The 144179-nt window shown below is 37.7% G+C and overlaps 3 protein-coding genes and 1 long non-coding RNA gene across 4 annotated transcripts; all 4 read left to right on the forward strand.

Annotated features, from left to right (window-relative positions):
• Nucleotides 1–13134: 13134 nt before the first annotated feature.
• LOC133059250 (butyrophilin subfamily 1 member A1-like) lies at nt 13135–22564 on the forward strand. Its single transcript, XM_061146251.1, has 6 exons — nt 13135–13261; nt 17480–17500; nt 18554–18580; nt 19062–19088; nt 21338–21364; nt 21537–22564. Exons 1-6 carry the CDS (start codon nt 13135–13137, stop codon nt 22058–22060), a joined length of 753 nt encoding a protein of 250 aa, XP_061002234.1. The 3' UTR covers nt 22061–22564.
• Nucleotides 22565–32920: 10356 nt separating this feature from the next.
• LOC133059610 (uncharacterized) lies at nt 32921–38166 on the forward strand. The gene is made up of 3 exons (XR_009693592.1): nt 32921–33045; nt 33849–34024; nt 38126–38166. It is a non-coding gene; the product is annotated as an uncharacterized LOC133059610 (long non-coding RNA).
• Nucleotides 38167–41877: 3711 nt separating this feature from the next.
• On the forward strand, nt 41878–97586 carry LOC133059609 (butyrophilin subfamily 1 member A1-like). Its single transcript, XM_061146962.1, has 10 exons — nt 41878–41975; nt 42897–42917; nt 87035–87079; nt 89160–89180; nt 89829–89849; nt 94790–94810; nt 95638–95664; nt 96157–96183; nt 96737–96763; nt 96940–97586. Exon 10 carries the CDS (start codon nt 96945–96947, stop codon nt 97512–97514), a length of 570 nt encoding a protein of 189 aa, XP_061002945.1. The 5' UTR covers nt 41878–41975; nt 42897–42917; nt 87035–87079; nt 89160–89180; nt 89829–89849; nt 94790–94810; nt 95638–95664; nt 96157–96183; nt 96737–96763; nt 96940–96944; the 3' UTR covers nt 97515–97586.
• A 36061-nt stretch (nt 97587–133647) lies between these two features.
• On the forward strand, nt 133648–139001 carry LOC133059607 (amphoterin-induced protein 2-like). The gene is given in 2 exon segments (XM_061146960.1): nt 133648–134812; nt 134815–139001. Coding segments are annotated over 2 exon segments (1563 nt in total). The 5' UTR covers nt 133648–133704; the 3' UTR covers nt 135270–139001.
• The last annotated feature ends 5178 nt before the right edge of the window (nt 139002–144179 follow it).

The raw sequence follows: 144179 nt of genomic DNA on the forward strand, positions 1-144179 counted from the left end.
CAGGCCCGAGCACTTGTCTCATGCATCCCACCTGGGCTGGTGATCTGTTTCACCCTAGATAATATACATGCTGTTCTTTCGAAACACTATGTGTGTCTTTAAGGTGAAAGTGGGTCTCTTATAGGTAACATAAAATTGAATCTGTTCTTTTTTTTAAATTATTTTTTCCATTCAGCCACTCTATGTCTTTTGATTGGAGTATTTGTTTATATTTAACATAACTATTGATAGGTAAAAACTTACTAGTGCCATTTTGTTCATTGTTTTTCAGTTATTCTGTAGGTCTGTTGTTCCGTTTCTTATTCTGTTTTGCATGTGTGTGTGTGTTGATGTCTTTTTTTTTAATCAGTATGTTTTAATTTCTTTATCCTATGCTTTTGCATAATTATTACAGATTTTTTCCCCTTTGGGTTACTATGAAGTCTACATAAAATATCATAAATTATAACACCTATTTCAAGCTGATAATAGCATAACTTCAGAAGAATTCCTAAACCTTACACTTTTTACTTCTCCTTCACCTCACATTTTAGGTTATTGCTATTACAAGTTACATATTTTTTAATATTTGTGACTAGTAACAATTTGTTGTAGTTATGGCTATTTTACTACATTCATTATTTTAACTTTGAGTTCTGAGTGAATTATGCATCACAGTTATATTACCAAATTTAACTTTAACTATCCAGTAATGATCAGTGAGCTTTCCGCTACCTTTTTATCCTATTGTCCCAAGATATTCCTAAAATATGTTTCCATTAACACTAATACAACTACTAGTTTTAATATTTTTCTTTTCCCAGTGATATTTTTCCCTTACATTTTTGTTTTCAGGAGAGTGGAATTTAGGAACATATATCTTTAATGAATGGAGCAGGCTTTTTACGGGCTTCCCAAGTGGCTCAGTGGTAAAGAGACTGCTTGCAAATTCAGGAGACTCAGGGGATTCACGTTCAATCTCTGGATTGGGACATTCCCCTGCAGAAGGAAATGGCAACCCACTCCAATATTCCTGCCTGGAAAATTTTCAGAGACAGAGGAGCCTGACAAGCTATAGTACAGGGGTCACAAAAGAATCAGACCTGACTGAGTGACTGAGGACACACAGGCTTCTTATGACAACATGTACTAGTACAGTTATGGACACAAAGGTGTTTTAGTGTATACTTTCTCATCACTTTTTAAGTACCTATCTTATATATGTGTACTTGTTTGCATTTTATTCTGAAAAAAAGGAAAAGTCCTAATGAAAAACAAAATATTTATACTAGTTATTCCAGAAGAATTCCTAGTCAGTCTCCTCTCATTACGTAATTTCCTATCTTATTTCCTTTTGCATGAGGTAAGAGAATATAAAACAGTACTGCCTCTGATTGATCGTCCACAAGGTTCTTATTCTCATAAATAAGAGTCAATTTGAAACAAAAACTATAACTTTAAAAGTTTTTTATACTCTTCCTTCCTGCCATTGAGCCCTCACTTTGAACAAACTGGTTTTCTTTCTTTTATTTTTCAGATAAGAGTAAACAAGAAAAAGGCAAGTCCAATTAAAATATTTCACTGTATACCTTTATTTAATGGTCAGTTGTAAGCATGAAGCTGTCTTCCATTGCAATCAATCGTTTTACCCAAGTGTTCACAAGTATACAGATATTTTACACAATTCTTACTCATATTTTTTCTACCAACTATAGTCCATTCTTCTCACATTTTTGCATTTTGTTGGCATAGAAGTTAACTATACAAAATAAAATCCTTTTATGGATGTAGAAGCAATTTATATCCTTAAAACATTTCTTAATAATATCGACCTCAATTCTGAAGTTTTTGTATAAATTACTCAAAAAGCTATTATCCTAGAATACTTCTGTAAGGTTATTACTCTCCTTAATTTTAAAATTGCTTTTATGTTTCCAGGTTGAATGGAATTTAGGAATATACTTCTTTCATGTTTGTGGCAGGCATCATATAACTATTGCTACAGATATAGTGTTGGTCAGATGAATGTTTATACTACATGCTTCCTCATCACTTTTTAAGTATCTGTCTTGTATGTGAACATGCTTGCACTTTATTCTGAAAAAGAAGGTCTGTTGAAAGAATAATGATTGATTATATGTGTGTGTATACATATATATATATCAGAGAAAGTCATATCTACTTTCTCTCAAGGTGTCATCTCCTATCTTAACTGCTTTGCACAGTGGGTGAAAGATGTACAACAACACTGCCTTTGATTGGTTTGTTGGCTTTGGGAAACTTGTGGTTACAATTCCCAGAAATATGAGTGAGCTTAAACTATAAAGTAAACTCCATGCTTCTCAAAACTTTATACTCATCTTTTCCTGACATTGTACTTTCATTTTGAATGTTAATTCTTTATTATTTTTATTTTTCAGACAAGAAAGAACAGGGAAAAGGCAAGTTCCAATGATGTATTATTATTTCATATATGCACATATATCTGTTTCACTGAATAGGTCTGGATACTATGATCAACTTCCCAGAAATTCCTACTCCCATTCCCAAGATTGTGATTTCTACAACAATTTCTCACTAAAAGAATGTAAAGTGTCTTGAAAAAAATAACCATTTCCAGATCAGGTAGAAAATGTCAAAATTACTTTGGAATATCTTGTTAAGTGAACAGCAAGGAAGCTGCATTAGGCTTCTGGGGTCCTTTGAGGAGGACACAGGTTTCAACTTAAATAAGATCCCACTTCACAATGATTTTAGAGATTGAGCATCAAAGAAATACTGACTGGAAAATCTTAAACTCATCAAGTATGTTAAATATCTACATGTTGCTAATAATACACAGTTACATTGGTTAAGGTGGCAAGATATTAGGGAATGTATTCATTATTCTGTGTGTATGTGTTATTCACTCAGTCGTGTCTGACTCTTTGCAACCCCATGGACTGTAGCCCACCAGGCTCCTCTGTCCATGGAATTCTCCAGGCAGATTACTGGAGTGGGGTTGCCATTTCCTTCACCAGGGGATCTTCCTGCCCAGGGATCAACCAGACTCTGGGCCTCCTGCATAATCTGTCAGGTTAATTCTTTAACTTAGTAGTGCCACCTGATAAGCTCCAACCCATGCATATATTAACCTCGTTACATGAAAGGAAAGAAATCAATTTCTTTCCTTTCATGTAACGAGGTTATATATCCATGGGTTGGAGCTTTTCAGGTGGCACTACTAGTAAAGAATTCACCTGCCAGTGCGGGAGACACAAGAGACTCTGGTTTGATCCCTGGGCCAGGAAGATCCCCTGGAGAAGGAAATGGTAAACCCACTCCAGTACTCTGGCCTGGGAAATTCTATGAACAAAGGAGCCTGGCAGGCCCTGGGGTCGCAAAGGGTGGGATGAAACTAAGCACAGAACAGCACAAGAACTTACCAAAGCTAACAAACCAAATAATAAAAGCCTAAATAATGCCAAAAGAAGTCAATAGCATATTTTAAGAGGTAACCACCACAACTAATATTTCTAAGAAGTTTTCTCTTTCAGTAATTTCATTCCATTTCTAGTTTGATTTTTTTGTAAAATATTATGTGGACAGAAGTGGGGTTCCTTTTATGTGTGAGGGAGTGTGTATGTGAGTAAGTGTGTGTGTGTCTGCTTTTGCATGTTAATAGGTTTAACTTTACATTTAGAATTTTCAATACATATAGTTTTCTTCACATCTATTTCCCATGATATTTACACTGATCTTTGCATTTTATTTTTCAGAAGATCTTCCCCAAAAAATTGGTAAATTTTCTCTGACATCTTCCATAACCATATAAATGACTGCTTTTTTGGTGTCTTTAGAGTTCCATTTTACCTGTATAGCTTCCAGTGGCTCATTCTTCTGGATGTCTACATGTCCCATTCACTTATTTCTGCTCATGACCTCTCACGTTATGTTCCCTCCATTTCTGTTTCTCTACTTTTTATTCATACTCAATCCTTCTTTTTTCATTCAATATCTGTACCTCTCTATAAACATTGATCTTGTGTTCTTCCAGAGACTTGCCATACTTACTACATTATGAAGTTGGAGAGATGAAAGAAATTAGGCTGATATGCACATGGTTTCTAATCTATATATATTTTGTGGACACTGCCCACTGATTTAGGATTTCTGTTTTATATAAGAAAAAAGAGAGTCCATTAAGATGCAACTAATTATTCACCAAACTTTAACAGGAACCATTATTTGCTAAATATAGTTTTAGTTCCATTTGTTGGTCAAATGTGAACTGGAGGCTTACTTTTACATGGCCTGTGAATATGTTACTCAAGTGTTCTCAGGTATACAAATAGTTTACATAATATTTCCTATCCTTTTTCTTGTCAATCAAAATGAATTTTGCTTATACTTCTATTAACACAATTATGAATTCTGAAAATTTCAGTTCCTTTTAAATGTTAAGAGAAAAACTTTCATATATTAAGGAAAGCATTGATTCATCTCTCAATTGAGAATGGTTTAGGTCAATGACACACAGACACTGGAATTTTTCCAAAAATTTTTATAATATAATACAAATATAATCATTTACATTTAACATTCTCCATTTCTAATGGTATTTTTCCATTTTTTTTGTCAGACTGAATAGATTTGAAATACATCTACTAGATAAACAGATTTGGTCAGATAGATGCTTTTACTATTTTCTTCCTCATCTCTCTTAACAACCTATCTTTGTGTTTTATGTATTTGTACTGTGTTTTAAAATGGAAGAAGTGCCTCTAAAAGACCAAGGATTGATATTGTTTATCCAACAAAGTTATATCAACTTCCTCTTATGATCAATTTTCTATTTAGCTCTTGTGTACCAAGCTCCATATGGAAGTAAAAGAATATTGCCTCTGATTGGTGAGGTGGCTTTGGAATTTTCCGATTCTAGCTCTCAGAATTATTGGTCAGTTTGAACTGTAGAGAAAATTATGGAAGTGTTTCAAATTTTTATCCTCTTCACTTACAGATATGTACCCTCATTTTGAATGTAGATTGACTGTTTTTCTTTTTATATTAGTGTAAGTGTAAACAGAAAAAAGACAAGTCCTATTAATGTGTGCCTAGTCATGCTATCATGTGTCTCTTGAAACTGTCTTTAACTATCAATGATCATCACCTTCTATTCCTGTATCCGTATATTTTGACATGATTTTGTCTCATTATTTTGAGTGTGCCATTTTTCTTTTTAATTCACCTTCCTGTATTATTATTGCTCTGAGTTGTCCTGCATTTCAACACTTGTAGACAAATACTTTTGTCAAGTAAATCTTATTAATAATATGTCTCTGATGTTTTGTCATTTTTAGAATCGCTAATGCATAGGTGTATCCCAAGATAATTCAAGAACCCCTTTCACTGTCATCTAACACAGCATTCACCTTCTATTAATGTGATTTAGATAAGATAAACTTCATTCAAGTACATGTTAAAATAGAAACTCACACAAACAAATTCAATATTAATAGATTCATGAAAGTGTTATGAATAGAGACTCCTAGAAACCTAACCTAGATTTCCTTCTGGAATAGTGTTTCACTAGACTGGAACAGTGGCTTTTGGTGACTGTACGCAACAAAGCTACTGCAATAACCAGAATTGAGTTATATATATTTCATGGAAGTCAAAGAATTTATAAAGTTAACAATTGAATAATAAAAGCCTAAATAAGGATAAAAACAGATTAATAATATTTTTATAAGGTAAACAACATAGTTAATGTGCCCCTGAATTTTTTTTCTCGATTCACTAAATTCAGTCCTTTCCCCCCTTTAACATTTGAAATATATTTTCTGGACAAAAGTGATCCTTCAACCACTGTTGGTTCACAAATGTGTGCAGGCACACATATGTGTGTGTTTGTCTGTATTCTGATACATTTAACTTTCAGTTCAGTTCCGTTCTGGGCTTCCCGTGTGGCCCAGCGGGTGAAGAATCCGCCTACAGTGCAGGAGCCCTGGATTCAATCCCTGGGTTGGGAAGATCCCCTGGAGAAGGGAAAGGCTTCCCACTTCCAGTATTCGGGCCTAGGGAATTACATGAACTATGTCCATGGGGTCGCAAAGAGTCGGACACGACTGAGCAACTTTCAGTTCAGTCGCTCAGTCGTGTCCGACACTTTGCCGCCCCATGGACTGCAGCACTGCCAGGCTTCCCTGTCCATCACCAACTCCCGGAGTTTACTCAAATTCATGTCCATCAAGTCAGTGATACCATCCAACCATCTCATCCTCTGTCATCCCCTTCTCCTCCTGCCTTCAATCTTTCTCAGCATCAGGGTCTTTTCAAATGAGTCAATTCTTCGCATCAGGTGGCCAAAGCATTGGAGTTTCAGCTTCAGCATCAGTCCTTCCAATGAATGTTCAGGATTGATCTCCTTTAGGATTGACTGGTTGGATCTCCTTGCAGTCCAAGGGACTCTCAAAAGTCTTCTCCAACACCACAGTTCAAAAACATCAATTCTTCGGCACTCAGCTTGCTTTACAGTCCAACTCTCACATCATTATAGTCCAACACTCATGTTTAGTCCAACTCTCACATTTAACTTTACATGGATATTTTTCAACAAATTTGAATTTTATTTGACTTTGTTTTCTATGATATTTACATTGTTCTCTCTATTCTATTTTTCAGAAGAGCTTCAGAAAAAATTGGGTAAATTATCTCTGATAACTTTCTATTCCATTGTCCTTTTTAAATGACTGCTTTCTTGATATTTTTAACATTCCATGACTTTTTACCTATATGTGATCTATTGGTTCATTCTTCTTTTGTATGTCCACTCTTCCTTCTTCAGGGTTTTTGTTTATTTATGGACTTCTCCTACATTAAATTCTGTCCATTTCTGTTTTCTTACTTTCTATCATTTCCTCATTCTTTTTTTTTCTTCATTCCATACTGCCCCTTTCTAGAAACATTGGCTTCTCCTGTCTTCCACTGACTTGCCATAGATTCTTTACTAGTTTTGTGAGATGAGGGGGATTGATTAGGCCAACAGATACATGAATTCCAGTCTGTACATACTGTGTTGAAAACATCCATTAACTTAGGGTCACTGCACATATTCCAAGTTCAAGAGGTCATTACTGAACAATTGACACTTTCCCAGGCTTTAAGAGATAAAAGAAGATTCCAGATTTGATGAGTGAAGTTTCTTCCTGTGTTACCCTGTCAAAGAATGTGTAAATTCCGCTGTCATTCACAGGTCACCTATGACCCTGGATCTCACTCTTTCACTGCCCTTGATTGCATTACTCAGTGTTCTCAGTTATACAAATATTTTGCACAATTTTTTCTGGCTATTTTCCCAACTATAATAAATGTTCTTATTCTTTTGCACTTTTGGTCACACAGTTATTAATTCTGTGGACTGCAACACCTATTAAACGTTTGTAGAAGGATACTATATCAAGAAAATTTCATATGTCTCTTCAATTCAAAATTCTTCATGTGAATGACACAGAAAGCTATTTTCCTAGCATGATTCTGAAAGATTTTTTCATAAAACATTGATATAATCACTAAAAGTTCAGCATCTTTCTTTTCTAAATTTTAAATTATATTTTTATTACAGGTTGAATATTGTTTGGGAACTTATATCTTTAATGCATGTAGCAGGTTTCATGTAATTACTACAACAGATGCAATTGTGACTAATGGGTACTTTTTCTATAGGCTTTTCATTACATTTTAAGTTCCTATGTCATATTTGTGTATGTTAATATTGACATTTTAGTCCAAAAAGGAGGAGATAGCCCAATGAAGGATAATTGATATTATTTATCCTAGAGGAAGTCCCATTTTGTTTAAGTCATGGTTTCATTTCTTATCTTAATTCCTTTTGCACTAAGGGGTAGGTTATGGAAAATAGCATTGCCTTTCATTGGTTAGATGGTCTTTGAAAACTTTTAGTTTCAATAGTTTAGAAATAACAATCAATTTTTTTAAAGAAGTAAAACTCGTAGGATTTCAAATTATTCTACTCTTTTCTCCCTGATGCTGTGTTTTCATTTTTAATGGATTAGTTTTTCTTTCTTCTATTTTTCAGATAAATATAAACAGGAAAAAGGTAAATGCCATTAACATATTTCACTTCATGCCTAGGCATTGTTTTTCTGTTTATTTTACCTTTGTCTTCAACTTCAATAATTATCTTCCTCAATGCCAATGTACATATAGTTTTACATGTTCATGCTTTTTTATTATTTTATTTTTTCAAATAAAATTAACTCTCTTCACCTGTAATTCAGATACAGTATTTGAAAGGTAATGCTTCTTCATCATTTCTTATGTATCTGTTTCATTATTACTGATTTTTCCTGGATTACAGGATTTTAATTCCTGTTACTGGAAACTCTGCATGTATTTTCTTTCTGCTGAGTAAATTTTAGTAACAATTTATCTGTAATATTTTTGTATTTTTTAAGGTTTCTGATCTGAATTTTATGTCTTTTGATTTATAACCCCCTTCACTGTCATTTAATACCTTATTTCCATTTCTTTCATCTGACTTTTTTTAAGATAAGTTGTATTTAGGTATGAGTTAAAATCGAAAGCATAAAATAAGATAATACTTTAATTGGTTGAAAAAATGTTGTGAATAGAGGCATCCATGAACTTAACCCTGCAATTATGATAACTGACATATAATTAGCAGCAAAGCACTTATAAGCACTAAGAACTTCTGTTCTTAATTTCAAAAGGGATCAAGAAAAATTGTATAAGATAATGATCAGAATAAAAATTTCAGCTTGTTTTCAATTCAGAAAATTCATTCATTTCCCCCTTCTTCATTTTCGGAAGAGTATTCTTGGCACAAAAGGGAGCTTTCAGCCAAGTGTGTGTGTGTGTGTGTGTGTGTGTGTGTGTGTGTGTGTTCACATGTGTGTGTGTGCATGCATGCATGTATTCATGCATATGCATGTGTTTACATGAGTCATTATAAGTTTAATATTAAACACATGCTTTCAATAAATGTGCATTTTATTTATTTTCTTTCTCAAAATTTACAGTGATCTTTCCATTTTTTTTTTTCCAGAAGAACTTCAGAAAAAATCAGGTAAATTGTCCCTAACATTCACTTCTTCCTGAAACACTTTTAAATAACTGCTTTCTTGATATCTTTCTATTCCATGCCTTTTTATAAATATATTATCTTTTGGCTCACCCTGGATGTCTCCTGTTCCCACATGAATTTTGCATTATAAACTTTGTTCATATTAAGTGCTATTCATTTTGTTTCCCTACCTTCATTCTTTCTATTCCTTCTTTTTAAATTTCATACCTGATCTTCCCCCATACACACTGGCCTCTTCTGTTTCTAGAAACTTGCAAAAGTTTCTCTATGAAGTGTATGCAATGTAGGAACTTAGGCTGATAGGCACATGGTTTCTACACTATATATGTATTTCTTGAAAATACCCAAAATTTGGACATCTGTATTGTAAATCTGAAGGCCTATTACTATGAAATTGATACTTTCTCATACTTTAGGAGATGAGAGGAAGTCTCCAAACTTGCTGATTAAAGTTTCTATGTTTTTCAACTACTGTGTGAATTCAGATATAATTCATTGGTCAAAATTCATTCTTCCACTACTATTGAACATATTACCCAAGAGTTTCCAGGTATATATTATTTTACTTAAATTTTCTTGGATTTTTAAACTTTTCAACCATAAAAATTTTTCTTCAGCTTTTTCATTTTTATTATCAGATCAACAAACTGCAATTCCTTTCAAATACTTGTAGAAGGATTTTAATTTTAAGGAAATTTCAAACATACTATATCTCTCAATTTTGAATTCTGTGTGTGAATCGCATATGAAGCATGATTCCTGAGATATTTCCAAAAGATTTTTTAGTGAAATTATCATAAGTTTTATAACCTCTTTTTCTAATGACATTCTAATATACTTTTGTTTTTAGAGGTAATTGAATTTAAGAAGATGTCTCTTTAATGCATACAGTAGTTTTCATACACTTAAAGATAAACTGAGGCACAATATCATTTTCAAGGGTTTACCTAAGTAAACATCGATTCAAATTGGGCAGCACCAAACTGAAAGTGGTTAAGCATGCTCTACCAGAAGAAACTAAGGGCAAGCTATTTATAGAGAAAATGATGCAGAAGCAAAGCAATTACTTTATTGGTCATAGCTTAAACTGTTGCCTTATTTATGAAAGCTTATTTGACTGTTTGTGATTGGCTGTTGTTAAGCTCTATTTTCTTGGATTGAAGGGCATTCACTCTGGCTTCCACTCAGTTCAGTCATTCAGTCGTGTCCGACTCTTTGTGACACCATAAACTGCAACACACAAGGCTTCCCTGTCTATCACCAACTCCCAGAGCTTGCCCAAATTCATGTCCATCGAGTCAGTGATGCCATCCAACCATCTCATCATCTCCATCCCCTTCTCCTCCTGTCTTCAATCTTGCCCAGCATCAGGGTCTTTTCTAATGAGTCACTTCTTCTCATCAGGTGGCCAAAGTATTTGAGCATCAGCTTCAGCATCAGTCCTTCCAATGAATATTCAGGACTGATTTCCTTTAGGTTTGACTGGTTGGATCTCCTTGCAGTCCAAGGGACTCTCAAGAGTCTTCTCCAACACCACAGTTCAAAAGCATCATTTCTTTGGTGTTCAGCTTTCTTTATGGTTCAACTCTCACATCCACACATGACTTTTTTTTTTCCCACACATGACTATTGGAAGAACCATAACTTTGACTAGACGGATCTTTGTAGGCAAAGTAATGTCTCTGCTTTTTAAGATACTGTCTAGGTTGGTTGTAGCTTTTCTTCCAAGAAGCATGCACCTTTTAATTTCTTGGCTGCAGTTGACATCTGCAGTGATTTTGGAGCTCAAGAAAATAGTCACTGTTTCCCCATCTATTTGCCATGAAGTGATGGGACTAAATGCCATGATCTTTTTTTTTTTTGCAAGTTGAGTTTTAAGCCAGTTTTTTCACTCTCCTCTTTCACTTTCATCAAGAGCCTCTTTAGTTCCTCTTCAATTTCTGCCATAAGAGTAGTGTCATCTGCATATCTGAGGTTATTGATATTTCTCCCAGCAATCTTGATTCCAGTTTGTGCTTTATCCAGCCCAGCATTTTGCTTGATGTACTCTGCATATAAGTTAAAGAGGCAGGATGACAGTATACAGGCTTGATGAACTCCTTTCCCAATTTGGAACCAATCCATTGTTCCATTCCAGTTCTAACAGTTGCTTTTTGACCTGCATACAGTTTCTCAGGAGGCAGATAACATGGTCTGGTATTCCAATCTCTTGAAGAATTTTCCACAGTTTGTTGTGATCCACACAATCAAAGGCTTTGGCACAGTCAATAAAGCAGTAGATATTTTTCTGGAATTCTCTTGCTTTTTCTATGATCCAGTGGATGATGGCAATTTGATCTCTGGTTCCTCTGCCTTTTCTAAATCCAGCTTGAACATCTGGAAGTTCTTAGTTCACATATTGGTAAAGCCTTGCTTGGAGAATTTTGAGAATTACTTTTCTAGTGTGTGAGATGAGTGCAATTGTATGGTAGTTTGAACATCCTTTGGCATTGCCTTTCTTTGGGATTGGAATGAAAACTGACCTTTTCCAGTCTTCTGGCCCCTGTTGAGTTTTCAAATTTGCTGGCATATTGAGTGCAGCACTTTAACAGCATCATCTTTTAGAATTTGAAATAGCTCAGCTGCAATTCCATCACCTCTACTAGCTTTGTTCATAGTGATGCTTCCTAAGGCCCACTTGACTTCAAACTCCAGGATGTCTGGCTCTAGGTGAGTGATCACACCATCATGGTTATCTGGGTCATTAAGATCTTTTTTGTATAATTCTGTGTATTCTTGCCACCTCTCCTTAATCTCCTCTGCTTCTGTTAGTTCCATATCATCTCTGGCTTAGGTTTTGCTTATATAAGCTGCCAAAACATTAAAGCCATTTCACTCTAGTGGACTGTGTTTAAATATTTAACACATATGATTATTGCTGCAGATACAGTTTTGGTTAGATGAGTGCTTTTACCATGCAATTCCCTATCATTTTTTGAGCACCTGTCTAGTGTGTATGTGCATATTTGCATTTCTTTCTTGTTCCTACATCTGGAACATATACCTCTGCTGCTTCATCTTATCTGAAGTTCTGTTTGTGTTTTTATGTATGTTAGAGTTGGACACAACTGAGCAACTAACACATACACATGCAGAGGTTAGCTACATTTCTCAACCTTGGAGAAGTGACCCTCTGTAGGGGACGTCTTAGGTGTCCCAGTAGTGCACTCCCCTCGCACCACTCAAGGGTCAGGGTAGGGTCTGATCTGTTGTTGTTTTTTTTTAATTTATTATTTAATGGAAGAAAATTGCTTTACAAGGTTTTGTTGGTTTCTGCCATACAACAATGCTAATAAGCCATAACTATACATATATCACCTATCTCTTGATCATCCCTCCTCTCCCCCCATCTCATCCCTCTAGGTCATCACAGAGCGTCAGGCTGGGCTCCCTGTGTTGCATAGCAACTTCTCACTAGCTATCTATTTTACAAATTTGTTGTTCAGTTTCTCAGTTGTGTCCAGCTCTTTGCAACTCCATGAATGGCAGGATTGTCAGGCTTCCCTGTCCTTCACTATCTCCCAGAGTTTGCTCAAACTTATGTCCATTGAGTCGGTGATGCCATCCAACCATCTCATCTTCTGTCGCCCCCTTCTCCTCTGCCCTCAATCTTTCCCAGCATCAGGGTCTTTCCCAATGAGTGGGCTCTTCACATGCTAGTGTAAATTGCAGGCTCAGTTCCACTGACTGTGGGATTGTGGTTTTCTTGCTTCTGCCATCTGCTGCCTGGTAGATGAGTCTGGTCTAGAGGTTTGTGTAGGCTTTCTGGCAGGAGGGGCCAATGGCTGACCACTGATGAGTGGAGCTAGGTCCTGGCCCTCTAGTGGGTAGGGCTAGGTCAAGGGGTGTGTCTAGAGGTGGCTGTGAGCTTAAGAAATCTTTGGACAGCCTGTCTGCTGATTGGTGGGGCTGTATTTCCCCCAGTTGGTTGTTTGGCCTGAAGCATCCCAGCACTGGCTCCTACCAACTGTTGGGTGGGGCCAGAACTTGGTGTTAATGACCTAAGCAAGATGTCGCCTCCAGTAAGAGTTCATGCAGATGAATACTCCCCAATATATCCACCACTGTGCCTATTCCCCAGAGTAAGCTACAGCTGTGCCTCTCTTATGTTCCCAGGAGAACTTCCAAGACCAGCAGGTAAGTCTGGCCCAGGCTCCTATGATGTTACTGCTTTGGCCGTCAATACTGGTACACATGAGATTTTGTGCACACCCTTTAAGAGTGAAGCCTCTTTTTCCCCAGTCCTGTGGAGCCGCTGCAATTTAAGCCCCACTGACCTTCAAAGTCAAATAATTTGGGGGCTCCTCTTCCTGACACCAAACCCCCAGGTTGCAGAGATATGGGATTCAGAACTCTTACTCTTGTGGGAAAACCTGTGCAATACAATCATTCTCTAGTTTTTGGGTCAACCCCTCAGGGGATTTTGGACTTGATTATATCACAAGTGTGCCCCTCCTACCATCTCACTGTGATTTCTTCTTTGTGTCTTTAGTTATAGAATATCTGTTTAGTAGGTCCCAGTCCCTCTTATTGATGGTTGTTTAGCAGATAGTTGTGGTTTTTGTGTGCTCATAAGAGGAGATGAGTTCAAGGTTTTTCTACTCCACCATCTTGTAAGCAATCTTCCTGCATTTTTTTCTTAAAAATGTGACTGTTCAATTGAAGATGAATGATTGATATCATTTATCCCAGACACATCTTATGGTATCTCCTCTCAGGTTTTGTTTCCTGTCTTAGTACCTTCTTCTGTGTAAGGGGTGGGGGTCATGTAAAATTCTGTTGCCTTTTATTGGCCTTTGAGATGGGCTTTGAATCCTATAGTTTCAACTTGTCAGAGATATGAGTCATTTTGAAAACTATGGATGTGTTTCAAATTTTTGTCCTTTTCCTTCCTGACATAGTGACTTGCTTTTTTTTTCCCCATTTATTTTTATTAGTTGGAGGCTAATTACTTTACAATATTGTAGTGGTTTTTGTCAAACATTGACATGAATCAGCCATGGATTTACATGTATTCCCCATCCCGATCCCCCCTCCCACCTCCCTCTCCACCCAATCCCTCTGGGTCTTCCCAGTGCACCAGTCCTGAGCACTTGTCTCATGCATCCAAGCTGGGCTGGTGATCTGTTTCACCCTAGATAATATACATGTTTTGATGCTGTTCTCTCGAAACATCCCACCCTTGCCTTCTCCCACAGAGTCCAAAATTCTGTTCTGTACATCTGTGTCTCTTTTTCTGTTTTGCATATAGGACTTGCTTTTAAATGAATTGGTTCTTTATTTTTTTATTTTCTGCTAAGTATAGACAATGAAAAGGTTAATCCCATTTATGTAGTTTACTCTGTTATCTAGTCATTATGTCATCTCTTGTTGTTCAGATGCTAAGTCATATCTGATTCCTTGTGACTTCATGGACTATAGCATGCCAGTCTCCCCTATCTTCCACTATCACCTTGAGTTTGCTCAACTCATGTGCATTGAGTTAATGATGCTATCTAACCATCTCATCCTCTGTCATCCCCTTCTCCTTTTGCCTTCAACCTTTCCCAACATCACGGTCTTTTCCAATGAGTCAGCTCTTTGCATCAGGTGACTGAAGTATTGGAGCTTCAGCTTCAGCATCAGTCCTTCCAATGAATATTCAGGATTGATTTCCTTTAGGATTGACTGGTTTGATCTCCTTGTTCTTATTTCTTCAACTATCAATGAACATTTTCTGCAATTCCAATCTACATATGCTTTAAATGAATTTTTCTGATGATCCTATGATTCTAACTGAAGTTTTGCATCTTCATTTGTTATTCAATTTTCACCATTATCATTTGCATAATTTATCCTGCCATTCCAATCTATGTATACAGATCTTTTCTATAAAATAAATTTTTATTAATAATATACTTTAGAAGTTTATGGTACTTTTTAGAAAACTGTTGTGCTACCTTTATCCAAGATAAGCTCAGGTGATATTATTAGAGCCCACTTCACCTACCTTTTAATATTTTATTTCCCTTCCTTTCATTTCATTGTATAAAAATTATAAGATTTTCTTCACTGGAATTGTATAACAATATCCTCATTTTTCTCATGAGGAAAATTGGGTTAGAAGGCATAAAAATTCAGGAAGGTTATTACTTGAGAGGCATGAATGAGTATCAATAGATGGTTAAGTCTAGAGAATATAGGAATGATGGGAAAAGGTGGAAGCAGTGGAATTAGCATCACCAAAGAGGTTTCTTCAAAGAATGTAGGAAAAGCACATATGTACTTTTATATCATCATTGTTGTTTAGTCGCTAAGTTGTGTCCAACTCTTTTGCAACCACATAGACTGTAGCCCACCAGGCTCTTCTGTCCATAGAATTCTCCAGGGAAGAATACTGGATAGGGTTGCCATTTTCTTCTTCAGGGAGAGAATCGCCTGCAGCAGATTTTTTACTATTGAGCTACCAGGGAAGCCCTATATAAAAACTTAAAACTTATAACATGCAAGAATGCCCAAGATACTATTTACAACACATGAATTCTAGACAAGAGCTTATCCCTTGAAATGTATATGTAGGTTTTTTAAAGGACTTCAATAAAACCTGAAAGTGAAGTGAAAGTGTTATTCACTCACTCATGTCTCACTCTTTATGACCCCATGGACTGTAGCCCACCAGGCTTCTCTGTCCATGGAATTCTCCAGGCAACAATACTGGAATGGGTAGCCATTCCCATCTCCAGGGAATCTTCCCCACCCAGGGATCAAACCTGGGTCTCCCTCATTGCATGCAATTCTTTACCATCTGAGCCACCAGGGAAATCCCATAAAGCCTAGAGTCACATTATAGGAATAAGATTAAAAATAAACTGCTTAAAGAATGATCTTCTAACATTTTTCTCATGTAATCCTAGCATTACTTTATCTCCATTAACTCATATTTTAAGTCCCTTCAAATACATGAATATAAAATAAACATTAATGTATTTCATTAATTTTTGGCTTACTTATAAAATATTTATGTGCTGACAAATGGTGTACTTATATGTAAGTTAATAGAAATGGAAGTTTCATTACAGTCTTAACTTCAATTCTTTGAACTTCTTCTGAGGTACATGATAAAATTGAGAGTGTGAGTTTATCAAATCTAATTTTAAAAGTTCTCTCAACTGAAAACTCAATTAAATTTCATTGCACTATTGTTCAGTGTAAATAGAAACCATCAGACTTCAGAAAAGATTGTCAGTTCAGTTCAGTTGCTCAGTTGTGTCAGACTTTATGACCGCATGGACTGCGGCATGCCAGGCTTCCCTGTCCATCACCAACTCCCACAGCTTGCTCAAACTCATGTCCATCAAGTCGGTGATGCAATCCAACCATCTCATCCTCTGTCATCTCCTTCTCCTCCCGCCTTCAACCTTACCCAGCATCAGGGTCTTTCCCAAAGAGTCAGTTCTTCCCACCAGGTGGCCAAAGTATTGGAGTTTCAGCTTCAGCATCAGTGCTTCCAATGAATATTCAGGACTGATCTCCTTTAGGATTGACCGGTTTGATCTCCTTGCTGTCCAGGAGACTCTCAAGAGTCTTCTCCAACACCACAGTTCTAAAGCATCAGTTCTTCAGCACTCAGCTTTCTTTATAGTCCAACTCTCACATCCATACACGACTATTGGAAAAACCATAGCTTTGACTGGTCGTACCGTTGTTGGCAAATGAATGTCTCTGCTTTTTAACATGTTATCTAGGTTGGTCATAACTTTTCTTCCAAGGAGCAAGCAATCAGCTTTTAATTTCATGGCTGCAGTCACCAAAGAATATACTCAGGCTTTGTAGTCATTTGCTTTCTTAATGGCTATGACATCTTCTAAAAAGATACTCTCAGGACTTAGTGTTTATTGACTACAATTCACACAAATTGTTTCACTTAGAGACAACTGCTTTAATCTGACGTAGAAAGACTTGCATAACTCAAAATCAGTTTCAACATGCTACTATGAAGATAACATTTGTTATGGAATTATTTTATTCTTTTATTAAATATGTATTTTGTCCAAATCTTCAATTATGAATGTCCTTAATACTATTCATAAAATATGTATGTATGGGATAAAATCCTAGTTAGTTTTTCTGCCCTAATCATCATCATTCTTCTTTATTTATTCAACTGGGCAAATTCACTTCCTTTTCTCAGTATTTGAAGATAAAACTGTGCTTCCTTGGCTGTTTTTTTTTTTTCCCCCCCAGGAGTTTTTGTTTGTTTGTTTCTAATCACATTCATCCTTCCAGTTTACCATGCAATGGAAATTTTCTACTCATTTTCATTTTTTATATTGGTTTCTCTTGATATTTACATGAGATTTCCATTTTATTTTTCAGAAGATCTTCAGAAGGAAATTGGTAACTTTTTTCTGACATTTTTTTTTGCTGATATATTTCTTTGAAAAAAAATTTCCCATCACTTCCTATCTCATTACCTCTTACTCACTCCTGTCTTGCCTTTTTCTTCTTGTGGATTTCAAATTACCCTATCTGTTTTTTTTTAGCTTCCTGAACTCGTTCCATGTTAAGTTCCCTTTTCATTCTCTCAGCTTTTGTTCACTTCCTTTCCTTTCTATGCTTTATTTTTAGGCTTCTTCTATTAATATAGTCCAGGTGATTACTGGAATTTTACAGTAATTCATTTTACAGTAGTTAGTTTTACAGTTGGTGAGATAAAGGAAATTAAGCTAAGAATGATGACAGAAAGTTTCTTTTAATTTGGGTTCTTCAACATCTGCTCTGATATGGAGTGCCCATTGTTTTATATATGATATTGTGCTTGTTTTTATGGGAAAGTTAAAACTCCAAAGTAGCTGAGTGAGATAAATTCCTTTTTTTGTTTGACCTGTATATTATGCTATATATATTGATGTCAAGTTAATCTTGAGATTTCCTAGTTCATTTCTCTCGACTATATTCTCAGGTGATTTAAGGTGTATAAATATTTTTTGCATGACTTTGCCTGATTTTTTTTCCAACCATAATTATTGTTCTTTTATTTTTGTTTTCACCTTTTCAATCATTAATACTTCAAGGTCTTTATACATACATTTTTTTTTTCACTCAAATAAACTCCATTGTAAACCTAAAATCTAAAGTTATTTTTCAAGTTATTCCTACACTATTTTGGTACTATATCATAAGAATTATTAAACTCTCATGTCCCTACATATCAAATTATATTCTTCAAATTGTAGGAAGATTTTTCAGGTGCAGTAGGCTTCAGAGATTTCTTTAGTTGCTTTTAAAATGGACATTACTTGGTCAACTTTCAGACACTACTAGCATTGGCACATGTATGTGCACATGTATAACTTTACTTGAATTTTTTTTATGGTGTTAAGAAACCATTTTTTTAATTAATTAGTTAACATTATATATGTGTATATATACCTGTTTGTTTTCTCTCAGATAGGAGGAAGGCTCAGTTCAAATTAGGTGAGTAAAGCTTATTTCCCAGAAACCTTTATTCTTCTAAATCTCAGATTCTTCTGCTGTAGAAGTTGAATAGGATTTAGAAATACAACAAAAATGCTTATAGTAGGCAAAAAGCATTTGAAAAGTTATCTTGCTAAATTCTAGTAATTTCAATTAATTATTTTCAAAAGACAAACCACCAGTGATTCAGCATGTTCTTCCTTCTCTCCCCTTCCTTCCTTAATTTATTTCATGTCCTCTCCTTCCCACTTCTCCTTCATCCCTCCCGCTTTTTATTGCTTCTATGTTTCTATCTACCCTCCATGTGATCATTTTTATCATTGTGTTTTCTAAAAATGGAATATGAGAATATAGGATAAAAAGAGGAAGTCCAAAGAATTCAGAGGAAAATTTATGACAAAGACAAGGAGAAATGAAAAAGACAATGAGAAAAAAAAAATGGAAGAAAAAAAAGTAAAGTTTCCTATTTTGGTTTTTGCAGGCTGGAGGGAGTCAACATTATACCCTGGTGAGTGACATGGATTCTGATTAAAAAAAAAAACTATCCTATTGCAAAATATATTTTAAATGAATACCTACTGCATGCAAAACAATACAATAAAAATTAAAGAAACTCCAAAATATGCATTTTATGAACTCAATAAATTACTCAGTATTTTAAAAGATAATAATGTATTTAAAATATTAAATTTTAGCAATTTGACCATTATTATTTTCTATTTGATTTTTTAATAACTGAGGCATAGTTCAGTTCAGTTCAGTTCAGTTGCTCAGTCCTGTCCGACTATTTGTGACCCCATGAACCGCAGCACGCCAGGCCTCCCTGTCCATCACCAACTCCCAGAGGCCACCCAAACCATGTCCATAGAGTCGATGATGCCATCCAATCATCTCATCCTCTGTCGTCCACTTCTCCTCCTGTCCCCAATCTTTCCCAGCATCAGGGTATTTTCAAATGAGTCAGCTCTTTGCATCAGGTGGCCAAAGTATTGGAGTTTCAGCGTCAACATCAATCCTTCCAATGAACAGATGGACTGATTGGATCTCCTCGAAGTCCAAGGGACTCTCAAGAGTCTTCTCCAACCCCACAGTTCAAAAGCATCAATTCTTCGGTGCACAGCTTTCTTTATAGTACAACTCTCACATCCATACATTACCACTGGAAAAACCATAGTCTTGACTAGATGGACATTTGTTGGCAAAGTAATGTCTCTGCTTTTTAATATGCTATCTAGGTTGGTCATAACTTTCCTTCCAAGGAGTAAGCATCTTTTAATTTCATGGCTGCAATCACCATCTGCAGTGATTTTGAAGCCCCAAAAAAGTCAGCCACTGTTTCCACTGTTTCCCCATCTACCTGCCATGAAGTGATGGGACTGGATGTCATGATCTTAGTTTTCTGAGTGTTGAGCTTTAAGCCAACTTTTTCACTCTCCTCTTTCACTTTCATCAAGAGGTTCTTTAGTTCTTCACTTTCTACAAGGCATAGTTGGCTTACAATATTACATTAGTTTCAGGTGTACAACATAGTGACTTCAAAATTTTGTAGGCTATACTCCATTTAAGTTATTATAAAAATTGGCTATATTCCCCATGAAAGAAAGAAAGGGATGTGACTCATTCATGTCCAACTCTTTGTGACCCAGTGGACTGTAGCCTAGCAGGCTCCTCCATCCATGGGATTCTCCAGGCAAGAGTACGTGAGTGGATTGCCACTTCCTTCCCCAGGAGATCTTTCCAACCCAGAGAAGCATATTCCCCATGCTGTACAATATATCCTTTAGATTTATTTATTTTATACATAGTAGTTTGTACCTCTGAAACCCTAATATTGTTCCTCTCCTCTTTCCTCTCCCCATTGATAATTACATTTGCTCTCTATATCTGTAAGTCTGTTTCTGTTTTGTTACATTCACTATTTTATTTTTTAGATTCCACATATAAGTGATAACATACTCTATCTTCCTCTGTCTTACTTATTTCATTAATAGTAATACCTTCCAGGCCCATCCATATTGTTGCAAATGTCAAAATTTCATGTATGTGTTTATATATACACAGACACACAAAGGAACAGTTTTCAGTATGTGTATATATATATACATACATACATACAAAGGAACAATATTTAGTCATTTGTAGTATATATATATATATATATATATATACTAAATTCAGGTGTAGTATGAACAATTGGGTGCATGTACCTTTTCAAATTTGTGTTTTTAATTTTCTTTGGTTATATACCCAGGTGTGGAATTGCTGGATCATATGGCAGTTCTATTTTTAGTGTTTAGAGGCGCCTTTATACTATTTTCCCCTAGTTTACATCCATCAACCATTTACAGGGTTTCCTTTTCTCCACATCCTAGCCAACATTTATTATTTGTTTTATTATTTTTTAATTGACATCTCAGATCATGCTTTGAGGATAAGTAAAAGATTATCACCTATAAAGTCTGAGGAAATTACAACAAAAAGAATTTACTTGGTCAGACATATCATAATCTCTATTTCTTTTCTAACATCTTAAATAGATTATGGACACTTATCCTACAGGAATGTTGGTTGAAGAAATCAGTTCTTAAAGCCAGACATAATTTAACAGACTGAAAAGAGGTGCAAGTATATCAAAGAATATTTTCTTTGGATATTATCACTCATAAATTAATCCTTGAGAGTTTATACTCATAATCTGAACAGATGGATGTATTTATCTATCAGATGGGGCTTCTCACATTCATATGTTCCTTGCAGATTGGAGGAAAGAAGAGTTCCAAGCTGGTGAGTATGATGGTCCAGGAGGGACCCCGCTCCTTGTGGGGTAAGAAAGGAAGACGGGTGAAGATGACTTGGATCTTCCCAGGGCCAGAGAAGTTCTCACAGAATGGGGGCCCTCTGGCCCAGGCCTACTGAGACTCTTTCCATAAACATGATAGTCTAATTGTTTTTGCAGTAAATGTGACTCTTGATGAAGCCACTGCTCATCCCAGCCTCCTCCTGACTGAAGAGGGGAGAGGAGTAACCTTGCAAGAAATACAGCAAGATCTACCCAGCTCCACACAGAGATTAGTCTCTATTTCCTGTGTGCTGGGTCAGCTACAAATCTGTGCGGGGAGATACTACTGGGAGGTGGAAGTTGGGGACCTGCATTCCTGGGACCTGGGAGTTTGTAGGGATAATGTATCAAGGAAGGGGACTTTCCAAATGTCCCCACAGAATGGTTTCTGGGCCATTAGACTCTACCAGGAGGATTACTGGGCCCTTACCATCTCAGAAACTCATCTTACTCTAAGAGAAAAACCCCTTAGTGTGGGGATATTCCTGGATTATGAGGCTGGAGATGTATCTTTCTATAATATGACAGATGAATCCCACATTTTCACATTTTCCAAACAGACATTTTATGGTGTCCTAAGACCACTTTTCAGACTTTGGTCCCCTGACTCTGGCCCCTTGACCACTGTCCAGGTGGAGTAGAACACAGATGTTGTAATTCATGTGCCTACACCTCCATGAGAAATTACTGCATTGGGCCCAAGTGATCATTATAATTCTCCCCACTGGCCACAAATTGATTTTTTTCCCCTCCTGCATACTGGTTCATTCTCAAGGTGAAGTTCTGTGAGACTGACTGATTGTTGCCTCTCATGTCATTTCTTTCTTTTTCCTTAATCATAAACTCCTACTATTACTATGACTGTGACAACCTAGTATAAAGGTTAAATTTCTTAGACTACCAGCTGAATATCACTAAATGATGAGCAGTGCATTATAAGATTAATTATTCTGTATAATTTCTGGGATGTTTCTTTAAAGGAAAACTGTGTGCTTTTCTCATTCTGTTTACTTTTTATGATGCCTGAAATCTATAATTAATGAAACATCTGTGACCATGTAAAAGTCATGGGTGGCAGACAAGATACAATGACTTACGTTTTTGATAACTTGCGGAACTACTCTGTTACTCAGTTCCTAAATTGTCTTCAGTGAGAAATAAACTGTTATCTCTCTAAGCTTTTTATACTTTGAATTTTTGTCATTTGTAATTGAATTCAATCCTAGCTAGTATACCCTCCCTTTAAGGATGGCAACAGATGACACCCACAGTTGAATATTTAAGTGAAATGGTAGGCGTGAAGTCCTGTACTTGATTTCTTAGCAACTCCTACTCCTCCAGTGTATGAGTCAAGTTAGGGTCTCCCAATTTCTCCTGACTCATCAGACCCTCCTGACTTCACTTCCTACTCTTTCCTATTTAGAAGCCAGGATTAACAATTTTAGGGATTCTTTTACTAATAAGTGAAAATTTCTGATCTCATTGTCCTTTTTCACATCTGCTTGGAAAGAAATCCCAAAATGAATGAATCTATTATTCATTTCTCATACTGGACAAATGTTCATATAGTTGAACATGCTATAAATCCACACAGATGAGTAGAATGGTTATTCTATACATGTGTAGTAACCTGTCACAACTTGGGCAGTAGCACTGTTGGTGGCAATCCTCTATCTGGCAATCTTCCCATGTGTCTCCAGTCATTTACATTCCCTTGCCTTTGCAGTCAATTTCATTAAAAGTTCCACTTTTTAAAACTTCTAATTCTACTCCCACCTAATTCTCAATATAAGACTGCATTTCCATTTTGAAAGAATAGTAATGATAATAACAAATAGGATCAATTAGAAGGGAATTGCCTCATCTTTATAATGACAAATATAGCAAACTTATCTAAATCTCCCAACTCTGCAATACTCCTCCCTCACTGTTACATTAAGAGAAATATCCCTCTTCCTTTACAGAACACCAATCTATCTCTTCTCTCTACCCATCTTTCCATCCTGTGTCTTACATGGTACTGAGGTCCATCAATTATTCCTCTCAGTGTTCCTACTAGTTTTTCTACCATAAACTTAAAATTTTTAAATCTTGTCCATCTTAAAATCAAAACAATGCAATTTTCCAACAACTCTACATCTTCTTATTAACTCTTTTGACTCTCTTTCATAATCAAACTTCTCAAAATACTTATCTAAATTCTCTATTTATATTTCCCTTGTTTTTATTTCCTTCTTAGTATATCCTATGATATGTAAAGCCTCACCTCCAGTCCCTCACTATATGACCTTATTTGGAAATAGGGTCATTGTAGATATAGTTAGTTAAGATGGCATAGAACAGGTCCTTAAATCAACATAACTGTTGTCTTTATGAAAAGGAAAGATTTGGACATAAACATGCACAGAAAGAACAGCTTTTGAAGATTGGAGTTTGCTGCCACAAGGCAAGGAAGGTCCAAAGCTGCTGGCAAACCACCCGAAGCTTAAAAATAAAGGCTTGGAACCAATCCTTTCCTAGTGCCTTCAGAGGAAGCATCACCATGCCAACATCTTGAACTCAGATTTCTGGCCTCCACAATGCTATTACAATAACTTTCAACATTTAAGCTACTCAGCTTGTGGTATTTTGTTGTGGTATAGTAGCAGGTACAGTAAACAAATACAATTCTCTTTTGTTAAATACGACCTGCTCATTTCCTTTCTTTAATAAAGTAATCCCAAAGTAAACCCTTTGCTATGGAAATTCCAGGGGATTTCTACATTTACATAAATTTCATGTCATGGTTGAAAATCAACATAGAGAAAATGTACCTTAAATAAAGTAAGAACTCTGAAACTCCTATAAATCCATACAAGGTACTTAATTCTGTGATGATTCTTAGAAAAAGGTTTGTTGAGATGTTATTTGCATACCATACATTCATTCAACTGTTCATTCATTTAAAAAAATCAACTCAATACTTTTTAGCATATTTACATGGTTGGGCAATCATTACTGATCCAGTCGTAAAGGATTCCATCTCCCCAAAAGACCTCTTGCTTTCGTTTTCAAATAATCATTGTTCCCAGGCCCAAGGATCTCTAGTCTATTTTCTCTATATATAGATTTTCCTTTTCTGGATATATACAGTTGCAGTCATATAATATATGGTCTTTTATGCCTGACTTCTTTCACTTAGCATAATATCTTAGACACACACTTTTGCATATTTCAGTGGTTTGTTTATTTTTAATAGAATCCCATTGTATGGATATACTACATTATGTTTATTCATCCTCCAATCTAAAGGCATTAGAATGCTAACATTGTGAAATCTTATAAATAATGGATATTTGGTGAGTGAGGGGGCTGACTGAGGACCACTCTTTCAAAGAAACATTGAAAGAAATCAGTTCAGGTCAGCTCAGTCTCTCAGTCGTGTCAGACTCTTTCTGACCCTGAGGACTGCAGCACACCAGGCTTCTCAGTCCAACACTAACACCCGGAGCTTGCTCAAATTCATGTCCGTCAAGTTGGTGATGCCATCCAACCATCTCATCCTCTGTTGTCCTCTTCTTCTGCCTTCAATCTTTCCAGCATCAGGGTCTTTTCCAGTGAGTCAGTTCTTCACATAGATGGCCAAAGTATTGGAGTTTCAGCTTCAGCATCAGTCTTTCCAAAGAATATTCAGTACTGATTTCCTTTAGGATGGACTGGTTTGATATTTTTGCAGTCCAAGCGACTCTCAAGAGTCTTATCCAACACCACAGTTCAAAAGCATCATTTCTTTGGCACTCAGCTTTCTTTATGGTCAAACTCTCACATCCATAAATGACTACGGGAAAACCACATCTTTGACTGAACAGACCTTCATCAGCAAAGTACTGTCTCTGCTTTTTAATATGCTGTCTAGGTTGGTCAAAGCTTTTCTTCCAGGGAACAAGCGTCTTTTAATTTCATGGCTGCAGTCACCATGTGCAGTGAATTTGGAGCCCAAAAAATAAAGTCTGTCACTGTTTCCATTGTTTAAACATTTATTTGCAATGAAGTGATGGGACCAGATGCCATGATCTTAGTTTTCTGAATGTTGAATTTTAAGCCAGCTTCTTCACTCTCCTCTTTCACTTTCATCAAGAGCCTCTTTGGTTCTTCTTCACTTTCTGCCACAAGGGGGGTGTCATCTGCATATCTGAAGTTATTGATATTTCTCCCAGCAATCTTGATTCCAGCTTGTGCTTCATCCAGCCCAGCATTTTGCATGATGTACTCTACATATAAGTTAAATAAACAGGGTGACAATATACAGCCTTGATGAACTCTTTCCCCAGTTTTTAACCTGTCCATTGTTCCATATCGGTTCTAATTGTTGCCTCTTGAGCTGCATACAGATTTCTCAGGAGGCAGATAACATGATCTGGTATTCCAATCTCTTGAAGAATTTTCCACAGTTTATTGTGATCCACACAGTCAAAGTCTTTGGAGTAGTCAATAAGCAGAAGTACATATTTCCCGGAATTGTCTTGCTTTTTCAATGATCCAGTGGATGTTGGATATTTGATCTCTGGTTCCTCTGCCTTTTCAAAATCCATCTTGAATATCTGGAAGCTCTTGGTTCACATAGTGTTGAAACCTTGCTTGGAGAATTTGAGCATTACTTTGCTAGTGTGAGACGAGCGCAATGGTGTGGTAATTTGAGCATTCTTTGGCATTGCTTTTCTTTGGGATTGAATGAAAACTGACCTTTTTCAGTCATCTGGCCACTGCTGAGTTTTCCAGATTTGCCGACATATTGAGTGCAGCACTTTCACAGCATCATCTTTTAGGATTTGAAATAGCTCAACTGGAACTCCATCACCTCCACTAGCTTTGTTCATAGTAACACTTCCTATGGCCCACTTGACTTTGCATTCTGGGATGTCTGGCTTTAGGTGAGTGATCACACCATTGTGGTTATCTAGGTCATGAAGATCTTTTTTGTATAATTCTTCTGTGTATTCTTGCCACCTCTTCTTAATATCTTCTGCTTTTGTTAGGTCCTTACCATTTCTGTCCTTTATTTTGCCCATCTTTGGATGAAATTTTCCCTTGGTATCTCTAATTTTCTTGTCGAGATCTCTCATCTTTCCCATTCTGTTGTTTTCCTCTATTTCTTTGCATTGATCTCTTGGAAAGGCTTTCTTATCTCTCCTTGCTATTCTTTGGAACTCTGCATTCAGATGGGTATAACTTTCCTTTTCTCCTTTACCTTTAGCTTCTCTTCCTTTCTTAGCTATTTGTAAGGCCTCCACAGACAACCATTTTGCCTTTTTGCATTTCTTTTTCTTGGGGATGGTCTTGATCACTGCCTCCTGTACAATGTCAGGAAACTCCTTTCATAGATCTTCAGGCACTCTGTCTATCAGATCTAGTCCCTTGAATCTCTTTGTCACTTCCAGGGTATAGTCACAAGGGATTTGGTTTAGGTCATACCTGAATGATCTAATGCTTTTCCCTACTTTCTTCAATTTAAGTCTGAATTTTCCAATAGAGAGTTCATGATCTGATGCTACAGTCAGCTCCTGGTCTTGTTTTTGCTGACTGTATACAGCTTCTCTATCTTCGGCTGCAAAGAATATAATCAATCTGATTTGGGTATTGACCATCTGGTGATCTCCATGTGTAGAGTCGTCTCTTGTGTTGTTGGAAGAGAGTGTTTGCTATGACCAGTGCATTCTCTTGGCAAAATTATGTTAGCCTTTGACCTGTTTCATTTAGTGCTCCAAGGCCAAACTTTCCTGTTACTCCAGGTATCTTTTGACTTCCTACTTTTGCATCCCAGTCCCCTATGAAGAAAATGACATCTTATTATGGTGTTAGCTCTAGAAGGTGTTAGTTCCAAAATTCTGGTGTTAGTTCCAAAACTGCAACTTGCTGTTGAACAACCATCAGCAGGAGAATGTTGGATCCCACCAAAAAAAAGATACCTCACATCCAAGGGCAAAGAAAAAGCCGCAACAAGATGGTAGGAGGGGCGAAATCATCTTTAGACTCAAACCCCATACCTACCAGCGACACTCAGAGGGCTCAAAAAAAAAAAAAAAAAAAAACACAACTTTGTGGGCACCAGGACCCAGAGACCCCACAGAGATTGAGCCAAAGCTGCCTTGAGTGTTGAGTGTCTCCTGCAGAGGCGTGGGTAAGCAGTGGCCTGCCACAGGGACAGGGGCTCTGGCTGCAGCAGACCTGGGACACACAGCGTGTGGCATAAGCCTTCGTGGAGGAGATCGCCATTAGCCCCACCATAGAGCCACCAAGCAGACGATCCACAAACTGAAGAACACTATTAAGAAAGTTCTAGGACCCACAACAGATTTTCCAACCTGCGGATTTGGAAAAGGGACTGAGAACCCCCAGGAATTTGACTTTGGAGGCCAGTGGGATTTGACTACAGACTTTCCACAGGACTGGGGAAAGAGACTCTTGCAGGGCACAAGCCAAACCTTGTGCACACTAGGACCCAGGAGAAAGAAGCAGTGTCCCCACAAGAGACTGAGCCAGACTTGCCTATGAGTGTCCTGGAGTCTCCGGTGGAGGCGTGGGTCAACAGTGGTCTGCTGGGGGAGCTCAGGGGCACTGAATAAATCCTTTTGAAGGAGGTCACCATTACCACCATTAAGGCTGCTATAGTTTGGCCTCAGGCCAAACAACAGAGAGGGAACACAGACCCATCAACAGATAATTGGATTAAATATTTACTAAGCATGGCCCCACCCATCAGAACAAGACCCAGATTCCCCCACAGTCTCTCCCATCAGGAAGTTTCCACAAGCCTCTTATCCTTATTCATCAGGAGGCAGACAGAAGGAAAACCAGAATCACAGAAAACTAACCAAACTAATCACATGGATCATAGCCTTGTCTAACTCAGTGAAACTATGAGTCATGCCACGTAGGGCCACCTAAGATGGACGGGTCATGGTGGAGAGTTCTGACAAATCGTGGTCCACTGGAGAAGGGAATGGCAAACCACTTCAGTATTCTTGCCTTGAGAACCCATGAACAGTATGAAAAGACAAAAAGATATGACACTGAAAGATGAGTCTGAAATGCAGTACTTGAGTGGAATCTCAAAAATGACAGAATGATCTCTGTTCGTTTCCATGGCAAACCATTCAATATCACAGTAATCCAGGTCTATACACTTACCACTAATGCCAAAGAAGCTGAAGTTGAATGGTTCTATAATGACCTACAAGAACTTCTAGAACTAATACCAAAAAAAAAAAAAAAGAAAGAAAGAAAAAGGAAATGACAGAATCTTTAACAGAAGGCAGGTTAGAAGGAAGGAATTTTGATGGTGCTTGCTCTGCATAGCTTTGTTTAATTTTATTCTGTTTTTAAATGGGAAATATAAAAACATATGTTTATGTAGAAAGGAGAACAGAGTGAGAGATGGAAGAGACTGGGGAATGGTGTTAATCGAAGTGATTGTGCCTGGGAAAGAATACAGGAGGTGATATTTCACCCTAACTGAGAACTGCAAAAGAGAACGATGCAGAAATTGAAAGGTTATTGCTGAATCCACGAAAAGATACCAGGATTCTTGGCCTCTGGAGGAGAAGAATTCAATCCAGGGCCAGAGACAGGCTTGATTGCTCAGAGCTTTTGTGCAATAAAATTTATTAAAGTATAAAAGGGATAGAGAAAGTTTCTGACATAGGTGTCAGAAGGGGGTAGAAAAAGTACCCCCTTGCTAGTGTTAGCAATAGAGTTATATACTCTCCCATGAATCCAAAGAATGTCTGGAGGTTTTATAAAGACCTCACCATACCTACTCCTATAATTTACAGTTTAAGGTAACAGGATTAGCCAGAGGGTTTAATCCAGAGACTGTCCTCAGGCAGGATACATTATTGTTACACAATCCTTGTAAAGACCAGACCTACTCCCATAATTTACATTTTAAGATAACAGGACTATCCAGAAGGTTTAATCCAGAGACTGTCCTCAAACAGGATATATTATTGTTATATAATCCTAAGGAATGTAGAGGGAAAAAAAAGTTTGTCTTTTCTTCCTCCTTGAGAATTCCAGACCCCTCTCTTCTTGGGGACCCCTAGACTTCTTATCAACCTGCCTAGGAAATTACTCTCTCAAAATGACCTGCCAACATTCTTTCAGCTCCTTCCAGATATTTACTCTTCAATCTTTCTCAAAGTTTCCTCTGACCTGTATTCAACTGTTAAATTATTTTCAAATCTCCTTTTCTCATTGCTCTTGTGCACCATTTCTGTCATGCTTTTGCTTCTGAAACGTCCCAATATGTTCATGAACCTAGAAAATTCTCTCTGTTTTTAACAATGAAACACATAAAGCGTTTCTCATCAAATTACTTTCCCAGCAATAAAAACTATATCTTCCCTTATCCCTCTCCCTTGTGGACAAAGGTCAACCAATTTACAGCCCAAATATCTTCACTAAGTCATAAGTTGTGGATTTATTGCTGCAATCATTAGCATGTAGGTGTAAGAACGCCGCAGCAAGATGAAGAGAGCGTCGGAGTGTTAAGAGGCTTTACTGGGCAATCGCTCCCGGACAGAGCTCCCAGGGGCGAGCAGGGGGGAAAGCGGGAGTCTGCAACCTGCGGGAAGAGGGGGCGACACCTATATACCCTGGCGGATACGGAAGTGGCGGGACCTTTCCATATATGGTTAGAATCGGGCTCTAGAGTGCTGATTGGACTTTTCGGTCTCGTGTCAGTTTTTGATTGGCCAGAGTCTTGGCGCCTTCACGTCCATCATTCTGCCTGGCAACGGGCTGTTGATTGGTGGATGTCTTATCTGGGACTTTCCGGTGGGGGCTTCTCCATCAGCATTTTCCGGCTGGCGCTTTCCCGCCTGCGGTCAGCATGAACTTTCATCAGGCAATGAAGTCTTACATAGTTTTTTCTCATTATCTAAAGTAAGATGTTTGAAGATAAACAATAACCCGAAAAGGAAGAAGAAGAAAAAAAGAGAGAGAGAGAGAGAGAGGCACCTTATGACACTCAGCAGGAAGTTCATGGAGAGAAAACAGAGATGAGAATCAGCAAACTCTGGGGGGAAAACACTTTGCAGATTATTCTATATGAATTACTTTGAAATATAAGTGGCAAGAGAATGGTAAAGACAGTAAATATAATGAAAAATTCATTCATTCATTTGTTCTAAATATACTCACTAGGTTTTTACCCTCTTTCACATTGTGCAAGCCAGTATAAACTAACAAAATTAAAACAAGCTCGCAATCAAGGAAATTGTTTCCTGAGCATTAAGAGAGACAAATTATTGTACCTTGATTTGATATGCAATTCTATTATTGGAAATAACTTTTAAGGAATACTATGTAATTGGGGAATATATATGTATACATATACATATATATGTATATATATATATAATTTCAGCAGAAGTGCCAGAAACTAAAACAGAAGGAAAATCACATAGAAAGAATATTGATGTATGGGAACAAGACATAGTCTTAAATCAAGGAAACATAAGCAGTTGTCTTTACCTAGGGAAGTCAGGATTTAAATCAAAAAAGCTCCAGAAATGTCTTTATAATTTTTTTTTTTTCTTTTTGGAGCTCTCCATAAAGGTAAATGATAGAGAAATCAACTCCCATTCCTCTATCAGCAGTAGCCAAATCTCTCACCTGAGCAGCTTAGAATAATAGTGGATTTGCATGTGTCCATGCTAAGTCACTTCAGTCATGTCCAACCACTGCTGCTGCTGCTGCTGCTGCTAATTCGCTTCAGTCGTGTCTGACTCTGTGTGATCCCATAGACAGCAGCTCTCCATGCTCCCGCGCCCCTGAGATTCTCCAGGCAAGAACACTGGAGTGGGTTGCCATTTCCTTCTTCAATGCATGAAAGTGAAAAGTGAAAGTGAAGCCGCTCAGTTGCGTCCCACTCTTAGTGACCCCATGGACTGCAGCCTACCAGGCTCCTCCATCAATGGGATTTTCCAGGCAAGAGTACTGGAGTGGGTTGCCATTGCCTTCTCTATGTCCAAATGAGTGTGACCCTATGGACTGCATCCTGCCAGGCTCCTTTGTTCATGGGATTCTCCAGGCAAGAACACTCGAGTGGGTTGCCATGCCCTCCTCCAGGCTATCCTCCCCACCCAGGGATCAAACTCATGTCTCTTACATCTACCTGTATTGGTAGCTGGGTTCTTTACCACTAGCACCACCTGGGAATCCCAAGAGTAGTAGAAATTCCCAATATTTTTAATGGAATTTTTATAGTAGGGGTTGGCTATTACTTTTTGCCTCAGATTTTTCCAATTTAACTTTTTTTGTTTGACATTGGCCATGGAGTTAACAATTTGTCCAGTAAAAATAAAGTTATTAGCAATTACTAGGTAGGCTCAAAGAGATGAGGTATCCACAGGTGCTACACAGTTGCAGGCCATAACGTCCTCCAAGTCCATGAAATTCTCCAAAGCAGGGGAGAGATTTCGGGAGGTGTTTGCCTTTCTGGTGTCCCTTGTGCTTTCAAGACCATTGAAATCTGTTCTTAATCTTGTCCATTAATCTAAAAGAACATCTTCTAAACAGCATAGTTAAACAATTTTCATCTGCAAAGTTTCCTGTGTGGATATTTTCTCTAATCTAACAGCAGGAGGGGATACATTTGAGAATTTGCTGCATTAAGTCACCCAAAAGATGCCATGTGAGAGATAGGACCATGTAGAGTACTCTTAGACCAGGAGGAAACAGCTCCAAGGTCAAAGAAGTGCATGATGTTGACATCAGTATGGGGCCTGGGAGCCTTGCAGGTCAGTTACAGTGGTCTATCAGGGATCAAACGCAAGGAATCAGGAGATATCTTGTAAATTCAGCTGATGATCCCTAGGATTTAGTTTTTGTCCTAATGGATTAAACTGGATGCAAATGTTCCAACAACACATGAAAGGTAGATGGTTCCTGTGTCCTTGCCTAGAACAATCGTTAGAGTTCTAATTTAATTTTATGATCTGAGAATATGCAATTCATGGGAATATCCTGGAGAAAATAAGCACTTGATGATTGTAAATATCTGCAGCAGCTTTTTGAATGAATGGGCTAGAAATATTTATGGGGATGGAGATGTGGAAATCAGCTATTTTCAACATCCTGGGTAGATTTTCCATTAACTGTAGGGTTAATGAGACTAAGAATGCAAAATCTTGTAGAGGTAGCATATATACACAATCCTTTCTCTGATCAAGGTAAATACATAAGTCTCAGAAGCTGGTGTGAGAATGTATTGTTTAAATCTCTACTGTATGCTATGAACTTTAAAATAATAACAAAAGCAATAAAGCAGGAAAAAAGGCAGTCTGTATGTGTGTTCACATGAGCACATACCTATTTGGATTAAATATTTGGCTTTATGGTCATGTGAGGTTTTTATTATGGTCACACGAATGGATAAGAGCAAAGTGCAATCTAAAGTCCCCTCCCAGCTACCTTGTGTCTTTGTGCTACGCTTCTGTTCCTGTTGATTGGAGTGTATAGAAGGCAAACAACTGAGTGTTCTGACTGACGCTTCTAGGGCTTCATATTTCAGAGAAGGCTTAAGAGAAGAGAGATGTTCAATGTGTGCTAAGAAACTGATATTTTCTGTTGGTGATTAAGCCAGGTAAGTGTAAAAAGAAAATTTATCATGTAGAAGAAGGGTACTGGTGGAGTGTGTGTGTGTGTGTGTGTGTGTGTGTGTGTGTGAAGGATCAGAGAAAGGTCAGTAGAGACGACAGAGCCTCTAAGAAAAAGGACGTAAATTTAGTGTCTTTGACTCCCATGATTTGTCTTTTTTCTGATTTATTCCTTTCTCTAGATAGAAAACCTTAAGTGTCTTCTAGAAAAGCTGTAATCCTCTCCAATCTTAGATATTAGGCCTTTATCTTACTCTTTCTGGTCCTCAGAACTTATCCATCTCTATCGTAGTTGGTTCTGGATCCATTTCATGTTCCTTACATTATCTCTACATCCCTCAGTTTTCTTTCCATCACTGTCTATCGTGGAGAGGCATTTATTCTGTGTCAGATGAAAACACTGAGTCTTTCATTTGCATTTCCTCCCCTGAACTCAATCACTCAACCAAAACCAATCTAAGAATTCATTCAGGTAAACTTTCTTCTCAAGGTCTGCAATCTTTCCTACCTCTTGCAGCTTCTCATATCTCCTTTGGGAAGGAAGATGAGAATGATAGCAGGACTGTGATCAGGCAGAGTTTCCCTTACTCCCTTGTGATAGTGCTGTCAGATGGGGTTACCTCACTCACAGCACAGGACCCAGGAGAGAAGCTCCTCCTCATCCCAACCCCTCCTTGAATTCCCACCCTGGGCCAACCCAGACAGCAATCTTCCCTTGACTCCCCAGAGGATGATGGAAGTCAGCGTTCATGAGGAAAATGGACCTGAGCTGTGATTTTTCTGTTTACAGGAAAGAAGGGAAGAAAAACAGTGTTTTCTATACAGGAGCCAACTAAGAGATCTCTGGAGTTCCATATTTCACATCTGACATGATGATTAAATTATTCAGTATCACTTTGGCTGCTATTCCAATCAGTGTGCTAACTTTGTCTTATCAAGACATCTCTCAGAAGCCTGGAGGAAATGGTAAGTTTAAAAAATGATTGAAGTAATAGATCTGAATGTTCATAATACCAGACTTCTGCATGGTGCCAAGAAAAGATCTGAACAGTGTTTTAGCATATCTGAAGAAAGTAATTTCTATGGACCGTATCTGATAAACTCACTCTATCATTTCATCGTTCAGTGGTCATATAAAATCTGTATTAACTCTGAGAATCAGTTTTGCCAAAGACATCAGATTATATTTTCCAGAATCTGCAGGGTCTGCAAACTCTAATGGAGAGAGAATGATTAAATAAATAAAAGACTTAGGGAAAGGAAAGCTTTATGAAACATAACAATTATTTTACTTTCAAATATATAATGGGCTATCTAGTTTGATGAACAGTCAACTGAGGGGATTAATCAGACAGAATTAGGACTAATCTGTATAAATTCTTTTTTAAATCCACAGTAAATTCTTACTTTTTTTCAATTTTTTTCTTCTAGGTTTATTAAAATTTAATAGAAAGCACTGTATATGTTTAAGGTATACAGCATCTTTTGCCTTTCATTTATCATGAAATTATTATCACAATAATTTTAATGAACATCATCATCTCATATAAATACATATTTATGAAATATGAAAAATTTTCTTGTGATGAGACCTCTTAAGATTTATTCTCTTAACAAAGTTCACCTATAATGTAGAGCAGTGTTAATTACCTCTATCATGTTGTAAATTATATAATTAGTAGTTATTCATCTTATAGCTGAAAGTTTGGTGCTGAGAAAACTGGACAGCTCCCTATAAAAGAATGAAATTAGAACATTTTCTCACACTATATACAAAAATAAATTCAAAATGGATTAAAGACCTAAATGTAAGACCGGAAATCATAAAACTCCAGAAGAATACATAGGCAGTGCACTCTTTGACATATCTTAGCAATATTTTTTAGAACTTTCTCTTCAAGCAAGGGAAACAAAAGCAAAAATAAACAAATGGAACCTAATTAAGCTTAAAAGTTTTTGTACAAAAGAAAAGACAACCTACTGAATGGAAGGAAATATTTGCAAATGATATGACCAAATGGGTTAATATCCAAAATATATAAACAATTCATACAACCTAATATTAAAAAAAAAAAAAACACTGATTTATAAAAGGGCAGAAAAACTGAATAGATGTTTCTCCAAAGGAAATATACAGATGAGAAACAGGCCTTAGGATCCTTTTTAAAAAAATTTCTCAGAGATCTTATTTAATGTTTCACTCATTTTTTATTTTACTTATTGGAGTCTTCTTTTTTTCTTAATTAATCATGTCTAGCTAAGTGCTTGCAAATTTTATTTATCTTTTTTTAAAGCCCTCACTTATTGTTTTGTTAATTTTTTTCATTGTTTCTGTTTTCTGTACTGAACCTTATTATTTCCATCCTTTTGCTGTGAGTTTAGTTTATTCTTTTTATAGTTCCTTGCAATATAACATTATTTATTTGAAATCTTTCTCTTTAAACTTTGGAGATATTTTTAGTGTAGTCTTTAATAACTATAAACTGCCCTCTTAGTACTGCTTAGACATAGATGTAATAATCTTTGTCAAAAGCTAGCAAACTGAATTCAACAGCACATCAAAAAACTATACACTGTGACCAAATGGAATTTTACCCCTTGGATATAAGATTGCTTCCACATACCCAGATCAATCGGTGAGATACAACATAACAGGCCATAATGTTTAAAACAACACGATCACCTCAATAGATGCAGAAAAAAACATTTGACAAAATTCAACATCCATTCATGCTTTAAAAAAAGAAAAATTCCAAACAAAATATATATAAAAGGAACTTAACACAATAAAGGTCATATGTGAACAGCCCACAGCTAGCATTGTAATTAATAGGAAAAAGCTTTTTCTTTAAAATCCTGTACAAGGCAAGCATGCCCACTTTCTCCATTTTATTCAACCTAGTAATGGAAGTACTAGCAAGAGCAATTACACATGAAAAAGTTAAATCTATCCAAGTTACAAAGAAAAAGTAAAATTGTCTCTATTCCCAGATTGCATGCTTCTACATGTAGAAAACCATAAAAATATCACCAAAAAAACTTCTACAAATCATAAACAAATTGTATAAATTTTCAAGATAAAGAAACACAGAAATCAATACCTTATATTTACACTAACAACAAAATAACCAAAAAAGAAATCAAGGAAACAGTCCCATTTACAGAAAACAATCCCATTTACAGAATCATCAAAAAGAACAAAATATATTTAACCAAATACAAAATGTAAATACAAACCAAATACAAATACAAAGGGAAGAGAAAGATCTATATACTGATGTTGGGGTCCTTTAATGGACCAGGACCTGGTGGTCTGGAGTCGACAATAAGAAAGTGAAAGAGAGAGAGCCAGAGGGAGGGAGAGAGAGAGAGAAAGAAAGACACAGGGACCCAAGCTCTGATGGAGCAGAGGTGCTTTAATGATTTTTCTGTGAGTATATATAGGCTGTCGGACAAGAAATTTCTTTCGATAATGATAAAGATCAGAAAACCATATGTACAGTAACCGTTACCAAGGGAACAAAGGATAATAATGGTCACAAGATCAGGAGACAATCCACATCTCAAGAAAGGGGGTGAGACTAAGCAGTTTTGTCATAAAGAGAATGTTTTACTAAAGGAGACCCAAACCCTGTCTCACACAATGACCTCAGTCCTGAGAACTGTGTGCAGTTCTACTCACTTCTGGCAGAAGCTGATAAGGAACAGAGGATTTATGAGAAACAGCATGTAGGAATCCTCCCATCAAACATTCCCTGACAACTGAAAACTACAAAATATTGATAAAAGAAATTTAAGAAGACACAAATAAATGGAACAATATCATATGTTCATGGATTGGAAGAACTAATGGTGTTAAAATAGCCATACTACCCAGAGTAATCCACAGATCCAATGAAATTCCTATTAAAATCTTAATGGCATTTTACATAGAAATAGAGGAATCAATATTAAAATTTGTGTGAAACCACAAAAGACACAAAAGAGCCAAAGCAATCTTGAACAAGAATAAAATGGAGGTATTACACTTCCTTGATTTCAAATTACACTAATCCAAATGATATGGAACTTTGAAACTGTCATGCAAACAAACATATAGACCAATGAAACAGAATAGAGCCCAGAAATAAGCACATGCATATGAGGTCCACTAATTTTTCAGCAATGGGGAAAGGATAGTCTTTTCAAAAGTGTTTGAAAAGCTATACATTTACACTAAGTTGAAAATGCTGCTGCTGCTAAGTCGCTTCAGTCGTGTCCCACTCTCTGCGACCTCATAGACAGCAGCCCATCAGGCTACCCCATCACTGGGATTCTCCAGGCAAAAATACTGGAGTGGGTTGCCATTTCCTTCTCTAAAGCATGAAACTGAAAAGTGAAAGTGAAGTCGCTCAGTCGTGTCTGACTCCTAGCAAACCCATGGACTTCAGCCTACCAGGCTCCTCCGTCCATGGGATTTTCCAAGCAAGAGTAGTAGAGTGGGTTGTCATTGCCTTCTCCAAGTTAAAAATAATGCAATCTATGTGTAAATGGCAATGGCAAGAGTGTGATAGATGTTTGCCCATATAAATTATGTCGTCGTTCAGGATGACAACAGTATATATGCTAGAGATAAGAGGCAGAAATAAAAGCTGTGAAATAGTCTATGAGAAACAAGTTGAAAATTAGCCTACTCACCTCTCTAGAATACGAACATAAATTTTCTTAATTATTCTGATGTTTACATAAATGCAAAATATTTTTCTTTTGTTTTTTAGTGATCAATACAGAGAGAGAAGGTGAGTAATATTTTTCTTTAGTGTTATTCTAGTGCTTATCCTATTTGTCAGTTTTGTAGTACATTTTTGTATTCTTTGTCTCCTTTGGCATTTACATACATATTTTTAAATTTCCTCCTTTCTATTTGTGCCTTCAAGAAAATGGCAATTTTATATAGCTTTGTTGGTAACCAGATTGTTCTATCTTAATCTTTTGTAGTCTTTATCCTTCAACTTTAACCTATCCCATTGCTCTTTTTCTTTCACTTTTACTTGGCTCACTAGCCACAATTTTTCTTTTGGTTTTTAGTGATCAACACAGAGAGAGAAGGTGAGTAATATTTTTGTTTGTGAGCCCCAATGATTACCATATTCTTTGAAATGTTGAGATGAGAGTTATCGAGGTATAAAGGTGTTGAGATGAGAAGTACTGATGTATAGAGCCCGAAATCACTATTTGTAGAAGCTTTTTCAAGCTTCTACATTTTAATTTTAAATTTTGGTTACTTATTGCAATTTCTGATATAGCATTTCCTTGAAGCACTCATTTTAATTTTTCCAAATCTTAAAGGAGCCTAACTGTATCAAAAAAGGCTAATACATTTCTTTTTGGAGGCTATTACTTTAGAGAAATCCTTTTTAACTGATAGTCTCAAGAAATCTTTAGTAACGTCTTTGCCATCTCCTCCTTCAGGGGATCTTCCTGACCCATGGATCAAAGACATGTCTTTTATGTCTCCTTCTTTGAGAGGTGGTTTCTTTATACCACTAGCACCACCTGGAAAAATGTATCTCTCAGATTGAAGCTTGCTGTATGCTCAGTCACATCCAACTCTCTGTGACCCCCTGGAATGTAGCCCTCCAGGCTCCTCTGTCCCTGGAATTTTCTAGGCAAGAATACTGGAGTGGGTGGCCATTTCCTACTCCAGGGAATCTTCCTAACCCAAGGATTGAACTCACATCTCCTGCATTGACAGGTGGATTGTTTACCACTGCATCACCTGAGAATGCATAGAAATATATTTAAATTCATCTCTCAGTTTGAAGCTTACATGATTTTTAAATGTACCCTTTCTTCCACACATTGCCTTCTTTTTTCTTTACACCTCCTGATTCTGACATTTCACCTCCCTCTTTCACTTGATCCTTGTATTGAATTTGACCCACACAGAAAATCAAAGATAACCTCTCCATCTGGAGGTCAGCTTAATCACATTTGCAGAGTCCCTTTTGCTATATAAGATAAGACACTTATAAAATCCAAGGATTAGTATGTGGGCATTTTTAGAAGACCATTATTCTTTCTATCACAAAATACACTTCTGCATCATTCTCAACTGTATATGGAGATGTTTTATAGTTTTTGTGTTTTAGAGATTTGTTTGTAAAATATTGTGTATGCATACAGTGCCACAAGACTTGTTTTGAAAAAGAAATCCTCTATATATCACCATGGATTTTTTTATACAAATTTGAGGAAACCAGACGATTTTAGTCTCTTCTTATAACTTTTATATAAAAAATATTCTTTTATATTGGAGGAGGATATGACAACCCACTCCAGTGTTCTTGCCTGGAGAATCCCCATGGACAGAGGTGCCTGGTGGGCTACAATCCATGGGATGGAAAAGAGTTGGACATGACTGTGTGACTAAGCTCACAGCACACCTTCTCTTATACAGATTTTTATGAATATGGAATAACACACTATGTCCTTATTTTATATTCTGGCTTCTTCCACTCTAATTATTTTGAGATTCATCCATGTTCTAGCATGAGAAAATTGTTTACTCTTATTTATTACTGAGTAGTGTCCTATTATATTGATTCATCTATTAACCTGTTTACAAGCATTTAGTTTGTTTCCATCTTTTTAGATAGTAAATAAAACTACTCTGCACTTTCTGGAAAAGTATTTGTATAGACATACAATTTCATTTATCTTGAAAGTAGAATAGCTATATCATATATTTTCTAGTTAATTTATTTCTACTCTAATCTCTATTATTTTATTCCTTCTACTTTACATGGATTTAATTTACTGCTATTTTCATCAGATATTAAGTTGAAGTTTAGATTCTTTTTAAAAATGTATACAATTTTTAAAGTTTACTCTCTACTTACAGTTATTAACAAGATATTGGTTATATTCTCAGTGTTAAACAATACATCCTTTAGCCTACCTTACACCCAATAGATTGTCTCTCCCAGTCCCTAATCCCTATATTGCCCTTCTCCCCTCCCCACTGCTAACCACTAGTTTGTTTTGTGTATCTGTCTGTCTGCTTCTTTTTTGTTACATCCAATAGTTTGCTGTATTATTTAGATTCCACGTATAAATGAAATTATACAATATCTGTCTTTCTCTGTTTGACTTATATAGCAAACTCATTCCCGACTTTTTGCAATCCCATGGACTATAACCCACCAGGCTCCTCTGTCCATGGAATTCTCCAGGCAGGAATACTGGAGTGGGTTGCCATCCCTTCTCCAAGGGATCTTCCCAACCCAGGGATCGAACCCGGGTCTCCCAAATTGTAGGCAGATTCTTTACCATCTGATCCACCAAGGAAGACCTGATATTTAGCAAATAGGGAAACTAAATGGAAAGAGTTTTTTATGGCAAAGATTTCTCTCCTTTCCTTTAATATTCTTCATCTTTAACATTTGTCATTTTAATTCTTAAATGACTTGGTGTAAATCTCTTTGAAATCACCTCACTTATGACTCTGTGCTTCCTGGACCTAGATACATATTTCCTTCCCCAGGGTGGAGAAGTTTTCATCCATTATGTCTTCAAATGTGTTTTCTGTTCCTTTCTTTCTTCTCCACCTGGGACCTCTATAATGTGAAAGCTAATATGTTTGATATGGTTGCAGAGTCCCCTTAAACTCTCTGCAAATTTTAAATTCTATTTCCTTTTGCTGTTTAATTGGGATCCATAAAAGGTCTCCACAAATATTCTTTCCTAGTTTAGTCCTCTATGGCTAAATTAAATTAGCCAACCATTCGTTGGCCATTTTTCTATGGTGTACCTAACCTTTTAAGAACAAGAACTCCTGGAGATCCAACTATATCATATAACTGGAGTGAAATGTGCTGAGCAAAAAAGTATAAATTCTGTTTTGATGTGTTCTCCATCACAACTAGTGTAATATCACAAACATCAGTTCAGTTCCGTTGCTCAGTGGTGTCCGACTCTTTGCAACCCCATGAATTGCAGCACTCCAGGCCTCCCTGTCCATCACCAACTCCTGGAGTTTACTCAAACTCACGTCCATCGAGTCAGTGACGCCATCCAGCCATCTCATCCTCTGTTGTCCCCTTCTCCTCCTGCCCCCAATCCCTCTCAGCATCAGGGTCTTTGCAAATGAGTAAACTCTTCTCATGAGGTGGCCAAAGTATTGGAGTTTCAGCTTCAACATCAATCCTTCCAATGAACACCCAGGACTGATCTCCTTTAAGATGGACTAGTTGGATCTTCTCTTAGTCCAAGGGGTTCTCAAGAGTCTTCTCCAACCCCACAGTTCAAAAGCATCTAGCTTTCTTCACAGTCCAACTCTCACATCCATACATGACCACTGGAAAAACCATAGCCTTGGCTAGACGGACCTTTGTTGGCAAAGTAATGTCTCTGCTTTTGAATATGCTATCTAGGTTGGTCATAACTTTCCTTCCAAGGAGCAAGTGTCTTTTAATTTCATGGCTGCAATCACCATCTGCAATGATTTTGGAGCCCAAAAAATAAAGTCTAACACTGTTTCCACTGTTTCCCCATCTATTTCCCATGAAGTGAGGGGACCAGATGCCATGATCTTAGTTTTCTGAATGTTGAGCTTTAAGCCAACTTTATCACTCTCCTCTTTCACTTTCATCAAGAGGCTTTTAGCTGATGCTAAAAAACATGCTTTTGGGTTTTTTTTTTAAACAAAAAGACAACCCTTAAATTCCTCCAGATGGGAGAAGAAAAATGAAAGTGGATTATTTTGGGGTGAAAGGGGAGTAAGAATAAATATTGAATCTAACTGTACATGTCTGTATTTTGTTTTGTTTTTCAGAAAAATTTTCATGGAAAGATATACTTTTAATAGTGCTTGGAGCTGGATTATTGATAATAATTGTACTTTTCTATTGTTGCATAAAAAAATACAAAAAACAGGGTAAGATACAAAAAACGGGGTAAGATATAAAAATGTAGTACAGTAAGTTATGAAAAAGCCAATAAAATGAGTGGGAAAATGAAAACATGGAAAGAGTAATATTAATTTTGTCCTGCACCATTTAGGAAAAAGCAAGATTATCAGGGAAGGAAAAAAATTCTCCCATCTCTCTTAGTTCTTTTTCTGGTCTAATAATTAAATTGACACAGGTAGATTAACAGGAGAAAAAAATTGATTTTGTCCATACAGAGGTCGCATAGATGTGAAAACTAAGAAGTAATCAAAGTAGGATGTTTATATACTTTTTAAACAAAGAAACAATAAATTTGTGAAGAAGTGACATAGCAAAGAAACTTAGGCCATGTCACTAATTAATGAAGAAATTATTTTGGAAACACATGTTATCATATTTTCTAATTTTTAAATTATTCTTATAATTCTGATCAAAACTTACTTGTTCAAGATGTATAATCTCTTCATATACTCTCACATGAGGGTAACTAAATTTTTCATAACTTTGCATTCATATTTGTAAATCTCATTTATTCTTTATTCCTTATCAAGCCTCACTTCTTCAAGGTTTGAGTGGGGTTGTTCCATAATTATTCTTTTCTCAGGTTTATAGGATCTTCTAATTAAATTTCATGTAAATTTGACCAAGGCCCATAAAATATCACTTACATAACTATTAATGAATATATTTTTGAATAATTATGATATTGAAAACAGTAGTATTTAAAAGCTTTACCTACATAACAATGACTGAAATACAGTTTTTCTGAAAATTAAAAACAATTATATAATCATATAAAACTATAACATTTTGCCTTTTTTATAATATAAAATATTAATTTAAAATGCTTCTGCTCTCTATTCCCCATTAGCCTAAAATACCTAACGAAAGATTCCTTTCCCTTTCAGGTTTTCAACAAAGACACTCAGGTAAGATTGAAATACTAATCCCCCACAATGGAAATAATTAAATTACTTAAGCATAAAATTAAGATAATGCTATAAACTGTGACTTGGCACTAGTGGTAAAGAAACTGCCTGCCAATGTAGTAGACACAGGAGACCTGGGTTCAATCCCAGGGTCAGGAAGATCCCCTGGAGAAGGGAATGGCAACCCACTCCAGAATTGTTGCCTGGAGAATTCAATGGACAGAGGAGCCTGATGGCCTACAGTCCCTGGGGTCACAAAGAGTCAGACCTGACCAAGCACATCTTTCTCCTTCCAGAGCTTGTTTATGAAGATTTGTTTATTAGTTTGCTAAAGCTTCCATAACAAACTGCAGAGGTTAAATAAAAGAAATTAATTGCTTCATAATTCTGGAAAATATGCATCTGAGATCAAGATACACTAGTGTCGGTTCCTTTGAGTGTGGATCTGTCCCACACCTATTCCCTCATTTCTTGTGGTTGGCTGGAAACCTGTCAAGCTTCCCTTATAGCTCATTTGGTAAAGAATCCACCTGCAATGCAGGAGATGCCGGTTCAATACCTGGGATGGGAAGATCCACTGGAGAAGGGATAGGCTACCCACTCCAGTATTCTTGGGCTTCCCTTGTGGCTCAGCTGGTAAAGAATTCACCTGCAATATTTGACTTGTAGATTTATGACTTTATCTTCACATGTCATTCTTCCTGTACCTTTTCACAGTCTTTCTGAGCATGTCTGTCTCAGCACTCAGATTTTCCCTTTTCATCAGGACAGCAGTCATATTGCATTAGGGCCTACCCTGATGACTTCATCTTAACTTACATCTGCATTGATGTTATTTCCAAGTCAGGTCACATCCTGAGGTACTCTTGAGTTAAGACCAAGATACAAATTTCTGGGGGGCACAGTGCAGATTATAATAATCATTACCAACAAAACCCCAACAATCATAATTGTGCACATTATTGGTTTGCCACAAAATGAGCATACCTATGTCGCCAACAATGAGTTCAGGAAATACAATATCAACACACACAAAAAGCCTCCTTCTTGCCCCTCCCAATGACAACCCCCTTATCCACAAAGAACCACTATTCCAACATCTATTAGCACTATAGATGATTTTTCTAAACAGTTGTAGCTCAGCACATAGATTGGAAATAAAAATGTGACAGAATGAATTTCATGTGTATATAAATTAGATCAACTGCCAGATGAACAGTGATACTTGACAGATATACAATAAAAATACACATTTGAAATAGGGAGTAAATTAAGAATTTGATTACATTGCTTTTTTTTTTTTTTTCAAATATTCAGCTGTGTGAACTACATATTTGGAAAATTAAGCCCTTGTAGGCCACATCATTTGCAAATATTTTCTCCCAATCTGTAGGTTGTCTTTTCATTTTGTTTACAGTTTCCTCTGCTGTGCAATAGCTTATAATTTTAATTAGGGAGATGTAGTTTGGATCCCTCTTTCAGGAGGATCCCTTAGAGAAGGAAATGGCAACCCACTCCAGTATTCTTGCCAGAATAATCCCATGAAAAGAGGAGCCTGGCAGGCTATAGCCCATGAGGTCATAAAGAGTCAGACATGACTGAGCACCTGAGCATGCATGCATCCATTTGTTCATTTTTACTTTTATTTCTTTATGGGGCTTCTTTTGTGGCTCAGTGGTAAAGAATCCACCTGCCAAAGTAGGAGATGTGGGTTCAATCCCTGAGTCGGGAAGATCCCCTGGAGAAGGAAATGGTAACCCACTCTAGTATTCTTGCCTGGAAAATCTCATGGGCAGATAAGACTGGCAGGCTACAGTCCATAGGGTCACAAAAGAGTTGGACATAACTCAGTGACTAAACAACAACAACAAGGCTCTTGATGGTACAGGCTTACTATTAGAATCCTTATTTGTTTGCCTTAGGAAACTGGTCTAAGAAAATATTGCTATCACTTATGTCAGAAAATGTCTTGCCTATGTTCTTTTCTAGGAGTTTTATGGTATCATGTCTTATTTTTTTTTTTAATTAGTTGGAGGCTAATTACTTCACAACATTTCAGTGGGTTTTGTCATAATATATGTTTAAGCATTTTGATTTTATTTTTATGTACAGCGTTAGGGTGTATTCTAACATCATTGATTTACGTGTGGCTGTCCAGCTTTCCAAAAAGACTGTCTTTTCTCTATTGTATATTCTTGCTTCTTTTATCAAAGGTTAATTGACTATAGGCATATGGGTTTATTTCTGGGCTCTGTAATCTGCTCCATTGATGCATTTGTCTGTTTTTGTGCCAATACCATACTGTTTTGATTACTGTAGCTTTGTAGCATTGTCTTTAATCTGGAAGACGTATGCCTCCAGCTTTGTTCTTTTGCCTCAAGAGTGCTTTGGCAATTTTGGATCTTTTGTGTATCTATATGCATTTTAGGATTATTTTTTCTAGTTTTGTGAAAAATGTCATGGCAATCAAAAAATGAGCATAAGAAGAAAAGTAGCCGTAAGACCTAAATAGACATTTCTCCAAAGAAGATATACAGATGGTGAACAGGCACATGAAAAGATGCTCAAAATTACTAATTATTAAAAGAAACACAATTTAAAGCTACAGTGAGTTATCACCATCACACTGGTCAAAAAGGCCATCATCAGAAAGTCTACAAGTAATAAATGTTGGAGAGAGTGTGGAGAAAAGGAAACCTCATGCACTGTTAGTGAGAATGTAAACTGGCACAACCAGTTTATGGAAAACACTATGGAGCTTCCTTACAAACCTAAATATAGAGTTTCCAATGATCCAACAATCCCACAACTGGGATACCTGGAAAAGATAAAAATTCTAATTTAAAAAGTTACACGTACCCCAATATTCATGGTAGCACTATTTACAATAGCCAAGATGTGGAAGCAACCCAAACATGCATTAAAATGAAAGACAAATATAATATTCACTTTTATATGGAATATTAAAAATAATACAAAAATCCTGTTTACAAACAGAAACAGACTCACAGACACTGAAAAGAAACCTCTGGTTATCAAAGGAGAAGAGGAGAGTCTAAATAGAAGTATGGTATTAACAAATACAAACTACTACATATAAAACAGATGAAAAACAAGGACCTACTGTATAGCACAGAGAACTATATTCAATACATTATAATAACCTATAATGGAAATGAATTTGAAAAAATATGTGTGTGCATATATATATGAATTACTGTGCTGTACGCTTGAAACTTTAACAGTGTTGTAAATCACTTATACTTCAACTTAAAACAATGAATGCCTAATTAATGTCACAAGTGATTAAAAACCTTTTAAAAAGGTTACTTCTAGGACTAGCATTCCTAAAATGCTTTCTCAATATAGTAAATTGACTTATTTTTTGCCCCCTCTGAATTTCTGGAGATACAGTGAGCAAATGGAAGGTTTTGCACTATGGATGTATGAGTTTGTGGGTACCGATCTCCTATTTGAGCTCTTCTGTGTATATGCATGTTCTATATGAGTGTTTTGTGCGCGTGTGTGTTTCTGAACACTAATAAATAGAACTGCAAGTGCAAATTTTACAATAGAATAGAGTTATTATATGTTTGTATATTTTGATATTTACATAGATCTCTTCATTTTATTTTTTGGATATTTTAGAGAAAAAAAATGGTAAATATTTTGGACACTTTTCCCATGACCATTTAAATGACTACTATCATTCCTTCCCTTTCTATCTCTTTGGCATCCATTCACTCATTCTTCCCCTCATCCCTCTCCAATTGTCTGTATATGGACTACTTTCATATCAACTTCTTCTATCTGTTTTTCCTTAGTTCCAACTCTTCCTATTCCTTGCTTTTCATTATATACCTAGTCTTTTCTATAAATTTTATTGATTTTCTTTCTTTCTTTTTATGTCTCCTGAGAGTTGTCTTGATCTTATTCTAATTTTTGTAGGGGTGAGGGATATCGGGCTGATCACCACATCACTCCTATGCAATAGATGTTTTCATGCAAATGACCACTGATATTGAATCATTGTTACCTTTCAAGTTCAAGGGACAATAACCATGTGACCAATACTGACCCAAAACTTAAGTGAACAGAAGATTCCAAATTTGTTGAGTAAATTATTCCACCTTCTGCTCTTTCAAAGACTATTAATTCAGATGACATTCCTTGATTACATGTGACCTCTAAACCTACTCTCCCAATTCCCTGATCTTATTTCCCAGTTGTTCCCAGGTACACAAATGTTTTATCTAATAAGAAAGCCCCATAGTATTATGCAGCTTTTGAATTCAAAATTTCTATTGGTGCAAAATGCATATTTAAAAGATTTATGGGAGGGGGGATCGGGATGGGGAATACATGTAAATCCATGGCTGATTCATGTCAATGTATGACAAAAACCACTACAATATTGTAAAGAAATTAGCCTCCAACTAATAAAAATTTTGAAAAAAGATTTATTCAGAAAACACTAATTCAAGTACTAAAATGTTTATCTCCTTTATTCTCTTGATGTTTTTCATTTATATTTTTGTTTCAGAGGAAATAGAATTTAGCAGTATAGTAGGAGGCTAAAAGTGGTTACTGATCCGTGTGTACTAAAGGTCCCTTTATATTTCCTCATCACTTTTTAAATATGTTGCTTACACATCAATTCACACTAATTTTCTATTCTGAGATAGGTAGAAGTGCCAACACAAACCCAGGGATCTGATACTGTTGAATTCAAAACTCCTAATTTAACTCTTCTGATGGGACTATTTCCAAACTTGGGTCATTTTGCACAATGGAATATATGGTATGAAAATGGTTACTTGTCATTAGTATGGCAGAGGAGGAAATGGCAACCCACTCCAGTACTCTGGCCTGGACAATCCCATGGACAGAGGAGCCTGGTAGGCTGTGGTCCATGGGGTCATTAAGAGCCAGACACAACTGAAGTGACTTAGCAGCAGCAGCATTAGTATGGTGGACTTTGATACTTTTGGTTTTAATTCTAATAAATGGTGGTCCATTTGAACCAAAAGAAAACCAAGGAAGTTTTTCCAATTTTTGACCTAGTCCCTTCCTGACATTGTTCTCTCTTTCGAATGAATTGAATTTATTTCCTTTTGTTAATCAATTAGAGTGAAGAAGGAAAACATGACTCATAATATATTTCACTGTGAACATAAGCATGGTTTCATCTGTGCTTTTATATGTTTTTCCTCAACAATCACCATCATACAAATAGTTTACATGATTTTGTCTTTTTCTTTAATCTTCCCAAATTTAGTTTGCCTTCTGCATTTGGCATTCCATTTTCCCCATTAATGCTTCTGTAATTTTCTCTTCTTGATACAATCTAGGCAGACATGTATTTTTTGTCAACTAAATGTTAGTATTCATATATTTCAAAGATTTACTGGTTTCAAGCTTCTGAAGTGTGAGTTTTCTCCAATATACTCTCAGTCTTTTGATGCACAAACCCTTTCACTATCATTTAATAATTATACATTTTCTTCATGTGTTTTCATGCATGAAAGACCAGCCCCACTTAGACTTTAGCTAAAATAGAAATCTGCATTACACTAGTTTCTATATCCATTTGTTGACAAACATGTGACTAGAATCATCCAGTCTACAAATCCTATGTTTCTTTGACAACACTGGTTCAAGATGTTGCACAATGTTTGTGGCTCTTAACATTTTAGATATTACAATGATCGATTTAACTCCATCTATTAAGTAACAGACAAATAAATTTTTAGAGCTAATAAACTGAATAATTATACATTATTTCCATTAACATAGGTAAAGATCATCTTGAAAAGGTTAACTTCGGAACTGACATTTTAATACTTTTCCCCAATTAAGACAAGACTTTTATTTTTACCCCTATTCTTTTTCAGGAGAATACTGTATTTCAAAAATGAACTCTCATCCACAGTCCACAGATTCTGTTTTCTTTTCTTTTAAAAAAAAAAAACAATTTATTTATTTTAATTGGAAGCTGATTACTTTACAATATTGTAGTGGTTTTTTCCATACATCAACATGAACCAGCCATGGGTGTACATGTGTCCTCCATCCTGAACCCCCCTCCCACCTCCTTCCCCATCCCATCCCTCAGGGTTGTCCCAATGCACCAGCTTTGAGTACCCTGTTTCATGCATCAAAGTTGGACTGGTGATCTATTTCACATATGGTAATATGCTTCAGTGCTATTCTCTCAAATCATCCCACCCTTGCCTTCTCCCACAGAGTCCAAAAAATCTGTTCTTTACATGTGTGTCTCTTTTGCTGTCTCACATATAGGGTCATCATTACCATCTTTCTAAATTCCATATATAAATGCATTAATATACTATATTGGTGTTTTTCTTTCTGACTTACTTCACTCTGTATAATAGGCTCCAGTTTCACCCATCTCATTAAAACTGATTCAAATGCATTCTTTTTAATAGCTGAATAATATTCCATTGTGTATATGTACCACAACTTTCTTATCCCTTCATCTGCCAATGGACATCTAGGTTGCTTCCATGTCCTAGCTGTTGTGAACAGTGCTGCGATGAACGTTGGGGTACATGTGTCTTTCAATTCTGGTTTCCTCAGTATGTATGCCCAGAAGTGGGATTGCTGGGTTGTATGGCAGTTCTATTTCCAGTTTTTTAAGGAATCGCCACACTGTTCCCCATAGTGACTGTACTAGTTTGCATTCCCACCAACAGTGTAAGAGGGTTCTCTTTTCTCCACACACTCTCCAGCATTTATTGTTTGTAGACTTTTTGATAGCAGCCATTCTGACTGGTGTGAGATGGTACCTCATTGTGTTTTTGATTTGCATTTCTCTGATAATGAGTGATGTTGAGCATCTTTTCATGTGTTTGTTAGCCATCTGTATGTCTTCTTGGGGAAATGTCTGTTTAGTTCTTTGGCCCATTTTTTGATTGGGTTGTTTATTTTTCTGATTTTGAGCTGCATGAACTGCTTGTATATTTTTGACATTAATTCTTTGTTAGTTGCTTCATTTGTCATTATTTTCTCCCATTCTGGGTTGTATTTTCACCTTGTTTATAGTTTCCTTCGTTGTGCAAAAACTTTTAAGTTTAATTAGGTCCCATTTGTTTATTTTTGCTTTTATTTTCATTACTCTGGGAGGTGGATCTGGCTGTGATTTATGTCAGAGAGTGCTTTGCCTATGTTTTCCTCTAGGAGTTTTATAGTTTCTGGTCTTATGTTTAGATCTTTAATCCATTTTGAGTTTATTTTTGTGTATGGTATTAGAAAGTGTTCTAGTTTCATTCTTTCACAGGTGCTTGACCAGTTTTCCCAGCATCACTTGTTTTCCATGTGTTTGTGTGTAGCCTTCTGATAGTTATCATTTTAAATATGTGTCAATATTTTCCATAAATTTTGTTTCTTGATCTTCCATTTACATGATTGACCTTAAACTTTCCATTTTATTTTACTAAAGAACCTCAGGAAAGCACTGGCAAGTAAAACTTATTACTCAAAAATGAATTTTACATGACTAATTTCTTGACACCTAACCATTCCCACTCTCTTAATCCATAGGTTTCCTTGTCTTTCCCTTCCCCTGGATGTCTGTCTTATATCTCCAAATTTGTTACAGACTTCTTCAAAGAATGTTCTTTTCATTTAGTTTCTCCTCCTAAAAGCCATTTCAATTTCCACTTTTCCCATTCCACATCATTTCTTTTCTACACATATCAGTTTTTTCTGTTTTCCAGGGACTTATTACAGGCTTACTAAAAACTTGATGAGATAAAGGATATTAAATTTAAAGCACAGGGTTCCATCCTATTTATCTTTTGGGTACATCCCTAGTCAGAAACTTCACCATATTCTATTGTAAAGGGCACACACAGGTCAATGAGACTTCCCCAAATCTGCAGAGGTGAAAAAAGACACCTAACAGCCTGAGTGAAGTTTATCTATTTACTGTCCTTTCAAAGCCTGTGTAAATTCTGCTTTCTTTGCTTGGTCCATAAGCTTGACACATTCTTTTATGGTACCCAAATACATTACCCTAGCATTCTCAGGCATAAGAATCTCTCCAGTTATTCTTGGAATTTTTTTCTTCCAACAATGGTAATTTTTCCCTTTTTATTTGATTTTTTGTTTTTCATTTTGAATGTCACAAAGAACATCTTAGCAACCCAAATTTTGTTTAATGTTTTTAGAAGAAATATATATTCCAGGAAATTTTCAGTTGTGTATATCTCTCTCAGTTCTTAACTTTTGATGTGAAAGTCAAAGAAAACATTGTCCTAGGAAGTTACCATAGATTTTTTTTTCCTACAACAGGATATAATCCTTGAAACTTTGACATTTCTTAAAGACATTTTTAATGATAATATTCATTTCAAAAGTAATTCAATTCAGTTAAACATCAAATTTATTTATGTATCAGGTTCTATCTGACCACTGTTACAGCTAGAATTGTGGACATACAGGTGCCTTTCCTCTGTCCTTCTCATGTCTCTCTTTTTTTTTCCCCACTATTTTTTATCATGGTAAAATACATAGCATAAGATTTGCATTTCAAGTGTCCAATTCAGCAACACTAAGTACATTCTCATTTTTGTCCAACTATCAGCACTCTCCATCGCTACAACTTTTTCATCTTCCCCAGTTAATATTCTGTTCCCATTAAACAAACATTCCATTTCCTCTCTCCCCACCATGTGGCAAACACCACATGGTATTTTCCACATGCTATTCTTCAACATTCTATCTTTCGGCATTCCACATTCTATTCTTTCACATTCTATTCTATCCTTCGTTCTATTCTATTCCATTCTCCATCTATGAATTTGATTCCTCTACCTTTCTGGTATATGAGTTTATATATATATTCATTATATTCTGGAAAAAGTGGAAGGCCCAATGAAAGAACCATGATTGATAGGTTTTTATCCAAGAAGGGCTGCTATACTACCTCTTTGCCTGGTGTCATTATCAATAATATTCTCTTTAGTACCTAGGCAAATATAGAAGCATAACATTATTTTATAATTAATGAGATAGTCTTGAAATCTCACGGCTTCAGTGTTTCTGAGCGTGTGTCTGTGAGAACCTCACAGGTAACTACAGTAGGTTGAAAATTTTGTCCTCTTTCCTTCCTGACTTTTTATCATTTTGAGTGAATTGCTCATTTGTTCCTTTGACTTTATGAATAAATGTGGGGGGGGGGGGAGTGGCAAATCCTATTAATGTATTTCCCTGTGTACCTAGTCATGGATCCATCTGATACTGTATTTTTGTCATTAATATTCAGTTACCATTGTTTTCAAAGATATTGTATGAACATTCTTGTATGATTTTTGTCTCATTTCTTTGTCTTTTCAAGGATATTTGGCATATTCTGTTGTTATTCAGTTTTCCCCATTGGTACTTTTATGATCCATCCTAGAGTTGCAATCTCTGCAGATGTTTTCTTCCAATCCAGTTAAAGCTAGTGATCACATAGCTCCAAAATGCTGTCATATTCAGTGTGGCTGATGTAATATGTTTGTCTAATACAGGTTGTTGTCCTGTAATTTAGAAATTGTTTCACTGGAGTAGAATATTTTATTTCCCTTCCTTTCATGAGATTTAATTCAGATAATTTCATTTAGACACTAGCTGAAATGTGTGCATGTGTGCCATGTCACTTCAGTCATTTATGACTCTTTGTGACACTATGAACTGTAGACCACCAGGCTCCTTGATCCATGGGATTCTCCAGGCAAGAATACTAGAGTGGGTTGCCATGCCCTCCTCCAGGGGATCTTCCCAACAGAGGACTGAACGGAGTATCCTACACTGCAGGCAGATTCTTTATCATCTGAACCACTAGGGAAGCCCAGAGATGCATTTGTCGTTGTTCAGTCGCTCAGTCTGTGTCTGACTCTTTGCAACCCCGTGGACTGCAGTACGACAGGCTTCTCTGTCCTTCACTATCTCCTGGAGTGTGCTCAAACTCACGTCAATTGAGTCTATGATGCCATCCAACCATCTCATCCTCTGTCACCCTCTTCTCCTCCTGCCTTCAACCTTTCCCAGCATCAGCATCTTCTCTAGTGAGTTGGCTCTTTGCATCAGGTGGCCAAAGTATCAGAGCTTCAGCTTCAGCATCAGTCCTTCCAATGAATATTAAGGGTTGATTTCCTTTAGGGTTGACTAGTTTGTTCTCCTTGCTGCCCAAGACACCAAGACACTCTCAAGAGTCTTCTCCAGCTCCGCAGTTCAAAATCATCAATTCTATGGCCTTCAGCCTTCTTTATGGTCCAGCTCTCACATTCATATGGCTACTGGAAAAACCATATCTTTGACTATGGAATCCTTTGTCGGCAAAGTGATGTCTCTGCTTTTTAATATGCTGTCTAAGTTTGTTATAGCTTTTCTTCCAAGGAGAAAGTGTCTTTTAATTTTAGGACTACAGTTACCATCTGCAGTGATTTCAGAGCCCAGTAAAATAATGTCTGTCACTGTTTCCATTGTTTCCCCACCTACTTCCCATGAAGTGATGAGACCAGATGCCATGATCTTAGTTTTTTGAATGTTGAGTTTTAAACCAGCTTTTTCACTCTCCTCTTTCACTTTCATCAAGAGGCTCTTTAGTCCCTCTTTGCTTTCTGCCATTAAGGTGGTGTCATCTGCATATCTGAGCTTGTGGATATTTCTCCTGGCAACCTTGATTATAGCTTGTGATTCATCCAGTCCAGCATGTCACATGAGGTACACTGCATGGAAATTAAATAAGCAGAGTGACAATATACAGCCTTGATGTACTCCTTTCCCAATTTGGAACCAGTCCTTTGTCCATGTCTGGTTCTAACTGCTGCTTCTTGACCTGCATACAGGTTTCTCAGGAGGCAGGTAAGGTGGTCTGGTATTCTCATCTCTTTGAGAATTTTCCACAGCTTGTTGTGATCCACAGTTAAAGGCTTCAGCATAGTCAGTGAGGCAGAAATAGAGGTATTCATGGAATTCTCTTTATTTTTCTATGAACCAAAAGATGTTGCCAATTTGATCTCTGTTTCCTCCACCTTTTCTAAATCCAGCTTGTACATCTGAAAGTTCTCAGTTCACATATTGTTGAAGCCTAGCTTGAAGGATTTTGAGCATTACTCTGCTAGCACACGAAGTAAGTGCAATTGTTCCACATGCTTGAGCATTCTTTGGAATTGCCCTTCTCTGGGATTGGAATGAAAATTGACCTTTTCCAGTCTTGTGATCACTGCTGAGTTTTCCATATTTGCTACCGTATTTGGTACAGAACTTTAGCATCATCTTTTAGGATTTGAAATAACTCAGCTGGAATTCCATCACCTCCACAACTTTTGTTTGTAATGATGCTTCCTAAGGCCCACTTGCCTTCACACTGCAGGATGTCTGGCTCTAGTTGAGTGACTACACCATCATGGTTTTTCTGGGTCATTAAGACCTTTTTTTTTTGTATAGTTCTTTTGTGTATTCTTGCCACCTCTTCTCAATCTCTTTTGCTTCTGTTAGGTCCATACCTTTTCTGTCCTTTATTGTGCCCATCTTTGCATGAAATATTCCTTTGGTATCTAATTTTCTTGAAGAGATCTCTAGTTTTTCTCATTCTATTGTTTTCCTCTATTTCTTTGCATTCTTTAATTAAGAAGGCTTTCCTTATTTGTCCTTGCTATTCTTTGGAACCCTGCATTCAGATGGATATAACTTTCCCTTTCTCCTTTGTTTTCTTCATGGTCCAAGTCAAGGATCATCTTTAATGTCATACTCTCCAAGCACTACCTCACAATCTAACAGGGGAGTTTTCAGAGAATACATGCAGCTAGAACACCTATACACTGTTGTGGGAGTGCAAATTATTGTAGCCACTTGAAAACTGTTTGGTAGTATCTACTTAAGCTAAACATAGCCTAGCTAAGACACAATAATTTCACTCCCAGATAAATATCCAACAGAAATTGATGCAAATACTTATCAAATGATATGTATGAGTGCTCATAGAAAAAGAGAAATGGGATAGATTAAAGTTGAAAAATAAAGGTTAGAAAAGATTAAGATAGAACAATCTGGTTACCAACAACGTTATATAAAATTGCCATTTTGTTGAAGACACAGATTTTTAAAAAAAAAAAAAAAAAAAGGAAATTTAAAAATACATATGTAAATGCCAATGGATACAAAGAATATAAAAATGTACTGAACTTCCCTGGTGGCTCAGACGGTGAAATGTCTGTCTACAATGCGGGAGACCTGGGTTTGATCCCTGGGTCGGGAAGATTCCCTGGAGAAGGAAATGGCAACCCACTCCAGTACTCTTGCCTAGAAAATGCCATGAACAGAGGAGCCTGGTGACCATGGAGTCGCAAAGAGTCGGACACGACTGAGTGAATTCACTTCACTTTACTTCACTGAAAAAGCCACAAATAAGATAAACACTAGAATAACTAGGTAGAGCCTAATTGATATACCCTCACATAAAAATATATTAAGCTGTGCACTTAAGGTTTGTGCACTTTTCTGCATATATGTTAGATTTAACAACAAACTCAAAACTTTTAACATAGTTAAGATTCAGTTCCAGAATTACCAGTGTTTCTGAGGAAATTGTGGAAGGGTTTACTGACAGAGGGTTACATTTAAGTGTATTTCCTCCTAGTCTTTTGGCTATTTTGTAGTTGTAATAAATGACAGTTAAATTGTAATGTACAGTTTTTTTGAACTGACATTTTTAAATTTAAAAAGATGCCTACTTGTTATAACAATAAAAATTTTAGACAATCATAAAGATTGTAATTATTCTGATGTTTAGATAAATACAGAATATTTTTCTTTTGTTTTTTAGTGATCAATACACCCCCACCAAAAGTAACTATTGTTTTGATAGCTATGCAAGAGTTGGTTTTCTCTACTCCTAGACTTTATATAAGTGGAATTTATAGATTATATACTCTTTGCTGTCTGGTTTCTTTCACTTAAAATTATGAGGTGAGATTCACCCATGTTGTTATGCTTGCAGCTGTAGTTTATTCTTTTTCATTGCTGCACAGTATTCCATTTTAGAAATATACTACAACTTATTTATTTTTCTGTACATGAACATTTGAATTATATACAATGTTTGGTTCTTATAAACAAAGTTTTCTGGTGGGTCTCAGAACAGTGCTGGTGTAGCAAAGAGCTTCCAGCTGGGAATGTTTCCTGGTGGAGATGGAGAGACTCCTGGGGCCTATTTTAATCTAGAGATGGTGGCTCAGCTGGTAAAGAATCTGGCTGCAATGCAGGAAACCTGGGATCAAATCTCCCAAAAAAAGGAATGGCTACCCACTCCAGTTATCTGGCCTGGAGAATTCCATGGACTACTTCATATGGTTGCAAAGACTCAGACACAACTAAGCGACTTTTACTTTCATTTTCACAAAACAAAGAGTAATGACCTGCCAGTTTAGCAGCTGTGGTGTGGTTAGAACAACTTCAAATGGACCAGTCCATCAGGGTTGGAGATATTTATGGTGTAAGGTCTTAAGTAGGACTCCAAGTATGACTCTTAAGTCAGCTGGATTTGTTTGATGAGGTTTTGGGAGAGAGTGATCCGCATGCTCTCTCACAAGGGGTATAATAACTTTTAGGGTGGGAAGACACTCTCCCAGCAAGGGGCTGGCAGTAGGGAATTGACTTAAGAGAAAAGGGCATCCATACATGAGCTCAAAAGGACTGAGGAAAGACGGGGCGCATGGAGTAGCCCTAATGGGAACCAAAGCCATGGGAAGGAGTTCAGTCCATGGCCCTAGTAGCTCTAGAGAGCGTTTGGCTAGGTGTGTTTTGAGAATAGAATTTGCCTTTTCTACTTTTCCCGAGGATTGAGGTCTGTAAGGAATATGTAGTTTCCCGGTTATGCCAAGAGATTGAGATACTTGTTGAGTGATTTGGGAGATAAAAGCTGGCCGTCGTTGGATTGGAGGGAGAGTGGAAGGCCAAAGCAAGGAATGATTTCTCATATGAGAAACTGTGTTACCTCTGAGGCAGTTTCTGATCTCATAGGCAAAACCTCAATCCACGCTGAAAAATGTCTCTAGAGTGAGCATAAATTTTATCTTTCATGTTGGAGGCATGTGAGTGAAGTCAATTTACCAGTTCTCCCCTGGGATGTGCCCTTGAGCCTGACGTGTTGGGAATGAGAAAATAAGCTTTAAGTCTCCCTGCAGTGAGACTGAGGAGCAGATAATGCAAAACTGAGTGATGTGTTGTAGGAGTGAAAGAAGGTTCAGTTCAGTTTATTCATTCAGTCGTGTCCAACTCTGGGACCCCATGGACTGCAACACACCAGTCCTCCCTGTCCATCACCAAGTCCCAGAGTTTACTCAAACTCATGTCCATCCAGTCGGTGATGCCATCCAACCATCTCATCCTCTGTCGTACCCTTCTCCTCTCACCTTCGATCTTTCCCAGCATCAGGGTCTTTTCAAATGAGTCAGTTCTTCACATCAGGTGGCCAAAGTATTAGAGTTTCAGCTTGAACATCAGTCCTTCCAATGAATATTCAGGCCTGATTTCCTTTAGGATGGACTATTGGATCTCCTTGAAGTCCAAGAGGTTAGGATAGGTGATAAGCAGTCTTAAGAAATGATAAAGAGATCTAGTGCCTATGTGTAGGGCCTGATGAATGTGCAGGGCCTGATGAATGTCCATAAGAATCAGTGTGGCCTGAGATTGGGGGAGGACATAGCGGCTCTGCTTTTGTAATCAATCTCCCTGTGGTTGTGCTCCCTCTTGTAATAATCACGTTTTTTCTTCAGGGAGGTAAAGAGGCTTTATGTTGGGGATTACTATGAGTTGTGGAGCAGGTGATGGTAGTGAGGCTTATACTGTTTCTCTGTCTGTGGCATGGTTGCCCCATGAAATGGGGTCTGAGGCCACCTGGTGACCTGGACAATATACGATGACTACTTCAGTTGGCGTGTTACCTGCATTTAAAAGTTGGAGTATAAATGGGGCATTAGTTATGGGAGAAACTTTAATGAATAGGAGCCCTCTTTCTTTCAAAATGGCATCATGTGAGTGTATGATATGGAAAGTATATTTAGATCAGTGTATATGTTTACTCTCTTGTTAACTATGAGGGAAAGTGTTCTAGTCAGTGCAATAAGTTCTGCCTGTTGGGAAGAGTTTCCTGAGGGGAGGATTTAGGAGTCGATAATTTCTGACATTTGCATTTGCAACTATGTTTTTTTTCCTTCTGATGTCGTAGAAGAGCTGTCACCAACATACCAAGTAAGTTCAGTTCAGTTCAGTTCAGTTCAGCCACTCAGTCATGTCCAACTCTTTGTGATCCCATGGACTGCAGCACACCAGGCCTCCCTGTTCATCACCAACTCCAGAGTTTACTCAAACTCATGGCCACTGAGTTGGTGATGCCATCCAACCAGTTCACCCTCTGTTGCCCCCTTCTCCTCCTGCCTTCAAACTTTCTCAGCATCAAGGTCTTTTCAAATCAGACAGTTTTTCACATCAGATGGCCAAAGTACTGGAGTTTCAGCTTCAACATCAGTCCTTCCAATGAATATTCAGGCCTGATATCCTTTAGGATGGACTGGTTGGATCTCCTTGCAGTGCAAGGGACTCTCAAGGGTCTTCTCCAACACTACGGTTCAAGAGCATCAATTGTTTGGTGCTCAGCTTTCTTTATAGTCCAACTCTTACATCCATGCATGACCACTGGAAAAACTATAGCCTTGACTAGATGGACCTTTGTTGGCAAAGTAATGTCTCTGCTTTTTAATATACTGTCTAGGTTGATCATAACTTCTCTTCCAAGGAGCAAGCATCTTTTCATTTTATGGCTGCAGTCACCATCTGCACTGATTTTGGAGCCAGAAAAAATAAAGTATCTCACTGTTTCCACTGTTTCCCCATCTATTTCCCATGAAGTGATGAGACTGGATGCCATGATCTTAGTTTTCTGAGTGTTGAGTTTTAAGCCAACATTTTCACTCTCCTCTTTCACTTTCATCAAAAGGCTCTTTAGTTCCTCTTCACTTTCTGCCATAATGGTGGTGTCATCTGATATCTGAGGTTATTGATATTACCCCCAGCAATCTTGATTCCAGCTTGTTCTTCATACAGCTCAGCATTTCTCATGATACACTCTGCATATAAGTTAAATAAGCAGGGTAACAATATACAGCCTTGACATACTCATTTTCCTATTTGGAACCAGTCTGTTGTTCCATGTCCAGCATACAGGTTTCTCAAGAGGCAGGGCAGGGGGTCTGGTATTCCCATCTCTTTCAGAGTTTTCCACAGTTTATCATGATCCACACAGTCAAAGGCTTTGACATAGTCAATAAAGCAGAAATAGATGTTATTCTGGAACTTTTGCTTTTTCAATGATTCAGCAGATTTTGGCAATTTGATCTCTGGTTTCTCTGTCTTTTCTAAAACCAGCTTTAACATCTTGAAGTTCACGGTTCACGTATTGTTGAAGCCTGGCTTGGAGAATTTTGAGCATTACTTTACTAGCATGTGAGATGAGCACAATTGTGTGGTACTGGTAGTTTGAGCATTCTTTGGCCTTGTCTTTCATTGGGACTAGAATGAAAACTGACCTTTTCCAGTCCTGTGGCCACTGCTGAGTTTTTCAGATTTGCTGGCATGTTGAGTGCAGCACTTTCACAGCACCGTCCTTTAGGATTTGAAATAGCTCAACAGAAATTCCATCACCTCCACTAGTTTTGTTCGTAGTGATGCTTCCTAAGGCCCACTTGATTTCACGTTCCAGGATGTCTGGCTATAGGTGAGTGATCACACCAACACAATCGTCTGGATCTGAAGATCTTTTTTGTACAGTTCTGTGTATTCTTGCCACCTCGTCTTAATATCTTCTGCTTCTGTTAGGTCGATACCATTTCTGTCCTTTATCGAGCCCATCGTTGCATGACATGTTCCCTTGGTGTCTCTAATTTTCTTGAAGAGATCTCTCGTCTTTCCTATTCTATTGTTTTCCTCTATTTCTTTTCACTGATCACTGAGGATAGGTAATATCTTTCTTATCTCTCCTTGATATTCTTTGGAACTCTGCATTCAAATGGGTATATCTTTCCTTTTCTCCTTTGCTTTTCACTTCTCTTCTTTTCTCAGCTATTTTTAAGGCCTCCTCAGAGAGCCATTTTGTTTTTATGGATTTTTTTCTTGGTGATGATCTTGCTCCATGTCTCCTGTATGATGTCATGAACCTTCATCCATAGTTCATCAGGCACTCTGTCTATCAGATCTAGTCCCTTAAATCTATTTCTCATTTCCACTGTATAATCATTAGGAATTTGATTTAGGTCATACCTGAATGGTCTAGTAGTTTTCCCTACTTTCTTCAATTTAAGTCTGAGTTTGACAATAAGGAGTTCATGATCATGGGAAGCAACCCAAGTGTGCATTAAAATGAAAGACAAATATTATATAATATCATTTTATGTGGAATATTAAAAATAATACAAAAACACTTTTTACAAGCAAAACCAGACTCACAGACATTGAAAACAAACCTGTGGTTACCAAAGGAGGAGAGAGGATGAAAAGGAGTATGGAATTAACAAATACACACTAGTACATATAAAATCAGTCAACAACAAGGACCTACTGTATAACACAGAGAACTATATTCAATACACTTTAATAACTTATAACAGAAATGAATCTGAAAAAAATGTGTGTATATATGTATATACACATACATATGAATGAATTACTTGCTGTACACCTGAAACTTTAACACAATGTTGTAAATCGGCTATGTGTGTGTCTATTAGTCTCTCAGTAGTATCCAACTCTTTTTGACCCCATGGACTCTAGCTCACCAGGCTCCTCTGTCCATAAAATTCTACAGGAAAGAATATTGTAGTGGGCAGTCATTCCCTTCTTCAAGAGTAAATCATGGGAGAATGTGAGGGTGGGATATTTCAAAAGAACAGCATGTATACTATCTATGGTGAAACAGATCACCAGCCCAGGTGGGATGCACGAGACAAGTGCTCCGGCCTGGTGCACTGGGAAGACCCAGAGGAATCGGGTGGAGAGGGAGGTGGGAGGGGGGATCGGGATTTGGAATACATGTAAATCCATGGCTGATTCATATCAATGTATGACAAAACCCACTGGAAAAAAAAATAAAATAAAATAAAAAAATAAAAAAATAAAAATAAAAAAAAAAGAGTAAATCAGCTATACTTCAAATTAAATAAATAAAAATTTTTAATAAAATATATAAACAAAAAAATAATTTGGCTGTGGATATGCCAAACTTCAGATGACTATGACAAATCTGAGGTAGAATGTAAAGTTAGAAATTTAAGATATAAATTTGGAATTTAGAATAAAATTAGGGATTGAATAAAATTATATAATTAGTTTTTTATTGGGATACAGTTGATTTACAATGCTGTGCTAGTATCAAGTGTACAGCAGAGTTAATCTGTTAAATATATACATATATTCATTCTTTTTCAGATTTTTTTCCTATACAGGTCTTTACAGAGCTTGGAATAGAGTTCCCTGTGCTATACAGTAGATACTTCTCAGTTATCTATTAAACTATGGATTTAAATAACATGAGACATAAGAGTTGACAAAGAAAAGAGGCTAACCAAGACATCAGCCCTAATATGTACTGATATTTAAAGATTGGAAACAGAAGTAAGAAAGGGCCAGAAAGAGACATAGGTGGTTACATAGTGGATGGAAACAAGAAGCATGATGGTTCTGAGATATTAATAAACAATGTGTTTCAAGGATAAAAGATGAAGATTAATTTCTACTTGAATGTGTAACACAGAGTTTATTGGCAACCCTCTAAACAGTGTCCTGCCATCTTGGAGTTATCATCAGAGCTGAGTAGATTTAAGATATATCCAAGTAAAATGGTAAATTAAACATATATTAATCTGTCTTTATTGAAAGTTTTCTTTAAAATGAAACCAATAGGATTTTTGAAGGATCATGGTTTTACATTGATAAAGGTAATAACAAAGAAGACAACAGAAGTATTTTCAAAACTACAAGTCAAATCTGCTAGTGGTTCCTGCCTTAGCAAATCCAGGTTAACTGAACACTACATGGGTGATAGGATATAGTGGGAGGCAATATTAATGAAGCAGAAAATGAAGCAGAAAAACAGACAAATTGTAAAAAATGTATTCCTTTGCAGAGGGAAGTGTCAAACGCTATTGAAATTCTATTTAACCTTCTCTCCATCTCTGTATGAATTGAATACTGTGTTTCTCTCATACAAAGATGGGAGATTTATGTTCCAGAAAAGATGATCAGAGCAATCTAAGAGACATCAAACACTAAAAACTTAGGCTTCCAGAGCCATTATAGCCAGGCATATAATCCACTAAAAATAACAAGAGATGGTAGGAATGAACATCGACAATTTAGGAATCAGTGAGCTAAAATGGACCAGAATGGGCAAAGTTAATTCAGATGATGATTCTATCTACTACTGTGGGCAAGAATCCTTTAGAATAAATAAGGTAGCCCTCGTAGTATACAAAACAATACAAAATGCAGTACTTGGGTAAAATCTCAGAAAAGGACAGAATGATCTTTGTTCGTTTCCAAGGCAAACCATTCAATATCACAGTAATCCAAGTCTATGTCCCAATCACTAATGCTGAAGAGTTGAAGTTGAACAATTCTATGATGACCTACAAGACTTTCTAGAACTAACACCAATAAAAGTCCTTTCATCATAGGGGACTGAAATGCAAAATTAGGAAATCAAGAGATACCTGGAGCAATAGGCAAGTTTGGCCTTGGAGTACAAAATGAAGCAGGGCAAAGGCTAATAGAGTTTGCCAAGAGAACACACTGGTCATAGCAAGCACCCTCTTTGAACAACACAAGAGAAGACTCTACACATGGACATCACCTGATGGTCAAAACCCAAATCAGATTGATTATATTCTTAGCAGCCAAAAATAGAGAAGCTGTATACAGTCAGCAAAAACAAGACCGGGAGCTGACAGTGGTATCAGATCATGAACTCCTTACTGTAAAATTCAGACTTAAATTGAAGAAAGTTGGGAAAATCACTAGGCCATTCAGGTATGACCTAAATCAAATCCCTATGATTATACAGTGGAAGTGACAAAGAGATTCAAGGGATTAGATCTGATAGACAAACAGCCTGAAGAACTATGGACAGAGGTTCATGACACTGTACAGGAGGCAGTGATCAAGACCATCACCCCAAAAAAAGAAAGTCAAAAAGGCAAAATGGTTGTCTGAGGAGGCCTTACAGATAGCTGAGAAAAGAAGAGAAGCTAAAGGAAAAGGAGAAAAGGAAAGCTATACCTATCTGAATGCAGAGTTCCAAAGAATAACTAGGAAAGATAAGAAAAACTTCCTCAGAGATCAATGCTAAGAAATAGAGGAAAACAATAGAATGGGAAAAATTAGAGATCTCTTCAAGAAAATTAGAAATACCAATGGAACATTCAATGCAAAGAGTGGCACAGTAAAGGACAGAAATGGTATGGACCTAACAGAAGCAGAAAATGTTGAAAAGCGGTGACAAGAATATACAGAAGAAATATACAAAAAAAGATATTCATGAACTAGATAACCAAATGGTCTGATCACTCACCTATAGCCAGACATCCTGGAACGTGAAATCAAGTGGGCCTTAGGGAGCATCACTACGAACAAAACTAGTGGAAGTGATGGAATTCCAGTTGAGCTCTTTCAAATCCTAAAAGATAATGCTGTGAAAGTGCTGCACTCAATATGCCAGCAAATCTGGAAAACTCAGCAGTGGCCACAGGACTGGAAAAGGTCAGTTTTCATTGGGATTGGCCAAAGAAAGGCAATGCCAAAGAATGTTCAAACTACCACACAATTGTGCTCATCTCACATGCTAGCAAAGTAATGTTCAAAATTCTCCAAGTGAGGCTTCAGCAGTATGTGAACCAAGAAATTCCAGATGTTCAAGTTGGATTTAGAAAAGGCAAAGGAACCAGAGATCAAAATTGCCAACATCTATTAGATCGTTGAAAAACCAAGAGAGTTTCACAAAAACTTCTACTTCTGCTCTATTGACTATGTCAAAACCTTTGACTGTGTGGATGACAACAAACTGTGGAAAATTCTCCAAGAGATGGAAATACCAGACCACCTCATCTGCCTCCTAAGAAATCTGTATGCAGGTCAAGAAGTAGCAGTTAGAATCGGACATGGAACAACAGACTGGTTCCAAATAGGAAAAGGAGTACGTCAAGGCAGTATATTGTCATCCTGCTTATTTAACTTACATGCAAAGTACATCATGGGAAATGCCAGGCTGCATGAAGCACAAGCTGGAATCAAGATTGAAGGGAGAAATATAGATAATCTCAGATACACAGATGACACCGCCATTATGGCAGAAAGTGTAAAGGAACTAAAAGAGCCTCTTGATGAAAGTGAAAGAGGAGAGTGAAAATGTTGGCTTAAAAACAAACATTCAAAAAACTAAGATCATGGCATCTGGTCCCATCACTTCATGGCAAACAGGTGGGGAAACAAAGGAAACAATGACAGAGCTTATTTGCAAAATCTGCAGATGGTGAGTGCAGCCATGAAATTGCTCCTTGGAAGAAAATCTATGTTCAACCTAGACAGCATATTAAAAAGCAGAGACATTACTTTGCCAACAAAGGTCCATTTAGTCAAAGCTATGCTTTTTTCCAATAGTCACATATGGATGTGAAAGTTGGACTGTAAACAAAGCTGAGGACCAAAGAATTGATGCTTTTAAACTGTGATGTTGGAGAAGACTCTTGAGAATCCCTTGGACTGCAAGGAGATCCAACCAGTCAATCCTAAAGGAAATCAGTCCTGAATATTCATTGGAAGGACTGATCCTGAAGCTGAAACTCCAATACTTTGGCCACCTGATGCAAAGAAGGGACTCACTCGAAAAACCCTGATCCTGGGAAAGACTGAAGGCAGAAGGAGAAGGGGATGACAGAGGCTGAGGTGGTTGGATGGCATCACTGACTAGAGGACATGAGTTTGAGCAAGCTCCAGGCGTTGGTGATGAGCAAGAAAGCCTGGTGTGCTGAAGTCCATAAGGTCTCAAAATGTTGGGAATGACTGAGTGATTGAACTCAACTGAACAATAAGTTAATAGATAAGTGTTGTGCATTATATACTAAGCACATACAAGGTTCTGCAGATCTTACATATATCTCACATGATTTGCAAATCTGCATATGAGGTAGGTTCCACTAACATACAGATAAAGAACCTGAGAGATTTGAGGATGAATATCTTTCTTAGAGTTAAGCCCATTCTTTTGGGGAGGAGGGTCATTTTGGAAGGGCAAAGTGGAATATAATGTGTTAGTGTCATATATATCCCAGTAATATGGCCCAGCTACTTGAATATAGAATAAGCGACACTTACCAAAAATGAAATGAAGAGCATTCATACAGAAATTCCTTGCATTTTATAGCTTCCACTCTTACATATGAACAAATAAAATGCTATTTCTGGGACAGATGCAATAGCTTCCTGGAGACAAATGATTTGACCACAACAAATAGAGAAAAAAAAAATTACAAATATTATGTGTTTAAATACATTAAGAAGAAGCAAAATGTCAACTTGATATCAATGGATTCTAGAGTGTCAAGAACCATGAAAGATGAGCTGACTTTTTGCAGCCACTGTCACCCAGCGAACATTTGCCAGTTCTGAGTTCAGTCAAGAAACTGAAAATCAAGACATTTCTCAGGACAAAAGACTACAATTAGGTCAAGCACATTCATATTTTTGCAGTCTTGTGAGGCTGAATGATAGAATTGGAGACTTCAGAGACCTTAAACATACAGCTCATTTTACCACCAAACTATGGGGCTATAAAGGAATGGATGTTGAAAAATATATGCAAACCTCTGAAAACTTGAGAAGAGTTTTCCTTGGCTCATAGATGAAAAAGATTTGATTTCAAGACTCTTCAGGATGAAAACTTGTGAAATGTTGTTAATGCTTTTGAGAAAATTTATAACTTTATAAGAAAGAGGATGAAAGTAACTAATATATAGAAATATAAATACTTACTGTGCTATCATGTCCAACTCTGTGACCCCATGGATTGTAGCCTGCCAGTCTCCTCTGTCTATGGGGATTCTCCAGGCAAGAATACTGGAGTGGCTTACCATGCCCTCCCACCAAGGGATCTTCCCAACCCAGTGATTGAACCCAGGTCTCCCACATTGCAGGCAGACTTTACCATCTCAGGCACCTGGGAAGCCCAAGAATACTGGAGTAGGAAGCCTATCCCTTCTCCAGGGGATCTTTCTGACCCAGGAATCTAACCGGAGTCTCCTGCATTGTAGACAGATTCTTTACCAGCTGAATTATGAGGGAAACCCATAAACATATACTAATGAAATTTAAAACTGTGATTAAATAAATAAAAAAAGATAAATTGGCTCTTTATAAAGATTAATGAAATGTATAACTTAATAGCAATCTTGAAGTTTTAAAGAATTGATAATAAAAGAAAAATACTGTAGATATTAGAAATGAAAAAGAAGAAAGCATTTCTCTAAAACATTTTAAAATATAATGTGAAAACTGTGAGGGGTATTTTTGTCCCAGTTACTTTGACAATAATAGACAAGTCAGTTTTTAAAAAGAATTTGGCAAAACTGAAACAAATAAAAATTTCTAACAGTCCTCATTGAGAAAATTTATTAATTTTTTTATTAATTTATTTTAATTGGAGGCTAATTACTTTACAATATTGTAGTGGGTTTTGCCTTACATTGACATGAATCAGCCATTTCTCCCCCATCTGACATGACATCAGTCAGATGTCCCCCATTCTGAAACCCCCTCCCATTTCCCTCACCATCCCATCCCTCAGGGCTGTCCCAGTGCACCAGCTTTGACTGCCCTATTTCATGCATTGAACTTGGACTGGTGATCTATGTCACATATGGTAATATACATGTTTCAATGCTATTCTCTCAAATCATCCCACCCTTGCCTTCTCCCACAGAGTCCAAAAGTCAGCTCTTAATATCTGCGTCTCTTTTGCTGTCTTGCATATAGGGTCATTGTTACCATCTTTCTAAATTCCATATACTTGCATTAATATACTGTATTGGTGATTTTCTTTCTGACTTACTTCATTCTGTATAATAGACTCCAGTTTCATCCACCTGATTAGAACTGATTCAAATGCATTCTTTTTAATAGCTGAGTAATATTCCATTGTGTTTATTAAAATAAATTTCTGCAAAAACAAAACTTCAGACCCAGAAAACTTCACTATTAAAATCTTTCAGGGAGTTCCCTGGCAATCCAGTGGTTAGGACTTGGTGCTTTCAGTGCTGTAGGCCCAGATTCGATCCCTGGTCAGGGAATTAAGACCTCACAAGCCAGGCAGTGTGACCAAAAATAAAAATAACATAACACAAAATAAAATCCTTCAAACATCTAAGGAAGATTAAAAACCAATTTTAAACAAAACTCTTATAAAGTATTTAGACCATGATAAAATATGTATTCAGTGATGTTTTGAAGCCATCATAACTTGTTATAAAACAAGCCCATGATACTGCAAGAAAGGAAAATTATTGGTCAATACCCTGCAGTTGCACTATCTCCATGCTGGTAAGGTCATGCTTAAAATCTTGCATTCTAGGCTTCAGCATTATGTGAATCAAAAATTCCCAAATGTCCAATCTGGGTTCAGAAAAAAAGAGGAACGAGAAATCAAATTGCCAACATTCTATCACAAAGAAAGCTAGGGAAATCCAGAGAGACATCTACCTCTTTCACCAAAGCCTTTGACTGTGTGGATCATAATAAACTGTTCAGTTCAGTTCAGTTCAGGCACTCGGTCATGTCTGACTCTTTGCAACCCCGTGCACTGCAGCATGCCAGGCCTCCCTGTCCACCAGCAACTCCCAGAGTTTACTCAAACTATGTTCATTGTCTCAGTGAAGCCATCCAACCATCTCATCCTCTGTCGTCCCCTTCTCCTGCCCTCAATCTTTCCCAGCATCAGGGTCTTTTCAAATGAGTCAGCTCTTCACATCAGGTGGCCAAAGTACTGGAGTCTCAGCTTCAACATCAATCCTTCCAATGAATGTTCAGGATTGATTTCCTTTAGGATGGACTGGTGGGATCTCCTTGCAGTCTAAGGGACTCTCAAGAATCTTCTCCAACACCACAGTTCAAAAGCATCAATTCTTCGGTGCCAAGCTTTCTTTATAGTCCAACTCTCACATCAATACATGACTACTGGAAAAACCACAGACAGACCTTTGTTGGCAAAGTAGTGTCTCTGCTTTTTAATATGCTGTCTAGGTTGGTCATAACTTTGCTTCCAAGGAGCAAGCGTCTTTCAATTTCATGGCTTCAGTCCCCAACTGCAGTGATTTTGGAGCCCCAGAAAATACAGTCACTGTTTCCACTGTTTCCCCATCTATTTGCCATGAAGTGATGGGACTAGATGCCATGATCTTAGTTTTCTGAATGTTGAGCTTTAAATTGTGGAAAGCTCTTAAAGAGATGGGAATACCAGGCCATCTTACCTGTCTCCCGAGAGGCTTGTATGCCAGTCAATAAGCAACAGCCAGAACCCTGTGTGGAACAACTATTGGTTCAAGATTGAGAAAGGAGTGCTGCAGGGCTGTCTGCTGTCCCTCTGTTTGTTTAATGTATATGCTGAGCACATCATGAGAAATGCCAGGCCAGATGAGTTACAAGTTGGAATCAAGATAGGCAGGAGAAACATCAACAACCTCAGATATGCAGATGATACCACTCTAATGTCAGAAAGTGAAGAGGAACTCAAGAGCCTCTTGTTGAGAGTGAAGGAGGAGAGTGAAAGAGCCAGCTTAAAACTAAATACTAACAAAACTAAGATCATGGCATCTTGTCCCATTACTTCAAGGCAAATAGAGGGGGGAAAGACGGAAATAGTGGCAGTTTCTCTTTTCTTGGGCTCTGAAATCACTGCAGATGGTGACTGCAGCCATGAAATCAGAAGACATTTGCTTCTTGGCAAGAAAGCAAGGATGAACCTAGATAGTATGCTTAAACGCAGAGACATTACTCTGACTACCACATAGTCGAGGCTATGGTCTTCCATCAGAGAAGGCAATGGCAAGTCACTCCAGTACTCTTGCCTGGAAAATCCCATGGATGACAGAGCCTGGTGGGCTGCAGTCCATGGGGTCACTATGAGTCTGGTACGACTCAGTGATTTCACTTTCATTTTTCACTTTCCTGCACTGGAGAAGGAAATGGCAACCCACTCCAATGTTCTTGCCTGGAGAATCCCAGGGACTGGGGAGCCTGATGGGCTGCCGTCTATGGGTTCACACAGAGTTGGACACGACTGAAGCGACTTAGCAGTAGCAGCGGCGTAGTCTTCCCAGTGGTCATGAACAGTTGTGAGAGACGGACCATAAAAAAGGCAGCCCGAGGAAGAATCAATGCCTTTGAACTGAGGTGCTGGAGAAGACTCCTGAGAGTCCCTTGGACAGCAAAGCGATCAAACCAGTCAATCTTAAGGGAAATCAACCCTGAATACTCATTAGAAGGACTGATGCTGAAGCTGAAGCTGAAGCTGAGGCTTCAGTATTTTGATCACCTGATGAGAACAGCTGACTCACTGGAAAAGTCCTTAATGCTGGGAAAGATTGAGGGCAGAAAGAGAAGGGGTGTCAGAGGATGAGATGGCTGGACAGCATCACTGATGCAATGGACATGAACCTGGGCAAACTTTGGGAGATGTGAGGGATAGATAGGCCTGGCATGCTGCAGTCCTTGGGGTCACAAAGAGTCGGACATGACTGGGCAACTGAACAACAACAACATCCTGCATAAATAGAGATGCAAAATTTTTAAACAAATGCTAGCAAATTGATTCATGTATATCTATATTATACACATCATGCATATATACATGAATGCATATGCATAAATATCAAAGTTAGTGTTTATTCAAGGATGTAAACATGATTTCATATTTGAAAATCAATGTATGGTACCCATTAATGGAAACAGGGATAACATTTATATCATCATCTCAATAGGTACACTGAATAATTGATACAAAGAATATTTGAAGATCTTGACATGTATTTATGAAAAAGTATATATCCCTCAAATATGAAATATCATGTTAAAACCTGAGAACAAATAGCATATGCACTGATGAAGAACTGAAAGTTTTCACCCTGACATTGGTTATCATGTAAGAATATATACTATTCCTCCTCTTAAAAATGGAATAAAGATGCTAGTCAGAACCAATAAAGTAAGGAAAAGGTAAATTGCATGTGGATGTGGATTGGATGAGAAGAAAAAGAGTATTCACCAAATACATAATTGTATATGTACACAATTAGAAATAAAAATTGTAGCAAAAATATTTACAATTTACATTTGAATTAAGAAAAGTTGCTAGATATAAGGTCATGATTTTAAGATAACTTTAATTTTATATACTAGCAAAAAACACACATAAAAATTAAATTCAGAAAAGATACCACTTCCATATATCACAACAGAATATCAAACACCTTGAATGAATCTAATAAGAGGAAGGTAGAGCTTTACAGTGAAAATCAAGAAGTATTGTTGAAAATTTGTTTCAACAAATTTTAAATAAGAAACATGTCATATTCAAAAAATGAGAGACTCAGTACTAGAAAGATGTCCATTCTCCCAACACTGATCTACACATTAACTGCATTTCACAAATACACACACATTTTCACAGAGTGTTTAGCTATGGAATATTACAAGCTGATTTTAAATTTTATGAACAAAATTAAACTAAATAATCTACCACCAAAAAAAAAAAAAAATTAGAACTAAAAAGTTCAGTAAAGTTGCAGGATAAAAATCTCAATGGACAAAATCAATTATATTTCCATGCACTGAAAATTAACTATCTATAAATAAATGAAAAAAAAATAATCTTTACAATAGCATGGAAAAGAATAAAATAGGAATAAACTTAACCTAAACAAGTTTAGGAATAAACTTAAAAGGTGAAATACCTAATAACGAAAACTATAAAACATTGATAAAAGAAACTTAAAACACAAATAAATGTAAAATTATATTCTTGAATTGAAAGATTAATATTTTCAAAATGTTCAGTCCTTTACCCAAAGTAATGTGCAGATTAAATGAAATCCAGGTCAAATTCCAAAGGCATTTTTCATTGAAATAGAAAAACTGTTAAAGTTCATATGGAGCTACAAAGGAGACTAAATAGCCAAAGCAATCTCGAACAAGAATAACACTGGAGACATCACATTTCTTGATTTCAAATTATGCTAGAAAGCTATAGTAATTGAAACAGTATGGTTCTGGCAAACACACACAGTGGGACAGAACAGAGAGCCCAGAATTAAACCCACATATATCATGTCAACAAAAGTGACATGAATGCACATTGAGGAAAGAACAGTCTCTTCAATAAATCGTGTTGGGAAAACTACATATATTCACATGCAAAAGAATGGGATTGGACCCTTATGTTACCATACACAAAGATCAACTCAAAATGAACTTAAATATGAGATGAAATTCATAAAACTTCTAGGCAACAAAAACCTCCTTCACCTTGTATGCATGCATTCTAAGTTGCTTCAATTGTGTCTGACTCTTTGCAACTCCATGGACTCTAGCCCACCAGCTCCTCTGTCCATGGGATTCTCCAGGCAAGAGTACTGGAGGAGGTTGCCATACCTAATCTTCCCCCGGAAAATCATCCAGGGGACCTTCCAACCCAGAGATCAAACTCACATCTCTTACATCTGCTGCATTGGCAGGCAGATTCTTTACTGTGAGAATCACCTGGGAAGCCCCCTTCACAATGGTCTTGACAATTATTTCTGGGATGTGACACTAAAGGCACAGGCAACAAAAGTAAAAATAAGCAAATAGGACTATATCATACTATAAAGCTCCTGCACAGTGAAAGAAATGATCAACATTTGGAAAATGAAAAGAAAACTACAAAAAGGGAGAGAATATTTACAAATTATGTATTTGATAATGGTTGTATATCCAAAGTATATAAGGAATTCATGTAATTTAATAGCACAAAACAACAAACCAATCCTCTAAAAATGGGCAAAAATCTGACCTCATATTTCTCAAAAGTAGACATACTGATGGCCAATCAATAATTAAAAATGTGCTTCACATCACTAATCCTCAGGGAAAGGCAAACCAAAACCGTGATGAGATATCACTCACACATATTAGAATGGGTATTATCAAAGAGACAAAAAATAACAAATGATGGGAAAGATATGGGAAAAGGAGAACACTTATAAACTGTTGGTAAGAATGTGAATTAATACAGCCATATGGAAAATAGTATGGACATTCCTCAAAAACTTAAAGATCAAACTGTGTATTTATCCAAAGAATTGAAGTTAATATTTCAAAGAGATTTGCAATCCCACATTCATTGCAGCACTATTCACATTAGCCAGATATAAATATATGGGGAAACAGTGAAAACAGTGACAGATTTGTTTTCTTGGGCTCCAAAATCACTACAGATGGTGACTGCAGCCATGAAATTAAAAGATGCTTTCTCCTTGGAAGAATAGTTTTGACCAACCTAGACAGCATATTAAAAAGCAGAGACACTATTTTGCCAAGAAGGGTCCATCTAGTCAAAGCTATGGTTTTTCCAGTAGTCATGTATGGATGTGAGAGATGGACTGTAACAAAAACTGAGCACCAAAGAACTGATGCTTTCAAATTGTTGTGCTGGAGAAGACTGCTGAGAGTCCCTTGGTCTGCAAGGAGATCAAACCAGTCAATCCTAAAGGAAATCAATCCCTAATATTCACTGGAAGTACTGATGCTGAAGCTGAACCTGCAGTACATTGGCCACCTGATGCAAAGAGCTGACTCACTGGAAAAGACTATGATACTGGGGAAAATTGAGGGCAGGAAGAGAAGGAGGCAGCAGAGGATGAGATGTTGGATGGCATCACCGACTCAATGGACATGAGTTTGAGCAAACTCAGGGAGATAGTGATGGATGGAGAAGCCTGGAGTTCATGAAATTGCAAGAGTCAGACACAACTTAGCAACTGAACAACAACAATTAATAAAGTAAATCTCACATGGCTATGGTGACAAATACAGTTTGTCACAAATACATGCCTTCTTTGTATTCTTCCTCATTTTTTAATAAGTACCTGTCTTGGTTGTTCATTGGAAGGACTGAGGCTGAAGCTGAAACTCCAATACTTTGGCCACTTCATGCAAAGAATTGACTCATTGGAAAAGACCCTGATGCTGGGAAGGATTGAGGGCAGGAGGAGAAGGGGATGACAGAGGATGAGCTGGCTGGATGGCATCACGGACTTGATGGACATGAGTTTGGGCAAACTCTGGGGGTTGGTGGTGGACAGGGAGGCCTGGCGTGCTACGATTCATGAGGTTGCAAAGAGTCTGACACGACTGAGTGACTAAACCGAACTGAACTGAACTGTCTTGTGCATGTGTGTACATTTCTATTTTAAAGTGAAAAAGAAAGTCCCAATGATAGAAAAAGGTTAATATTGTACATCCCAAAAGAATTTCTACCCTAACTCTCCTTAATGGTTTCATTTCCTAATTTAGTTTCTTTCACACTAAGGGGTGGAAGGATGTAAAATTACACTGTCTCTGACTGATGAGATGCCCTTTGCAACCTTATGGCTCCAGTTTTCACAAACATGGGTCAAGTTGTACCACGGAGTAAACTATGAAAGGGCTCCCAATTTCTGTTTTCCTTTCTTCCTGACAATATGGTTTTTATTAGGAATGAATTTTTATTTCTTCCTTTTCATTTTTAAGAGTGAACAGGAAAGAGGCAAGTATCAATAAATTTGCCATTGTGTGCCTTGCTATTCTCTTATCTATTTCTTGTATCCTTGAAACTCTTAATGTTGAAACTCCTAGTGATCACCTGCCGTAACTCAAACAGTGACATGTCTTTACACGATTTCATGTCAGTATCTTAACTTTCAGTTCAGTTATCTAGTATGATTTGCAAATCAGTTTATGCTGTTATTACCTCTTTCCCACTTCTATATCAAAAAGGCAAGGCCTTTCTGTGACAGAATTTTGGCACCAAGATATCTGTCACATTTGAGTAAAGTTCTGACCTGTCGGTTTTCCCCAAAATTAGTTCAGGTCAGTTCAGTTCAGTTGCTCAGTCGTGTCTGACTCTTTGCAACCCCATGAATCACAGCATGCCAGGCCTCCCTGTCCATCACCAACTCCCAGAATTTATTCAAACTCATGTCCATCGAGTCGGTGATACCATCTAGCCATCTCATCCTCTGTCGTCCCCTTCTCCTCCTGCCCCCAATCCTTCCCAGCATCAGGGTTTTTCCCAATGACTCAACTCTTCTCATGAGGTGGGCAAAGTATTGGAGTTTCAGCTTCAGCATCAGTCCTTCCAATGAACACCCAGGACTGATCTCCTTTAGGATGGACTGGTGGGATCTCCTTGCAGTCCAAGGGACTCTCAAGAGTCTTCTCCAACACTACAGTTCAAAAGCATCAATTCTTCGGCGCTCAGCTTTCTTCACAGTCCAACTCTCATATGCATACATGACCACTGGAGAAACCATAGCCTTGACCAGACAGACCTTTCCTGGCAAAGTAATGTCTCTGCTTTTTAATATGCTGTTTAGGTTGGTCATAACTTTCCTTCCAAGGAGTAAGCGTCTTTTAATTTCATGGCTGCAATCACCATCTGCAATGATTTTGGAGCCCAAAAAATAAAGTCTGACACTGTTTCCACTGTCTCCCCATCTATCTGCCATAAAGTGATGGGACCAGACACCATGATCTTAGTTTTCTGAATGTTAAGCTTTAAGCCAACATTTTCACTCTCCTCTTTCACTTTCATCAAGAGGCTTTTTAGTTTCTCTTCACTTTCTGCCATAAGGGTGGTGTCATCTGCATATATGAGATTATTGATATTTCTCCTGGAAATCTTGATTCCAGCTTGTGCTTCCTCCAGTCCAGAATTTGTCATGCTGTGCTCTGAACATAAGTTAAATAAGCAGAGTGACAATATGCAGCCTTGGTGTACTCCTTTTCCTATATGGAACCAGTCTGTTGTTCCATGTCCAATTCTAACTGTTGCTTCCTGACCTGCATATAGGTTTCTCAAGAGGCAGGTCAGGTGGTCTGGTATGCCCATCTCTTTCAGAATTTTCCACAGTTTATTGTGATCCACACAGTCAAAGGCTTTGGCATAGTCAATAAAGCAGAAATAGATGTATTTCTGGAACTCTCTTGCTTTTTTCATGATCCAGCAGATGTTGGCAATTTGATCTCTGGTTCCTCTGTCTTTTCTAAAACCAACTTGAGCATCTGGAAGTTCACGGTTCATGTATTGCTGAAGCCTGTCTTGGAGAATTTTGAGCATTACTTTACTAACGTGGGAGATGAGTGCAATTGTGTGGTAGTTTGAGCATTCTTTGGGTTTGCCTTTCTTTGGGATTGGAATGAAAACTGACCTTTTCCAGTCCTGTGGCCACTGCTGAGTTTTCCAAATTTGCTGGCATATTGAGTGCAGCACTTTCACAGCATCATCTTTTAGGATTTGAAAGAGCTCACCTGAAATTCCATCACCTCCACTAGCTTTGTGTGTAGTGATGCTTTCTAAGGCCCACTTGACTTCACATTCCAGGATGTCTGGCTCTAGGTGAGTGATAACACAATCGTGCTTATCTGGGTCAGGAAGATCTTTTTTGTACAGTTCTTCTGTGTATTCTTGCCACCTCTTCTTAATATCTTCTGCTTCTGTTAGCTCCATACTATTTCTGTCCTTTATTGAACCTATCTTTGCCGGAGCCTGCCGGCAAACGAACTGGTCGAGAATGCAATTACCAGGGTACCTAGGAAAATAAGACTCAGAAAGATGGGGTTGAGAGGGACGGAGTCCGCTTGCGTCTGACTCCGCCAACTTTATTGAAGAATGCCACGCCTATATATACGCTAACAGGAGTTACTAATAATAGATCGAGGGTTTGCATACTTGCAGAGCTACAGATGTTTTAAATTCCCACACTTAAGCACACTTAAGATCAGTAAAGCATTAATTGTCCTAGCGCCCAACATGATTAAGATCTATAGAACTAGATAGAAAACAGGCTTCATCAATAGAACATTAACTAGATAGAAAACAGGTTCAGGCATGACGAGTTTATCAGCAGCAGGAAAACAGGCAAAAGGTCACGGGGGTGTTTTTTCCCTGAAGGAGATAAATGCCAGTCTATACTTTAACAAGAAGGGGTGGCAGGACAAAGAGAGACCTTTTGTTCTCTCTTAAGGCCGTAAGGGGACTGTACGTTCAGGCCGGCTCCCTGCATATCTTTGCATGAAATGTTCCCTTGGTATCTCTAATTTTCTTGAAGAGATCTCTAGTCTTGCCCATTCTGTTGTTTTCCTCTTTTTTACTGATTGCTGAGGAAGGCTTTCTTATCTCCCCTTGCTATTCATTGGAACTCTGCATTCAAATGCGAATATCTTTCCCTTTCTCCTTGCTTTTCACTTCTCTTCTTTTCAGAGCTATTTGTGAGGCCTCCTTAGACATTTTGCCTTTTTGCATTTCTTTTCCATGGGGATGGTCTTCATCCCTGTCTCCTGTACAGTGTCATGAACCTCCATCCATAGTTCATCAGGCACTCTGTCTATCAGTTCTAGTCCCTTATTTCTCACTTCCACTGTATAGTCATAAGGGATTTGATTTAGGTCATACCTGAATGGTCTAGTGGTTTTCCCTACTTTCTTCAGTTTAAGTCTGAATTTGGCAATAAAGAGTTCATGATCTGAGCCACAGTCAGCTCCCGGTCTTGTTTTTTGCTGGCTGTATAGAGCTTCTCCATCTTTGGCTGCAATAATCTGATTTGGGTTTTGACCATCTGGTGATGTCCATGTGTAGAGTCTTCTCTTGTGTTGTTAGAAGAGGGTGTTTGCTATGACCAGTGTGTTCTCTTGGCAGAACTCTATTAGCCTTTGCCCTGCTTCATTCTGCACTCCAAGGCCAAATTTGCCTGTTACTCCAGGTGTTTCTTGACTTCCTACTTTTGCATTCCAGTCCCCTATAATGAAAAGGACATCTTTTTTAGTCCTTAGTTAGTCTAAAAGTTCTTGTAGGTTTTCATAGAACCTTTCAACTTCAGCTTCTTCAGTGTTACTGCTTTGGGCATAGACTTGGATTACAGTGATATTGAATGGTTTGCCTTGGAAACGAACAGAGATCATTTTGTCATTTTTGAGATTGCATCCAAGTACTGCACTTTGGACTCTTTTGTTGACCATGATGACTACTCCATTTCTTCTAAGGGATTCCTGCCCCAAGATTGGCTTTTTCAATTTTGATCTCTCCATTTCCACGTAACATCTCTTTTCTATTCCTTTTCTACCCTACTTGCTTTGAGAGGATATGTTTTTCCTCACAGTAATGTATATGAGATTACATTATTAGGATGTATATCCTAAAAGACATCTAAATTTAGGAAGATTATGACTTGAGAGGCAGAGATGAGTATTAATAGATATTTTAGTCTAGTGAACACAGGAGAGATGGGGGAAAGACCACACAGTGGATTAACACTGCTTGAGAACTTTCCTCCAAAAGTGTAGGACAAGGAACAGTGTGCACAGTGCAAACACCTTGAAACCTATAAATCATAAGGACCCCCAAATACTGTCTTTTAACAAAATGTCAATTTCTATAAATGAGCTAATCTCTTGGAATTTATACAAAAGCTTTCTAAGTGACTTCAATATAGCCCACAGTCACATTATAGAATGAGATAAAATTAGTGCTTAAAGTACAATCTTCTAACACTTTGCTTTGATTATATGATATAATCACAGCATTTGTTTTCCTCCATTGACTCAGTGCTGAAGATTATATTTCCCCCAAATACACGAATCAGTCAGCTACATCAACTTTTCCATTTATTTTCTGTTTCTAAAAGATTTGTTTGCTGAAAAGCCTTGATAATGAAAGTGGAAAAGTATGGAAAGGATTTGGTTAGAGCCCTGTCACTCAGTTTTTTTACTTTCTGAAGTAAATGATAAAATAAGAAAGTATAGGCTTTCAAAGCTAATTTGGAAGTCCTTCTATTGACCAACAATTTATCCCAGTTGTATTAAGTATAAAGAATCAGAAACCAATAGACTTGCAAAAACATTGTACCCAGACATATAGTCATTAATTTTCTCAATGGCTGTGGCATGTTCAAAAATACATTTTCAGGACTTATACATGTGGCTCAGACATAAAGAATCTGCCTGCAGTGCAGGAGACCTGGGTTCAGTCCCTGGATTGGGAATATTTGGAGAAGGGAGTGGCAACCCACTCCAGTATTCTTGCCTGGAAAATTCCATCATGGATAGAAGAGCCTTGTGGGCTACAGTCCATGGGGTTGTAAAGAGTCAGACCCAACTAACTCTTTCACTTTCACCCTAGTCATACAAATGACACTTTCTGTTATGGACATCTTGTTTAATCTGACATAGATACATTTGAAAACTAAAAATCAATTTTGGTAAACTACTACCAAATTAAAATTATTGTTGCAAAATTATTTTATTATTTTATTAAACAAGTATCTTGGTCTAAATTTGAAATACTTATATCCTGTAAAACTCTCCATAAATGAAACATGTATGGTATGAAATCCTGGTTTTCATTCTTTCTATACATTTCCCATGGTTCTTTTATTAAGTCAATTGAGAAATTGATTCCCTTTCTTAACTTTTCCAAGTGCTTTCTTACTATATTTTCTTACTTTATTTTCTGAGCAGCAGTGTTGTTTTGTTTATTTTTTTCTTAAATTACATTCTTCCTACCAATTTTACATAAAGTGAGAACATTCAAACTATTTCCTTTTTTGTTTGCTGGTGTTCTTTGACATCTACATGAGTTTTTTTCCTTTAATTAATAAATTTTAATTGGAGGATAATTATAATATTGTGGTGGATTTTGCCATACATCAACATGAATCACCCAAGACCTTTCATAATCACTTCAGTATTAAATGAGTAACTTCTTTCTCACTTTTGAATGGATATATTTCCTAGAAATATTTTTCTTTGTTTTGTTTCCTTCCTTTGATATATTCTGCAGCTTCTATTTTCCAGACAACTACCAAATTTTCATCATAAGCTTGTTGACATGAGTGGGATTAGACTTAGAAGAATGTGGTTTTCTCCATTTAATAGAAAGCTTTCTTTAGCCTGGGCTCTCCAAAGCATCTTCTGAGATGGAATACCCATTGTTTTGTACATGATATTGTCCCTGTTTTTAAGGGAAGGCTTCAGACTTCCAACCTGGTGAGAGAAACTTTTTCCTTTTGATTTACACATATTGTCTATCACTGATAGCAGGAGTAAATGTAAGACTTGCTAGTCTACTTCTCTTGACCATACCCTCAAGTGATCCAGTCAGTATATGTAGATATTTTTGCCAGCTATGGCCTACTTGTTTTCTTTCTTTCTTTTTTTTATTTATTTTAATTGGAGGCTAATTACCTTACAATACTGTAATGGTTTTTGCCATACATTGATATGAATCAGCCATGGGGATACATGTATTCCCCATCCTAAACCCCCCCTCCCACCTCCCTCCCCATCCCGTCCCTCAGGATCATACAAGTGCACTAACCCTGAGCATCCTGCCTCATGCAATGAACCTGGACTGACGATCTGTTTCACATATGATCATATACATGTTTCAAAGCTATTGTCTCAAATAATCCCACCCTTGCCTTCACCCACAGAGTCCAAAAGACTGTTCTATACATCTGTGTCTCTTTTGCTGTCTTGCATATAGGTTCATCGTTACCATCTTTCTAAATTCCATAGATATGTGTTAGTATACTGTATTGGTGTTTTTCTTTCCGACTTACTTCACTCTGTATAATAGGCTCCAGTTTCATCCACCTCATTAGAATAGATTCAAAATATTCTTTTTTAATGGTTGAGTATTATTCCGTTGTCTATATGTACCACAGCTTTCTTATCAATTTGTCTGTTGATGGACATCTAAGTTGCTTCCATGTCCTGGCTATTGTAAACAGTGCTGCGATGAATATTGGGGTTCACGTGTCTCTTTCAATTCTGGTTTCCTCAGTGTTTATGCCCAGCAGTGGGATTGCTGGGTCGTATGGCAGTTCTATTTCCAGTTTTTTAAGGAATCTCCACACTGTTCTCCATAGTGGCTGTACTAGCTTGCATTCTCACCAACACTGTAAGAAGGTTCCCTTTTCTCCACACCCTCTCCAGCATTTATTGTTTGTAGACTTTTGGATAGCAGCCATTCTCACTGGCATGGGATGGTACATCATTGTGGTTTTGAATTGCATTTCTCTGATAATGAGTGATGTTGAGCATCTTTTCATGTGTTTGTTAGCTATCTGTATGTCTTCTTAGGGAAATGTCTGTTTAGTTCTTTGGCCCATTTTTCCACTGGGTCATTTATTTTTCTGGAATTGAGCTGCAGGAGCTGCTTGTGTATTTTTGAGATTAATTCTTTGTCTGTTGCTTCATTTGCTATTATTTTCTCTCAATCTGAGAGCTGTCTTTTCACCTTGCTTATAGTTTCCTTCATTGTGCAAAAACTTTTAAGTTTAATTAGGTCCCATTTGTTTATTTTGCTTTTATTTCCATTACTCTGGGAGGTGGGTCAGAGGATCCTGCTGTGATTTATGTCAGGGAGTGTTTTTACTAAGTTTTCCTCTAGGAGTTTTATAGTTTCTGGTCTTATGTTTAGATCTTTAATCCATTTTGAGTTTATTTTTGTGTATGGTGTTAGAAAGTGTTCTAGTTTCATTCTTTTACAAGTGGTTGACCAGTTTTCCCAGCACTGCTTGTTAAAGAGATTGTCTTTTCTTCTTTATATATTCTTGCCTCCTTTGTCAAAGATAAGGTGTCCATTGGTGCGTGAATTTATCTCTGGGCTTTCTATTTTGTTCCATTGATCTATATTTCTATCTTTGTGCTGGTACCATACTGTCTTGATGACTGTAGCTTTGTAGTATAGCCTGAAGTCCGGCAGGTTGATTCTTTCAGTTCCATTCTTCCTCCTCAAGATTGCTTTGGCTATTTGAGGTTTTTGTATTTCCATACAAATTGTGAAATTATTTGTTCTAGTTCTCTGAAAAATATCGTTGGTAGCTTGATAGGGATTGTGTTGAATCTATAGATTGCTTTGGGTAGTATACTCATTTTCACTACATTGATTCTTCCGATCCATGAACATGGTATATTTCTCCATCTATTTGTGTTCTCTTTGATTTCTTTCTTCAGTGTTTTATAGTTTTCAATATATAGGTCTTTTGTTTCCTAGGTAGATCTATTCCTAAGTATTTTATTCTTTTCAGTGCAATGGTGAATGGAATTGTTTCCTTAATTTCTCTTTCTGTTTTCTCATTGTTAGTGTATAGAAATGCAAGGGATTTCTGTGTGTTAATTTTATATCCTGCAACTTTACTATGTTCATTGATTAGCTCTAGTAATCTTCTGGTAGAGCCTTTAGGGTTTTCTATGTAGAGGATCATGTCATCTGCAAACAGTGAGAGTTTTACTTCTCCTTTTCTAAACTGGATTCCTTTTATTTCTTTTTCTGCTCTGACTGATGTGGCTAAAACTTCCAAAACTATGTTGAATAGTACTGGTGAGAGTGGGCATCCTTGTCTTGTTCCTAACATTAGGGGAAATGCTTTCAATTCTTCACCATTGAGGATAATGTTTGCTGTGGGTTTGTATATATAGTTTTTATTATGTAGAGGTATGTTCCTTCTATTTCTGCTTTCTGGAGGGTTTTCGTCATAAATGGTTGTTGAATTTTGTCAAAGGCTTTCTCTGCATCTATTGAGATAATCATATGGCTTTGATCATTCAACTTCTTAATGTGGTGTATTATGCTGATTGATTAGTGGATATTGAAGAATCCTTACATCCCTGGATTGCACCCTTGGTCATGATGTATGATCTTTTTAATATGTTGTTCGATTCTGTTTCCTAGGATTTTGTTAAGGATTTTTGCATCTATGTTCATCAGTGAACCTGTAGTTTTCTTTTTTGTGGCATCTTTGGTTTTGGTATTAGGGTGATGGTGGCCTCACAGAATGAGTTTGGAAGTTTACCTTATTCTTCAATTTTCTGGAAGAGTTTGAGTAGGATAACTATAAGCTCTTCTGTAAATTTTTGGTAGAATTCAGCTGTGAAGCCGTCTGGTCCTGGGGTTTCGTTTGCTGGAAGATTTCTGATTACAGTTTCGATTTCTGTGCTGGTGATGCTTAGGATTTTCTATTTCTTCCTGGTTCAGTTTTGGAAATTTATACTTTTCTAAGGATTTGTGCATTTCTTTGAAGTTGTCCATTTTATTGGCATACAGTTGCTGATAGCAGTCTCTTATTATCCTTTGTATTTCTGTGTTGTCTGTTGTGATTTCTCCATTTTCATTCCTAATTTTGTTAATTTGATTCTTCTCCCTTTTTTCCTTGATGAGACTGGCTAATGGTTTGTCTATTTTAATTATCTTCTCAAAGAACCAGCTTTTGGCTTTGTTGATTTTTGCTATGGTCTCTTTTGTTACTTTTGCATTTTTTTGCCCTAATTTTTAAGATTTCTTTCCTTCTACTAACCCTGGGGTTCTTCATTTCTTCCTTTTCTAGTTGCTTTAGGTATAGAGTTAGGTTATTTATTTGACCTTTTTCTTGTTTCTTGAGGTAAGGCTGTATTGCTATGAACCTTCCCCTTAGCATTGCTTTTACAGTCTCCCATAGGTTTTGGGTTGTTTTGTCTTCATTTTTCACTCATTTCTATACATATTTTGATTTCTTTTTTTATTTCTTCTATGATTTTTTGGTTATTTAGAAGTGATGTTGTTTAGCCTCCATATGTTGGAATTTTTAGTAGTTTTTTTCCCTGTAGTTGATATGTAATCTTACTGCATTGTGATCAGAAAAGATGACTGGAATTATTTCAATTTTTTTGAATTCACCAAGGTTAGATTTATAGCCCAGGATGTGATCTATTCTGGAGAAGGTTCCGTGTGCACTTGAGAAAAAGGTGAATTTCATTGTTTTGGGATGAAATGTCCTATAGATATCAATTAGGTCTAACTGGTCCGTTGTATCATTTAAAGCTTGTGTTTCCTTGCTAATTTTCTGTTTAGTTGATCTATCCATAGGTGTGAGTGGGGTATTAAACTCTCCTACTATTACTGTGTGACTGTTGATTTCCCCTTTCATTATTGTCAGCATTTGCCTTACATATTGCGGTGCTCCTAGGTTGGGTGCATGTATGTTTATAAGTGTTATATGTTCTTCTTGGGTTGATCCTTTCATCATTATGTAGTGTCCTTCTTTGTCTCTTTTCACAGCCTTTATTTTAAAGTCTATTTTATCTGGTATGAGTATTGCTACTCTTGCTTTCTTTTGGTCTCTGTTTGCATGAAATATCTTTTTCCAGCCCTTCACTTTCAGTCTGTATGTGTCCCTTGTTTTGAGGTGTGTCTGTAGCCAGCATATATAGGGGTCTTGTTTTTGTATCCATTCAGGCAGTCTTTGTCTTTTGGTTGGGCCATTCAACCCATTTACATTTAAGGTAATTATTAATAAGTATGATCCTGTTGCCATTTACTTATTTGTTTTGTGTTTGAGTTTATACACCTTTTCTGTTCTTCCTGTCTAGAGAATATCCTTTAGCTTTTTTGAAGAGCTGGTTTGGTGGTTCTGAATTCTCTTAGCTTTTGTTTGTCTGTAACGCATTTATTTCTCCTTCATATTTGAATGAGATCCTTGCTGGGTACAGTAATCTGGGTTGTAGGTTTTTCTCTTTCATCACTTTAAGTATATCCTGCCATTCCCTTCTGGCCTGAAGTATTTCTATTGTAAGATTAGCTGTTATCCTTAAGGGAATCTCCTTGTGTGTTATTTGCTGTTTTTCCCTTGCTGCTTTTAGTATTTGTTCTTTGTGTTTGATCTTTGTTAATTTGATCAATATGTGTCTTGAGGTGTTTCACCTTGGGTTTATCTGTTTGGGACTCTCTGGGTTTCTTGGACTTGTGTGACTATTTCCTTCCCCATTTTAGGGAAGTTTTCAGCTATTATCTCCTTGAGTAGTTTCTCATGGCCTTTCTTTTTGTCTTCTTCTTCTGGGACTCTTACGATTCGAATGTTGGGGAGTTTGACATTGTCCCAGAAGTCTCTGAGGTTGTCCTCATTTAATTCTTTTTCTTTTTTCCTCTCTGCTTCATTTATTTCCACCATTTTATCTTCCACCTCACTTGTCCTATCTTCTGCCTCCGTTATTCTATCGTTGGTTCCCTCTAGATGGTTTGGATCTCATTTATTGCATTATTCATTTTGATTGACTCTTTTTTATTTCTTCTAGGTCCTCATTAAACATTTCTTGCATCTTCTCAATCCTTGTCTCCAGGCTATTTATCTGTAACTCCATTCTGTTTTCAAGATTTTGGATCATTTTTACTATCATTATTCTGAATTATTTTTCAGGTAGACTCCCTATCTCCTCCTCTTTTGTTTGGTTTGGTGGGCATTTGTCATGTTCCTTTACCTGCTGAGTATTTCTCTACCTTTTCATCTTTTTTAGATTGCTATGTTTTGGGTGACCTTTCTGTATGCTGGAGTTTGTGTACCTCTTTATTGTGGAGGTTCCTCCCTGTGGGTGGGATTGGATGAGTGCCTTGTCAAGGTTTCCTGGTTAGGGAAGCTTGCGTTGGTGTCCTGGTGGGTGGAGCTGAATTTCTTCTCTCTGAAGTGCAATGAAGTGTCCAGTAGTGAGTTTGAGATGTCTATGGGTTTGGTGTGACTTTGGGCAGCCTATATATTAAAGCTCAGGGCCATGTTCCTGCATTGCTGTAGAATTTGCATGGTATGTCTTGCTCTGGAACTTGTTGGCTCTTGGGTGGAGCTTGGTTTCAGTGTAGGTATGGAGGTTTTTGATGAGCTCTTAGTGACTAATGTTCCCTGGAGTCAGGAGTTCTCTGGTGTTCTCAGGTTTTGTATTTAAGCCTCCTGCGTCTGGTTTTCAGTCTTATTCTTACTGTAGCCTCAAGACTTCTCCATCCTTACAGCACTGATGAAAAAACATCTAGGTTAATGGAGAAAAGATTCTGCACAGTTAGGGACACCCAGAAAGGTTCATTGAGTTACATGGAGAAGAGAAACAGGAGGAGGGAGATAGAGGTGACCAGGAGGAAAAGAGGGGGAATCAAAAGGGGAGAGAGCAATATAGCCAGTAAATCAAATCCCTATGTGTTGTTCACAGCCTGGAACACCCAGAGAGGTTCTCAGAGTACATAGAGAAGAGAAAAGTGAGGAAGGAAATAGAAGTGACCAGAAGAAGAGGGGGGTCAAAAGGAGAGAGACAGATCTAGCCAGTAATAAGTTTCCTAAGTGTTCTCCACAGCTTGAATACCCAAAGAGATCCACAGAGTTGGGTAGAGAAGAGAAGGGGGAGGGAGGAGATAGAGGTGACCTAGGAGAGAAAAAGGAGAGTCAAAAGGGGGAGAGGGAAATCAAGCCAGTAATCACACTCCTAAGTAAAAATGGGTACTGAAGATTGCATTCTTAAAGGTACAAAATTGATAACAATTACCAAAAAGCATAGAAAAAAAATCTAGAGTAGGAGTTAGACTCTCAAAAATACAATATTAAAAAAAAAATTACAAAAAATATATATGAAATTTGCTTTAAAAATAGGGTCTTTTCCCCCCAAGGTAATAGCAGGTTATAAAAATGAAAATTGAAGGAGTAATAAAGGACTTAATTTTTTTTTTATGATAGTAGCAAAAATATATCTAGGAATTTCTCTGGAGCTGTTGTGGGCAGTGTGGGGTCAGTTCAGTTTCAGATAGTTCCTTGTTCCAGCTTTTATTTCTCAAGGTCTATAGGCCCCTTCCAATGTAGTCAGTGCTAGCTACAGGGTTTTAATCTGTTGCACCTGTCACTTCCAAAGCAGTTCCCTCTGTTTATTTTGGCTTCTTCTGTTTGCAAGTCTCTTCAGTGTCCAATTTCTGTCCTGACACAAGGAGGTGAAGGTGGTCACTTTTTTAGGCTCACTTGTTCAGTCGTGCTGAACACTGCAAACAAATATCACTGGCTTGTGTAGGGAGTGCTCACAGTGTGCTCACAGTGTCTCGGCCACACTGGGTTTGGCCCTGCTCAGGGCGTGTGTACTTTCCCAGTCTACACTGCTCAGGCTCCAGGTTGCCGTGCAGGGGAACTATCTAAAGTGGGCCCTGGGTTGTGTGCACTTCCCAGGTCTAAGCCACTCAGGTTCAGGTTCTCAGGTACTCCACAAAGGTGCAGACTTGGTTTGGCCTGCGTTTTGTGCCCTTCCCAGGTCTGAGCAGCTTAGGCGACCAGGTGCTTGGCAAGCGCCCTCTCCCCAGTTGGGACAGTAGGTCTTATCACCTCCTCCCAGCTGCTCGTTTTCCTGGGTGCTCAGTAGGAGCACCGTCTCAGGTGTGCCGTGTGTCTCCTCTGAGCAGCTGATCTCTGGCTGCACCCCTTGTGGAGGATGTCAACCGTCCAAGATCCCAGGAAGACTTGGTTAGCAGTTGGGAGCCTGCTCGCAGTTTGATAGAGGATGCCATCTCTGGGGCCGAGATTGCCCTTTGCCTTCTGGCTCTGGCTGTCGCCCACCTGCCTCTTTGCCACCAGCGGGGGATGGGCCAGTCTGCAGCTGGCTAACTCTCCTCTGGTATTCGCTCAGTCCTTTGTTCTGTGAGCGGGCCCAGCAGTGCCTTAGGTTAGAGTTTTCACGGGAAAGTTCTCTCTCTCTCTCTCTCTCTCTTTTTTCTCTCTCTCTGGCTATCCCACAGTTTGGGTTGCTATCTCATGTTAGCTCCCTCAGATTGTCCTCAGGGCATTCAGGCCTGGTCTCTACCCTAAGCAATGTAGCCCGTACCTCTCTGTTCAGCTCCCGATTGCTGGTGGTGGACGTGAGCATCTGGGCTTCTTCTCTGCTGGGAATTGCTATTAGGCACATAATCTATGGTTTTTATTTATTTATTTATTTATTTATTTTTCCTCCAGGTTATGTTGTCTTCTGTGATTCCAAAACTCCCCAAAGACCTGCTGGTAAAAGTGTTTCCTGGTGTTTGGAAGCTTTTCCTCTTTTAAGACTCCCTCCCAGGATGGATCTCCATCCCTAACTCTTTTGTCTCTCTTTTTCTCTGTTATATTTTGTCCTACCTCCTTTCAAAGACAATGGGCTGCCTTTCTGGGTGCCAGCATTCAGAAGTTGTTTTGTAAAATTTGCTCAGCATTCAAATGATCTTTTAATGAATTTGTAGGGGAGAAAGTGGTCTCCCCATCCTATTCCTCTGGCATATTAGGGCCGCCCCCTTCCAATTTAAAATTTCCAAAGATACCTATGACTGTTAAACCAAATAATTTTAACATTGTGTGGTTCTTAATATGTGTAGAAGTGATGCATGCAAAAAAGGAAAGTAAAGGTACATATATGGATGTAAGAGTCCTACATTTTACTTGAAATGGTAGAATATTCATTCTGAGTAGACTGTGAAAACTTAGGTATACAATTTTTAAATTTTCTAGAACACTCATATATGAAATAGACTATAAAGAGACATGGCCAAAGGCTAATAATCAAATTGAAATGGAATGCTAAAATATACTGGAATAATTTATTTAAAAGTAAAAATGGGGAAACAGAAGAAAACAAAGGACAAACATGAACCAAATATAAAGTAGTAAACCTAAGTCCAACCATATAAACAGCTATATTAAATCAAAATGAACTAAATATGACAATTAAAATGGCAGAAACTGTTATACCAGATTTTTAATACACTGTTAAAAATTCACATAAAAATATTATCAGTTAAATAAAAAATATGAATAGTAAACAAAGTATAAAAAGATATGCAGTATAAACACTAAAATAAAGCTTTTTTATAGTAATATACTAATATAAAAAAGAATTCAAAGTAGAATATTTTAAGTAGAAATGGACATTAATTAATGAGGAAACAGTAAATTCATCAAAACACCATAATCTAAATTCACAACAAATATAAACTTTACAACAAAAAGCATCAAATACATGCAGCAAAAACTTCATAGAATAATGCTTCAATACACCAATATTCCTCTTTCAATAGAGAGGAAATGATAGGATTTATTGATAGAAGAGCTAAATAAGACCTTCAACTTGATATTTATAAAGCACTCTACACACAACTGTAGAACACACTTTTTTTTTCAATTCTTCATAGAATGTACATCTAAAACAAAATCCAGGTGACAACACATGCTGTAACAAATCTGTAGTAATAGAAATTATGTTCTATGACCATAAATAAATTTAATTATAAATCAATAACAGAAAGATAAATGGATTACTCTCCCCCACAGTATTTCGATTTAAACAACACACGGCTAAACAGAATAGGAGTTAAGGAGGAAATAGCTGAGAAGTAAAAATGTATTTGAAAATAAAAAAGTATTATATCAATATATGTGGGAGAAGGTGAAATATTGCTTAGGGAAAATTTTATTAAATTATATTCTTATATTCAAAATGAAGAAAATCTCAATGAATTATCTAATACCACAGATTAAGAAAGTTTTGAAATGAGCAAAATAAGCCCAAAGCAATTCAGAAAAGATAAATAATAAACATGAGAAATCAATGATATTAAAGGCAGAAAAACAATAGAGAAAATTAATAAAATTAAGTTTGTTCTTTGAAAAAACAATGCAATTGATCAACCTCTAGCCAGACTGGTGAGGATAAAAAAAATGAGAAGACACAAATTACCAAGTTTCTGTTTTTATATGGAAAATGGCAAAAGATTCAAAGTACTGAGGAAAGGGAACAAATAATGTCAAAGGAAGAGTTAAGTAGAAATGATAGAGTAAGAAAGAATAAGAAAGAGGTATAAGACAGTTGAGGCTTTGGGGGGATGTAGAAAGTCATAGGATTTACTAATCCATCCGTGGTGGAATATAAGGCTATGTTATTGTAACACAGTGGACATTAATGTTACTGAAAGCAGAAAAAATCAGTGGTTGTTAATTTCTTCTTCTTAACCCTCAACTTGCTACCTTTACCCTTGTGCAAGCAGATCTTAAGATTTTAATCTATGTTTGTTTCCCACATCATTAATATGGTACTTTCCATTTTATTTTTCAGATCAATTTTTGGGAACACCTGGTAATGTTTGTTCTTCAAGCACTCTGCTAATTTGCCTGTTAGAGACTTTTTCCCCTTGTTTTCACTCTCTCATTTGTTTCTTTTGCCTTTTTCTTTTCTCTTACTCCCACTTAGTTTCCAACATGTCATACTACTTTTTTGCTTTCAGGTCTACTCCATGTTCTGTTTCATTCTTTCCTCTTCTTCCTTTCTCTTCCCTTCCTTCATTCTCTTTTCTTTTGCTTACTATCTTCACTTTGTGCTTCAGAAGTATTCTGTAGCTTCATGATAAGGTTGTTGAGAAACAGATTAAAGGATCCACTGCCATGATCATCAGGGTCATTTTCTGGACAAAATCTCCAAAATTTTCTCCTTAAATCTGTTCAATTCTAAGTTCATATGTCCCTGTCTGTGTACATTGTATTCTTTCAACTGTCCTGGGAGAGGAGTGCATATTTCCTCTCTAAAACTTATTTGTTTTCCCATAATCATTCCCAAGAAAATATCTATAAAAGTCATCAGAGAAGGTCATTTTCAATTAGCTCCCTGACTCTGGGTTTGAGTAAACTCCCATCTATATTTTTTTCAGAAAATATGACACTGACAACAATCTATGATTATTTTGATTGAATAATCAACTAAATAAATTAGTGTTTCTCTGTTTTTCAGATTCAGTAGTAGCAGAAAATGGTAAGTTCCATTAGCCATTTTACACTGTGCACAGAGTCTTTTGGATCTTTTGTCCATGTTGCCTTGTTGCTTGTTCTTTCACTGTCCTTGAAACAAACATGTTCCTTATATGCTGTAAGACTTAAATTTATAACATTATTTATATATATATATATAATTTAAACATTATTGCATTTAAGTTATTCATGCTACAAGTTGTTCTCTATTACAAAATAGACATACATGAACCATATTTGATATGAACTCCATTAAATATACACTTCTGAATTTCTGGAATTTTTAAGTGGAGGAAATATGCATGTTGTCTACAATGTGTTCAGAGAATTTGCTTTTTAAAGCACTATACAAATTAAGTGAAGTTTATTTTACCTCTTATTGCAGATGTTTAGAATTAATTACCCTCTATTAGAAGGAATACTAGGTAATAAATAATCTTTTATTCTCAGTGAGTAACACCAGTAAAAGGTAAAAAGTGAGGAAAAGGAAAAAAAGTACTAATTGACAAATTATGGGGGAAATGAACTCTCACTTTTCATCGCTATTTTTTTGAAGACACGGGTTCAAAGTAGCAATACTGATCATTAAGCTGATGAAAATTTTTGAGTGAAGGTTTCCCTGTAGAAAGAAAATGGCCATGGGAAATTTGAACAAATTATATTTCAATAATTTCATTGTATTGTGGTAAGAACACTTAAGTGAGATATTACAAAAGTTTACGTGTACAATGCAATGTTGTTTACTATAGATACAATGTTGTGCAGAAAATCTCTAGAATTTATTTCTCTTGCTTAACTGAAACTTTGTGCCCATTCCATTAATAATTTCCTATTTGACCATCAGCCTGGCCCTTGACAATCCTCACTTCACATTTTTATTCTATGAATTTGACTATTGTAGATACTACATTTAGGTGGAATCATGCAGTATTTGTCTTTTTGTGGCTGGTATATTGGCCTCTAAATTTCTTTTCTTGTGGTTTTTGTATTAGATTCATTTTCTCCTGTGGTTTTGGCATTAAGGTGACTCTGGCCTCATAAAATGAGCTTGAAAGTTTCCTTTCCACTTCTTTTTTGAAAGAATTTGAGAAAGTTTGGCATTAATTTTTCTTAAATATTTCATAGTAAAAATACAAAGAAAATAGAGAATTTTGAAAGGATCAAGAGAAGAGAGAAACCCATATGCAAGAATACCCTCATAAAGCTATCAATGGATTTCTCAGAAGAAACTTTGTAGGTCAGAAGAGGCTAGGATGATATACTCAAACTACGGAAAAAAAGATAACTGCCCACCAAGTATATTACATCTGGCAAAACTAAACTCCAACAATGAAAAAGAAAGAAAAAATTTGCAGGCCAAAAAGCTGACACAAAATCACCTAACCTGCTTTACAAGGAACGTTAAATGAAGTTTTTCAAGTGGAAGTGAAAGGATATTAATTAGTAACATAACATTTGAAAATATGCAACTCACTGGTGAAGTTATGTAGTCAAATTCAGAATACTGTAACACTGCAATGGTACATAAATCACTTTTACATAAATGGTACATAAATCACTTTTACATAAATGGTACATAAATCACTTTTAACTCTAGTTTTAAAAAAGTTAAAAGACAAAACTGTTTAAAACAAATAAAGAAACAAACAGATAGCTAGTGGGAAACTGCTGTATAGCACAGGGAACTCAGCTAGGTGCTCTGTGATGAACTAGAGGGGTAGGATAGGGGCTAGGAGGGAGGCTCCAGAGGGAGGGGATATGTGTATGCTTATAGCTGATTCACACTGCTGTACAGCAGAAACCAACACAATATTGTGATGCAATTAACCTCCAATTAAAAATGAATTAAAAAACAATACTTTGTTAATAGATGTGCAATACAAAAAGAGGTAAATTATGACATCAATAACATAAAATAGAATAATAAATGAAAATTTTCTTTCAAACTTATACAAAAATCAACTCAAAGTGGATTAAAGACTTGAACTTCAGACTTAAATCTATTAGAAGAAAACCTAGAGAAAAATATCTTTGACATTATTCTGGGCATATTTTTTATATGACTGCAACAGCACAGGCAATAAAAAAAATTTGAAAATAGACCAATGGGATTTCATCAAAAGCTTCTGCACAGCAAAGGAAATGACCAACTAAGTAAAGAGACAACCTAGAGAATGGAAGAAAATTTTCACAAACCATGTATCTGAAAGGGTTAATATCCAAACTATATAAGGAATTCAATTCAATAGCAAAAACCAAATAACTCAAAATGACAAAAACAAAAAAACTATTTTGCTCAAAACAGCAAAAATCAAGTAACTCAATTAAAAATGGACAGAAAAGTTGAATAAACATTTCTCCAAAAAGACATACAAATGGCCAATAGGTTTGTAAAACAAACAAATAAAAATGTTCCAAATCACTAATCATCAGTTCAGTTCAATCAGTTTCTCATTCGTGTCCAACTCTTTGCAACCCCATGGACTGCTTCCTGCATTCCAGGTCTCCCTGTCCGTCACCAACTCCCGGAGTTTACTCAAACTCAAGTCCATTGAATCAGTGATGCCATCCAACCATCTTATCCTCTGTCATCCCCTTCTCTTTCCACCTTCAATCTTTCCCAGCATCAGGGTCTTTTCCAATGAGTCAGTTCTTTGAATCAGGTGGCCAAAGTATTGGAGTTTCAGCTTTAACATCAGTCCTTCCAACATTAGTCCTTCCTGGCCTAGTTATTTTCAATTTCCAACCATAGTCATTAATCCTATTTCATTTTTATTTTTACTCATTTGATTATTAATTTGCCAAATCACTCTTCCTTTTGGATCCTATACATATTTTTTCACTCAAATTTCATTGATAATAAATCACTAAAGTCTAAAGTTTTGTCCTGAGATAATTACACAGTTCTTTTTAATATTCTAGCACAAAAATTATTTAAGATTCTATGTCTCTACATATCACTTGATAGGGTTCTTCAAATTGTAGTGATATTTTAAGTAGAATGGGTTATAGAGATGTACCTCTTTAATTACAAAAAGAACATGACTTGAAAATGTCACAGAAACAATCATTATGAGAGAGCTTTAGTCGCAGCTTTATAATGTTCAGAAAACCTGTCTTATATTGTGTATTTAGATATTTTCTCTCAAAAAGGAGGATAAACAGTAAAAATGCGTGGTTGTTGAGAAACAGAATCTCTCTCAGAAAACCTACTCCTTTATGCTGGATTCAGCACCCATGTGATCTGGTTGTTTCATTCACGCATGAATTAAACAGAAACTCAAGTACAACAAGGCAGCAAATTAATTGCTGGCAATAATGGTTGTAAAAAGAGGCACTCAGAAACCTGACAGTATATGATCTATGCCAACAGTGCCTCGGTATTCCTTTATACAGTGTTTGTGGCAACTTTATACACTGTAGCTACTGCCATGATAAGAATTGACTAATACATCTAAAAACATCCAATGACCATACTAAAGCTAATGAACAAGACAATAGGAGCCAAAATATTGCCAAAGGGATCAAGAGTAATTTTACAAATTAACCACCAGAAGTAATAATCCTAAAACACTTGTCAATTAACTACATTAACTCTATTTCTCCTTTCTTCATTTACTGTAGCATATCTTTGAACAATGCCGACCTCTGAGTCCATTTCTCTGTGTATGTGTGTGTGTGTGTGTGTGTTCATCTGAAACTGGATATGGTTAATTTTAAATGTGAATTTTCCAATAAATTTGCATTCTCTTTGTAGTGTTTTTCCCATGTCGTTACACTTATTTTCCTTTTTTTTTTTAGAAGTACTTCGGAATAAACTAGGTAAATTTTTTGTCTCATTAGTCTTGATCCCCTTTAAATGACTGATGCAACATTTAACATTGCCTGACTTCTAATCTGTATTCCTTGTTTTGGCATGCCTTTCTCTTCATGTCTACTAGTTCCACCCTAGTATTTTGGTGTGGGAATTCTCCCATTTTAAATCTGTCCATTTCTGTTTCCCTACCTTCTCTGCTTTTCCATTCCTTCTCTTTCACTTCATACCATGCATTCCCTATAAAGACTGGCTTCTGTCTTGCAAGGACTTGCAAGTTTCATTAAGAAGTTGGTGAGATGAAAGGCATGAAGTTGATAGGTAGATGGTTTCTACTCTATATATGTTTTCTAGAAAACATTCAATAATGTAAGTTACTAGGAATGGAAAGAATTTATTTAGAGCCATAACACTCAATTCTTTGGCTTTCTGCAGTAGATGATAAAACGAGAGACTACAAGCTTTCACAACTGATTTTGAAAGTCCTTCAGTTGACAACTAGACTAAATATATTGCAGTTGTGTTAAGTGTAAAGATTTATAAACCATCTGCCTTACAAAAATATTATACCCGACTTATTGTAGCCATTCACTTTATCAATGCTTGTGACATCTTCCTGAAAGACTTTTTCAGGACTTACACATGTTTACCCTAAATATACAAATGATGTTTTCACTTAAAGATATCTTGCTAAATCTGATATATTTGGAAAGATTTGTAAAATTAGAAAATCAACATCACTACACCACAACCAAGATAACATTCACTCTAAGATTATTTTGTTAAGTATATTTTTAATAGAAAATTTTAACTACTTATATCTTTAAAACTATGCATAAAAGAAATATGTACCAGATCAAATCCTAGTTAGTTTCTGTCAACACTTTAGTCATTCTTCTTATTCAGTCAATTATGAAATTCATTTCTTTTTCTCACTTTTCTAAGATAGAAGTGGAATTCCTTGCCATTTTCCCGTTTTGTACTGTTTTGTTTTGTTTTCTGATTACATTCATCCTACCATTTTCTGTGAACTGGAAATTTTCTGTGAACTGGAAATTTTCAGCTTATTTTCATTTTCTGTGTTGTTTTTCCTTGACATTTATTTGAGTTTCTTCCATTTTACTTTTCAGGGGAACTTCTGAATGAAATTGGTAACTGTTATCCTTACATCCTTCTGGTGATGTAATTTCTAGAAACATACTTTCTTTGTTTCCCTTCCTTCCTCTGATATAATCTTCAGATGATCATCATAATTTCATCATAAGCTTGTTGACATGAAAAGGATTAGGCTAGAAGAATATGGTTTTCTCCATTTAATAAAAAGTTTTCTTTAACTTGGGTTCTCCAAGTTGTCCTCTGAGATGCAAGGCCCATTGTTTTGTACATGATATTGCCCCAGTTCTTAGAAGGGTTCAGTCTTCAAACCTGGTGAGTGAGAGAAGTTCATCCAGAAGGACTTTGTCTATTCATAACAAATGTAATCTTAAGACTTGCTAGTGAACTTCTCTTGACCGTATTCTCAAGACACCAAAGTATACAAATGTTTTTCTTGATTTTGCCTTGTTCTTTTTGTTTCCTACCATAGCTATTATTCTTCTTTCATATTTTCTTTGATTAATTCAATTATTCAACAAATTGTTCATCCTTCAGCGTCTTTTGTATTGCACTTTGACTCAGAATAACTTCATTGATAATATATTCCTAAACTCTAAAATGACTTTATAAGATATTCCTATACAATTTTAGTAACCTATTATAAGAATTATTTATATCCTCATCACTCTACATATCAAACTGTATTCTTCATACTCTAGTAAATGTTTCATATGGAATGAACTTTAGAGATTTCTGTCACTATTTTTGAGTGATCAATACCTGATCAGTATGCAAACACAAACATTGGCAGATTTAATTGCATCTTCCTTATGATGTTAAGAAATCCTGTCTCATATATGTGTGTTTCTATATTGTCTCTCAGATTCGAGGAAGGCTCAATTCAAACATGGTGAGTAATGCTTAGCTCTCAGAAAACTCCATTCTTGTGTCTATCTTGAGTCTTGCCTCTAGAGCAGTAGGATAGGATGGGAGAACAAAATAAAAATGTCTGTAGTCAGCAAAGAAGAATTTCTAGCATTACCTTCTAAATTTCTATAATTTCAGTGAATTGTCTTTGAAGGGTAAATGATGAGTGATTCAGCATATTTTTTTTTCCTTTCCTCCTTTCTTCCTTCTCATTTTTATTTAATCTTCCTCACCATCTTCCAATATCCCTCTGATCTTTTGTTGCTTCTTCATTTCTACCTTTCCTACACCTGACCACTTTTATTTTCATGTTTGAAAAAAATGGAATATGAAAATAATACAGGATAGAAAGAGAAAGCCCAAGGGATTCAAAACAAGAAAGGGAATAAAGACAACAGAAAAAGAAAACAATAGTAAGAGAAATCTGGTAAGGAAAAAAAAAAGGTAAAGGGTTTCCTATTTTGTTCTTTTGCAGCCTGGAGGAATGCACCATTATACCCTGGTGAGTTACATAGACCCTGCTGAAGAAAATCCTATGATCAAAAATATTTTAAATGAACATCTACTGTGTGGAAAACATATACTGAAAATCAAAGAAATTCCAAAGCATACATAACATGAATTCCATAGATTATGCAATACAATAAGAGATAATAATGTGTAGGAAATGCTAAATTTTAGAAGACATTTTAACTGTGTCTTACATTCTATATAAAGTTGCTTTCATTGGCTAAAATCTGAGGAAACTAATGTGATCAACAAGTTATTTTGTCAGAAACCCCACGTTCCCTATTTTCTCTCAAGCACTGTAAATAAAGTCTAGATATTTATCCTGCAGGAATGTTAACTTAGAGGGATAGGGATGGGTCACGTCTCAAGTCAGACATAATTTAGAAGAAAGTTTTAAAAAAAATAGTTTAACTTATAAAAGGGTATTTTTTTAATTGCTATTATTCTTGAATTAATCCTAGGGAGTTTATACTCATAGTATTGTGGACAGACAGGCAGCTTTGTTTTTCAGATGGTAGGTTCTCATGTTCATTTGTTCCTTGTAGATTGGAGGAAAGAGGAATTCAATGCTGGTGAGTATGTAAAGTTCCACAAGGGACCTTTTTCTTTGTGGGACAGTCTGGAGGAATGTTGGGTAGAAGTGAGCTGATCTACCCAGGGTCAAAAGAGTCCTCAGAGAATGAGAACCCTCTGGCCCAGGCCTACTGAGACCCTTCCCAGAAACATGATGGTCTACTTGTCTTTGCAGTAAATATGACCCTGGATGCAGAAACAGCTCATCCTGCCCTCCTTCTGTCTGAAGAAGGGAAACGTGTTTCCTGGCAAGAAAGGTGTCAAGATCTTCCCAACTCCCCACAGAGATTCACCTCCATTCCCTGTGTGCTGGGTCAATTGCACATCATCTCAGGGAGATACTCCTGGGAAGTAGAGGTTGGGAACGCCTGTTCCTGGGACCTTGGAGTTTGTAGGGATAATGTAACAAGGAAGGGGAGGGTCACAATGTCCCCAAAGAATGGTTTCTGGGCCATTAGGTTCTATGAGGGGGAGTATTGGGCCCTCACCTCCCCAGAAACCCATCTTACTCTAAGAGAAAAACCCTTTATTGTGGGGGTATTTCTGGATTATGAGGCTGGAGATGTATCTTTCTATAATATGACAGATGGATCTCACATCTTCACCTTTCCCCAGAACACATTCTATGGTGCCCTAAGACCACTTTTCAGACTTTGGTCCTCTGAATCAGGCTCCCTAACCATCTGTCCAGGTGAAGGAGAATGTGCTGATGTTGTAATTCAAATGTCTACCCCATTCCATGAGAAATGATTACTTTGATCCCCAATGAAAATCACAATTCTCCCCCAATGAGATACAAATAAATATTTTTCTTATTCCTTACTGGTTCATTCTCACAATGAAGCTCTGGACACAGACTGATGATTGCCTCATATCAATTCTCCCTTCTTCTTTAGTTATAGATCCTTCTTATTATTACACTTTCCTATGACAGCCTCATATAAATATTAGATTTCTTTACCTCCTCTATTGAAAGTGAATAAATGATGATGCTGTATATCAGCTGAATTATAAGAATGTGTCCTTAAAGGTAAATTGTGCCTTTCTATTCTTATTTACTTTCTGCTGACTGTAATATGTAATGATGGCTAGAACTCAAAAACTACATGACATGTAATATGACATGGATGGTGAAGAAATTAAAATGAACTGGGTTTTTGACAGTTTCATTGGGCTACTCTATTACCCAGTTCTAGAATTCTTTTCTGTGAGACATAAACTTTTATCTTTAATCAACTTATATGTTGGATATTTTCACTTGTATTCTTCCCCTTACTGATGCACTCTCCATTTTAAGTTTGGCAGCAGATGACACCCACAATTGAATATGCAGATGAAACTGGAGGGGTAAAGTTCTGTACTTGATCCTACTTAACTAATCCTACTCCTCCACTGTGTCAGTCTCATTAGACCTCTTTGTTTCTTCTAATTCATCAGTCACTCCTGACTTCATACCCTTCCCTATTTATGTATTGTAGCTAATAATTTCAAGTATTTTCTTATTAATAAATAAAAACCTTGTTGTCATTGTCCTGTCACATCAACCTGGCAAAATTCCAAATATGAATTGATCTAATTATCCACTTCTTATGTTGGCAGTTTATCATGTGATAACAATTCATGCAAATGAGTAGATTGTTTTCTTTATACATGTGTAATCACCTATCAACTCTTGCACACTACTATTATCTGGTAATGCTCCTATGCATCTCTAGCTATTTGCAATTCCTTATTTTGCAATCAATTTCATTAAAAATGGCAGGGGTATATATAGTTATGACTGATTCACATTGTATGGCAGAAATCAACACAACATTGTAAAGCAATTATCCTCCAGTTAAGGAGTAAATAAATAAAATAAAAATACAAACACCTACTCAGCAATATCTCCTAGGGAATAATATAAATGAAAAATATTTTGACAATGAATACAATAAAAAATTCTAATTAAGACTGACAAAAAATTTTCATTAAAAATTTCCCTTTCTTTAAACTTCTAACTCTTATTGTTGTTCAGTCACCCAGTCATGCCTGGCTTTGTTACCCCATGGACTGCAGCATGCCAGGCCTCCCTGTCCCTCACCATCTCCCAAAGCTTGCCCAAGTTCATATCCATTGCATCAGTGATGCTATCCAACCATCTCATTCTCTGATGCCTTCTTTTCCTCCTGCCCTCAATCTTTCCCAGCATCAGGGACTTTTCCAATGAGTCAGGCTGTTCACATCAAGGTGACCAAAATACTGGAGCTTCAGCTTTAGCATCAGTCGTCCCAATGAGTATTCAAGGTTGATTTCACTTAAGATTGACTGGGGATTGATCTCCTTCCTATCCAAGGGACTCTCAGGATTCTTCTCCAGCACCACAGTTCAAAGGCATCAATTCTTTGGCATTCTGCCTTCATTACAGTCCAGCTCTAACAATCATATGTGACCACTGGGAAGACCATAACCTTGACTATACAGACATTTGTCAACAGTTATGTCTCTGCATTTCAACACACTGTCTAGGTTTGTATAGCTTTCCTGCCAAGAAGCAATCGTCTCCTGATTTCAAGGCTACAGTCACCATCCACAGTGATTTTAGAGCCCAAGAAGAGGAAATCTGTCACTACTTCCATCTTTCCCCCCCTCTATTTTCCTTGAAGTAATGGGACTGGATGCCATGATCTTAGTTTTTTTTAGTATTTAGTTTTAAGCTGACTCTTTAACTCTCCTCCTTCACTCTCATCAAGAGGCTCTTTAGTTCCTCTTCGCTTTCTGACATTAGAGTGGTATCATATGCATATCTGAGGTTGTTGATGTTTCTCTCTATCTTGATTCCAGCTTGTGACTCATCCAACCTGGCATTTCTCATGATGTGTTCAGCATATAGCTTAAATAAAGAGGGTGACAGCAGACAGCCCTGTCGTACTCCTTTCTCAGTACTTGACCTGCATACAGGTTTCTCAGGAGACAGGTAAGGCAGTCTGGTATTCCCATCTCTTTAAGAGCTTTCCAAAGTTTGTTGTGATCCACAAAGGCTTTACCCTAGTCAATGAAGCAGAGGTAGATGTTTTTCTAGAATTCCTTTGCTTCCTCTATGATCTAGAGAATGTTGGCAATTTGATCTCTGGTTCCTCCTCCTTTTCTAAACCCAGTGTGGACATCTGGAAGTTCTTGGTTCACGTAATGCTGAACCCTAGGATGCAAGATTTTAAGCATGACCTTACTAGCATGGGAGATGAGTGCAACTGTCTGATGGTTTGAACGTTCTTTAATACTAACCTTCTTGGGAATTGGGAAAAGGATTGACCTTTTCCAGTCCTGTGGCCACTGCTGGGTCTTCCATATTTGCTGACATATTGAGTGCAACACTTTGATAGTATCATCCTTTAGGGTTTTTAATAGCTCTACTGGAATTACATCTCATCAACTAGCTCTGTTAACAGCAGTGCTTCCTAAGACCAACTTGACTTCACACTTCAGAATGCTTGGATCTGGGTGACTGACCACACCATCATAGCTATCCAGCTCATTAAGATCTTTTTTGTATAGTTCTTCCATGTATTCTTTCCATCTCTTTTGCGTCTACTAGATAGACACTGTTTCTGTCCTTTAATGTGCAAATCTTTGGGCAAAATGTTCTCTTGATATTTCCAAATTTCCTAAAGAGGTCTCTAGTCTTTCCCCTTCTGTTGCTTTCCTCTATTTTTACGCACTGTTCATTGAAGAAGCACTTCTTGTCTCTCCTCGCTATTCTTTGGAATTCTGCGTTTAGTTTGATGTACCTTTCCCTTTCTTCCTTGCTTTTCACGTCTCTTCTTTCTTCAGCTATTTGTGAAGCCTCCTCAGATAACAACTTTGCCTGCTTGATTATCCTTTTCTTCAGGATGGTCTTATTTGCTGCCTCTTGTACGATATTATGGATCTCCATCCATAGTTCTTCAGGGACACTGTTTACTAGATCTAATCCCTTGAATCTATTCATCACCTCCACTGCATACTCATAGCAGATTTGATTTAAGTCATACCTGGCTGACCTAGTGGCTTTTCTCACTCTCTTTAGTTTAAGCCAGAATTTTGTTATGAGAAGCTGATGATCTGTGCCACAATTAGCTCCAGGTCTTGTTTTTGCTGGCTGTATACAGCTTCTCCATCTTCAGCTACAAAGAATGTAATCAATTTGATTTTGGTATTGATCATTTGGCAATGTCCATGTGTAAAATCATCTCTTGTGTTGTTGGAAAAAGGCGTTTGCTATGACTAGTGCATTCTCTTGGCAGAATTCAGTTAGCCTTTGCCCTGCTTCATTTTGTCCTCCAAGGTCAAACTTGCCTGTTACTCCAGATATCTCTTGACTTCCTACTTTTGCATTCCAATCCCTAACGATGAATAGAACATCTTTATTTGGTAATAGTTCTAGGAGGTCTTCTAGGTCTTCATAGAACTGATTGTTAGCTTCTTCAGCATCGGTGGTAGGGGAATAGACCTGAATTATTGTGATGTTGAAAGGCTTGCCTTGGAAACGAACTGAGATCATTCTGTCATTTTTGAGGTTGCACCCAAGTACTGCATTTTGAACTCTTTGCTGATAATGAAGACTATTGCATTTCTTCTGCAGGATTCTTGCCCACAGTAGTAGACATAATGGTCAGCTGAGTTAAATTCACCCATTCTTGTCCATTTTATTTCACTGACCCAGATTCCTACGATGTTGATGTTTATTTACATCTCCTGCTTCACCACATCCAATTTACTTTGATTCAGAGACCTGATATTCCAGGTTCCTATGCAATACTGTTCTTTGCAGCACTGGATTTTACTTTTGTCACCAGCTACATCCACAACTGAGCATTGTTTCTGCTTTGGCCCAGCTGCTTCGTTCTTTCTGGGGCTATTAGTAGTTGTAAAAACAAAAACCAACACAACATTGTAAAGCAATTATACTCCAATTAAAAAGTAAATAAATAAATAAAATAAAAATACAAAAACCTACTCAGCAATATCTCCTAGGCAATAATATAAATGAAAAATATTTTGAAAATACAATAAAAACTTCTAATGAAGACAACAAATTTTCATTAAAAATTTCACTTTCTTTAAACTTTCAACTCTACTGCCTCCTTATTCTCAGTTTATGACTGCATTCCCTCATATGATAATAATAATAAGCAAGATGAGGAGAAGAAGAAGGAGAAGAATCTATGAGACGGGTACTATATGAATTTATAATAACAAGCTAACAAACCTATTTAATTCTGCACTTTTCCATTATTCCTCCCTTCAGTTATAAGAGAAGTATTCCTCTTCCTTTATAGGAAATGCCAATCCTTCACCTCTTGTATCCATCCTGTAATGCCTTCTCTAGTACTTAGATCCATCAATTATTCCTCTCAAACTTTGTACAACTTCTCCTCATGAACCTTAAAATTTTTAAAGTATTTCCCATATTAAAATCAAAACAATGCAATATTCCATCAACTCTGCATCCTATCACATAATCTTCTCTCTTTTCATAATAAAACTTCTCTGAATAGTTATCTAAATAGTCTATTCATATTTCCTTGTTTCCCATTTCTCCTCTGCACACTCTATATTATGGATTGAATTGTGTCGCCATATTATGGGTTTCCGTGGTGCAGACAGTAAAGAATCTCCCTGCAATGTGGGAGACCTGGGTTCGATCCCTGGGTTGGGAAGATCGCCTGGAGAAGGGAACAGCCACCCACTCCAGTATTATGGCCTGGAGAAGCCCATGGAGAGAGGAGCCTGGCAGGCTACAGTCAACGGGATCACAAAGAGTCAGACAGGACTGAATGATTTTCACTTTCACTTTCTGTTGCCATATTCCAACCCCTCAAAATTCACACACTAAATGACTAACCTCCAGGATTCAGAAAGTGACCTTATTTGGAATCTGGGTCATTGCAGATGTAATTAACTAAGATGAAGTCATACTGGAGTAGGGTGGTTCTCTAATCCACAAGCCAAGGAACCCTCAATATTGCTGGCAAACCTCCAGAAGTTATGAGAAAGGCATGGAATAGACCCTTTTCTAGTGCTTTCAGAGGAAATATGACCCTGTCAGAACCTAGATCTCAGATTTCTAGCCCCCACAACTGTGAGATAATAAACTTCTGTTGTTTAAGTTACTCACTTGTGGTACTTTGATACATCAACCCAAGCAAACAAATACACTCTATTTTTATCCCAAGAATTCCACTGAACTTTTCACACTAGAGCTACCATTCTCACACTGGCTATCAGTAGGTATAGTATCAGTGATGTTTAAAGACATGTCCTCAGTAAATGCCAAGGTTTCTCTGGAGGTACAATCTTTGACTCCAGTATTTCCTGGGGCCAACTGAGTGTAGTGCTCAGGTATTAAGTGCTAGGCATTAAGAATATAAGTCACATACCAATGAAGAATCATCAATTCTTTTAAAATAGTTTCCTATAATGGAATCACAAATTTTCTCTTCCAAAGCAGTATTTTAATGCAACATAATAGTCAAGCTGCCTGTTTTATAGTTAATTTCCTATGGGTTTCATACAGCTTAAAAAATGCCAGATTCTAAGGAGAGGATGTCTCCTTATATTCAATAAAATGGCAGATAGAGAGTAAAGGCGTAAACCTCCCAAAGAGAATGGGGAGGGGGGGGGGGAGATTTCTATCAGAATAACTCATCCTTTAGTGTTGTTTCTTGAGTGAACAAGATATCACTAAGGAAAAATAAACTTCTACCTAAAGAGTAATGTTGCTCCTTCTTTTTCTTGTCAGTACAAAACAACTCAGTCATTCTATATCACAAATATGGTTTATAGGACTAGAGTAAATAATGGTATAGAGACCTGAAGGATCTACTAATGACAGAGCAACTATGTGTTCATACTGAACACCAAAACATAGGCAGTGATTTCTGGGGCTGGCATCACAGGTCCCATTGTTACTGAACACAGGTCCAGCTACTCACCACTCAAAAGCCATTAAGGAAGACAGGTTGGTGGAAAAGAAAGTGTGCTTTATTTTAGATGCCAGCCACCAGAGCAGGGAGGGTAGACGCCTGTCCAAAGGCTGAATCCACCCCACCCCCCCACACACACCAACAATCATGGGGAAAGAGTTTTTATAGATGGGGGGGTGGGGGGGGTTACATGCCGAAACAGCCATCTTGAAATTGGTCATCGGTGGCCTGACCAATGTCATCTTGTATAGGTACAGTTAATCTTCAGTTTCACAGTTGGTTTGTTCCCATTTCTTTGAGGCCAATTCTTGGAAATGGGGCTGCTTATGTCAGGGCTACCCAGGTAGCAGTCACGAATCCACCTGCAATGCAGGAGATGCCAGTTCGACCCCTGGGTTGGGAAAATCCCCTGGAGAAGGAAATGACAATCCACTCCAGTATTCTTTTTGGGAACTTCCATGGAGAGGGGAGCCTGGCAGGCTACAGTCCATGGGATCCCAAAGAGTCTTGACACAATTAGCAACTAAATAATGTCAGGGCTAAAATCTATTCATCATTAACTTCTTCCAGTTTCAGTATCTATAGAACAGCTCACAGGATACAGCTCAGAATACTATCTATGGCCCTTGAGAAGGAAATACAGGTCTTTGACAATACTTTATTATTTGGTCTCCTTTGACTGTTTTCCTTTGTTTCTGCATGTTCTCATTTCTCTGATTAAACTTATTCTTTGGCTAAAGTTTTTTTTCCACAGACAAAAGGCAGGCAGAGGATATGGTGGAGAAGGAGAGTAGAATTGTCCTCCATTTCACCATGACATAAGTCCCACTGTTTGAACACCAATGGACCCACAGGTTCACTTTTGTGTGTAGTGCCATTGTAACAACCTGATTAGTATTTTCCAGATGACTTAAGGGTCTGGTTTAATACAAATACCACCTCACTGCTTATTGTGGCACAAGTGGGGTTCTTTAAGAGGCTTAATCTTTCCCTTCACTACCTCAAGAAACAATAAGTCTAGAAGAAGCAATGCATGACTATGAAGCAATGTAGGGGACAAAAATAGAGAAATTTCATAAATTCCATTTGGTCCGCCTCCTAGCATTTGTGACATAGTTTTTGGAAAATGGCACCAGCCTATGTCTGAACTTGAGATAATTACATCCCATATTTATTCTTTGGTCTCCTCTTAAAGCCTCTTGCACCCTAATCTGTATTACTGAGGGGTTATATAACTCAAAATAACCAGAGGATATGTCTCTAACACTTCATACTTTTCTTACTCTTAAAAAAAAAAATCCATATTATCTTTAATCATTACAAACAGCCAAGAGAAAGCTTCCTGCATGTAATCAATTACACTTCAAAAATAAAAATATTTAATCCCTAGTGATTAAATGCCAAAGGCTACTGATTATATGATACAGATATTTTGCTCAGTAACCATTTCTACTTAATATATTTCTACAATCTTTCTCATATTTAACAAGGCTGCCTTTGTCTGATGTTTAGATAACATAATGAATGCTTAGAAGTAAGTGTTAGTGCTCAGTCGTGTCTGACTCTTTGAGACCCTATGAACTGTAGCCTTCCAGGCTCCTCTATTCATGGAATTCTCCAAGCAAGAATACTGGAATGGGTTGCTATTTCCTCCTCCAGGGGATCTTCCTGACCCAGATATAGACCTGGGTCTCCTGCATTGCAGGCAGATTCTTTACTGTCTGAGCCACCAGGGAAGCCCCAGTTGAATGCTTAGTGTTTAGTTCAGTTCAGTCTCTCAGTCATGTCCGACTCTGTGACCCCATGGACTGCAGCACGTCAGGCCTTCCTTGAGTTAGTCCATCACCAACTCCAAAGTTTACTCAAACTCTTGTCCATCGAGTCGGTGATGCCATCCAACCATCTCATCCTCTGTCGTCCCCTTCTCCTCATGCCTTCAATCTTTTCCAGCATCAGGGTCTTTTCAAATGAGTCAACTCTTCGCATCAGGTGGCCAAAGTATTGGAGTTTTAGCTTCAGCATCAGTTCTTCCAATGAATATTCAGGACTGATTTCTTTTAGGATGGACTCGGATCTCCTTGCAGTCCACGGGACTCTCAAGAGTCTTCTCCAATACCACAGTTCAAAACCATCAAATTTTTGGCACTCAGCTTTCTTTATAGTCCAACTCTCACATCCATACATGACTACCAGAAAAACCAGAACTTTGACTAAATGGAGCTTTGTTGGCAAAGTAATGTCTCTGCTTTTTAATATGCTGTCTAGGTTGGTCATAACTTTCCTTCCAAGGAGTAAGCGTCTTTTAATTTCATGACTGCAGTCACCATCTGCAGGGATTTTGAAGCCCCCCAAAAAATAAAGTCTGCCACTGTTTCCCCATCTATTTGCCATGAAGTGATGGGACTGGAGGCCATGATCTTAGTTTTCTGAATGTTGAGCTTTAAGCCAACTTTTTCACTCTCTTCTTTCACTTTCATCAAGAGGCTCTTTAGTTCTTCTTCACTTTCTGCCATAAGGGTGGTGTAATCTGCATATCTGAGGTTATTGATATTTCTCCTGGCAATCTTGATTCCAGTTTGTGCTTCATCCAGTCCAGCATTTCTCATGCTGTACTCTGCATATAAGTTAAATAAGCAGGGTGACAATATACAGCCTTGACATACTCCTTTTGCTTTTTGGAACCAGTCTGTTGTTCCATGTCCAATACTTAGTGTAAAGGTGAATAATATGGTAAGTGAATAAATTAACATTCATTCATTCATTTCTTACAAGAAATATAACCTGTCGCTTACTGAAAAAAATGGTAAGACAGTGGCAGGCAAAATTTAAGTAGTGACAATAGCATCAGATGATGTTCATTTGTAACAGGAAGACTGAAAACTCCTGTTCTTATTGTTGATGTTGTTATCATCATTGTTTTTAACACAAACAATTGCAAAGTTGAGGGGAGCACTAAAACATACTGGTCTTTTCTCTTCTTAGGTAAGTTTATTCCTAGGCATTTTATTCTTTTTGATGCAATGGTAAATAGGGTTGTTTCTTGAATTTCTCCTTCTGATTTTTTGTGTTTAGTGTATAGAAATGCAACAGATTTTGTATTAACTTTGTATGCTTCAAATTTACCAAATTCATTGATGAGTTCTAGTAGTTTTCTAGTAGCATCTTTATGATTTTCTATGTAAAATATCATGGCATCTGCAAATGGTGACAGTTTAATTTTTTTCCCCAGTTTGGATTCCTTTTATTTTTTTTTCTCTGATTGCCATAACTAGGACTTCCAAAACTATGTTGGATAATAGTAGTGAGAGTGGACATCCTTTTCACCATTGAGTATGAAGTCAGAAGTAGAATTGTCGTATATGACCTTTATTATGTTGAGATATGTTCCCTCAGTGCACTTTTTCTGAAGATATTTTATAATGAATGGGTGCTGAATTTTGTCAAAATCTTTTTCTGCATCTATTGAAATGACCGTATGGTTTCTATTCTTCTGTTTGTTGATCTGGTGCATCACACTAATTGATTTGCAAATAACTGAAAAATATTTGCATCCGTGGGATAAAGCCCACTTGATCATGGTGAATAATCCTTTTAATGTATTGGTGGCTTCAAATTGCTAGTATTTTGTTGATAAGTTTTACATCTATGTTCATCAGTGGTATTGGCACATAATTTTCTTTTTCCTGGTACTTTTGCCTGGTTTTGGATTCAGGATTAACAGTTGGACACAACTGAGCATGCACACACACACATACAATTAAGAAGAGGGGAGAATTGATATGTTGTTGTTCAGTCACCAAGTCATGTCGGACTCTTTGCAACCTCATGGACTGCAGCACTCCAGGCTTCCCAGTCCCTCATTATCACCCACAGTTTGCCTAAGTTAATGTCCATTGAATCTGTGATGCCATCTGATTCAATGGGCAATCATAAGTCCCAGAGTTTCGTCTTGAGAATGAAGCAGGGAGGAGTAGGGGAAAAAAATCTATTTGTATCTCATTGGGGGATAATTGTGAACTTCACTGGGGATCAAAGTAATCATTTCTCATGGAGGGGTAGGCATCTGAATTACAACATCAGCACATTCTCCTTCACCTGGACAGATGGTTAGGGAGCCTGACTCAGAGGACCAAAGTCTGAAAAGTGGTCTTAGGACACCATAGAATGTGTTCTGGGAAAGGTGAATATGTGGGATCCATCTATCATATTATAGAAAGATACATCTCCAGTCTCATAATCCAGAAATACCCCCACAATAAAGGGTTTTTCTCTTAGAGTTCTCTTAGGGTTTCTGGGGAGGTTGGGCCCAATACTCCCCCCCCCCCCCCATAGAACCTAATGGCCCAGAAACCATTCTTTGGGGACATTGTGACCCTCCCCGTCCTTGTTACATTATCCCTACAAACTCCAAGGTCCCAGGAATAGGTGTTCCCAACCTCTACTTCCCAGGAGTATCTCCCTGAGATGATGTGCAATTGACCCAGCGCACAGGGAATGGAGCTGAATCTCTGTGGGGAGCTGGGAAGATCTTGACACCTTTCTTGCCAGGAAACATGTTTCCCTTCTTCAGACAGGAGGAGGACAGGATGAGCTGTTTCAGCACCCAGGGTCATATTTACTGCAAAGACAAGTAGACCATCATGTTTCTGGGAAGGGTCTCAGTAGGCCTGGGCCAGAGGGTTCTCACTCTGTGAGGACTCCTCTGACCCTGGGTAGATCCAGCTCACTTCCATTCAACATGCATCCAGACTGTTCCACAAAGAGCAAGGTCCCTCGTGGATCGTTGCATACTCACCAGCTTTGAATTCTTCTTTCCTCCAATCTACAAGGAACAAGTGAACATGAGAACCTACCATCTGAAAAACAAACCTGCCTGTCTATCCACAATACTATGAGTATAAACTCCCTAGGATTAATTAAAAAGTAATAGCAACCAAAGAAAATACTTCTCTACAATCTACTAAATCATGTCTTACTTGAGACCTGACCCATTCCTATGCCCTCTCAGTTGACATTCCTGCAGGACAAATATCTGAAGTTTATTTAGGATGTTTGAGAGGAATATGGTATGTCTAATCAAATAACTTATTTTTCACATTGTTTCCTCAGTTTTTAGCTCATGAAAATCACTTTACATATGCTCAAATCACAATATCAGATGTAATTAAAAACAAAAAATCCACTAAAATTTCATGTTTCAAGCACATTGTTATCTTCTAAAATACTGAATAATCTATAGAGTTCATATTATATATACTTTGTGGAGTTTATTTGATTTTCAGTATATTTTTTTTATACAGTATATGTCCATTTAAAAATCTTTCATAATACATTTTTCTTCAGCAGAGTCCATGTAACTTACCAGGATATAATGGTGCATTCCTCCATGCCGGGGTCAGCCTCGGCAGGATCCAGGGGGTACCCTCAGGATGAACGGCATCAGCGAGAGAGAGAGAGAAGACACGTGAGATCAGCCTTGATAGTGCCAAGTCTCAGGGTGAACGGCGAGAGAGAGAGAAAGAGAGAGGGAGAGAGAGAGAGTGACCAGACGGGGGTGCAGCAGAGTCTGGCAGGGTCTGGCAATGCTTTCTTTTTTACCGTAGCTTTTATACCCTAAGTTAGTACATTTTTAAGGGGAGGATAGTCTAACATGACATCAGCTTGTTCTTCACGAAACCAGGGTGTTCTCTGCATACTTCTTTGTTTATGATCTTGTACATTATCTTCTGGCCTTGGGGCCCATTAACATTTTATGCAAGCCAGGTGAATGTAAACCTATTTTCTGTTTCTGTGTTGACCTTAACTGAAAGGTAGCAGTCTCATGGGGCAACAGTACATAGTAGAAGTATAACCTTGTTAACACAAAAATTAATCCTTCTGCAGAAGTTGTCAGTTGCATTTATCTAAGAAGCTTACCCCACACTGACTCTGCGACTTTGGTGATGCATCCTCTGCCTAGCACTCCTGGGTGACAATTAACAACCATTTCATTGTTAACACACTAGGGCTAAGCTCTTATTTTTCTAGATCTATAATTATATCAACAATGGTTTCTATAACACAACCTTAGCACATTAAGAGCAAAAACACAGCAAGCAAATGTTAAACCAATAACCACTTTTAGAATAATTTTTCTTGTATTTTTTAATAGGGCTTCCTCACCCCCCAAAGGGCTCTATGTCTATTAGGGACCCTATATGATCAGGTTCTTTATGCTGTTTTATGATTAGGGTATTATAAGCAGTCATGCATATTAGTACCAAGGACATAAACGCATTTGCCAAACAAACTAAAACACCAGCAAAGGAGTTTAAACTAAAACACTCCCTTCACCCTGGATAATCTCATAAAATACCACCACCCAGGAAAATTATTGATTAAAGTTCTAAATTGATTCTTATTTGGAAAGAGATCAGGGAAGGCCTTCTGCCTGTGTCACAGAAATTAGGGAGTAGTCTACTGAAGCAAGCATCAGAAAGACAGATATCATCTATAAGGTGAGCGCCGGGGGCAGCTTTTCAGAACCCGTGAAAACCTGATCAGCCTTGCCTGTCAGGTTTTCTCCTCATGACCTTGTCATGGGTGGGATCTCATGAGCTGGCCTTTTCAAAACCCCTGAAAACCTGATCCGCCTTGCCTGTCAGGTTTTCTCCCTCATGGCCTTGTCATAGGTGGGATCTCGTGTGCCGGCTCCCGGCACCTCCAGGCTGCAAAAGAACAAAATAGGAAACCCTTTACTTTTTTTTCCTACCCTGCTTTCTCTTACTATCTTTTCCATTTTCCCTTGCCATTATCTAATTTTTTTCTTTTGAATCCCTTGGATTTCTTTCCATCCTGTGTTATCTTCATAGTCTATTTTTCCAAACATGATAATAAAGGTGGTCAGGGGTAGGAAGAGTAGAAACATAGAAGCAACAAAAGATGGGAGAGAAGGTGGATAAGTATAAGAGGAAGATTAAAGACAAGAACAAAGGAAGGAGGAAAAGAGGATAAACATGCTGAGTCACCCGTTTACTCTTCAAAGACAATTACAGAAATTTAGAAGAAGATAATGCTAGAAATGCTTCTTCACCAGCTACAGATATTCTGATTTTATTCTCATATTATCCTACTGCGTTAGAGGCAGGAACCAAGATAGACACAAGAATGTATCTAGATATAAGCATTACGCACCATGCTTGAATTGAGCCTTCCTCCTATCTTAGAGATAATTCACAAACACACATATGTGAGACAGGAGTTCTTAACATCATAAGGAAGATGCAATTAAAGCCACATGCCTGCCAATATTTGTATCTGCATATTGATCAATAAATGCTCATTTCAAAAATAATGACAGAAATCTCTGAAGTTCATTCCATATGAAACATTTACTACTAGATTATGAAGAATACAACATCATATGCAGGACATGAGGATATAAATAATTTTTATAATAAGATACTAAATAATATAGATATATTCCCTGGTGGCTCAGGCAGTAAAGAATCTGCCTGCATTGGAGGAGATCCAATTTGATCCCTGGGTCAAAAAGATCCCCTGGAGAAGGGAATGGCTACCCACTCAAGTAGTCCTGCCAGGTAAATCCCATGGACAGAGGTGCCTGGTGGTCTACAGTTCACAGGGTTGCAAAGAGTCAGACATGACCAAGTGACTAACATTTTTCACTTTCTTACCTCATAAAATAGTTTTAGACTTTAAAGATACAGGCTTAGTGATTTTACTTGAGTCAAAATTGCAATACAAAAGACCCTGAAGGATGAGCAATTTGTTGAATAATTGAATTAATTAAATTCATTAATTAAAATTAAATTCATTAATTAAATGAAAAAAGAGTAATAGCTATGATTGGAAACAAAAACAACAAGGCAAAATAAAAAAATTATACACCTTGGTCACTGAGAATATGACAAAGAGAAGTGCTCAAGCAAGTCTCATGATTACCTTTGATATCAGTAACAAAGTATATATCCCAGAGTCCATTAGGAGGAACTTCTCTCACTTAACAGGCTTGGACACTTCCCCTAAGAAATGGTACAATATTGCATATAAAACAATGGGCACTCCATCTCAAAGGACAAGCTGAAGACCCCAAGTTAAAAAAAACCTTATATTTAATGGAAAAACCACATTCTTCTAAGCCTAATCCCATTCATGTCAATAACCTTACATGAAATTATGTAATTATCTGTAATATAAGCCTAAAACTATATCAGGCGAAGAAAGGGAAACACACAAATTACATTTACGCAAATCATGTTTCTAGGAATTATACCATGAAAAAAAAAATCAGAATAAAGGTTAAAAAATTCATTCTGAAGTATGCCTGAAAAGTAAAATGGAAAAAACTCAAGTAAATATCAAGGAAGACAACACAGAACATGAAAATGAGCTGAAATTTTCCATGTCATAGAAAATTGAGGCAATGAAAGTTCTTAGGGGATCTTATGATGAAATTATGGTAATCATCTGAAGATAGAAGCCTAGGAATATATTAGGGGAAGAAAGGGAATTACATCAAGAAAAAAAAAAATCAGAGAAAAAGGTCTTCAATTTCATTTTGAAGGATGGCTGAGAAGTAAAAACAGAAAAAAACTCAAGTAAATATCAAGAAAAACAACACAGAACATGAAAATGAGCTGAAAATTTCCAGTTCATGGAAAACTGAGATGATGAATGTTCTTGGGGTGGGGAGGTGAGAACAAAACTAAGTGAAAATGGAAAAATGTCAAGAAATCACATTTCTAACTAAAAAAGTGAAAAAAATGTATTTCATATTTGACTGAATAAAACACATATGGAGAAGATATGGACAGAAAATAACTAAGATTTTATCCTGTATTTATTTATTTTATGCATAGTTAAAAGACTCTAAGTAATTCAAAGTTTAGATCAAAAACATACTTAAAATAATCTTATAAGACATATTATCTTGGTAGTAGTGTACTGCACAGATTTTTTTCATTTTGAAATTTTTTCTGACTAGGGAAACAAAAATGGACAGAATCAAAATGGAAGAAGTCCAACGCCAAAATATGAGAGTGGAACTAATAAACACGCAGGAGAAAGGCCTGCTAGTACTAGGCACACAGACAAAAAGCAAGGCAGTGTTAAATGTTGAACAAATCATTTTAAAAGGGATCAAGATTGCTGGGTCATATGGTAGCTCTATGTCCAGGTTTTTAAGGAATCTCCACACTGTTCTCCATAGTGGCTGTACTAGTTTGCCTTCCCACCAATAGTGCAAAAGTCCACACCCTCTCCAGCATTTATTACTTGTAGACTTTTGGATAGCAGCCATCCTGACTGGCGTGTAATGGTACCTCATTGCGATTTTGATTTGCATTTCTCTGATAATGAGTGATGTTGAGCATCTCTTCATGTGTTTGTTAGCCATCTGTATGTCTTCTTTGGAGAAATGTCTGTTTAGTTCTTTGGCCCATTTTTCCATTGGGTCATTTATTTTTCTGGAATTGAGCTGCAGGAGTTGCTTGGATATTTTTGAGATTAATCCTTTGTCTGTTGCTTCATTTGCTATTATTTTCTCCCAATCTGAGGGCTGTCTTTTCACCTTGCTTATAGTTTCCTTTGTTGTGCAAAAGCTTTAAAGTTTAATTAGGTCCCACTTGTTTATTTTGCTTTTATTTCCAATATTCTGGGAGGTGGATCATAGAGGATCTTGCTGTGATTTATGTCGGAGAGTGTTTTGCCTATGTTCTCCTCTAGGAGTTTTATAGTTTCTGGCCTTACATTTAGATCTTTAATCCATTTTGAGTTTATTTTTGTGTGTGGTGTTAGAAAGTGTTCTAGTTTAATTCTTTTACAAGTGGTTGACCAGTTTTCCCAGCACCACTTGCTAAAGAGGTCGTGTTTTTTCCATTGTATATTCTTGCCTCCTTTGTCGAAGAAAAGGTGTCCATAGGTATGTGGATTTATCTCTGGCTTTCTATTTTGTTCCATTGATCTATAATTTCTGTCTTTGTGCCAGTACCGTACTGTCTTGATGACTGTGGCTTTGTAGTAGAGCCTGAAGTCAGGCAGGTTGATTCCTTCAGTTCCATTCTTTTTTCTCAAGATTGCTTTGGCTATTTGAGGGTTTTTGTATTTCCATACAAATTGTGAAATTATTTGTTTTAGTTCTGTGAAAAATACCGTTGGGAGCTTGATAGAGATTGCATCGAATCTATAGATCACTTTGAGTAGTATACTCTTTTTCACAATATTGATTCTTCTGATCCATGAACACAATATATTTCTACATTTATTTATGTCCTCTTTGATTTCTTTCATCAGTGTTTTATAGCTTTCTGAATATAGGTCTTTTGTTTCTTTATGTAGATTTATTCCCAAGTATTTTATTCTTTTCGTTGCAATGGTAAATGGAATTGTTTCCTTAATTTCTCTTTCTGTTTTCTCATTGTTAGTGTATAGGAGTGCAAGGGATTTCTGTGTGTTAATTTTATATCCTGCAACTTTACTATATACATTAATTAGCTCTAGTAATTTTCTGGTGGAGTCTTTAGGGTTTTCTATGTAGAGGATCATGTCATCTGCAAACAGTGAGAGATTGACTTCTTCTTTTCCAATATGGATTCCATTTATTTCTTTTTCTGCTCTGATTGCTGTGTCCAAAACTTCCAAAACTATGTTGAATAGTAGTGGTGAGAGTGGGCACCCTCGTCATGTTCCTGAATTTAGGGGAAATGCTTTCAATTTTTCACTATTGAGGGTAATGTTTGCTGTGGGTTTGTCATATATAGCTTTTATTATGTTGAGGTATGTTCCTTCTATTTTTTTTTTATCATAAATGAATGTTGAATTTTGTCAAAGTTTTTTCTGCATCTATTGAGATAATCATATGGTTTTTATTTTTCAATTTAATTGAAAAAATAATGGTTTTAATTTCAATTGTTAATGTTGTGTATTACATTGACTGACTAGCGGATATTGAAGAATCCTTGAATCCCTGGGATAAAGCCCACTTGGTCATGATTTATGATCTTTTTAATATGTTGTTCGATTCTGTTTCCTAGGATTTTGTTAAGGATTTTTGCATCTATGTTCATCAGTGATATTGGCCTGTAGTTTTCTTTTTTTGTGACATCTTTGTCAGGTTTTGGAATTAGGGTGATGGTGGCCTCATAGAATGAATTTGGAAGTTTACCTTTCTCTTCTATTTTCTGGAAGAGTCTGAGTAATATAGGTGTTAGCTCTTCTCTAAATTTTAGGTAGAATTCAGCTGTGATGCCATCTGGTCCTGGGTTTTTGTTTGCTGGAAGATTTCTGGTTACAGTTTCAATTTCTGTGCTTGTGTTGGGCCTGTTAAGATTTTCTATTTCTTCCTGGTTCACTTTTGGAAAGTTGTACTTTTCTAAGAATTTGTCCATTTCTTCAAAGTTGTCCATTTTATGGGCATATAGTTGCTGATGGTAGTCTCTTATGATCCTTTGTATTTCTGTGTTGTCTGTTGTGATTTCTCCAGTTTCATTTATAATTTTGTTGATTTGATTTTTCTCCCATTGTTTCTTGATGAGTCTGGCTAACCGTTTGTAAATTTTATTTATCTTCTCAAAGAACCAGCTTTTGGCTTTGTTGATTTTTGCTATGGTCTCTTTTGTTTCTTTTGCATTTATTTCTGCCCTAATTTTTAAGATTTCTTTCCTTCTACTAACCCTGGGGTTTTTCATTTCTCCCTTTGCAAGTTGTTTAGATGTAGAGTTAGGTTATTTATTTGACCTTTTTCTTGTTTCTTGAGGTAAGCCTGTATGGCGATGAACCTTCCCCTTAACACTGCTATTACAGTGTCTCATAGGTTTTGGGCTGTTGTGTTTTCATTTTCATTCGTTTCTATGCATATTTTTATTTCTTTTTTGATTTCTTCTATGATTTGTTGGTTATTCAGAAGCATGTTTTTCAGTCTCCATATGTTGGGATTTTTAATAGTTTTTCTCCTGTAATTCACATCTAATCTTACTGCACTGTGGTCAGAAAAGACTCTTAGTTTAATTTCAATTTTTTTGAATTTACCAAGACTAGATTTATGACCCAGGATGTGATCTATCCCGGAGAAGGTACCATATGCACTTGAGAGAAAGGTGAAACTCATTGTTTTGGGGTGAAATGTCCTATAGATGTCAATTAGGTCTAACTGGTCTATTGTATCATTTAAAGTTTGTGTTTCCTTGTTAATTTTCTGTTTAGTTGATCTATCCATAGGTGTGAGTGGGGCATTAAAGTCTCCCACTATTATTGTGTTATTGTTAATTTCCCCTTTCATACTTGTTAGCATTTGCCTTACATATTGTGGTGGTCTTATGTTGGGTGCATATATATTTATAATTGTTATATCTTCTTCTTGGATTGATTCTTTGATCATTATGTAGTGTCCTTCTTTGTCTCTTTTCACAGCCTTTATTTTAAAGTCTATTTTATCTGGTATGAGTATTGCTACTCTTGCTGTCTTTTGGTCTCTATTTGCATGGATTATCTTTTCCAGCCCTTCACTTTCAGTCTGTATGTGTCCCTTGTTTCCAGGTGGGTTTCTTGTAGACAACATATACATGGGTCTTGTTTTTGTATCCATTCAACCAGTCTTTGTCTTTTGATCGGGGCATTCAACCCATTCACATTTATGGTAATTATTGATAAGTGTGATCCCGTTGCCATTTACTTTATTGTTTTTGGGTTTGAGTTTATACACCCTTTCTGTGTTTCCTGTCTAGAGAAGATCCTTTAGTATTTGTTGGAGAGCTGGTTTGGTGGTGCTGAATTCTCTCAGTTTTTGCTTGTCTGTAAAGCTTTTGATTTCTCCTACACATTTGAATGAGATTCTTGCTGGGTACAGTAACCTTGGCTGTAGGTTATTTTCGTTCATCACTTTAAGTATGTCTTGCCATTCCCTTCTGGCCTGAAGAGTTTCTATTGAAAGATCAGCTGTTATCCTTATGGGAATCCCCTTGTGTGTTATTTGTTGTTTTTTCCTTGCTGCTTTTAATATTTGTTCTTTGTGTGTTTGATCTTTGTTAATTTTATTAATATGTGTCTTGGGGTGTTTTGCCTTGGGTTTATCCTGTTTGGGACTCTCTGGGTTTCTTGGACTTGGGTGATTATTTCCTTCCCCATTTTAGGGAAGTTTTCAACTATTATCTCCTCAAGTATTTTCTCATGGTCTTTCTTTCCGTCTTCTGCTTTGAGGACTCCTATGGTTTGAACGTTGGGGCCTTTAACATTGTCCCAGAGGTCTCTGAGGTTGTCCTCATCTTTTACTTCTTTTTTCTCTTTTCCTCTCTGTTTCATTTATTTCTACCATTCTATCTTCTACCTCACTTATCCTATCTTCTACCTTTGTTATTCTACTGTTGGTTCACTCCAGAGTGTTTTTATCTCATTATTGCATATTCACTATATATTGACGCTTTTTTATTTCTTCTAGGTCCTTGTTAAACCTTTCTTGCATTCTTCTCTATCCTTGTCTCCAGGTTATTTATCTGTAATTCCATTTTGTTTTCAAGATTTTAGATCATTTTCACTATCATTATTCGGAATTCTTTATCAGGTAGATTCCCTACCTCTTCCTCTTAAGTTCGTTTTGGTGGGCATTTATCCTGTTCCTTTACCTGCAAGGTATTTCTGTGCCTTTTCATCTTGTTTATATTGATGTGTTTGGGGTGGCCTTTCTGTATTCTTTCAGTTGGTGGTTCCTCTTTATTGTGGAGGTTCCTCACTGTGGGTGGGGTTGGATGGGTGGCTTGTCAAGGTTTCCTGGTTAGGGAAGCTTGTGTCAGTGTCCCAGTGGGTGGAGCTGGATTTCTTCTCTCTGGAGTGTAATGAAGTGTCCAGTAGTAAGTTTTGAGATATCAATGGGTTTGTTGTTACTTTGGGCAGTCTGTATATTGAAGCTTAGGGCTATGTGCCTGTGTTGCTGGAGAATTTGCATGATATGTCTTTCTCTGGAATTTGTTGGCCCTTGGTTTCAGTGTAGGTATGGAGGCGATTGATGAGCTCCTATCAATTAATGTTCCCTGGAGTCAGGAGTTCTCTGGTGTTCTCAGGTTTTGGACTTAAGCCTCCTGCCTCTGGTTTTCAGTCATATTCTTACAGTAGCCTCATGACTTCTCCATCTATACAGCACCAATGATAAAACATCTAGATTAATGATGAAAAGTTTCTCCACAGTGAGGGACACCCAGAGAGGTACACAGAGTTACATGGAGAAGAGAAGAGGAAAGAGGGAGATAGAAGTGACCAGGAGGAGAAGAGGGGGAATCAAATGGGGAGAGAGCAAGTTGGCCAGTAATCACTTCTCTATGTGCTCTCCACAGTCTGGATCCCTCAGAGATGTTCACGAAGTTACACAGAAAAGAGAAGAGGGAGGAAAAAGACAGAGGTGGTCAGAAGGATAAAAAGGGGAATCAAAAGAAGAGAGACTGATATAGCCAGTAATCCATTCCCTAAGTGTTCTCCACAGCCTGGAACACACAAAAAGATTCACAGAGTTGGGTAGACAAGAGAAGGGGGAGGGAGGAGATAGAGGCGACCTGGTGGAGAAAAAGGAGAGTCCAAAGCGGGAGAGAGCAATCCAGCCAGTAATCTCACTCCGAAGTAAAAATGGGTACTGAAGATTGGGTTCTTAAAGGTACAAAACTGATAACAAATACCAAAAAGCAAAGATTAATAATCTAGAGTAGAGGTTAGAGTCTCAAAAATACAATATAAACAAAGTCACAAAAATTATTTTATATATTTATATATATATATTTATATATATATATATGAAGTTTGCTTTAAAAATAAGGTCTTAGCAACCTAGATGCCCATCAGCAGATGAATGGATAAGGAAGCTGTGGTACATATACACCATGGAATATTACTCAGCTGTTAAAAAGAATTCATTTGAATCAGTTTTAATGAAATGGATGAAACTGGAGCCCATTATACAGAGTGAAGTAAGCCAGAAAGATAAAGAACATTACAGCATACTAACACATATATATGGAATTTAGAAAGATGGTAATGATAACCCTATATGCAAAACAGAAAAAGAGACACAGAAGTACAGAACAGACTTTTGAACTCTGTGGGAGAAGGTGAGGGTGGGATGTTTCGAAAGAACAGCATGTATATTACCTCTAGTGAAACAGATCACCAGCCCAGGTGGGATGCATGAGACAAGTGCTCAGGCCTGGTGCACTGGGAAGACCCAGAGGAATCGGGTGGAGAGGGAGGTGGGAGGGGGGATCGGGATGGGGAATACATGTAACTCCATGGCTGATTCATGTCAATGTATGACAAAACCCACTGAAATGTTGTGAAGTAATTAGCCTCCAACTAATTAAAAAAATAAATAAATAAAATTTAAAAAATAATAAATAAATAAAAAGCAGGAAAAAATTTTAAAACATAAAAATAAGGCCTTTTTTTTGCAAAGTAATAGTAAGTTTAAAAAAATGAAAATTAAAGGAGTAATAGAGGACTTAAAAATAAAAAAGAAAAATTTTTTAATTTAAAACATGAAAAAAAATCATAATAGTAAAAATATATCTAGGACTTTCTCTGGTGTTGTTGTGGACCGTGTGGGGTCAGTTCATTTTCAGATAGTTCCTTGATCCGGCTTATACTTCTCAAGATCTATAGGTCCCTTCCTATGTAGTCAGTGCTAACTGCAGGGTTTTAATCTGTTGCACCTGTCTCTTCCAAAGCGGTTCCCTCCGTTTATTTTAGCTTCTTCTGTTTGCTGGCCTCTTCAGTGTCTAGTTTCCGCCCTGACACAAGGGGGCGGTGGTGGTCACTGTTTTTAGTCTCACTTGTTCAGTGGTGCTGCGGGGAGGGAGGAACGCTGCAAACAAATATCACAGGCATCTGTGGGGGGTACTCCCAGTGTCTCGGCCACACTGGGTTTGCCCCTGCCGACGGCGCGTGTGCTATCCCAGTCTACACTGCTCAGGCTCTAGGTTGCTCCGCCTGGAACTGTCTGAGGCAGGCTCTGGATTGAGTGCACTTCCCAGGTCTAAATCGCTCAGCTTCAGGTTCTCGGGTACTCCACAAAGGCGCGGACTTGATTGGGCCTGCGTTTTGTGCCCTTCCCTGGTCCGAGCCGCTCAGGTGACCAGGTGCTTGGCGAGCGCAGTCGCCCCTAGTTGGGGCTGTGACTGATCGCCTCCCCAATCCCTGCTGCTCGGTTTTCTGGGTGTACAATGGGCTTGCCTTCTCAGGTGTGCCCTGTGTCCCTTCTGGGGAGCTGATATCTGGCTGCAACCCTCCCGGCGGATGTCAACAGTCCAGCATCCCAAGGTGTCTTGGATAGCAACGAAGCCTGCTTGCAATTTCCTAGAGGATGCCTCTCCGGGGCCACAATTGCCCCCTTCTGGCTCTGGCTGTCCTTGCCTGCCTGTCTCTGGCGGGGGATGGGCAGGTCCACAGCCGGCTAGCTCTGCTCAGTCCTTTGTTTTGTGAGCGGGCCTGGTGGTGTCTTAGTTTAGGGCTTTTCGCGGGATAGCTACCCCACAGACTGGGTTGCTATCTCTAGTTAGTTCCCTCAGATTGCCCTCACGCATTCAGGCCTATTCCTTACCCTAGGCAATGCAGCCGGCGCCTCCCTTTCTAGTCCCAACTTGCTAGTGGCAGATGCAAGAGTCTGTGCCACTTTTCCTTAGTTGCCTTTAAGCACCTAATCTGTGGGGTTTAATTATTTATTTATTTTTCCTCCCGGTTATGTTGCCGTCTGAGTTTACAAGGCTCATCACAGGTTTGCCAGTGAGAGTGTTTCCTGGTGTTTGGAAATTTCTCTCTTTTTTAAGACTCCCTTCCCGGGACAGATCTCCATCCCTACCTCTTTTGTCTGGGTGGATCTCCTTGCAGTCCAAGGGACTCTCAAGAGGCTTCTCCAACACCACAGGCCAAAAGCATCAATTCTTCGGTGCTCAGCTTTCTTCACAGTCCAACTCTCACATCCATACATGAGCACTGGAAAAATCATAGCCTTGACTAGACGGACTTTTGTTGGCAAAGTAATATCTCTGCTTTTTAATATGCTATCTAGATTGGTCATAACTTTCCTTCCAAGGAGTAAGCATCTTTTAATTTCATGGCTGCAATCACCATCTGCAGTGATTTTGGAGCTCCCAAAAATAAAGTCTGACACTGTTTCCACTGTCTCCCCTTCTATCTGCCATGAAGTGATGAGATCAGATGCCATGATCTTAGTTTTCTGAATGTTAAGATTTAAGCCAACTTTTTCACTCTCCTCTTTCACGTTCATCAAGAGGCTTTTTAGTTCCTCTTCAGTTTCTGCCATAAAGATGGTGTCATCTGCATATCTGAGGTTATTGATATTTCTCCCAGCAATCTTGATTCCAGCTTGTGCTTCTTCCAGCCTAGTGTTTCTCATGATGTACTCTGCATATAAGTTAAATAAGCAGGGTGACAATATACAGCCTTGGTGTACTCCTTTTCCTATTTGGAACCAGTCTGTTGGTCGATGTCCAGTTCTAACTGTTGCTTCCTGGCCTGCATATAGGTTTCTCAAGAGGCAGGTCAGGTGGTCTGGTATGTCCATCCCTTTCAGAATTTTCCACAGTTTATTGTGATCCACACAGTCAAAGGCTTTGGCATAGTCAATAAAGCAGAAATAGATGTTTTTCTGGAATTCTCTTGCTTTTTCGATGATCCAGTGGATGTTAGCAATTTGATCTCTGGTTCCTCTGCCTTTTCTAAAACCAGCTTGAACATCTGGAAGTTCACAGTTCACTTATTTCTAAAGCCTGGCTTGGAGAATTTTGAGCATTACTTTACTGGAGTGTGAGATGAATGCAATTGTGTGGTAGTTTGAGCATTCTTTGGGATTGGAATGAAAACTGACCTTTTCCAGTCCTGTGGCCACTGCTGAGTTTTCCAAATTTGCTGGCATATTGCATGCAGCACTTTCACAGAATCATCTTTTAGGATTTGAAAGAGCTCACCTGGAATTCCATCATCTCCTCTAGCTTTGTTCATAGTGACGCTTTCTAAGGCCCACTGGACTTCACATTCCAGAATGTCTGACTCTAGGTGAGTGATCACACCATCATGATTATATGGATCATGAAGATCTTTTTTGTACAGTTCGTCTGTGTATTCTTGCCACGTCTTCTTACTAGCTTCTGCTTCTTTTAGGTACATACCATTTCTGTTCTTTATCTATCCCATCTTTGCATGAAATGTTCCCTTGGTATCTCTAATTTTCTTGAAGAGATCTCTAGTCTTGCCCATTCTGTTGTTTTCCTCTAATTCTTTGCATTGATCACTGAGGAAGGCTTTCTTATCTTTCCTTGTTATTCGTTGGAACTCTGCATTCAAATGTGTATATCTTTCCTTTTCTCCTTTGCTTTTCACTTCTCTTCTTTTCACAGCTATTTGTGAGGCCTCCTTAGACAACCATTTTGCCTTTTTGCATTTCTTTTCCATGGGGATGGTCTTCATCCCTGTCTCCTGTACAATGCCACGAACCTCCGTCCATTGTTCATCAGGCACTCTGTCTGTCAGATCTAGTCCTTTAAATCTATTTCTCACTTCCACTGTATAGTCATAAGGGATTTGATTTAGGTCATACCTGAATGGCCTAGTGGTTTTCCCTACTTTCTTCAGTTTAAGTCTGAATTTGGCAATAAGGAGTTCATGTTCTGAGCCACAGTCAGCTCCTGGTCTTGTTTTTGCTGACTGTATAGAGCTTCTCCATCTTTGGCTGCAAAGAATATAATCAATCTGATTTTGGTGTTGACCATCTGGTGATGTCCATGTGTAGAGTCTTCTCTTGTGTTGTTGGAAGAGGGTGTTTGCTATGACCAGTGTGTTCTCTTAGCAGATCTCTATTAGCCTTTGCCCTGCTTCATTCCATACTCCAAGGCCAAATTTGCCTGTTACTCCAGGTGTTTCTTGACTTCCTACTTTTGCATTGCAGTCCCCTATAATGAAAAGGACATCTTTTTGGGGTGTTAGTTCTAAAAGTTCTTGTAGGTCTTCATAGAACCGTTCAATTTCAGCTTCTCAGTGTTACTGATTGGGGTATAGGCTTGGATTGCCGTGATATTGAATGGTTTGCCTTGGAAAAGAACAGAGATCATTCTGTCGTTTTTGAGATTGCATCTGAGTACTGCATTTTGGAGTCTTTTGTTGACCATGATGGCTACTCCATTTCTTCTAAGGAATTCCTGCCCACAGTAGTAGATATAATGGTCATCTGAGTTAAATTCACCCATTCCAGTCCATTTTATTTCACCAATTCCTAGAATGTCGACATTCACTCTTGCCATCTCCTGTTTGACCACCTCCAATTTGCCTTGATTCATGAACCTAACATTCCAGGTTCCTATGCAATATTGCTATTTACAGCATCAGACCTTGCTTCTATCACCAGTCACATCCACAACTGGGTATTGTTTTTGCTTTGGCTCCATCCCTTCATTCTTTCTGGAGTTATTTCTTCACTGATCTCCAGTAGCATATTGGGCACCTTGCGACCTGGGGAGTTCCTCTTTCAGTATCCTATCATTATGCCTTTTCATGCTATTCATGGAGTTCTCAAGGCAAGAATACTGAGGTGGTTTGCCATTCCCTTCTCCAAAGGACCACATTCTGTCAGACCTCTCCACCATGACCCATCCGTCTTGAGTGGCCCCTCACGACATGGCTTACTTTCATTGAGTTAGACAAGAGTGTGGTCCGTGTGATAGATTGGCTAGTTTTCTGCGTTTATGGTTTCAGTGCGTCTGCCCTCTGATGCCTTCTCACAACACCTACCATCTTACTTGGGTTTCTCTTACCTTGGACGTGGGGTATCTTGTTACGGCTGCTCCAGCAAAGCTCAGCTGCTGCTCCTTACCTTGGAAGAGGGGTATCTCCTCATGGCAGCCCCTCCTGACCTTGAACGTGGAGTAGCTCCTCTCGGCCCTCAGAGTAGGGTAAATTAACAAGCCACCAATCAGGCTCATCAGGGCTTCCCTGATGGCTCAGGTGGTAAAGAATCTGCCATAGCCACACAGGGAGCAGCACTGATTCAAGCCTTCTACTTAATCAGTCCATCACACCACAGAGCAAGAATGTTATATCACTTGGGATGTTTTTAGCTGGCACAGTGGCGGCCCGAGGGTGGCAGCGGGTCAGCGCGGCCACACTACAGCCTGTTGGTGGAGATCAGGTGCGGCAGCTACAGCGTGGTGTCTGAGGTAGTGGCCAGGCGCAGTAGGGTCCGGGTGGCAGTCAAGAAGATCCACTGCGACGCCCCGGAGAACGTGGATCTGGCGCTGGCCGAATTCTGGGCCCTGACTAGCCTCAAGCGGCGCCACCAGAATGTTGTGCAGTTTGAAGAGTGCATCCTGCAGTGCAACGGGCTCACCAAGTGCATGAGCCACGACAACAAGAGCTCCCAGCTTTACTTGCACCTGGTGGAGACCTCGCTCAAAGGTAGGAGCACTGAGGGCCTCCTTGGCTATGCCCGGCCTGGGCGCAAGAGCCTGGTGGCCAGACACAAACTGACCCTTGGATCCCTAGAACCTGGTCCCAGTCCTGTCACCCTGGACCCAACACACCCTCCTTTAGGCATACATATATTTTAAATACTATTTTCCAAGTTTAAATTATTTCACACTGTAATCATTGTGATGTAATTTCACTATTTTATTTGGACATGATGAGGAAAATTGAAATACCATAAGTATTTATAGAAGGACTTTATATATTAAGGGGAATTCCTTTATAACATACTAGTCTATGTTGAAATTTTATGCGAATGGCCTGAGAGGCTGTTTTAGACTACTCCTAAGAGATGGTTAATAACTCACAGCTAAAGCCATTAAAAGTTTAACATCCTTCTCTCATTAATGATATTCACAATTATATTTTTGTTAAAGACTGAATGGAATTAAGGAATATATCTCTTTCACACATAGACCAGGATTTATAGAACTACTGCTAAAGATATAGATTTAGATAGATGAGTACTTTCACTGTAACTTCCTCATGACTTGAATATGGGCAGAACTGTATTCTATTCTTAAAAATAAAAAAGGGGCCAAGGAAGGATAAAAGACTGTTTATCTCAGAGATGTTCTATTCTAATTCCTCTCTTTGTATCATCTCCCATCTACGTTCATTTTGCAACAAAATTTCCATGGGAAAAAAATACATTACCTATAATTGTCAAGATGTCCTTTGGAAATCGGTGCCTTTAGGTATAACAATAGCCTCGTTTTTCCCATGAGGAAAATTGAGTTAGAAGGCATATAAATTCAATAATGTTATAACTTGAGAGACATGAATGAGTCTTCATAGATGGTAAAGTCTAGAGAATGCAGGAATGATGGGGAAAGGAGGAAACAGTGGAATTAACATCACAAAAGAGGTTTCTTCAAAGAATCTAGGGAAAGTACTTATGTACTTTTATGCTATGGTTGTTTAGTTTGCTAAGTTGTGTCCAATTCTTTTGCCACCCCATGGACTGTAGTCTACCAGGCTCTTCTGTCCATAGGCTTCTCCAGGGAAGAATACTGGATTGGATTGCCATTTTCTTCTCCAGGGAATCTTCCCAACCCAGGGGATTCATAACATTTGTTATGGAGCAGATTCTCCTGCTCCAATGAGAATCTCCTGCAGCAGATTCTTTACTACTGAGCCACCTGGGAGGCCCTTTACTTTTATGTAAATATTATATAAAGCTTAAAACTTATAACATGCAAGAACGCCCAAGATACTTACTTTTTACAACACATAAATTCTAGACAAGAGCTTATTTCTTGAAATGTATATGTAAGTTTTTTAAAGGATTTCAATAAAACTTGAAAGTGAAGTGAAAGTGTTATTCACTCAGTCATGTCTCATTCTTTACAACCCCATGGACTCTAGCCCACCAGGTTCCTCTGTCCATGGAATTCTCCAGGCAACAAAACTGGAATGTGTAGACATTCCCATCTCTGTGGAATCTTCCCCACCCAGATAGCAAACCTGGATCTCCCTCATTGCATGCAATTCTTTATCATCTGAGCCTCCAGGGAAACCCCATAAAGCCTAGAGTCACATTATAGAAATAAGATTAAAAAGAAACTGCTTAAAGAATGATCTTCTAACATTTTTCTCATGGAATACTAGCAATACTTTATATCCATTAACTCATATTTTATTGTAAGTCCCTTCCAATACATGAATATAAAATAAACATTAATTTATTTAATTAATTTTCTGCTTACTTATAAAATATTTATGTGCTGATAAATAGTGTACTTATATGTAAGTTAATAGGAATGGAAGTTTCATTACAGTCCTAACTTCAATTCTTTGAACTTCTTCTGAGGTATATTATAAAATTGATAGTGTGAGTTTATCAAATCTAATTTTAAAAGTTCTCTCAACTGACAACTCAATTAAATTTCATTGCACTATTAGTCATTATAAAGAGTTAGAAACCATCAGACTTCAGAAAAGATTGTCAGTTCAGTCCAGTCACTCAGTTCTGTCTGACTCTTTGTGAGCCCATGGACTGCAGCACGCCAGGATTCCCCGTCCACCACCAGCTCCTACAGCTTGCTCAAACTCATGTCCATTGAGTCGGTAATGCCATCCAATGATCTCAACCTCTATCATCCTCCTCTCCTACTGCCTTCATATTTCCCAACATCAGGGTCTTTTCCAAAGAGTCAATTCTTTGCATCAGGTGGCCAAAATATTGGAGTTTCAGCTTCAGCATCAGTTGTTCCAATGAATATTCAGGGCTGATTTCCTTTAGGATGGACTGGTTTGATCTCCTTGCAGTCCAGGGGACTCTCAAGAGTCTTCTCCAACACCACAGTTCAAAAGCATCAATTCTTTGGAGCTCAGCTTTCTTTATGGTCACACTCTCACATCCATACATGACCACTGGAAAAACCATAGCCTTGACCAGACAGACCTTTGTTGGCAAAGTAATGTCTCTGCTTATTAACATGCTATCTAGGTTGGTCATAGCTTTTCTTCCAAGGAGCAAGCAGCTTTTTATTTCATGGCTGCAGTCACCAAAGACTGTACTCAGACATTGTAGTCATTTGCTTTCTTAATGGCTATGACATCATCTAAAAAGATATTCTCATGACTTAGTACTTGTTGACTACATTTCACACAAATTGTTTCACTTAAATTCAACTGGTTTAATCTGACATACTCAGAAGGACTTGCAAAATTCAAAATCAATTTCAACATACTACTATGATGATAACATTTGTTATGGAATTATTTTATTCTTTTATTAATCATGGATTTTGTCCAAATCTTCAATTATGAGTGTCCTTAATACTGTTCATAAAATATGTATGTATGGGATAAATTCCTAGTTAGTCTTTCTGTCCTAATCATCATCATTCTTCTTTATTTATTCAAGTGGGGAAATTCACTTCCTTTTCTCAGTTTTTGAAGATAAAACTGTGCTTCCTTGGCTTTTCTTTTTTCAGGAGTTTTTGTTTATTTGTCTTTTTCTAACCACTTTCATCCTTTCAGTTTAGTATGCAATGAAAATTTTCTACTCATTTTCATTTTTTATATTGGTTTCTCTTGATATTTACATGAGATTTCCATTTTATTTTTCAGAAGATCTTCAGAAAGAGATTGGTAACTTTTTTCTGACATTCTTTTTGTTGATATATTTCTTTGGGAAAAAAAAATTTCCTGTCATTTCCTGTCTCATTACCTCTTACTCACTCCTGTCTTGTCTTTTTCTTCTTGTGGATTTCAAATTACCCTATGCATTTTATTTTTAGCTTCCTGAACTCATTCCATGTTAAGTTCCCTTTTCATTCTCTCAGCTTTTCTTCCCTTCCTTTCCTTTCTATGCTTTATTTTTAGGCTTCTTCTATTAATATATTCCAGGTGATTACTGTAAGCTCATTTTGCAGTTGGTGAGATAAAGGAGATTAAGCTAAGAATGATGACAGAAAGTTTCTTTTAATTTGGGTTCTTCAACATGTGCTCTGATATGGTGTGCCAATTGTTTTATGTATGATATTGTGCTTACTTTTATGGGAAAGTTAAAACTACAAAGTTGCTGAGTGAGGTAAGTTCCTTTTTCTGTTTGACCTGTATATTATGCTATATATATGATGTCAAGTTAATCTTGAGACTTGCTAGTCCATTTCTCTTGACTATTTTCTCAAGTGATTTAAGGCATATAAATATTTTTTGCATGACTTTGCCTGATTTTTTTTCCAACCGTAATTTTTGTTGTTCTTTTATTTTTATTTTCACCTTTTCAATTGTTAATACCTTAAGGTCTTTATACATACATTTTTTTCACTCAAATAAACTTCATTATTAATATTTACCTAAAATCTAAAGTTATTTTCCAAGTTACTCCTACACTATTTTGGTATTATACCATAAGAATTATTAAATTCTCATATTCCTACATATCAAATTATATTCTTCAAATTATAGGAAGGTTTTCAGATGTAGTAGGCTCCAGAGATTTCTTTAGTTGATTTTAAAATGGACATTACTTGGTCAACTTTCAGACACTAGCATTGGCACATGTATGTGCAGATGTATGCCTTTATTTGAATCTTTTTTATGACATTAAGAAAACATATTTTTTAATTAATTAGTTAACATTATATATGTGTATATATACTTGTTTTCTCTCAGATAAGAGGAAGACTCAGTTCAAATTAAGTGAGTAAAGCTTATTTCCCAGAAACCTTTGTTCTTCTAAATCTCAGATTCTTCCCCTATAGAAATTGAATATGATATAGAAATGCAACAAAAATGTTTGTAGTAGACAAAGAAGCATTTGAAGTGTTATCTTCCTAAATTCTAGTAATTTCAATAAATTATTTTCGAAAAACAAACCACCAGTGATTCAGCATGTTCTTCCTTATCTCCCCTTCCTTCCTCATATCATGTCCTCTCCTTCCAACTTCTCCTTCATCTCTCCCACTTTTTATTGCTTCTATGTTTTTATCTACCCTCCACCTGATCATTTTTATCATTGTGCTTTCTAAAAATGGAATATGAGAATATAGGATAAAAAGAGGAAGTCAAAGAATTCAGAAGAAAATATATGACAAAGACAAGGAGAAAAGGAGAATACAATGAGAAAAAAAATGGAAGAAAACAAAATAAAGTTTCCTATTTTGTATTTTGCAGCTTGGAGGGATTCAATATTATACCCTGGTGAGTGACATGGATTCTGATAAAGAATGTCCTTTTACAAAATAAGTTTTAAATGAATACCTACTGTGTGCAAAAGAATACAATAAAAATAAAAGAAACTCCAAAATATGCATTCTATGAACTCAATAGATTTCTCAGTATTTGAAAAGATAGTAATGTATTTGAAATATTAAATTTTAGCAATTTGATTATTATTCTTTTCTATTTGATTTTTTTAATAATTGAGGCATGGTTGACTTACAATATTACATTAGTTTTAGGTGTACAACATAGTGAATTCAAAATTTTGTAGACTATACTCCATTTAAGTTATTATAAAAATTGGCTATATTCCACATGCTGTACAATATATCCTTTAGGTTTATTTATTTTATACAAGGGAGTTTGTACCTCTGAAATCCTAATATTGTTCATCCCCCATTTCCTCTCCCCAGTGATAATTATGTTTGCTCCATACATCTGTAAGTCTGCTTCTGTTTTGTTACATTCGCTATTTTCTTTTTTATATTCCACATATAAGTGATAACATACTCTATTTCTTTTCCTCTGTCTGACTAATTTCGCTTATAGTAATACCCTCCAGGTCCATCCATATTGTTGCAAATGTCAATATTTGTTTCTGTTTTTAATTGACATCTCAAATCATGCTTTGAGGATAAATAAAAGATTATCTCCTATAAAGTCTGAGGGAACCACAACAACAATTTATTTGGTCAGACATATCATAATCCTTATTTCTTTTCCAACATCTTAAATAGATTATGGACACTGATCCTGTGGCAGTTGGTTGAAGAAACCAGTTCTTCAAGCCAGACATAATTTAACAGACTGTGAAAAGAGGTGCAAGTACATCAAAGAATATTTTCTTTGGATATTACATTCATAAATTAATCCTTGAGAATTTATACTCATAATCTGAGCAGATGGATATATTTACCTATCAGATGGGGCTTCTCACATTCATATGTTCCTTGCAGATTGGAGGAAAGAAGAGTTCCAAGCTGCTGAGTATGATGGTACAGGAGGGACCTTGCTCCTTGTGGGGTAAGAAAGGAAGACAGGTGAAGATGACTTGGATCTTCCTAGGGCCAGAAAAGTTCTCACAGAATGGGGACCCTCTGGCCCAGGCCTACTGAGACTCTTTCCATAAACATGATAGTCTAATTGTTTTTGCAGTAAATGTGACTCTTGATGCAGCCGCTGCTCATCCCAGCCTCCTCCTGACTGAAGAGGGGGGAGGAGTAACCTTGCAAGAAATACAGCAAGATCTACCCAGCTCCACACAGAGATCTGTCTCCCTTCCCTGTGTTCTGGGTCAGCCACAAATCTGTTCGGGGAGATACTACTGTGAGCTAGAAGTTGGGGACCTGCATTCCTGGGACCTGGGAGTTTGTAGGGATAATGTATCAAGGAAGGGGACTTTCCAAATGTCCCCACAGAATGGTTTCTGGGCCATTAGGCCCTACCAGAAGGATTACTGGGCCCTTACCATCTCAGAAACTCATCTTACTCTAAGAGAAAAACCCCTTAGTGTGGGGATATTCCTGGATTATGAGGCTGGAGATGTATCTTTCTATAACAAGATAGATGAATCACACATTTTCACATTTTCCAAACAGACATTTTATGGTGTCCTAGGACCACTTTTCAGACTTTTGTCCCCTGACTCTGGCCCCTTGATCATTGTCCAGGTGGAATAGAACACACTGATGTTGTAATTCATGTGCTTACACCTCCATGAGAAATTATTGCATTGGACCCAAGTGATCATTCTAATTCTCCCCACTGGCCACAAACTGATTTTTTTCCCCTCCTGCATACTGGTTCATTCTCAAGGTGAAGTTCTGTGAGACTGACTGATTGTTGCCTCTCATATCACTTCTTTCTTCTTCCTTAATTATAAACTCCTATTATTACTATGCCTGTGACAACCTAGTATAAAGATTAAATTTCCTAGACTACCAGCTGAATATCACTAAATGATGACCAGTGCATTATAAGATTAATATTCTGTGTAATTTCTGGGATGTTTCTTTAAAGGAAAACTGTGTGCTCTTCTTATTCTGTTTACTTTTTATGATGCCTGAAATCTATAATTAATGAAACATCTGTGACCATGTAAAAGTCATGGATGGCAGACAAGATACAGTGGCTTAGGTTTTTGATAACTTGTGGAAATACTTTATTACTCAGTTCTTAAATTATCTTCAGTGAGAAATAAAATGTTATCTCTCTAAGCTTTATACACTTTGAATTTTTTGCCATTTATAATTGAATTCAATCCTAGCTAGTATACCCTCCCTTTAAGGATGGCAACAGATGACACCCACAGTTGAATATTTAAGTGAAATAGTAGGCATAAAGTCCTGTACTTGATTTCTTAGCAACTCCTACTCCTCCAGTGTATGAGTCAAGTTAGGGTCTCCCAATTTCTCCTGACTCATCAGACCCTCCTGACTTCACTTCCTACTCTTTCCTATTTAGATGCTAGGGTTAATAACTTTAGGGATTCTTTTACCAATAAGTGAAAAATTCCTGATCTCATTGTCCTTTCACATCTGCTTGGAAAGATATCCCAAAATGAATGAATCTATTATTCATTTCTCATACTGGGAGTTGAACACACTATAAAAATCCATACAGATGAGTAGAGTGGTTACTCTATACATGTGTAGTAACCTGTCTTAACTTGGGCACTAGCACTGTTGGTGGCAATCCTCTATCTGGCAATCTTCCCATGTGTCTCCAGTCACATGGAGACATCGACATCTACATCTACATCTACATTACATTCCCTTGCCTTTCAGTCAATTTCATTAAAAATTCCACTTTTTAAAACTTCTGACTCTACTCCCACCTAATTCTCAATATAAGACTGCATTTCCATTTTGAAAGAGCAGTAATAATAATAACAACAAATAGAATCAATCAGAAGGTAATTGTTTCATTTTGTAATGACAAATATAGCAAACTTATCTAAATCTCCCAACTCTGCATTACTCCTCCCTCACTGTTACATTAAGAAATATATCCCTCTTCCTTTACAAGGAACACCCATCTTTCCATCCTGTACTATCTTACATGGTACTGAGGCCCATCAATTATTCCTCTCAGTGTTCCTACTAGTTTTTCTACCATAAACTTAAAAATTTTAAATCTTGTCCATCTTAAAATCAAAACAATGCAATTTTCCATCAATTCTACATCTTCTTATTAACTCTTTTGACTCTTTCATAATATACTTCTCAAAATATTTATCTAAAGTCTCTATTTATATTTCCCTTGTTTTTATTTCCTTCTTAATATATTCTATGATATGTAAAGCCTCACCTCCAGTACCTCACGATGTGACCTTATTTGGAAATAGGGTCATTGTAGATATAGTTAGTTAAGATGGCATAGAACAGGTCCCTAAATCAACGTAACTGTTGTCTTTATGAAAAGGAAAAATTTGGACATAAACATGCACAGAAAGAACAGCTTGTGATTATTGGAGTTTTGATGCCACAAGGCAAGGAATGTCCAAGACTGATGGCAAACCACCCAAAGCTTAAAAAACAGCTTGGAATCAATCCTTTCCTACTGCCTTCAGAGGAAGCATCACCATGCCAACATCTTGAACTCAGACTTCTGGCCTCCACAATGCTATTACAATAACTTCCAACATTTAAGCTACTCAGCTTGTGGTATTTTGTTGTGGTGTAGCAGCAGGTGTAGCAAACAAATACAATTCTCTTTTGTTAAATACAATCTTCTCATTTGCTTTCTTTCATAAAGTAATCCCAAAGTAAGCATTTTATTATGGAAATTTCAAGAGATTTCTACATTTACATAAATTTCATGTCATGGTTGAAAATCAACATAGAGAAAATATACTTTAAATGAAGTAAGAAGTCTGAAACTCTGACAAATCCATACAAGGTACTTAATTCTGTGACAATTCTGAGAAAAAGATTTGTCAACATGTTATTTGCATACCATACATTCATTCAAGTGTTTATTCATTTTAAATAATCAACTCAACAATTTTTCACATATTTACATAGTTCGGCAATCATCACTGATCCAGTCGTAAAGGATGTCATCTCCCCAAAAAAGCTCTTGCTTTCATTTTCAAATCATCATTGTTCCCAGGCCCAAGGATCACAAGTCTATTTTCTCTATATATAGATTTGCCTTTTCTGGTATATACAGTTGCAGTCATATAATATATGGTCTTTTATGTCTGGCTTCTTTCACTTAGCATAGTATCTTAGAGACACACACTTTTGTATATTTCAGTGGTTTGTTCCTTTTTGATAGAATCCCATTGTATGGATATACCATATTATGTTTATACATTCTCCAATTAAAAGGCATTAGAGGGGGCCCTGCTGCCTCCCGTGAGCGGAGAGGCGGGGCCGGGTCCGAACCGCTTCCCGCGCCCCCGCCCCTCGGACCCGGCTCCAGGAGCCGGGTGCCCCGCGCGTGGGCACGCGACGACCGGAACCCCCAGGCGGTACCTTCAGCCGAGCAATGAAGAGAGCCCGGGAGAACCAACCGGAGCCGGTCGAGACGTTTCCTGCGGCCGGGGCTGCTGCTGCTGCCGCCGAAGCGGCGGCTTGAAACTCCCCAAAGTTGCGAGCCAGCGAGAGGCTGTCGCCCGCCGGGAGCAAAAGGGAAAGGAACTCCTAAGATGCCGGAGTGACAGACAGAGACAGACGGACGCACAGACCTGCAGAAGACACCACGTCGGCGGCCTATCCCCGGAGCCCGTGAGGCGTCCCAGCTCTGTTCACTGGTGGGAGGCTGAGCTGGTGGAAAAGGCGCCTGGAAGAGACTCAGAGGCGACCATAATGTCTTTACGTTTACACACACTGCCCACCCTGCCTGGAGTTGTCAGACCGGGCTGCAAGGAACTGCTGTGTTTGTTGGTTATCACGGTGACTGTGAGCCGAGGCGCCTCCGGGGTGTGCCCCACCGCTTGCATCTGTGCCACTGACATCGTCAGCTGCACCAACAAAAATCTGTCCAGGGTGCCTGGGAACCTTTTCAGGCTGATCAAGAGACTGGATCTGAGTTACAACAGAATTGGGCTTCTGGATTCTGAGTGGATTCCAGTATCGTTGGTAAAGCTGAACACACTCATTATTCGGCACAACAACATCACGAGCATTTCCACGGACAGTTTTTCCACCACTCCAAATCTGAAGTGTCTTGACTTGTCATCCAACAAGCTGAAGACCGTGAAAAGTGCAGTGTTCCAAGAGCTGAAGGTTCTGGAAGTGCTCCTGCTTTACAACAATCACATTTCCTATCTGGATCCTTCAGCGTTTGGAGGGCTCTCCCAACTGCAAAAACTGTACTTGAGTGGAAACTTTCTCACGCAGTTTCCCATGGATTTGTATGTTGGAAGGTTCAAGCTGGCAGAACTGATGTTTCTAGATGTTTCTTATAACCGGATCTCCTCTCTGCCAATGCATCATATAAATTTAGTGCCAGGAAAGCAACTGAGAGGTATCTTCCTTCATGGAAACCCCTTTGTCTGTGACTGTTCCCTCTACTCCTTGCTGATCTTTTGGTACCGTAGGCACTTCAGCTCAGTGATGGATTTTAAGAATGATTATACCTGTCGCCTGTGGTCTGACACTAGGCACTTCCATCAGGTGCTTCTGCTCCAGGATAGCTTCCTGAACTGCTCTGACAGTATCATCAATGGTTCCTTCCGTGCCCTGGGCTTTGTTCACGAGGCTCAGGTCGGGGAAAGGCTGATGGTCCACTGTGATGGCAAGACTGGTAGGGCAAATACCGATTTCATGTGGGTCTGTCCAGATAACAGAGTGCTGGGGCCCGACAAAGAGATGGAAAACTTCCATGTGTTTCCCAATGGAAGCCTGGTTATAGAAAGTCCTCGTTTTGAGGATGCTGGAGTGTATTCCTGTGTTGCAATGAATCGACAACGTCTGTAAATGAAACTGTGGATGTCACAATAAACATGAGCAATTTCACCATAAACAAATCCCATGTGCACGAGGCATTTAACACAGCTTTTACCACTCTTACAGCCTGCGTAGCCAGCATTGTTTTGGTACTTCTGTACCTCTATCTGACACCGTGTCCCTGCAAGTGTAAACCCAAGAGACGAAAAAATATGCTAAACCAAAGCAATGTCCACGCATCTATTCTCACTCCCTGCCCTGATAGCGAGGCCCCCACTGATGAACGGAAGGCAGGGGCCGGGAAAAGAGTAGTGTTTTTGGAACCCCTGAAGGATACTGCAACAGGGCAGAATGGGAAGGTCAGGCTCTTTCCCAGTGAAACGGTCATAGCTGAGGGCATCTTAAAGTCCACGAGGGTGGAATCCGACTCAGATTCGGTCAATTCAGTGTTTTCAGACACACCCTTTGTGGCGTCCACTTAATTTTGTGCCTGCGTTTGTACTATGTAGTGATTGAATCTCTTTATACTCAACTTTGTGTGTGGTCTGCAAGAATAAACAGCAGGGCAGAAATGGGGTTGTTCTGTGTTTCAGAAATAAAACCAAAGGGTCTCTTTCACTGGTTCATAAGAAATGTGGTAAAGCACTTAGGTTCATGCCAGAGAAAGATGGAGTTGTATTTCAGAGCTTAAGTTCTAGATAATACCTTCATCTTTAGCACCACTGATAATTTCAAAGCTGGCCTGGAGGCGACCTGACTGACATTGTCCTTTCACTCAGGATTCTTGAAAGAAAAGCTAAATTTTAGGTATTAGAGATTTTTACTAACTTATTGGGACCAAAGTTGAGTTATGTTAAAGAAAAGTGTTCATTTTTAAAAGATGCAGAAGGAAGAACCAAGCAGCAGTTGTTTATAAAGCACAAAGTAAAGTTAGATTTGGGGATACTGCAGTTCATGTTATCATTGCAGACCAGAGTAAATAGACAGTCCTGATCAAATTTGCTGAGCAGTGCCACATCGCATATGGTGTTAGAGAAATAGTACAGTAAAGGTGCATTTGTTTGACTGTCTTCTTTCCATTCTGTACATCTCCTATCCTTGTACAAAAGATCTTATTGAAAGTTTAAAGCCATTATTATTTGTTGCCATAAATATGTAGGTGTCAATGCCAAAATGTCTGAGTAACTTCTTCAGCCTTTGTTCTAGGAGACTAGTTATTTGTCTATATGCTTGTGTGTGTATAAGTCTCAAATTATATGAACTGTTAAAGAGATGCCACTATATTGTACTTTGGACATTTGAATTAATGTAAATACATGTGTTCTGCGACTTGATGTTCTGTTTTATTTGGCTATTTAAAAATATAAATCTAAGATGTTTTATGTGAAAAAAAATAAAAGGCATTAGAATCTTAACATTGTGAAATCTTATAAACAATGGATATTAGATGAGTGAGGAGGCTGACAGTGGACCATTCTTTCAAAGAAACATTGACTGGAAAAGGTAGAGAGAAAAAAGTTCAGGTCAACTCAGTCACTCAGTCGTGTAGGACTCTTCATGACTCTGTGAACTGCAGCACGCCAGGCTTCTCTGTCCATCACCAACACAGGAGTTTTCTCAAACTCATGTCCATTGAGTCAGTGATGCCATGCAACCATCTCATCCTCTGTTGTCCCCTTCTCCTCCTGCCTTCAATCTTTCCCAGCATCAGGGTCTTTTCCAATGAGTCAGTTCTTCACATCAGGTGGCCAAAGTATTGGAGTTTCAGCTTCAGAATCAGTCCTTCCAATGAATATTCAGGACTGATTTCCTTTAGGATGGACTGGTTGGATCTCCTTGCAGTCCAAGGGACTCTCAAGAGCCTTCTCCAACACCACAGTTCAAAAGCATCAGTTGTTGACACTCAGCTTTCTTTATGGTCACACTCTCACATCCATACATGACTACTGGAAAAAACCACATCTTTGACTAAATGGACCTTTGTCAGCAAAGTCTCTGCTTTTTAATATGCTATCTTTGTTGGTCATAGTTTTTCTTCCAGGGAACAAGCGTCTTTTAATTTTATGGCTGTGGTCACCATCTGCAGTGAATTTGGAGCCCAAGAAAAAAAGACCTGTCACTGTTTCCATTGTTTCAACATTTATTGGCAATAAAGTGATGGGACCAGATACCATGCTCTTAGTTTTCTGAATGTTTTTCCGAGTTTTAAGCCAGCTTCTTCACTCCCCTCTTTCACTTTCATCAAGAGGCTCTTTGGTTCTTCATTTTCTGCCACAAGGGGGGTGTCATCTGCATATCTGAAGTTATTGATATTTCTCCCAGCAATCTTGATTCCAGCTTGTGCTTCATCCAGCCCAGCAGTTTGCATGATGTACTCTGCATATGTTAAAAAGCAGGGTGACAATATACAGCCATGATGAATTCCTTTCCCAATTTTTAACCAGTGCATTGTCTCATGTCCAGTTCTAATTGCTGCCTCTTCAGCTGCATACAGATTTCTCAGGAGGCAGATAACATGATCTGATATTCCAATCTCTTGAAGAATTTTCCACAGTTTGTTGTGATCCACAGAGTCAAAGTCTTTGGAGTAGTCAACAAGTAGAAGTGGATGTTTTCTGGAATTTCCTTGTTTTTTCTATGATCCAGTGGGTATTGGCAGTATGACCTCTGGTTCCTCTGCCTTTTCGAAATCCAGCTTGAACATCTGGAAGTTTTTGGTTCACATAGTGTTGAAGCCTTGCTTGGAGAATTTTGAGCATTACTTTACTAGCGTGCGAGATGAGTGCAATAGTGTGGTAGTTTGAGCATTCTTTGGCATTGCCTTTCTTTGGGATTGGAATGAAAACTGACATTTTGCAGTCTTCTGGCCACTGCTGAGTTTTCCAGATTTGCCAACATATTGAGCGAAGCACTTTCTCAGCATTGTCTTTTAGGGTTTGAAATAGCTCAACTGGAATTCCATCACCTCCACTATCTTTGTTCGTACTGATACTTCCTAAGGCCCACTTTGCATTCCAGGATGTATGGCTCTAGGTGAGTAATCACACCATCGTGGTTATCTGGCTCAGGAACATCTTTTTTGTATAGTTCTTCAGTGTATTCTTGCTACCTCTTCTTAATATCTTTTGCTTCTGTCAGGTCCTTACTATTTCTGTCCTTTATTTTGCCCATCTTTGGATGAAATAATCCCTTGGTATCTCTAATTTTCCTGAAGAGATGTCTTTCCCATTCTATTATTATTTTTCCTCTATTTCTTTGCACTGACCTCTTAGGAAGGCTTTCTTATCTCTCCTTGCTATTCTTTGGAACTCTGCATTCAGATGGGTATAACTTTCCTTTTCTCCTTTACCTTTAGCTGCTCTTCCATTCTTAGCTATTTGTAAGGCCGCCACAGACGATTTTGCCTTTTTGACTTTCTTTTTCTTGAGGATGGTCTTGATCACTGCCTCCTGTACAATGTCAGGAAACTCCATTCATAGTTGTTCAGGCACTCTGTCTATCAGATCTAATCTCCTGAATCTATTTGTCACTTCCAGTGTATAATCTTAAGGGATTTGATTAGGTCATACCTGAATGGTCTAGTGGTTTTCCATACTTTCTTCAATTTAAGTCTGAATTTTCCAGTAAGGAGTTCATGATCTGATGCCAGAGTCAGCTCCCGGTCTTGTTTTTGCTGACTGTATGCAGTTTCTCTATCTTAGACTGCAAATAATATAATCAATCTGATTTCAGTGTTGACCATCTGGTGATGTCCATGTGCAGAGTCGTCTCTTGTGTTGTTGGAAGAGGGTGTTTCCTATGACCAGTGTGTTCTCTTGGCAAATTCTGTTAGCCTTTGCCCTGCTTCACTTTGTACTCCAAGGCCAAACTTGCCTGTTACTCCAGGTATCTCTTGACTTCCTACTTTTGCATCCCAGTCCCCTTGATGAAAATGACATCTTATTATGGTGTTAGCTCTAGAAGGTGTTAGTTCCAAAATTCTGGTGTTAGTTCCAAAACTGCAACGCACTGTTGAACAACCATCAGCAGGAGAATGTTGGATCCCACCAAAAAAGATACCTCACATCCAAGGGCAAAGGAAAAGCCCCAACAAGATGGTAGGAGGGTCGAAATCATCTTTAGAATCAAACCCCATACCCACCAGAGACACTCAGAGGGCTCAAAAGAAACCTTGTGTGAATCAGGATCCAGAGACCCCACAGAGATTGAGCCAAACCTACCTTTGGGTGTTGAGTGTCTCCTGCAGAGGCATGGCTAAGCAGCGGCCTGACACAGGGACAGGGGCTCTGGCTGCAGCAGACCTGGAACACACAGCATGTGACACAAACCCTCTTGGAGGAGATCGCCATTAACCCCACCAAGAGCCACCAAGCAGATGATCCACAAACTGCAGAACACTGTTAAGAAAGTTCTAGGGCCCACAACAGATTTTCCAACCTGGGGATCTGGAAAAGGGACTGAGAACCCACAGGGAATTTGACTTTGGAGGCCAGTGGGACTTGATTACAGAGCTTCTACAGGACTGGGGAAACAGACTCTTGGAAGGCACAAGCCTTGTGCACACTAGAACCCAGGAGAAAGAAGCAGTGTCCCCACAAGAGACTGAGCCAGACTTGCCAGTGAGTGTACAGGAGTCTCCGGTGGAGGTGTGGGTAAACAGTGGCCTGTTGGGGGGTCAGGGGCACTGAATAAATCCTTTTGAAGGAGGTCACCATTACCACCATTAACCCTACTATAGTTTGGCCTGAAGCCAAACAACAGGGAGAGAACACAGCCCCATCAACAGAAAGTTGGATTAAAGATTTACTAAGCACTGCCCCACCCATCAGAGAAGGCAATGGCACCCCACTCCAGTACTCTTGCCTGGAAAATCCCATGGATGGAGGAGCCTGGTAGGCTGCAGTCCATGGGGTCGCTAAGAGTCGGACACAACTGAGTGACTTCACTTTCATTTTTCACTTTCATGCATTGGAGAGGGAAATGGCAACCCACTCCAGTATTCTTGCCTAGAGAATCCCAGGGACGGGGGAGCCTGGTGAGCTGCCATCTATGGGGTAGCACAGAGTCGGACATGACTGAAGTGACTTAGCAGCAGCAGCAGCCCCACCCATCAGAACAAGATCCAGATTCTCCCACAGTCAGTCTTTCCCACCAGGAAACTTCAACAAGCCTCTTATCCTTATCCATCAGGAGGCAAACAGAAGGAAAACCACAATCACAGAAAACTAACCAAGCTAATCACATGGATCATAGCCTTGTCTAACTCAGTGAAGCTACTAGCCATGCTATGTAGGGCCACCTAAGATGGATGGGTCATGGTGCAGAGTTCTGACAAAACAACATCCACTGGAGAAGGGAATGGCAAACCACTTCAATATTCTTGCCTTGAGAACCCATGAACAGTATGAAAAGATAAAAAGATATGACACTGAAAGATGAGTCCATATGCAGTTCAATTCAGTTCAGTTCAGTCACTCAGTCGTGTCCGACTCCTTGCTACCCCATGAATTGCAGCACGCCAGGCCTCCCTGTCCATCACCAACTCCCGGAATTTACTCAAACTCATGCCCATTGAGTTCGTGATGCCATCCAGCCATCTCATCCTCTGTCGTCCCATTCTCCTCCTGCCCCCAATCCCTCCCAGTATCAGGCTCTTTTCCAATGAGTCAACTCTTCGCATGAGGTGGCCAAAGTACTAGAGCTTCCTGTTCAGCATCAGTCCTTCCAATGAACACCCAGGACTGACCTCCTTTAGGATGGACTGGTTGGATCTCCTTGCAGTCCAAGAGACTTTCAAGAGTCTTCTCCAACACCACAGTTCAAAAGCATCAATTTTTTGGTGCTCAGCTTTCTTCACAGCCCATCTCTCACATCCATACATGACCACTGGAAAACCATAGCCTTGACCAGACAGACCTTTCTTGGCAAAGTAATGTCTCTGCTTTTTAATATGCTATCTAGGTTGGTCATAACCTTCATATCAAGGAGTAAGCATCTTTTAATTTCATGGCTGCAGTCACCATCTGCAGTAATTTTGAAGCCCCCCAAAAATAAAGTCTGACACTGTTTCAACTGTCTCTCCATCTATTTCCCATGAGGTGATGGGACCAGATGCCATGACCTTAGTTTTCTGAATGTTAAGCTTTAAGCCAACATTTTCACTCTCCTATTTCACTTTCATCAAGAGGCTTTTTAGTTCCTCTTCACTTTCTGCCATAAGGGTAGTGTCATCTGCATATCTGAGGTTATTGATATTTCTCCCAGCAGTCTTGATTCCAGCTTATGCTTCTTCCAGCCCAGCGTTTCTCATGATGTACTCTGCAATATAAGTTAAATAAGCAGGGTGACAATATACAGCCTTGGTGTACTCCTTTTCCTATTTGGAATCATATGCAGTACTTGGGTGCAATCTCAAAAATGACAGAATGATCTCTCTTCATTTCCAAGAAAACCATTCGATATCAGAGTAATCCAGGTCTATGCCCCTATCACTAATGCTAAAGAAGTTGAAGTTAAACAGTTTAACAATGACTTACAAGACCTTTTAGAACTAATACCAAAAAAAAAAAAAAAAAAAGAGAGAGAGAGAGAGAGAAAAAAAAGAAATGTCAGAATCTTTAACAGAAGGCAGGTTAGAAGGAAGGAATTTTGTTTGTGCTTATTTTAAATAGCTTTGCTTAATTTTATTTTGTTTTTAAATGGGAAATATAAGAACATATATAGAAAAGAAGAACAGAGTGAGAGATAGAAGAGACAGGGGAATGGTGTTATCTGAAGTGATTGTGCCTGGGAAAGAATATAGGAGGTGATATTTCATCCTCTAGTGAGGACTGCATAAGAGAACGAACGAGTGTGTGTGTGTGTGTGTGTGTGTGTGTGTGTGTGTGTGTGTGTTTTCATACTCAGTTGTGTCCAATTCGTTGCAACCCAGTAGACTGTAGCCCACCAGGTTCCTCTGTCCACAGATTATCCTGGTAAGAATACTGAAGTGTGTTGCCATTTCCTCCTCCAGGGGATCTTCCTGACCCAGGGATCCAGCCCATAGCTCCTGCAGCTCCTGCATTGGCAGGCAGATTCTTACCAATGAGCCACTTAAGAAGCCCCACAAAAGAGAATACACGGTGGAAAATACCGTCAAGGCAGAAGAACATCACTACCAAATTATGAGTTAAGTAGTCATTTCAACTACAGTTATGAGTTGACTAAACTAATCTACACAAGGTTACATCCTATGGAGAATGAATGCTTTTGGAGGACAAGACTCTCCAAAACTGGTAGAAACATCATGAGAACAGAGGGAACAACACGCTCTGGGGAGAGTGGCATCACTGAATGTCTAAGACAATAAACGAGTATGAGAAACTGTGGAATTGTTTGTGCAGGTAAATCATAAAAAAAAGGTTCCAGTCACATTTTTGCCTCTTCTTGTTTGCCACCACTTGGCCTTTTCAAGAGTGGAGCTCAAACACTGCCAAGTCACATGAAGTTTGTATCTAATTATTACAACCCTAGATTGAGCCCAGAGTGGTGATCCTATAGAAAAATGTTGGTCGCTCAGTTGTGTCCGACTCTTTGTGACCCCATGGATTGTAGCCCTCTAGCTCCTCTGTCCACTCTCCAGGCAAGAATACTGGAGTGGGTTGCTATTCCCTACTCCAGGAGATCATCCCCACCTAGGGATCAAACCTGGGTCTCCTGCATTGCTGGTAGATTCTTTACCATATGAGCAAAAGACCTAGAGGATGCCTCTCTTTACTTGTAGCACTGATGACGCCCATAATCAACATTATGTCTTGATGCAGAAATGACCTTCCAACATTCTGTCAGCTCCTTCCAGATATTTACTCTTCAGTCTTTCTCAAAGTTTCCTCTAACCTGTATTATATTTAACTGTTAAATTATTTTCAAATCTCCTTTTGTCTCATTGCTTTTGTGCACCATTTCTGTCATGATTTTGCCTCTGAAATGTCCTAATATGTTTATGAACCTGGAAAATTCTGTTTTTAACAATGAAACACATAAAAAGTTTCTCGTCAAATTATTTTCCCAGCAATAAAAACTATGTCTTTCCTTACCCCTCCCTCGTGGACAAAGGTCAATCAATTTACAGACCTGATATCTTCACTAAGTCATAAGTTGTGCCTGATTTATTGCTGCAATCATTAGCATGTAGGCAATAAAATCTTACATAGCTTTTCTCATTATCTAAAGCAAAATGTTTAAAGACCAACAATAACTCAAAAAGCGGTTAAAAAAAAGAGAGAGAGACAGGTACCTTATTGTTCTGCCCGTAGTCCGAGTCCCTAGTCAGGAAAGAAGACTCCTCGAAACAATGCAACTTGCAATAGGGGAATTTATTACTGACTCGAGCCAGGGCCTCCCGCCCTCACCAAGTGTGTGAGGACGAAAGGCCCCGAGCCCCAGTTCTCTCGGGTATTTATTAGGTCAAAAAAAGCAGCAGGTAGTTGGCGCAAGTGGATTGGTTACACAGTTGCAAGGTAATTTTTGTTGGCCCAACGTGGGGCTTTCAGCTTTCCCCTGATAGGTTCCCTTTTTTCTTGCTAGGCATATGTTGATTGGCTAGCTCCAGGAGGCCTGATAATTATGTTACCCCAGGAAACCAGGCCTACTCCTAATCTAGGCTGCCTGTCATGGCGTTAGCTGTGACAGCCTTACACTTATGATACTCAGCAGAAAGTTCATGGAGAGCAAACAGAGAAGAGGAAATCAGCAAACTCTGGGGGGAAAACAATTTGCAGATTATTCCATATGAATTACTTTGAAATATTAGTGGCAAGAGAATGGTAAAGACAGTAAATATAATGAAAAATGAAATTCACTCATTCAATTGTTCATTTGTTCTAAATGTACTTACTAGTTTTTTACCCTCTTTCACTTTGTGCAAGCCAGTATAAACTAACCAAACTAAAACAAGCTTGCAATCAAGGAAATCGTCTCCTGAGCATTAGGAGAGACAAATAAATTATTGCCCCTTGATTTGACATGTGATTGAATTCTATTATTTGAAATAAATTTTCAGGAATCACTATGTAATTGGAGAATATATATAAACATATATATATATATATATGCCAGAAACTAAAATGGAAGGAAAATTACACAGACAGAATATTGATATATGGGAACAAGATATAGTCCCAAATAAGGGAAACCTAAGCAGTTGTCTTTACCTAGGGAATTCAGGATTTAAAGCAAAAAAACTCCAGAAATGTCTTTATAATTTTCTTCTTTTTGGAGCTCTCCATGAAGGTAAGTGGTAGAGAAACAAATTCTCATTCCTCTATCAGCAGTAGCCAAATATCCCACCTGAACAGCTTAGAATAGTAGTGGGTTTGCATGTGTCCATGCTAAGTCACTTCTGTCATGTCCAG

The sequence above is a fragment of the Dama dama genome, chromosome 7, assembly GCF_033118175.1.
Source record: "Dama dama isolate Ldn47 chromosome 7, ASM3311817v1, whole genome shotgun sequence".
Lineage (NCBI taxonomy): Eukaryota > Metazoa > Chordata > Mammalia > Artiodactyla > Cervidae > Dama > Dama dama.

What these genes read in the sequence shown, in the direction of transcription:
- LOC133059609 (XM_061146962.1), top strand. Translation starts at nt 96,945, where the DNA reads ATGACCCTGGATGCAGAAACAGCTCATCCTGCCCTCCTTCTGTCTGAA.
- LOC133059250 (XM_061146251.1), top strand. Translation starts at nt 13,135, where the DNA reads ATGTCGCCTCCAGTAAGAGTTCATGCAGATGAATACTCCCCAATATAT. An exon ending in AGATCTTCAGAAGGAAATTG is followed by an intron (nt 17,501 to 18,553) that starts GTAACTTTTTTC and finishes GTTTTCTCTCAG; the next exon opens with ATAGGAGGAAGGCTCAGTTC. An exon ending in GAAAGAAGAGTTCCAAGCTG is followed by an intron (nt 21,365 to 21,536) that starts GTGAGTATGATG and finishes TTGTTTTTGCAG; the next exon opens with TAAATGTGACTCTTGATGAA.